The sequence below is a fragment of the Tripterygium wilfordii genome, chromosome 4 (assembly GCF_013401445.1).
Source record: "Tripterygium wilfordii isolate XIE 37 chromosome 4, ASM1340144v1, whole genome shotgun sequence".
Lineage (NCBI taxonomy): Eukaryota > Viridiplantae > Streptophyta > Magnoliopsida > Celastrales > Celastraceae > Tripterygium > Tripterygium wilfordii.
In genome coordinates this window covers 9,613,137-9,757,315 of record NC_052235.1, presented here as the reverse complement: position 1 = coordinate 9,757,315, position 144,179 = coordinate 9,613,137, and the positions used below count along the sequence as shown (strand labels likewise).

The window sequence follows — 144,179 nt, the reverse complement described above, 5'->3', positions numbered from 1 at the left end:
ACACCCTAGGATGGAGATATATAGGTGTACATGGCAATGTCAGATCATGGCTAAGTGTTGTTATCCTCAGGAAGAGGACGGGGTCCAATACCCTATAGACTACGTAAGGAATACTATGTTGGATGCAGAAACAAGGTATTCACCAGGGTGGAATCAACATCCAATATTTGGGGGGTGGAATTTAGGGCGAGGGTCTGGGGGATATATATCACTTGTTAGCATTGAGATAAAAATAAAAATGATATCCATAAATTTGATAAAATGTTTAGAATTGCTTTTCTCGAGTTCTTATATTTTGATAATATTGCATAATAACTTTGTTGGAAATTCGATCAAACACTTCTTTCTCAATATATGTAACTAGACAATCAACGAGTCTTTCATCTCCCATTCGATTTCGCAATTGCTGTTTCACAATCTTCCTAGTTGTAAATGTCCTTCTACGATTGCAGTTGCCATAAGAAAAGTCAATGCTAGTGTTATTAGTCTGTACACAAGCGGATGTACCAAGTTATACCTTGTCATAACCATTTTTTATGCAAGACGAGTAATCTCATGAATCCCTACAAAATCATTAATGTTACTTTGCGTATAAAAACTGTAACTTCCAACTGACAAGTCACCTAGTTAAATTAGGGGACAATTTAGTTAAGTTAAATTTTTTATTTTTTTCTTCAATACTAGTACTATTAAAAATTTTTTAAGGGGGCGCGACCACCCACCCTTGGTCGTGGGTGGTTTCACCCCTGCTATTCACCCTTGGAAAAGCTATTACTCATGCTAGTAGTGGCGTCAAGAAAATTGGATCACTACTTCCAGGTAGACCCTATAGCAGTTGTAATAGAATTTCCACTCAAAGCTTTACTGGGAAATGCAGATGTTTCAAGAAGATGGAAAAGTGGTCCGTAGAGCTTGCTTTGTATGACTTGAGACTCATCTCGAGAACAGCCATAAAGGCGCAAGTGTTATTAGGCTTTGTGGCAGAATTCTCCACAGGATATCAGCATGAAGAAGGTATATTTGGAAGGTGTAGGCAACAACCTCATAGTCTTAGGAGCACAAATTGTCGATTCATCCACAAGAAGGAGATTGGTTGTAGGAGTGGTTCTCGTGGCCTTAGAAGGAGAAGTCTTAGAGTGTGTTTGGATTGAGGGATTTGGGGGGAGGGGAGGGGAAGGGAGGGGAGGGGGAGGGGAGGGGAGGGAAGGGAGGGGAAGGGAGACTATTTTTCTCTCCCCCATGTTTGGGTAGATAAAAAAAAAGAAGGAAAGAAAATTTGTTTAATTTACTAATTTATCCTTATTTTTATGTTAAACTATTATGTACAAGGGTAAAATAGATATTTAACTTACAAATGGCTTAATTAGTAATCCCTTCCCTCCAAATGACTCCATTTTGGAGAGAAAGAATTTTGACAAAAATTTAATGAAATTTTCCTCCCAAATCCCCTCAAATCTCTCCCCTTAATTTTTAATAAACTATCCAAACAAGGGAATTGGAAGGAAACTCTATTTCCCTTCCTTTCTCTTCCCTCCAAATCCCTCAATCCAAACACACTCTTAGGGATGGATTTTTTTTGGACTTTTCCACATTGAACAATAAAGCGGAAAATAAGCCCTTACTCCAAAGTATAATGAGTGCCCTAGATTTGAGGGCAATAGAGTTAAGCCATCTCCTCTAATTCCCAACTGGTAGTAAACGAGCTTACTAGATAGTGTAGTGCGAGATAAAAGGTTATGATCTCTTACTTGGAGAAGGCAAAAGAATTTCTTAGTCGGCTTCATGACTTTAAGATTATTCAGATCCCAAAGGAGCAAAATGATCATGCGAATACATTGGTAGCCTTGACACTAATCGATCTGCTAGGAATGAAGAGGGTCATTCAAGTGCAGATACAAGAGAGGCTAGAAGAAGAGTTGGAAGAAGACGTGAGATTTACCCAACAACAGAAGGCAAGCTGGATGGGCCCATCATCATGTACTTGAGAGAAGAAACCTTTCATATGACAAGAAGAGGCAAGGAGGTGAGTCCTGATAGCATAATGTTTTTGGTTATCCTCATATTAGAAGTTGTACAGACTATACTTCTTCGTCCTTTACTTGTTATGTATTCACCCTGACAAAGTGGAAGATTTACTATGCGAAATTCATAAAGGCATATGTGGAGCACACACGATATGAAAGGCGCTGGTTTTCTTAGCAATAACACAGGGCTACTGGTGGCCTTACATATAGAAGGATGCTATGAAATATGTGAGGAAGTGCGAGAAGTGTAAGAGATTTACCCGTATTCCCTGCTAGCAGATAATAGATCTCAACATGTTGACTAGTCCATGGCCATTTGCCTAATAGGGAATGAACCTTGTAGGCCTTTTCTACGAGCTACAAGGAATAAAAGGTGGTTTATTATGGCCACAAATTACTTTACTAAATGGATTAAGGCTAAGCCACTTGTAGCAATTTGGGACGTGGAAACAAATAAGTTTATTTGAGAGAATATAATAACGAGATTTGGAATTTCATACGCCATGGTCATGGATAATGAGACACAGTTCACCAGTAATGTTTTCAAGAAGTTTTGCACAGGCTACAGAGTGAGAAAATTTTACTCGACCACGGTGTATCATCGTGCAAGTTGTCAAGTAGAGGCCTTAAATAGGACACTGCTAGAAGGAATCAAGAAGAGGCTCGAATAGGCTAAAAGAAGGTGGGTGGAAGACCTCTCAACCGTGCTATGGGCGTACTGCACCACGCCCCAAAGGTGAACAACAGAGTCACCTTTTGCCTTAGCCTATGGAGTCCAAGAAGTTATCCCATTAGAAGTGGGATTGCCAACTCTACTATTTGAGAGTTTCAAGGAAGGTAATAATACTTTGGCTATGGGAAGAAGTTTAAACCTATGACAAGAGAAGAAAGATATGCAATGATATACCTCATAACTTATTAGTAGAATAATGGTTGAGACCTCAGAAAGTGACCCACAAAAGACCCCCATTTAATGTGAAGTGTTGGATGTGAAGTGAGCCCTACATGTATATTTTTAATCAATGGCTATTTTAATGCCACATAGATTTGGAGGACCTTTGGGGGTTAAATTTTAGGGTTCTCTAGCATTGTCCTTATCAATAACTGTTGGCAAGAGCGTACAATAAAAAATGTCAAGACAAGGAGCCATGACGTCAGTGAGTTGGAACTTTAAAAAGTCGTACCACTAACCAAAGAGCCGATAGAAGGAAAACCAGGGCTAAACTAGGAAGAGCCCTACAAGACACTTTCAATAATGAGCCTACAAGTTAGAAAAGTTGGATGGCAAGAAAGTCCATGGGTCCTGGAATATTGAAAATATGAAATTCTATGTGTGAAAGATCTAAGCTCGTAAAGGCTATTGCGCATCAATAATGAGAAGATCATCTTCTACTTTTGTTTCAATCAATCAATATAGAGATCTTTTTCCACCATTGTTTAAATCATCTCATCGAAATAAAGATTATTACCTTAGCCAAAGAGACACTTAACACTAGTTAAAAAGACGAGTAAAATTAGGGGTGTAAAATACCGAACCAAATTGACATGCAAACCAAAAACTGCACCAAAATTTATTATTTGGTTCGATTTTTTGGTTTACAGTTCGGTTTCAATTTCGGGATTATGGGCATTTCAATTTTCGATTCGGTGTGAAAGAAGAAATTTTGGTGTCAAACCGAAAAAATGCAAATTTTATACATGTTTTATAATTTTTTTTTATATATCATATATTTACATATATAACACCAGTAGGATTCATGAAGCCAACAGCTGTCAAAATTGATGCTTTCACTTTAACTTTTTCTATTAGTTGGAATTGACAACTGAGCCATGTTTTTATATAAGAACTTGGTTGGGATTGTGTATATATCCGAAATGACCTCCAGTGCTGACACATGTTAGTGATGGACCTACAATTGGCAATGGTCAGTCAATTCCTAGTGGACATGTGGCAAGGACATGGAGATTTTGGATTAATATTTGTTCATTTTGTAGATAAATCTGGTGTTAGCTAAATTGAAATTCAGGAGGCAGTTGCTAGAAATCAAGGATGTCTGAAGAACCTTGTCCGAAAGGTTACAAATAAGGACTCGTTGCCATAATTGTTTTAATTCTAATTTAAAATAAGTGGTTAAATAGAAACTAAGATTTCAACTGGATAAGTGCCAGAGAGATTATGGAGAAATCAGAGTTTGAAGCCTGTATTTTCCAAGAAAGTCTCAAGCATGACTTCAGCGACTACACATCAACTAGAGCCAAATCCACGATTGTTCTACATTTTGAAGAAGAAGAAATCCTCCCACGTTCATAAAGGCATGATGACTATCAATATGGCAACCGTTAGTCATTCTCCCTCAATCGTTAGCACAAGGCCTACACTCTAGGAAAGTGGAGCAAGATGCCGGTTCCCAATGTTTCCACATCCACCTTAAAGGAGCACAACCTGGAATTCCTACCATGATGCCCATTATCATGAAGGAGTCGCGATTATGAAGAGTTTTGACCCAACAACTCAAGCAACAAGTAAGAAGGTTGTTTCCCACGATCACCCATGATAGAAAATGTTAAAGAAGTGCCATGAAAAAAGGAGTTGAAGATCACCATGAAGATTTTAAAAGGAAGATGAAGAGATATTTTACACTCACCCATGTCAAAAACAGACTCTGTCTCTACAAAACCTTACTACTTTCTTAGGCAATGACTCCAGTCACTTATCAATAAATTAGCATGGCTCAGGTCAACTAATTCCTTATATTAGCCCTTTAAATTTCAAGCCTTTGCCATTGTAGCCTCCGCCGCTATGTTTTTGTTTTAGCTTGTAAAACATGCCTTAATACATTTTAGGATGTAATACCAGTCAATGAAGTTCTTGATACATTCTAGCAATGTGTTGTTTTTCATTTCAATTCAATAAGAGTTCTTTCATTCTAGTGTTAGTCTCATATCTTATGTTTTCGCTTGACACTAATCAAATTCTAAGTCATTTTCTCAAAAGGCAACCTCAAACCAGTAACCTTGTGTTCTTAGACTGCACACAGCTTGTTTGATGAACATGTCAGATTTGGTGAAACTCCATATCAAAATCTTTGGACTGACAGCAAGTCTTGTCACACCTGAACACACACATTATTCATAACCCAAACACCCATATTCCCAAGTATTAGAATGTTGTCATCTCCTATCCAGTGCAGAAGATAGCGATCATATTTTTTGCATACCTGGTAGGATGATATGTGTCAAGTACTTGTAGTTATGACAAAGAGATAGGAAAAGTAGCAATGGGTGAACCAACTGGAGATTTGTCTCCACCTCTTTCATCAAGGGAGTCATATAACGTTCTTCAAGCCACTCATTTTGGCAAATGTAAAGGAGAAGAAAATGTAAGTCTTGTTCTTGTCAAACTTTTAAGTTGAAAAATCTCATCACAAATAACAGTTTGATGCTGACTATGGAGCAAATAGCAAAGAATATGCAACAAGCATATCATCATACTCTTCAGCAAAATCAAGAAGTTCTTCAACGTAATTCCCAGGATTCTGGCAAGTTGTTTAATCAATGGAAGGCTAATAACAAGTTGTGAATTCAGATCCAACTCCACAATAGTCTGTCCAGACCATTCAACAACCAGCTCTACCTCAACCTTTGCAAGAATTTCTAAAATAGCTACCTACCATGTTGAAGGTCAACCAATCAACATCAAATCCTAGTAGTAGCAATGGTCACTCTATTTTGAGCAATTCAGTTTCAGTTCATGCAATCATTTCTTTGGCTCCTGTTAAATTGTTTAGAATTTTGATGTACAAGGAAAAGGTTTTCAGGTAATATCTTCCGACTTTACCTATTCATATCCTTCAATTATTGTTCCTATCATTGACGATGTCAACCAGAGGCTTCTTCAGGTTGTACCTCCTGTAGAACCTTGGAGTTGGAGAGAATCTTATATCCAACCAGAATGGTAACATTACCAGCCTTATCCTCAAAACAAACTTGAGGGGTAAGGTCAGTATGGCTATTAGAACATTACTGTTCGCCATAGGTGATCCAGCATCAACCTCAACAAGTTGTGAATTGGGATTAAGTGATGAACATTGTTCAAGATATGTTAGGTTCTAAGCGCTTGGAGATATCCATGTACCGCAATTCCTTTTATAGAGAGAGTGCATCGCATTCCACTCCCAAAGGTTTTCAGAAGCCAAACTTCGATACAATAGTGAAATATCATAAGAAGAAGTGGTCATACTGGCAGTAAAAGGCATACTTGTCTAGTTCAAAAATAAGTTTGATGATTTAGACTTCCATGATTTCTCTCACCTAACTGCCAAGGTTGTCCGCTATGAAAGAGTCCTTAAAGAGGAGCAAGACATGACCAAATCATCCAAAGGAACCTACTACAAAGACTCTAATTACATGGTGACCAATGTCGAAGATGAACTCAATCAAGAAGTGACTGTGGTCGTTATTCTGATTAAGAAGTTCTACATCTGCAAAGACATCTTTAAGTCAGAATGTCCCAAAGAGCTAGGAGCAGTAAGTTCATCTAAATCAACTAAGTTCTACGCCTATGATGTTTCCAAAATAGAGAAGATCTTCGATTTCCTTCTAGTATACAAGATGATCAAGTTACCACCTAAGCATAGAATTCCTCCTCTAGAAGAAATTTAGAAGAAGGCCTACTGTAAGTACTACAACTCTTGGAATCATTTTATCAATGATTGTGTTACTTTAAGTAATTAAATCCAAGCCAGGATAAAAAAAAAAGGATTTCATCATTCCTGAACTAGTAATAACAGTGGATGCCAATCCATTTTCTCAAGAGATGCGAACACATATGGTTTCAGACAACATAGGCCAAATGCCTGGATCAACTCCAAGATAGAAAGTGTTCTGGAAGATGTTCAGAAGGCCAGACCTCTAAGTTGACTCCAGAGACCTCTTGTCTAGACACTAAATCCTAAATAGTTCAGGCATAACTGACAACAGATGAGGCAACCATCAGGACCTTCCGAAAAATCATGGTTTTATTCAGAATGTGGACACAAATTACTCAACTAGAAATAGACACTGCATAAAGAAGGAAGATTCATCCCAACTCTAGGGAAGGAACTGAAGGCTCCTTTATATAAGGCAAAAGCCCTAAGATCGAGTTCAGACTCAAGGGAAACTTCAATGAAGGGGTGGTGAATTCAGTTCCAACTTTTTTAGTCAACATGTTTGCCGAAAGAGGATCGGGTGTAACACCCCGACCCGGAATGCGTTTCTTTTGGTATCCTTTTAATCAATCTCCTAATTAATTCAATCATTAGATCACCCAAAAATTTCGACAGCACCTTCCCATAACACGGAGGATGCCAACCTGGAGTAACACGCAACAATTTCACAAATATATTCACAACCTAGGCAGGGCCTCCGGCCATCTAACAAATCATATCATATTTTAAATTCTCAATTCTAAGCAGGGCCTCAGGCCACCTAACAGTCACACATAATTTCTCCACACAACAACATATATAATCAACATCCAGCACAAATAGCAATCTAGCAAACATAAGAAGTCATCAGGACACAAAGTCCACAAACCCAGTTCGGGAGTCCCGATCACACGGAGTACCCTCCCTATCGTCCATCCCACAGTCAAGAATGAGGATATCACACAACATCTCAACTAAGAAATATAGATACGACAAAATAGTAATAACATAAATAAAGTTTAGAACTATCTAGTCCTATCACTCTTCAGGGGTCCATCCAGGTCACGCACCCTCCTCCTGATCCGCGACCCTGGTACCGGAACTAGACTCACCTGCGAGGAGGGAATAGGAGAAAGAAAAGGGTGAGCGAAAGGCCCAGTAGGGAATAATAAAGAGTAAGTGAATGATATAAGGCTGAAATATCAAAGAAAGGCACAAATGCAATAATATGATAGCTAACATCATGTACACCAAACACAAGTAGATAACCACACCATACGAGATCCTAACTTGGCCCACCGGCATCCCTACACATATCGGGTCCCTGAATAGCCCAAAGGCATCATCGCATGGTGTTTCAAGCACATATGGAATCCTGATCGGCCCACCGGCAATCCTGTAGTCATGGGAACCCTGAACAGCCCAACGGCATTCCACATTTCACATCAATCACAACTAGGAGATATGCGGGTTCATACTCGACATCTACCATGCAACTACAATGCATGTCCAACATGGTTATGCAATCGGGTATTTATACATTCTAGATATATACATATATATATATATATATATATATATATATATATATATATATACACTACTACATTATGCATGTTCAAGAGTAATTCATGCTCAATGGAAGATTGAACAAGTAGGGTATGCAATATAATTCAAATCATACAAGAAGGATATCACAAAGTGGGGTTGTTCTCCCGTAGGTACAATTAAGGTGAGAACCAATTTATAATGAACATTGGGAAAGATAAATATTCTCAATAGGAAGACACATTCAAAGAGAATAACAAAGGATAGAATTTTGCTACCTCGCACTCAAAAAATTAGCTATGTAAATCAATACTTAACCTTGACTTTTCCCGGCCTCAACCAACCTATTATTCAATAAACTCATCCTCCAATCAATATACAAGAAACTTCAATTGCGCATATCTAACACAAATTAATCCAATAAATCAAGAACTCATTACCTTCTCTTACCTAATTTCTTGAACTTCACCTACTCAAGCTTGCTACTCCAATCCACAATAGAATCTAGCAATACAACCATAAACAAGTCTAAATCAACCTATTAGATCACTAATTTCATTTAATTTAAAGAATTTCCCCCAAATCTACAAAACCCATAAAACCCTAGAATCCCAAATCACCCAATCTTTAAATACTAGCTTTTAGGTTTAAGAAACTTACCAAGGTTGTAGAAACAAGTAGAGGGAAGGGATTCAAGCTTCCTTTAGGCCTCAAATGATGTAGGAACCCATGGATTCGAGTTTGGGTTCAAACCTTAAAAGATTAGAACAAAGAGAGGGATTTAAGAATATGTAAGCTAGAGAGAGAAGTCAGGAATCAAACTTGAAACAACTTGAAAGAGGGTAATCTTACCTTGGTTGATGATCTTAGATTGATGGGAGGGAGGAAATTTGAGAGAAAATGAGGTTTAGGGTTTGTTTAGGTTGGGTATTTTGAAAGAAATCGTGAAAATGGGTGTTTAAAACAACTTCTCGGGTGAAAAATTTAAGGAGGTGTCCGGACACCTCTATAGGTATCCGAACACTTATGCTAAAATTTCACCTGTATCAGTTTCTTCTATATCTGTCCGGACGGCTTTTAAAAACTGTACAGACGGTTACCCTTTTAGTCAAATTTTTAGTTTTAAAACCACTCGTACACCCCCCAAATCACTCGGTATTAATTTCTAATGATTTTATATACATATACATACTCAACATGTGTTTGTCATACCTAATTTCTAAAAGAAATGAAGTTTGGGGTATTACATCGGGGATGTCAGAAGATTCGGTGATAGGTTAGTCCATCATCATTCTTCACAATCCAGGTTTAGAATGATCAAACCTCCAGTTCCTGTTGTCAATGTTTGGGTAAAGGTTCAACATCCAAAGGATAAGCCCAACCTCACCAAGACTCAAAAGAGGAAGTTACAAAAGAAGCGACAAAAAAGTTGAATGTTGTCAAGCTTCCCCAACAACCATTTAGAAGGCTTGCCCAAATCCTATATAGGCAATCCATTAAAGAAGGTGTTTAGTTCGTTGTTGGTGATTTCTTATCCTTAGCCTTGAGAGGGATCGATTTTCAATCTCTTTTAAGGTAAATGGCTCAATCTTCAGTAGATGAGGCTCATGTTTAACAAAGGAGTTCAGACCAGTGGGAAAATCAAAAGACATACACTCTTGACTCAAAAAAGATAACATTCCTGAAGCGTTAGGCAACTATGTAGTAGGATTTGGGATCGAAGAGCAAGAATGAAAACTCTTCTGTAGACCAGAGGTATTTCGAAGATCTATATAGTAAAATTACCTATGTTCTGCCTATATAAATAAGAAATATTGAAGCTATTCCAGTTGCAAGTATATCCATCATTATCAGTAAGCAATTGTTACTATTTTGAAACAACCAATCAATGAAGAAAAAAATTAGGTGGACCTATATGTCCAACATTTGTCAAATGGGTACTTATATGGCATTTAGTGATAAAAGATTAGTTACATAATCTGGGTTTAGGACAATACAATAATAAACTACAGGCCCAACATAATAACTAAGCCTAAAAGATGAATGACCTAACTAATGAGTAATGATGATGACACATGTCCCCCTTAACTCAATAAAAAATAAAAATCAGAAGACCTTTCAACATTCTCTGCCGTCTCTTATTACTCATGGACAATCCCATTGAAAGTATAAACTCAGTAATAGTAAAGTCGTTCATGGATATTGGTTTGTTTAAATTGCCCTACCCTGCTATGGCTTTGCTTTTGACAGCGCAGCTAGTCCAGATAGGCGGTTAGTGGGGGGGAGTCCCAATCATTACCGATAACAAGCACCTTTTAAAATACATTTATTTCCTGAACTAAGTTCGGAGGTTACTAGAGAGGGCTTACTCCCCCGAAGTTAGCAGGCTTATCTGCACCAAAGCATCTCACCAAAAAGAATTAGCTAGGTCCACCGACCGCTTACGGGACAAAGGGGATTTTTGTTTATTGATGAAGTCTTTCCGCCATTCTATCTCTCTCCTGGAGAAAGACATGTTGGCAATATCGCGGAATCAGTGCATGTGATAGGCTGTATTCTGAGAAGCTGTATGAATCTCCTTAGATTCGTGCAAACTCTGATCGAAGACAAAAATCTACCATTGCCAGAGACTCGCGTTTGAAGTGGGGAGTTTCTTCGAGCCAGCCAACAGACAGGGGCAACTTGTTCACCAAAAGGTCTACGAAAGACCTTGATGGAATGAAAAGCTAAAAGAAAGAAAACCCTACCTGTTCTTCGCTCGGGTTCTTTGGCGGCAATCCAACTGGCCACTTGACACAAATATTCTAGCACGGCACCCGATACATGAATGGATTAAGGCAGTGCTTCATCCCCAAAGTATCCTACGGATTCCCAAAGATCAAGTGCATTATTTTCAACTCTACACGACAGTTTCCATGGATTCCATCTGGTATGCACGTAACAAACTCATTCATAGTGCGGTACCTATCTCAGCTCCTGAACTAGCCAACACCCTTTCTTGCCCTTTCTTTCTTCTTCAATGACATAAAGATTATCAAGTTACATACATTGAGATAGAAGTATTTGATTGAATTTCCATTTAGATTATTATGCAATAGGGTGGTGGTATTAACACTCACAAAAGTGGATTTTGCATCCCATTCATGACACACATGCAACTACTTGCCTAGAGAGAGCGTAAATCAGAAAGTGTTTTAAGTTATGAGGCACGTCACTGTAAGGCAGCGCCTCTAATTTCTTTCTGCCTCCGTAACTGAGACCTAGCCATCTCACCTCCCACCTACCAAGCACACTATCACATATTGTATTTTCTCTCATTATATTAATGGATCATCTGAAACTCTGGGCTGAAGTTCTAAGATTGTCAAGTGGTTTTAGTAAGGCAAATATATCTCTACGTGAAGTACCCTCCCCGTTTATATTAATTTTTTTCTCAAAAATAATTTCGATAAATTACAAATGCTAAAGTTAATTTCTATTTTACCAGGATGAAACTATTAGAAATTAAATACAACAAGAAAAAGAACTTGATCTAATACAAGAAAGTGAAGAACAAATTGAAGTTGATGTTATAAATGGATTTGTTGGTGATATGGCATGTTAAAGAAAAAAAATTAATATATGTTATATTTTGTTAATTTCTAACAAAATTAATACATGCTCAGATATTCAATTTGCGTGAATCACTAATAGAATGGGTTCAAAATATTGGATGAATATGAGATTTGTTATTGTTACTAAAAGTTTAGATATTGGTGGATTTGGGAGGACACCGAGATTACTGTTACAATGTGAACATGGTGACACCTACAAAAATAAGAAAATTTCAACAAAGGTAACTAGCATAAAAAAAAATAAAATTGTTCATTCAGTGTGAAGATGATGATATTAGTTGCAGCTTCAAACTAGAGATGTTCACACAACAATTTAAACATAACTCAAGGACAGATAAAGTCAGTCTACTAAGGAAGTTGAGAAATATAAATAATTCATTAACCACGACACTGGTCGAACTGGGTGTTAAGACAAATACTTGTGGATGCCCCTCCTCAATAAAAAAAAGTATACATATCTACTTATTGTCATCCATCTGCATTCGAGTACGTTGACCACGAATTTCTTCATTCTTAGGTACAGAGTAGGGACAATTGTTCATCTATCTACAATCTTCCATCGATCCCTAAACAAAGGAGTTCAAGATCGATTACGGTTAACCCGCAAAATGTCTATGTTATTCAGTTCCCGCATTTTTTGCATCATTATATAATGTCTATAAAATATGTAAAAACTAATGGAAATTGTGGCTTTCGGGCTATTGCTGGGTTACTTGGTTTTAGTGAGAATGTGTGGTTCAACGTTCGACAAAACTTTATTGACGAGCTTAGGACATTCTGGTCAGAGTACAGGAGGCAGACCCATGCTATACTCTATGGGGTAAATTGACTCCATTAAAAAAAAATTCATATACTTATATAGAAAAATTGGATTTTGACCCCACAAATTTTTTTATTTTGGGACTCATTTTATATATCTTGAATGTTAACTGGACCGTAAGAAATTTAAAAGGGCGCCTAATAAAATAGACTTAGTTTTGTAAATTATTATTATTGCATTTTAATTTTAAAGGCTCATTAGTTTTCCTTTATTCCTTCCATAATTTGAGACGGAACTCCATAATTGCCTGAATTTTTAACTATAAAGTGTATATCATAATTTGTATAGTTTTGTCATGTCTAAATAAAATGTACTTAGTCTTATCATTTTTTTAAAGGTCCAACAAAGTTAGGTGAGTTGGTTACAACAAAAAAGGTTCATCATAAATTCATAATTCATAATACAGTTCTTATAAAAAAGACCCTATAATTCACTTTCAAAATATAAAAAATTATTGACAACATTTGTAGACCAATTTTAAATTTACTTACATTGGTCCTATAGTGTTTTGATTTTTAGTGAAAATTAATAAATAACTCACAAAAAAATTTCGGGGGCACCACAAATATTTTATATTATATAATTTTTCACTACAGACCGAACTAAATAAGTAAGTTTAAAAGATGAATGACCGTTAATGAGTAATAATGGCGATACATGTTCCCTTACCTTAATAAAAAAATTTAAAAATAAAAATCAGAAGACTTTCAACATGTCTCTCTCGTCCCTCATTTCCCTTCCTTCCCCTTCCTTTGTTCTTCAATGTCACCAAGATTGTCTAGTTACATACATTGAGATATAAGTATTTAATCAAATTCCCAATGAGATTTTTATGCAATAGGGTGGCGGTATTGACACCCACAAAAATAGGTTTTGCATCTCATTCATGACACATGCAACCATTTTTTAAGATGCATGCCAATTATGTAGTTTATTGTAAACTACACACATGTGTGAATCATTAATTGAATGGGTTCAAAATAGTGGACGTAATATGAGATTTTTTATTGTTACTAAAACTAGTATTTGGACCCGTGTGATGCACGAATAATAAAAATTTACAATTTCATTGAAATGTTTATAAGAACCAACACATAAAGTGAGTTTCGAAAAAGTTTATGAAAATATAATTTGTTATAGAATATTGATCTATAAATATATTGCTAAATAGGGAGATTGAGTAAGGAGTATATAGTTTTGTTAAACACCTAATAAACAGCATTATAAGATGAATCACAAGGACGACACATAATTTTTTGAAGTTATTCTTTCTTGAGAGAGAGCTTTTAGAGACACATAATCAATGGAACCAAATAATCCAACAATTGGGTCAGTGAACTCCTCAACAAAATTCAATCTAAAGTTCATGATTTTCAATAGAGAAAATTCATGCTCTTTCAAGAAAAGACAGTTTCATGCTTCAAGCTCTTGTGAATAATATCAGCGTTGTGAAGATAGAATAAAATAATGGAGAAGAAGACTTAGTGAAAGGGTCTAACATCATACTCAAAGAGTTAACGTATATTAATATTTACAAATACAAAAAAATATAAACTTGTAAGGGGTGGGTGTTGGGAAGGAAGAGACAAACTTGGTAAACCAAGTTCCAATAACTTATCTCTGGAATGCGATGTTCAAGTTTACAGTAAAAGCATATTTCTTATAATGAAAAATAAATAATCTTGACAAATACTTAGACGGGATAAAAAGAAAAATATCTATAAGAAACCAAACTTGCTTAAATCAATAGAGTATGGGATTACTCTTAGTTTGTTTCATGTAAAATATCATATAATCTTACGGGTAGAACATATGATTCTAAGTCAAATAAATACACAAATTTTTTGGCTTTGTCATACGCAGTATTTTCAAATTAATATGCAACATATAAAATGAATTTGAGCTTATAGAATATATATTTTCTACCCTTGTTTCAAGAACCTCAAGTCTAATTCAAAATTTGATAAACATTTATTATAAAATATGCAAGCAGAGCATAAATAAGAACTGATTGGTATTAATAAAACCAATGCCAAAAAAAGGAGAGAGAAAATCAATTAGAATACACAATATGGATGGTTTCATCTATCCCTAACTGACCAATGCAAAAAGAAAATAATATCATCCACCTATCCTCATGCCAAAGTACTCTGAAAGTTAAGTAATATTTCCACAATATTATCGATTGGTTCGTGTAACCACTGTGTTGTGACATCTCCAAGGTTCAAACCTCTCTAGTTTTGCTCATGTGCATGTACATTGGCCATCTCTACCACTTGCATAAACTAAAAGAACATTCAACAAATATAATGAAGGTAATTAAGTAACTTATATATAACCGTAGAAGAGGTCAAAAAAATAAAAATGGTTATGCATTGATATCTCTCAAATTTTATTCTTATCTTGTTGCTTCTTAACTCTGAAAGGAAGTATGAGTATATTAGGCCATTGAATACTAGCAGACATGTTAAAGTTAAACTCTTCATCAAATTCGTCCCACAACATACAAATCAATTGGTTTTTCATACCAAGTCAAAATGGCTCATCCTTATTTGAATTTATCTTAGCAAAAGAAATAAAAAGGAAACCTTCCTCTAATTTGTTTACCTATGTTGGTGAGGAAACGTCACCGATTCACATGAAATTCTGCTTATACTGTTGTGCTCAACTATAAAATTTGTCATAGGTTAGCCATATCCCTCACCAACAAATTGGTCTAAATGAAAATTTTTGTCCTAAGATTACCTTTTCATCCATAAGATCATTTCAATTGTGTTTGTTTGACCAAGTCTCACAAAGTTTGGAACCATCCACAAACGTATAACTCAAACCTTCAACTTCCAAACATGTCTATCATGAGTGGTAGAGTCAATAAAGTCAAACCTTAGAGTCATTCGTAACATACAATAGATAGAAAATAAAAAATAGAGACAATGAGTGAGAGGTTCGATGAATGCGTAAATTTAACAATTTAAAGACAATATTATCATATTCAAAATGTAAAGATAGTACCTCATGTATGTTATAATATTTAAAATCTTAATTGTATGCCATATTAATTTTGAAATAATTTTACAAATTAAAATTTTCTAAATTAAAATTTAAATAGTGATATATGATAATCACTCTTAGATGCATTTACATACTTAAGATTTCTAATCATTATCAAATTTTATATTTAAAAACATGTGTATTTTAATTAATGTTCAAAATACTAAAAAAAATTTTAAAAAAATTTACATATGTTTACAGTTATTATAATTTACAGACATTTTAATTTAAAATTATCAATTTATGATATGAATAGTGATAAAGGATTATCGTATTATAATTAAATAGTGATAAATGATAATTATTAAATTATTAAATCATAATTTAAATAGTGATAAAGGCTCATTTTAAATGGTTGTTAGAAGACTAAACGGATAAAAAATTCAATTACACATGGTATAGCGAGTAAGTTTCGCTGTTCCGGCCTCTATCACTTCATGGGAATAAATGGGGGATGCATTTATCACACGGTTCTACAACACCCAATGAAGTGTGGGAATCACGGAGTTGACTCAAACAAAGCGTTGATCATGTAGGTTGTTTAAGGAGCTCTGCTTTCTTCAGTGTGAGTTGTAGTATCTAAAAAATCTTAGAATTTAGGAAGTAAGAATGTGAATTTTTTTAAAATTTTTTTATCTCAACCAAAGTTTATCTCGTAGTACAGATCTAAGGAGGAGGAGAAGACTATCATATTCTCAAAGACCTCTCTATTCACTTGTCTGGTTTCGGAATTTGTGGTTCATTTGTTTCCAACAAATATAACCTCAATTTTTCTAGAAAATGACACTTATATTTCACTGGTCTATAGTTTTGATTCTAATTGATCCTTGTTGATGTCTTCTATCAAATTGTTATTTACATAGCAAAAACTTGATATGCGATTAGCCTAAATGAGTTAGGTTTCATGCCACTAAAACTCAAACTGCAAATAGATCATAATAAAATACAACCAAGAGAGAAAATAAAATAAAGTAGAGAGATAATCCACAAAAGAGAGAGCCATTTGAACTGTAAAAAATATTCAACATTTGAAATTTCAATCCTGTTTTTCCCAATCCCAACCATAAACTCATCAACTACATTTTAGGTGTTAATTTGAGTCCAAGAAGATGCTTGAATTGAAGGAAGATAAGAATATAGACAGGATAATGATTTTCACTAATAAATCATTGAACCAACTAAAAATTAATCATTATAAAAAGTGCTACACAAAAAAAAAAAAAAACACTGTGCATTGAAAAATCCAAGAAAATTGTTCAACAAATTAATAGAGAATGACCAACACTTTTCAAAGCATACATGTGTGTGACTCAAAAGACTTATTCAAAGAGTAGTAATATAGCATATAGCAAAACAACCATAAGTAATTTTGGAAAAACTACAAATACATATCTATAGACTGTAGGGCTAAAAAAATCACTATATAAGCCAAATACGTGCATGTGTGCGACTCAAAAGACTGATTCCCACGACTCGCTGATTCTTCTCCCCTAAATTATTCGAGCAGGCTGTGTAAATTGGTGTAGAAACGTTATGAATTTCTCTTTTATGTGGGTTACTACAAAATTGGAGTGCCTTGAATATCAAACTGTAAAACTTGCATGTCCTCCTCAAGAAAATTATATTCTCAGTGTAAGAATACAATTTAACTAATCAATTCACTCAATTGACAATGAGTACACTGACATGCATCCCATAGAACCCCAATTTTCATTTATCACACTTACATGGAGCTAAAGAAACATAGAAAATTAAAATTACACAATGGGCTCTATCAATATATGATTACCCATTAACAAAGCAGGGCAATTATATGAGATCATTTATGCTGAATATGTCAAATGATGATCCGTACAACGACTTTAAATTGGTTGTGTTGAAAAAGAAAGCAAGATGATAAAAAAAAAGAGGAGAAACCAAAATAGAGCTAGCACTCGCAACAAATTAACAATAAAGACAACATAGAGGAAAAAAGGATAATGAATGAAGAAGATCCACCGAAACAAAACTGCAGTCCCAACCGTCGTGGTGCAGTCCCGATTGATAAATCTAGAAACAGATGGAAGCTGCAACAAAAAAATAAAGATGAATGTCAAAAACAAACACTGAAAAAGAAGAAGAGAGGAGACGACGTGAACGAAGAACACAAATCAAATTCAAAACCAAAAGGAACCCAGAGAAGAAATTGACAAATTTATGGAGTTTGATGTGCAAACATGACAATCAAAGAATAGAGAACATAATCGAAAATCAAAAAATTGGGAAGAGAAACGTACGAAATCATGTTTTGTAAATGCACTGAAATTTGATTATGAAGAGATGTTTTCCGTATGAAATCGTTGTATAGATGCGATCGCTTAGCTTGAAGGAATCTTGATATTATTCCTTCACTAACTACATGCTAGTTAACTACATGTGGGTCCCACTGTCACATATTCAGATGTTTATAGCAACTCGCCCCCAAATAAATAGAATTTACCTTCCATTTTATAGTATTACATAGATGGTGATAAGGATTAATTTTAAATAGTTGTTAGAAATTCAAACTAAGCAACTAAAAGATAATGAGAATCGAATTATCAAAATATTTTAAAAATAATAAAAATTAAAAAAATCTGAACATAGATTACATAGATAGTGATAAGGATTAATTTTAAATTATTGTTAAAAATTCAAACTAAGGAACTAAAATATAATGAGAATCACAATATTTGAAAATTAATAAAAATTTAAAAAATATCTAAAAAAATATCAAGAGTTTGGGAGGGAAAAAATGATGAAGTGTATCCTTCTTTTTTATATATATATATAGATAGATATCATATATTGGTGGATTTGGGTGGCCACAAAGATTATTGTTACAATGTGAACGTGACGACACCTACAAAAATAAGAAAACTTCAACAAGGTTAACTAACACAAAAAAAAAATTGTCCATTCATAGTGAAGATGATGATATTAGTTGCAGCGTCGAACTGGAGATGTTCACACAACAATTTAAACATAATTCAAGGACTCGTAAAGTTGGTCTACTAAGGAAGTTGAGAGATAATTAATCCATCAACCATGACACTTGTCGAATCAATTCTTAAGACAAATACTCATGGACTCCCCTCCTCAGATAAGAAAGTAGACACATTTACTCGTTGTAATCCATCTGCATTCGAATACGTTGACCACAAATTTCTTCATTCTCATGTACAAAACCCTAAACAAATGAGCTCAAGATTGATTAAGGTTAACCAACAACATGTATATTCTAGTCAATTCCCACATTTTTTGTATCCTTATATAATGTCTATAAAAGATGTAAAAATTGATGGAAACTATGTTTTTGGATTATTACTGGGTTGTTAGGTTTTAGTGAGGATGCGTGGATCAACGTTTGACAAAACTTGATTGACAAGCTGAGGACATTCTGAGTAGAGTATGTTGATCTATTTGGTGGTTATGAGCGAGCATGGTCCATTTACAACTCACTAAACTTCTACGAATCAAATAGACTAGCATCTCCTCATAATTAAAGAGTCACTTGATTGTTTCAAATTACAATGTTATATTACGCCTTCTTAGTTATGAATAGTGCTTGACATTTTTGCCTCTGCGATCAATACATCTACAGCAGCATGAACATGTAGGTATGACTCTCGAATTCGTAAACAATAATCACTTTGTTCAATTGACCCTGATAGAGGGTTACTAGATGTCTCCTATTATGATTCAATATAGTTGTTCTATGTTTCATTCTAATGTCATTGTGTTATAGTTTACATAGCATGTAATATTTGATTTTTATAATAAACTAGTGATGTGCCCGCGCTTTGTTGCGGGAGTGAAAAATTTCATATAAAATACAATAGCTTCTCCCTTTTATTGATAAGAACGTGATGTTTAAAACAACAGACCAACAGAGACACATAGAAATGGATTTTTATAACAAAGAACACAATAAAGACCATAACTTCTGGAGTTATATAAACCAATTCACGTGATAGGTATGATGTCTTCACCGAAAAAGGTAAAATAACAAAAATTCATGGATGAAGCAACCGGCATAAAAACAATGAAGTCGCCACCAATTGATTTTTTAGGATGCAATTGGACATCCATTTTGGTCTACGAGAAAAATGGGTAAGGGGGTCTATTGAGCATAGGGAAGGTGTTAGGGACCCCACAACTCCCGAAAACGGTTACCTTCAAAAATGTTTTCGTATTTGGCTCTAATTTGTTTTGAGGAATAATGGTATGTCCCAAATGTTTTAATGAGTTTTCCATATGCCCGGAAAATCATGTATTATCAAATGGGTGGAAATATTTCATTAATGTTAGACCAAGATTTGATTTTAAAAATCTTATTTTTATGGGTTTTGATAAAAAAGAAGGAAAAAGGGTGCACGAGATCACTATAGCCATTCCTGGCTTGGCCAAAAATGTTTAATAAAGGACTCCACTTGAAGTGGTTTTTAATAAAAGAGGGTGCACAGGATCACTATAGCCATTCCCGGCTTAACCAAAAATGTTTAATAAAGGACTCCACTTGAAGTGATTTTTAATAAAAAAGAGGGCGCATGGGATCACTATGGCCATTCCCGGCTTGGCCAAAAATGTTTAATAAGAAACTCCACTTGAAGTGGTTTTTAATAAAAAAGTGGGTGCACGGGATCACTATGGCCATTCCCGGCTTGGCCAAAAATATTTAATAAGAAACTCCACTTGAATTGGTTTTTAATAAAAAAAGTGGGTGCACGGGATCACTATGGCCATTCCCGGCTTGGCCAAAAATGCTTAATAAAAGACTCCACTTGAAGTGGCTTTTAAAAAAGATGGTGCACGGGATCACTATGGCCATTCCCGGCTTGGCCAAAAATGTTTAACTTGGTCTTGGATGAAAAAATCCATATCGGAGTGGGTTTTGATGTTTTTGATGATTTGGAAAAGATGCTATTTGGATAGGAACATTGGAATGGGTTTTGATGGTTTTGGAGAAGAGATTTTTGGGAACTTGATTGATGCACCAAAAAGGCCCACAATCAATGAAAAAGATTCAATTCAAGCCTCACTCACAATTATGTTCTTCTTGAGAAAAGAAAGAATCCATTTAAGGCCCATCGGACGGGCCAAATATCTTTAAACCCCCCTTTGGATCCTTAAATAAATTCTCCTAATCCCTAAAAACATATTCGCTTTCCGGGTCCACGAAATCAAAATGTTTTGGATGAAAGCCAATGGAACCCCAATATCTTGAAGGCTCCTTGGTATTCAAACAAAACATAAAGGTTGCATAAATTAATCTTGGTGTATTTATTAAGGTGAGACGGCTTGGATTAATTCTAATGACTAACGCGTTGCATTCATTTTCATTGCATTCAAACAATCCTAGCATACATCTAAGCATCATGGCATAGTGTGAAAAATCAAAATCCTAAGCATGCATTCTAATGCAATCATCATTCACAAAATCAACTCCTAGTTTCTATATGCTTCTAGCATCCTAGAATATCATGTATGCATTTTCTATTTTACATCCACTATTTTTGCTACACTATTACAAGGTTTACATCTTTACAATTATACATGACAAATAATAAAATGTACAAAAATCCAATATCACCCGCAAGGCCCATTGCTTCAATCCAGCCCAAATCCTCTAAGTATTCCCTTCGACCCAAGCCGGTCCAAGCCCCAACATCAAATACAAAAATAATGGGGGGTCAATATTGAATACTCAAATGTAACTCAAGATTTAATCAAGCCCATACTAAATTCATATTCCATGATTCATTCACGTACACAATTTCATGTCCCATATAATCACTATTTTTAATTCAAAATCAGAATTAAAATCATAATCATAATTTTCAATTCCAATCAGATCTGAATCATTCTAATGCGAAATTCATAGTCAAACAGAAGTCCTTAAATCCTAATGACTCTGCACAATTCTTTCCGAAGTAATTATCCATTATTCAGAACATCCGTTTCAACATGGAATCAAGCTGCAGTTTAAACCAACCACAAGCAAACTGACCGGACCCATTTTCATTCAAATCAAAACACTTATCCATGACAAACATTGGCATGATTAAACCCAAATATAAACCAATGAACCATATATAACCAGTAGAGTTCCAACATGCATCAAAGCAAAATTGACAGAATCGGGATCATTCATCATCAATGTTGGACAAAACATAAACTCATGATATGAACCAGATTTGAGCCCAATGGCATGGAAATGCACTCATGGGTATATCAGAAATAAATGCAAAGGTTGAATGAAGAGACTGAACTAAGGTAATGGAACTACGGAGATCAAATGATTGCCAAAGAAATGGAACCAACACAATAACAAGAACATATGCAGATTATTGTTGTTTCAAAGATGAATTTCAAGAAACACCAAGATAAGAGAAAGATAAAATAAAAGATAGAACATTACCTTCTCAGGAAAGTGGAGATGGAAATAGTGAAATCCTTTGCTTCTCTTCTTCTCTCCCGGCCCAGCACCTTTCTCTCCTTCCTTTTCTTTGTCGGCGAATGCTTTACTCTTTCTCTCCTTTCCCCTCGGCTGCCTTGCTCTCTCTCTTTCTCTCCTCTGTTTTTCTTTTGCCGGCTGCCCCTACTCCCTTCTCTTTTTCTTTGTTGTGCCGCCCCCTTTTGTGCAGCCGATTTCCTCTCTTTTTCTTTCACCTTCCTTTTCCTTTGTGTGTTGTCGGCTGCCCTAGTCTCCTTTAAAGAATGCTACCTTTCCTTTATATTAAGAGAGAATGAGACCCATCTCCTAAAACCCTAATTCTTTCAATTTATCCATTTTGCTCTTACTTTTTTCTTCCTTTTAACCAAGGTGGCTATTCTTTTTGGTCTTTTCCATTCTCTTACAAAACCCTAATAAAGGCACCACCTTTTCCGTCTTTATGGTTTTTATTTATTATTTATTTAATTCCCCTATTTTTTAGATATTTTCTATGATTTTGTTTTTTTGCAATTGGGTCAAAACTTAAGAATTTGGCCTTAAATTTTACATTTATGAGTCCACGGGCTTTTAAGCAAAAACACAAGTTTGAACTTCATTTTCCTTCCTTTAATTTTTATTTTGAATTTCATATCTTTAATTTTCTGTTATTACTATTTTTGGTTGGACGAAAACTATAATGGATGAAAGCATATAATCAAATCCCCTACGGTGACTTTGGACTCGCAAGAATGCTCGTCTTCTATATGTAAACACAAAGAAACGATGTCGAAATCCTCATAACAATATAGACAGGGGAAATGCAGTCGTTGCTCCTCCTCTGCCTCGAAATCATCGAAGTTTAATCGATCCAAAATCCAATAGTTCGTTGCTTACAATTGTATGAAGTCTGATTAACAACTAACCCACAGATGAAATAGTGATCCAATCTATGTTGTTCAAGTTGATTTCCTGAACAATCAGCAACAATGTCATGTATTTAGATACTGTTGAGAGCAATAAGACTACTGCAATAAAGGCAGAGTTTGGTAATACCAAAATTTATACACAGCCTAAATCAAAAAATGAAAAGTTTAGCACTTTATAGTATGCACAACAATATGGGAAGAATAATGTAAAAAATAGGAGATGAAATAGAGCAAGAAAGTCATGAGGAGCCCTCTTCTCCAATTGAAAGTGATGGGCATTCGAATGTAGCTTCTGCTACACATGAACAAGTTGGTAAAGGTATTGTTCTTTATTTAAAAAAATAATTTGACATTTTAATTCGAAAGTCAGTAGAAATTATGAAGTATATATCTACATATATATAATTGGATGAACCAAAAGTCAATAGACAAGTGTGGCTGTTGGAATGCTTCTTGTGGTACTATGTAAAAGTGTTGGAGTCAGTAGTTTAAAAGTTGATTGTTTGCCTACAATTTTCATTTCAGTATTGGACTCAAGAGGGGAGGATTTCATAGCTTGGCTTCCTCTTAGTTCTTTGCTTTTCCGTGTTATTTGCTTTTGTTTTTGGCCCTTATGTTCGGAGTGGTGGGCTGGTTATGTGTTGGGTTGTCCCTCTTTGTTCTCTCTTCCTAACTTTAATAAAATGACAATGTCTTTTCAAAAAAAAGAAAAAGAATGACAATGTCTTCACAAAAAAAAAAAGTTTTTATTCACATGTTTCTCTATCTTACTATATTTGACATTTTAATATTTTTTTAGTAACTCTTATTTTTACCAAGAGTAATAGTATCCAGTCTTTTCTATGCTACTTTTCATTATTTTTACATGAAATAGTTACAAAAACTTCAATTAATAATTTTATTTAATAATTTCAACAGAGCCTAAAGAAAGATTTGTAAGAAGGGAAATAAGGTGCTTGATAATTGTGGGAAGAGGTGTCAATGAACGCCCAACTATCATACTAAATGATAAAAATCAGTCCGTCGGTCCTAAAAAAGAAGTTGCACATTTAAGTTCTTACTTAGGCATATTAGCTCGGAATGCCCATCTACTTCCTCTTACTAACACATGCGGTGAAGAAGGATAAAAGAAAAGAATTATGGGATATGGTCAATGTAATGTATCTCTGAACTAGTTTAAAATATCATTTCATTTATAAATATATTTGTTATTCTAATATTTTGATATGATGTAGAAAAATTTCATTATTTACGAAGCTGGAAAGAGATGGTATTTGCTACAATTGGTGCTACTTGGCGAATTTGGAAAAGTAGCTTGAAGTCAAAACATTTTAAGACTCATACCAGAAGATCAACTTGCTTAAAAGATAGCCCTGATAAAATACCGAGGGAACAATGACAAAACTTGTAAAAAGAAGGAGTTCTCAAAAGGCAAAGGTCGTATCTTATCTATCACTTTTTTTTTGCTAATATTTAAAGGTGTGTTTGTTATTTCATTACTTGAACTTAGTTTGTAATTGACACTAAGGGTGCGTTTGGTAAGAGTGTAAGAATTTGGGGTATAATTTGTTACCCATGTAAATGTTACAAGGGTAATAATAATTATGGAGAATAAGTGTTACCCTTGTTTGGTAAAGAAGGGTAAAATTTACCCAAGTATTCATTACTCTTGTTTGTTACGACTATACATTACTGGTGTAATACCATTACCCTTGTTTGTTATTATTGTAATGAACCAAACTAGAAAAAAGTGAGATTATGTTTTTTATTGTTACGACTATCATGTACTAAAATTTTAAAAATATAGATACATATGCATATATATACACACACAGCCAGACATATATATATATAATAACAATTGTTAACAATTTCAACAAAATAATCTGATAACATTCAAATCTATGACAAAGACGTAACACAAGAGTAGGGGTCATCATTTGGCCCGCGGGCCTAGGTCCGAGCTCGGCCCTGCCCGACCCATTGGGCGGGCATGGGCTCCATTTTTTGGGTCAGCCCAACCCGAAGCCAGACACTCAAGCCAATTTTGGCTCAGCCCGAGCCCGACCCAAGCCCGACATTATTTATTTATTGTATGTTGTTATTTGTATATATGTATGTGTATTATATATATATATATATATACACAGACAGTGCATATGTATATATTTATATGTGTGTGTATATGTATATGTGTGTATATATATATGTATATATATGTATATATATACACAGATAGTGCATATGTATATATATATGTGTGTGTATGTATATGTGTGTATATATATATATGTATATATATACACAGACAATGCATATGTGTGTGTATGTATATATATATGTGTGTATGTGTGTGTATGTATATATATATGTGTGTCTATACACACAGACAGTGCATATGTGAGTGTGTGTGTATGTATATATGTGTGTGTGTATATATGTGTGTGTGTATATATGTATATATATACATATATATAATATATAATATATATGTGTATATACAACTTATGGACTTTTAGAATTTTTTATTTAAAGGGGTAATAGGTTGGAATAAAACTTCTCATTACTTTTTATTACCCATGTCCCCCCACTAGTAAACTTTATGTGTAAAAAATAAGCTCAATTACTAAAATTTATTACAGGAGTAAAAGTTATACTGACATAACAAACACAAGTAAACTTAAAATTTAATTACCCTTGTAACTATTACACCCCATTACCCTCGTACCAAACGCACCATAAAATGTAATTATAGCTTGCAAGTGAGAGGAATACGAAAAATAGAATGAAACAAAAGTACACTCATACCATGGGTTCGAAAAGCTTTGCTCGAGTGCGAGAAGAGAAGGTAATGTTTGATGATGCATGTCATAGTTCTAATAATATTCTTGATATGCACTATGTATATGACTTTTTGATTGAACAGAAAAAGAAAAGACCAAATGAGGACGAACCATCATATGTGGATATGTTCGTCTTAACTAGAAAAAGAAAGGATGGGACACTAAGACTCGACGAGCAAACAAGAGTAAGCTATTAATCATTTCTTATATAAAAATTATTTAGTTATAACAAATTATTAATTTTATATTTTTACTATTCACTATATTTGTAGGTTGAACTAGAACAATTATCATCCCAATCACTGGATACACCAGAAAGTAGTACCGCTAGAGAGAACTTTATGAAGAAAGTTTTTAAAGACCATCCAAGATGTGCATCCCTTTATGGAAAAGGTGTCGCACCTTCAGATTTAAAAAAAAAATGGAGTTGTGGCGTATCTAATGAAATTCTTGAAAATATAGTTGCTAGAGAGAAAAGGGCAATTCAAGTGAAGGAGAAGTGTGAGGCTATGTTGATTGGATTTCAAGCTTTGGTAGCACAATTGAAACAAGAATATCCTAATGTAGAAATTCCTCCTGAAATGCTTTCACCTTTATCAGTTAATTGTGAATCACCTATTGACACAGGAAATGCTCCTCTGGTTAATAGGCAGCAGTTCTTTGCAAATACAAATAGACTTGAGCATGTAAGATTTTAGAGTTTTGCCAAATGTTAATTATAGGCTATCAGAGCTTGAAAGTTATATCTAATTTTTTATTACAGGCTAAATGTTGGTTAAAACTCCCACTTCTAAAAACCGTCCATGATTGGTCTAACTGTTCATCATTAATGTATTTAGAGTACAAACTCTGACCTGTTATATAAATAGGTATCGTAGGGATTGTATAATATATTTTTTACCGTGACTTTTAATCTGTTTTATGCAATCCAATAATTTGTTACAATTTTCTTTGTAGGTTGAAGAAGAAAATGATGAGGATGAAAGAAATGATGTCTAGAAAGCCATCATCATGGAAAAATTGTTTACTCTTTTTATAATTCAGATGGTATTTTGAACGATCATTTCAATTATGCTAAATACATTTTCATTGTGGTAGTTAATGACTATTTGGGATACTATTGAAATGCTTCTAGTAGTAATGAATATTTGAGATGATGACTTTGTTAATGACCTTTTCATTGGATTGGAGATTATTTGTATGATATTGTTGTATTATTTGATTATTTATTTATGTGAGAGTGGAATGAAATGTATAATTTATAAAGCTTAAATATAAAATAAAATTGCAGAGAATTTTATAAAATAATATTACTAATTAAAAAATAATAATAATAATTTGCAGGTTAATAAAACTTTTACATAGGTTTTACAAACGTTGTGAAATAGTAGTATAAATGTTTCCCAAACTAATAATTTTTTGTAAAATTTTTATTAATCGTTGCATATGCTAACAATAACTGTTGCGAAAAAAAATAAAAGTTGTTGCGAAAAAATTTCTAAACCATTGCCTATTTATTAGAACGCAACATTTAAAAATTCATTGTCTTTGTGAATTTGCAATATTTTTTCAATTATTGCAAAATCTATATTTTACAACATTTTCAAACCTTTGCTCACTAGTATTGCCCAACATTTATTAGCCGTTGCAATTTACTACAACCTTGGCAACATTTATGCCAATGTTGCAAGTTATCACCATTTGCAATGGGTGTTAATTGTTGCGTAATAGTATCAAAACTGTTGCATGTGAAGTTAATTATAACATTTTATATGGACGTTGTGCAAACAACTATAACTGTTGCAGATATGATTTTGCAACATTGGAATCTACAACTGAATATTTAACCGTTGCGATATGATTAGGCAACAAATTTTCTATTAATTTGCAACACTTGTCAACCATTGCAAAACAACCCAAAATCTTGTAGTGGAGTGTCTTTGATTTGCATCCTTTACCACCAATTACTTATCACTTTGTAAGAATTTTGCTTTAGAGAAACGAAAAAAATTCACCCATCTGGATGCATTGTAAGGCCTGAGGGAGGATCCAAAACTCTTGAGGCATTGAGTGGGTTCCCAACCAAGATCTTCCAAGGGTAGTCATGTATTGCAAGAATTAAACAACAGTAAGTGAAAAATCCAAAATATCATATTCAAATATAGCAAGGTCTGGATAACCCGTACCTTAACAAAGGTGATGTATTAACCAATTAAATTCTCTTGAGAAGGGACACCACTTATCTACAAATAACTGTTAACCTCGTCTATTTGCAGCCAATCAGCCATCAAAGCAAATTAGTGACCAAAGAAAATGTCAAATTGAATCTAAAAGAGGAGTTTCACTTTTTAATTGACTACTTTTCAGGTGAAGTTGGAGATGCAAGCAATGATCAGTATAGATATCTCCATGCCATTTTTCTTCGTTGCATAAGGAATCAGAAAAACAAAAAGAAACCAAAAAATACACCAAACTCAAACGAATAAAGCATAAAAAATAACTGAAGAATTCAACCAAAGCCCGTTGTAATTACAATGAAATCAAACAACACATAATCAAACTAACCTCAACAAACGACGACACTAAAAAAATACCTCCGTCAAACGCACGTAGCCAACCACACCCACACAGATTGATCGCGAGAACACTGTAAAAAGGAAAGAAAAGAGATCAAACCACAAAGATTTCACTACGGACCTCAACAGAGACTAAATTAATCATACGTAAGATGACGAACACAACCACGAAGACGACGCGAATGAAGATCTTCCCCCGCACACACACCCGTGTTGAAGCTTCACAGACCAACAGAGGAAAAGACGTCGATCAGAAGCGAAGAAATAAGTGGAGAACAAAAAGCAACAAAGGAGTAGATGCATGAACCATTGGAAGGGGAAATTAAACTTACGCAGGAAGGGGAACATACCCATACTGAAATTTTAAAGACAAACATAGGAAAACCAAGTGCAAATGAGTGGAGATCGGAAGGAACCAAATGATAGAAGATTAGATGCATGAACCATCATAGATGAAAAGCAACACCCACAGAATATGAAAATGATTGTTTTGTCCACATCTGGTTTTGTCTTCATCCTCATGCAAAGAAGACTACAGACAACAACAAAACGACGTCGTTTTGCACCACAAATTCCTGAGAAAAAAAACCAATCACGCGAGTACCAAATACACGTCCGAATTCATCACAGAATCCCGTCTAAACTTCCGTTTTTAGAGTATATAATAGATATGTACCTCTTTAATTTATTATCATGACAATATGTGTCTCTCATAAAAACATATACTTCAAAAAAATATAACTCATATAGTATCCATAACTATAAACCTATACTAAAAATACAATAAATTTTTTAACATATAATACAAACTTTTCAATAATTGAGACACAAAATTGACAGGTATTTCAAAAAATAGCTGCATGTTTGTGATGAATGGGGTGTAAAATCGATTTTTATGCGTGTCAATACCGTCACCCCACGCAATATTATCAAAACATAAGAAATTAAAATAATTATAATTTTTTTATCAAATTTATGAATATGATTTTTTATTTTTATCATAATGTTAATAAGTAATACATAGAGAATCGAAAAAATTTCCTGGGAGCACCATACTAATTTCCGAGCTGGTTCCGTCCCTAAATGGGAAAAATATCAAGAAAGCCCCTGAACTATCAAAAAAAAGACCACTTGAAACACTAACCTTTTTTTCGTGTCAAACCACCCCTCACCTTTTAGTTATGGACCACTTTAGCCCTTTCTCAACTTTTCAGTCTTTATAGTGAGGCCGTGGCTGTTATGTAACGACATGTAACGACATGTGACATCTCCATTCCTACTCTCTTTTTTTTGATAAATCTGGGTAAGCCTTTTTTTACCAACGTCGATCTTCTTCGAGACCAAATCCTCCAACTCCAAAACCTTCCCCAACCCCATATAGTCGATTTGAGAGCAAAAGAATCGCCCACCCTATAAATTTTTCAGCGACCTTAAAGTTCTGGAGTGAAGCACCGCCGGCCCTTCTAAAGGAGTTTGCAAACACCAACCGAGTCCAATTTCTCCAAAATCTACCCAAAATCAAAACCTCGCCATGGTGGTTCAAATCCGATCTATGGTGGCAGCGGCAAGTTTGGTCAAATCTCCAGTCTGGATTCGCAACGGATAGATGACTTGTTGGTGCGGCAATGGTGCTTAACGCGTCATGGTGGTTCATCGATTTGGCTCAATTTGGGTATATCATCAGTGGCACATGCGGACGAGCTTGGTCTGGATTTTTGTTCAAAGCCTTTCATAATCTCTGCGGCTTTGTTAGGCTTGGTATGCATTTTTGATTTTTTTTACAAAAAATGATAAAAATATGTGGATTCTGCCATGGCTTGATGGTGGTGGCTGGGAGTGGAAATGGAAGAAGAGAGAGGGATTAGGTCTTTTATTTTTAATTTAAGTTTTTTTATTTTTTTAAAATGGCACGTCCTCACTATTTTAATGGAAAAATTGAGAAAGAACTAACGTGAATCACATATGTAAGGTGAGGGGTGGTTTGGAAAAGGTTAGGGGCTCAAATAATATTTGTTTTTATAGTTAAGAGGCTTTCCGGATACTTACTCCGTCCCTAAACGGTTAAGGTTAAGATGTATAATTGCGGAACTTATTGAAGACTTCAGCGCTGTACTATTGTTGGGGAGCCGGGTTCTACTTACGGGGATTACAAAGCCACAAGGACACCTGTCTTCTAGCTATTGGTTATGTTGACGCGTACTACTTGTGCATTTGCTGGCATCTATTGTGCGGCCTACTCTCTACGTTCCAAATCTCGCCCCGTACAATAGTAGACAACACCCACACCGACGAGGCTCTCTTTTTGCTGTTGAAGGTAATCCTTCTTCGTCAACAAAATATGATTGAATTTTAGGTTTAACTAACTGATTGATCAGTCGATTAGGTTCAGATTTAGTTTGTTCTTCATGATTCGACTGGTTCCTTTCGTTAGGTTCATCTTCACAAATTAATTTTATTCTCCGTGTTTTGTTTGGCTGCTAAGAGAACGACGCGAAATTAATAGAATTTAATCTAAGATTTGTGAACTTTTGGGCAATTCTTATAAACTGAACCAGAATCATTTTTGTGAATTCAATTTGTCTTTTGTTTGGCGGAGTTTTAGGGCTTATATTATTCCACGTGTTACCGGAAGAGTTTCGGTTCAATTTTCTTTATAGCTGATTTCATATCGTTTACCTCCTCAGGTTTCAAATTGAAATTCATTTGGTTACGGATGTAATTTATAGAATTGGACAAAGAATAGAGCCTGATTATGTTCTTTTTGCTGGTGTGGTAATATAACCTAAATGTTTGTACAGAACTTGGGGGTAGGAGGGTAGGATTTCATGCTACATTCGCTGAAAATGCAACGAAAATAGAGTTTGTTTAGCATTTTATTTATCCTCTTTTGATTTCTGGGAACTCAAAAAGAATGTTGGCTGATATTAGTTAAGTATTTATCTATAATGTAGTTTTTCAACATCAAGGTTAAAGCTTTTTCATTTCCTTGATGTTATGTCCAGAGCATAAAGTGAAGATGATGAGGCTGCGCACTTATGCGGGGCTCAGTTTCGTTGCAACTCTAGCAGTTATATATCATGCCTTCAGTAGTAGAGGACAGTTTTACCCAGCCACAGTTCATCTATCAACCTCCAAGATTAGTTTGGTGCTTCTACTCAATATGGGCCTGGTTGTAATGTGCATCTTGTGGCAATTAACCAAAAAAATATTTCTGGGATCTCTCCGGGAAGCTGAAGTTGAGAGGTTGAATGAGCAATCATGGAGAGAGGTCATGGAAATCCTCTTTGCCATCACTATCTTTCGGCAGGACTTTTCTGTGATGTTTCTTGCGATGGTCACAGCTCTTTTGTTTATTAAGGCATTGCATTGGTTGGCTCAGAAGCGGGTTGAGTACATTGAGACAACTCCTTCAGTTCCAATGCTATCGCATGTTCGGATTGTTTCTTTTATAGGCTTTCTTCTTCTTGTCGATAGTCTCTTTTTGTACAGTAATATCAAGTATTTGATGCAAACGAGGCAAGCTTCAGTGTCGCTCTTCTTCTCATTTGAGTAAGTTTCTTATGTTTTTGCTTCTTTCTTTTTCTTTTCTTTCCCCTGTAATGTTTTATCCTTTTACTATTCTTCTGGTTAGAACAAAGTATGTGTTTGTCATGTTTGCACCATCATCATAATTAGTTTTATTGGTGAGATCGTTTTTCTGATGGGTTTTGAATTTGATTTGCTTGTTTTAGTTTTACTGGTCTTGAATGTCATATTATATTAGAATTGTATGAATGCTGTATTATATGAGAAATAATAAGAAAGATCATATGTACTTCACAGTAAAAATTTGAGAAATAGATTAGTACATGTCGTACTTAAGTTCTCGGACCATTCCGATGAACACTTCTAACATTCTGATTGATTTTTATTTTAAAAGCCATTAATCAACATGTGATTGATTTGGTTGAAGCAACTTTTCAACTTCTATGGCCATAAAGATTGGTCTAACATGAGATGCTCACATCGATATTTATTCATATAATCATATCACTAAACATGTAAGGTTGCTTGATTTAAAAAGAGAAAAATTGTGTACAATTGATGTAAACCTAAAGCTTCAAGAAGCTGTTGGATGCATCTGATGCTTGCCAACAAGGAAATTATTGTTGTTTGCATGGAATAATGATTGCGTAGGTGCTGATTGTCGCATTCATGTAGCAGCAGTTTGGCTGTGAAAGAGTTGCCGATGGTAAACAGTTTGTCATATTCGAGTCTAAGTGAACACTTCAATACTTTTCAAAAAATTCAACCGAGATTGGATCATACATTTTTTTTTTCTCTTTAATGTTGCTTATCACGGTTCATTTGTTATAGAGCACATGAAAAACCCATGTACACAGGTTGACTCAGTTTACTTGTTTTCAATGATGGCCAAATGTAGTGATTGTGTGTAGTTTCTTAATGTTATGTTCTCATGCGTGCTTATCATTGCGGTAATAACTCCATCTTTGTCCTTCAGGTATATGATACTTGCAACAACAACAGTGTCAACATTCATTAAGTATGTTTTCTATGTGGGTGACATGCTGATGGATGGACAATGGGAAAAAAAGGCTGTCTACACCTTTTACTTGGAACTAATACGAGACTTGCTTCACTTGTCTCTGTACCTCTGCTTCTTCCTTGTGATTTTTATGTAAGAAATATATTCACTCTCAGTTCTCATTTATTTTGCGATTCACTTTTCAGTTTCAGATTTTTTATACTATGGATTTTATGATGGGTTGATAGGCAATGGATACTACCTGAAAATTCACGTTGGAAAATGATATTTGATAAAAATGAAAATTCAATACATGTCCACATCCTATTGACATCAATACTAGATACATCTGTAGAGAATATTCTAATTTATGATTGTGAGTGATAAGTAATGATTTTGGAGATTTGTTTCACTTTATGGGATTCAAATCTTCTAAGGCCTATTTTAACAAACATAAATTGAAGATCAACAAGATCAACTTGATGAATTTTCTTTAGTATTTTGACATTGATCAAGTTCCACTCTCAGGATTCCAATGATTTTTTTTTTCTCTAACAAGATTGAGGGACATCTCAAATGTAATTCATGTAAAAGAATTTGTTAAAGCCTATTTTAAGGAAGGGTTTAGTTATTCCTTCGTGGCTTAGTTTAAAAAGTTGGCTTATTTCCTCTTACTTTGCCTGTTATTAACTTATTATATCAAACATTTGGTGAGAGTGAAAGTTTAATAATTCCAGAAATTTATCTTGAATGATTGGAAATATCTTGTGTCTCATTTAGCATGACCATGAAGTAATGTTTGCTTTATTTTTGGATTTTTGTTCAGCATGCCATAAATGCATCTTAAATGCTATTTAGCTGCAGGTTGTCGAAATAAGTTTGTTCTTGTAAGATTGTTTCGGCGTGAGGAAAAAAGCTAGAGCTAGTGTGTCTTCTTTTTGCAGCTTTGACATGGAAGCATTTGCTTTCTCTCCTTTTCCACTAAATGCCTGATATTTATGCTATATGCTTTTTACTTTTGAGGAGGGTTGCTAAGCGTTTACAATGATATTCTTTGTTATTTATCAGAGTTTCTTTTCTATATTTTATAATCTTGTTATGGAGATGCACCCGGGTTGCAGTTGAGTTGGCTAAGGGTAAGTGTCTCCAGCTAGGAAACCTTGGTTTAGTCTTCATAGCAAGGAAAAAACAAACCAAAGATTTTACTGATGCTTGGGTTTAGGGGTTGCTTCAAGTGGCTGGGGTTTACTGATGCAAAGCACAGAGTTTACCTTGTTTCCAAAAAAAAAAATTGAGGAGATTTTCTGGCTACGTTTTCGTGTTTATGTGACTCATTCCACTAGAAAATTCCTTCTTCAATGGATTCAATATGTGTTGGGTTACTGCAGGAACTATGGTGTGCCTTTGCACCTGATAAGAGAGCTCTATGAGACATTTAGGAATTTCAAGATTCGTGTTGCTGATTACATTCGCTATAGGAAGATCACTTCAAATATGAATGATCGATTTCCAGATGCTTCTCCTGAAGAGCTTAATGCGTAAGTAGCGATCATGGGCTTGTGGGTAATATTGTATCAAATAATACTTCCTTGCTAACATTTTAATGTTCCTGATGGATGTCCAGAAGTGATGCAACCTGCATCATTTGCCGTGAAGAGATGACTACAGCCAAGAAATTAATTTGCGGGCATCTCTTTCATGTGCATTGCCTCCGGTCATGGCTAGAACGACAACATACTTGTCCTACATGTAGAGCCCTAGTTGTACCATCTGAAAATGGGACTAGCACATCCCGGGAGCAACAAGGATCCAGGTCAGATGGTCAACAAGGTAATGTCTTGAGTCTATCTTTAGTGGTTTCTGTTTAGTGTGTGTATAATATTTGATTCCATATGCAAATAACTGCATATCGTAATTTTTGTAATTGGTACCAATTTGGATGATAAATATTGGATAGTTTCACCTTCTTAGAGTCTCAACTGGCATTCCCTTTTCTTGAATCGCTTGACGTAGTTCCATTATTAATAGGAATTACCTCAGTAGCTATAGGAAAAATGCTAGATCTTTTACTTGCTTGTATGTTCTTTATTGTTAATTAATTGTATGCTTCTTTGGCATTTTGAAAACAAATCAATGTTTGGCCTTAAAATGTTTAAGATGGGGAGTTTTTCTGAAACTATTAACTATTTTACTGGGAATGATTTTTTTTCCTCTCGTTTGTATTTTTGAAGCATACTTAATAAAATTGTCTTCTGCTGGGCATTTACTGAAAATATTGATTCCTTTTAATATTTAAATATGGTTAGTGAAATCGTTGTAAAAACAAAATAAAGGCCAGAAGTGAATAAAATAGAGAAGAAAAATACGGGATTGAATTCTGATTCTAAGCTAGACTGCTACAAATTCCTTCTTTTAATATTGTAAACAATATATGTTGTGTATTGACAAATAATAATAATAATAAACCTAAGAGAGTTTTAGTATGAGAGGATAAAATGAGTATGAGAGGGAGAATAACATTAATCCTTGGGAATGCCTAGCCAGAAGGTAATGAAAATTAACTTGTGGAAAAATTTGCTGCTTCTATCAACTGATGAATGCCTTTTATTCCTGAATTCTCCTCGTGCATGAAGAAAAGTTGGAACAACTTGCTTTCTGGAAGATGGTCTACTACTACTTTTTTGTGTGTGTAACAAACAAAACCTTACTGTCTATATAAACCGGATTAATATTTACTATCAGGTTGGATTGTTGGACTTGGACTCAATATCATTTTTGTGGCTAGTAGAAGTTGCAGGATTCCATTTTTGGCAGCAACAGTAGTTGGTTTGAGATTGATTGTAAAGCTGACTTGATTTTTGCAAAATATACATATTATTTAGATTCGCTAACAGGTGTAACTCTTATCAGGGACAAGCACGGCAAGTTCAGGTGCCCAGGTATCGGCTGTTGGTTCGTCTGATAACTTGAGCCGGCATCAGGCCAGACTTCAAGCTGCTGCTGCGGCTGCATCAGTATATGAAAAATCTTATGTCTATCCTTCAGCAAACACACTAGTTTGGTAAGAGCTGCTATTTTAGTAAACATTAAGCTCCCTTTGATAAAATATTGTGTTTGAATAATTTATCATGGACTTGTTGAACTGCGATTGCGAAACAGACAAATGTCAGATTTTATTTTATTCGAAATTTATTCTTACCTGGCGGTTTCAAGGATTCGTTATATCTTTATTCATTTTAGTTCATTTATCTTATTCTTTGTTCTCATTTGTTGTACAAGTTTGTATCTATCCCCTTATTTTCTGTCCTGCCCAAGTCTGGCATTGTGGTCAGATCACTGTTTTCCTAGTTTGACTTGTGATCCCACCAAGTTCTGACAGTTCTCTTATTTGCAGGTCTCCTGGATATGCTATGTTTCCTAAGGCTAATAATTCGGATGATTCTACAAATAAGGAATCTAGTGGAGATCAACTTTCTGTTGGACAAAGCCAACAGTCCTTTAGAGTTTCTGGTGGACCTGTAAACATATCACTTCAACAATTTCCGTCCTTTGTTTTTGTCCCCTTTCAGACTCCTAGTAACAATTTATCTTTTGAAGAGAGGATGAGTAGCGACCCAAATATGCCAGGCTCTCCATTAGAAGCTCATAAAAAGTTATTGCAGTCCCAAATTGAGGTACTATTTCTGCAATGATCTTTTGATTTTTTTTTTCTTTTGCTCTTGAACTGTATATTTAGTTTGAATAATGGGTCAGAGTATCATTGTTAATTGTGGTCCTCTATGATATTAGTCATGCAGTGCCACTAGTTTTTTCTGCATATAGAATTAGATGCTGAGAATTTACCGTCTTAGTTATCTATAAATACGATAACATGGTAATGCTGCATATGAGTTAGATGGAAAGTATCAAGATGTATCAATGTAATTAGCATGTCTAAGTGTTCGTGCACATGCAAGGGATCTTAAATATGCATGCATTCGTGCCTGCATGTTTTATACTTCTGTACTTTGTACTTGCTTGCATGTATAGTTGACCAAAGTCATTGACCTGATGACTGGTATTTAATAATCTCACTGGTGGACGAAGCATAGGTCTTTTTATAAGTAAAATTAGTATCTACTCTTCCTACAGCATCTGTATTATTGATTACCTGGCATCATACTTAAAAAATTTATAGTCAGTATATCCATCATATGGAACTTTGTTTTGTATCCGTATCCATAAGTCTCAGGTTAAATAAGTGGAAGACAATTCTAGTATATTCTAAACTCTTGGAGCAAGAGAGCAAAAACATCGGAGCATTTTGTAGTGCTAATGTTGATTCAGCTGTTGGGTCCATTTGTTGGTTCTAAAAATTCGTTGACATGACAGGTTAAGTTGTGTTTTAGTAGCACCTTCTTATGTATTGCTCTATTTTTCATAAGGGATCTCCTGTTGCCCCAAATAATGGGTTTTTTTTTTTGGGTACTTCAGTTTTATCTTCCATATTTTTGTTGTCCAGACTAATTCTTTGTCGAACAGGTCCAACAGGTCCTGCAGAACCAACTCAAACTCTTAGAGAAGGCAAAAGCTGAGGAAAGCGTGCACATAGCAAAGGGAAAAGGTGTTGCCCCATCGTAATCTGTTTCTGACTGTTAATCATTTTGGGGATAAGACTGGCTGATATGTGATGATGCATACTTGCCCACACAAATTAGATTTACAGCATCAAATACTTCTAAAGACACCCATTGGAAAAAAAGTAAAACAGATTACCATATTAAGGACTAAGGTTAGCATTGCCACCAGTCCCCAGCTGCTCTCCTCTCTCCCTGTGATCTATCAATTTTCATTGCAGGACTACTAATTTGTGATGACATTGGTTTTTGCTTCAGTGTATGTGGGATGATTTTTGCTGTAATTCTCTTTTTCGTTTGTGGTGCCATTGAACTCATCTTGGTTGATGAGAAGATGTGTTAGGTCTAATCTATAGTTCGTCCCTGGAGAAACACAAGACATTCAATCATGCAAATTTATTGTGATGAGAAACTTCCATGTAATTCCTTCATAAGTCTCAATACTAGTTATGATTTCTTCATACATATCATTGATCATAGTAATATGACTAATTGAGAGGAGAAATTTTATTTGCACACCATTAAACTACTAAGTTTACACTATTTAGTTCAACCTTACAAGTTTACATACAAAATTTAATAAATTGACTAAATGCCCTTTGCTTGTAAAATATTATATAGGAAGTTATTAAATTTACACATGATAACCAAAACTCACAATTGTCCTTATCGATTTCAAGAATACCTAGACGACAACACCATCCGTTTTAACTCACCATCCTCGACCTAACATTCTGGCCACGAAGCACATCCAATAATCAGATTTTCTCAGAATATATAAAATTATTCTCTCTCTCATAATATATAACATTCCGATATGAGCATATTAAGAAAGATGGGGAACTGAAACTGTTGCTCATTTCCTTCGTCCGCACACGAACTCTGTGTTGTTGAGAGAAGTCGTGAAAGAGTTGATGACGACTAGCTTTCTCTTCTACTGTTGTTAAATAGAGGTACCATTATGATTCATTGTCAACTAAATAGTTGATCAATTTATTTTGGGTCCTGTAGAAAGCTTGGTATTGTTCATGCGAACATTTTTACAAATAGTATATGCTCGCTCCAATATCAATAGAAATGCAAGGAATCAACATCGTGAGATCAGCGCCATGGATTCTTTCGATATTGTTCGATCATATCTTAGTTGTGTAGATTTAGTATTTTCTAATTCAATATGTTAATACATATTAATTTTTTATTTTTAGTAAATGATTTATATGTTATTCTAAAGAGGGATATATATGTAAAAGTAAAAAAATTTAAAAATGGTGTAAACTTGGTAGTTTGATGGTGTGCAACTAAAATTTCTCTTAATTGATATTCGTCTCTTAAATAGTATCTGTAAACTAATGCAAGTAACTAAAATGGAGACCTAAGAGAGGAGATTTGAGCAAAACAGTGATGCATCATAATCTATTATGGATATGTAAAATGGGACGTTACCTTGAGAGATTCACTATTACAATCTCTAAACAAATATAAATATAATATTACTCTGTTATCTCTCTTTTCTTGTATATAGGTACAATAGTGATTCTCATTCATTCATCAAGCATCCTATGAGTTTTTAATAATTTAATTAAATAGCTTAGTGAAGTCATACTATTATATATACATCTCTTACGCATTTCCACACTTTAATTGAAGTTTTATCAATGTCCCATGACTTGACCCCTTTTCATTGTTCTTAAGGCTTCCTTCACTTTTATCATCCTAATACGTCCTTACATGCTGAGGATCCCTATTCTAAGAAGAGATATAGAGATTTTTGATGTTCCCTCAGTGACAGCCATTAAGCAACTCATTGAAATAACTTCTCCAGCTCTTGTTAATTTATACATCATTCACAAAACTCTATCATCTATATCTTTGATACATTTTACACGATTTAGGTCCATATTTATAGGTTAGCTTTATTTATAGGTTAGCTTAAGCTAACCTATAAATATCTCTCTCTCTTTTTATCGAACTTGTTATATAACTCAATATATATTTTACGACATGTCTCTCTTATTATCTTCTTAACTTCTTTTCTAGCTACTTTATACATTTCATAACTATATACGTCGCTATCATTGTGTAACTTCCTATAACAAATATTCTCTCTTAGTCCTAATTTCTTTTTAATATTCTCATTCCACCACCATGTTTCTTTGCCTATAGGTATAAGGCATTTCGACTCACCAATGACCTCTTTTACTACTTGTTTAATACAAGACGTCATCCTCGCCACATGAAATTTGTTTTCTCAACTAAACCCCAATTTGAATTCTTAAATAACTTCTCCCTGAAATCTATATATATATTTATCTCCTTTTAGATTCCACCTAATTTTATGCTCTCGTGCTACTGTACTTCTTCTAGGTCATTTCTTAAAGTATATATCAACAACTACTATTCTATATAGAGTGTGGTTAGACTCTCACCCGAAATCACTTTATAGTCCTTACAAAGAATCTATCCATATCATATACATAGTATGATTACTGAAGAAGAGAATGATTTTGGTGCATCCACATAAGCTTTTAGGAAAACTCAATGATTGTCATGTGGATTAATGGAAAAGATTAATTTTTATTTATTCAAGTTATACACAAACACACAAAAAAACATGTATTAATTATTGATTTAATTAAAACAAATTAAATAATGCACAACCATTACAGAATGATTCCAATTTAACGATTTCTTTCCAATTTCAATTTATCAATTAATTTGTGTCATTAAAGTATCATGCATAACCATTAGAGAATGATTCTAATTTAACAATTTCTTTCCTATTTCAATTTATCAATTGATTTGTGTAATTAAAATTGATTTTGTTTTCCTTTCACAATTAATTGCTAAACGGTTACCATATATATGGATTTAGTCTTTTTATAACCCCTTATAACTATAAAGATATGTATCTATAATATGTTAACTATTAACTTTTGAACACATACAGTTATTTTAATTCACATATGTCTGATGAAAAAATGCTAATTTAAAATTAATTGTGGACTTGATTACTTAATGTTCTTTTTTAGAATTTATTAAAACATCACTTTGTTCGCAACCTCATGATTAAGTGACGTTCTCAATTTAACTAATTTATCATTCTATTTACGTACTTTTATCGAAGTACTCTGAAGAAAATGATAACACCATAAAACAATTACAAATTATAAACAACTAAAAAATTAAAATGTATAATATTTAATTAATGTATTATCTTTTTTAGTTTATTATTTGAAAAACACAAATTGCAATTATTGTCGCGCGAAGCGCGGGACAAGCACCTAGTTTCGCTTAATAATGAAATATATCTTACTAGAGTTATGACTACTCCTAAAGATAATTAAATGTGGTTATCTCTTCTTAATTCATGTATTTAGTAGACACATTATGTTAACCATACGTTTAAATTATGGTGTCAATTATGACATCTCCAAGGTTCAAACCTCTCTAGCTTTGCTCATGTGTATGTACATTGGCCATTTCTAGCACTAGCATAAACTAAAAGCACCTTCAACAAATATAACGAAGGTAATTAAGTAACTTATATATAATCGCAAAAGAGGTCAAGAAAATTAAAAATGGCTATGCATTGATATCTCTCTTAAATTTGATTCTTACCTTGTTGCTTTTTAACTTTGAAATGAAGTATGAGAATATTAGGCCATTGAATGCTAACAAACATGTTCAAGTTAAACTCATTAACAAACTCGTCCAACATTCATTCAAGCCTTTAGTTCACCCATTTAGCTCCAAATCAAGGTATTTAAGTCAAACTTTTTCTACTCTCCTTAGTTGTTGGAAATTGGGTTTTGACACATCAAAATCTTGTTATTTAGGTGCAATTGAAAGAATTTACACTTGGGAAAGATCTCTACGACTTTGTATTTGAATTTTGGGGTTAGATTTGATGAAGATTAATCTTAGGGTTTTATGGGTTTTGTGGGTTTGAAGATAATCTTTGAATATGATAAAATTAGTGATTAAATAGGTTGACTTAGACTTATTCATGATTATATCTCTAGATTCCATTGTTGATTGGAGTTGCAAGCTTGGTTAGGTGAGGTTCAAGAACTTGGAAAGTCTTGGGTTAAGAAAAGGTAAGGATTTCTTGATTTATTGAGTTGTTTGTGTTAGTTATGTGAAATTAAAGTTATGGGTATGTTGATTCGATAATGGGCTTACCGAATAATAGGTTGATTGTGGCAGGAGAATTCAAGGTTGAGTATTCACTTTACATAGCTAGTTCTTGGAGTACGAGGTAGGGAAATTCCATCATTTTCATTTCTAATGTCTATACTCCTTTTATTGAGAGCGTTTATTTTCCTCATTGGTCATTATTATTTCGTTCTCGCCTTATTTGTGCCTAAGGGAGAACAACCCTATTGCGCTATTATTTTGTTGTATGAAATGAGTGATATTGCTTACCCTACATGTTCAATCTTCTATTGAACATGAGTTATTCTTGAACATGCATCATGTAGTAGTATATATGTAGGATTGTATGTATAAATTATTGCATAACCATGTTGGACATGCATTGTAGTTGCACGGTGGATGTTAGGTAAGGACCCGTACATCTTCTGGGTATGGTTGGTATGAAATGTCGAATGTCGTTGAGTTGTTCAGGGTTTCGATGAGTACCAGAACGCCGGTGGGCCAGGTCAGGATTCCATCCCGTGTGGTGTTGTTATTTACTTGTGTTTTGGTGTACATGATGTTAGATATCATATTGTTGCATTTGTATTTTCTTGATAATTCAGCTCTAATATCGATTATTCATACTCTATTATTTCCTACTGGGTCTTTACTCACCCTTTTCCTTTTCTTTTTCCCCAACAGGTGAGTCTAGTTCCGGTACCAAGGTTGCGGACCAGGAGGAGCATGCGTGACATGGATAGGCCATGGAGAGTGTTAGGACCTAGATGGTTGGGTATTATGGTTATGTTATTAGTACTATTTGTAATTGAATTCTCGGGTTGAGACTTGTTATTTGATACACCTATTCAGTGGATTATTGGACGGTCGGTAGGGTGCTCCGTGTGATCGGGACTACCGAGTTGGGTTGTGGACTTCATGTCCTGATGTTGGTTATGCTTACAGGTTTATCCCCTTGCGTTGGTTGCTTTGACTTTATATGTCATTGTGTGTGAAGATATGTGATGATATGAATTGTTAGATGGTCTGAGGATTTATTTGTGATATTGATGCGCTTGTACTCCAGGTTGGCATTCTTCGAAATATGGGGAGATGCTGTCGGATTTTTCGGTGAATTGGTGATTGATTAAATCATAGTACACCTAGGCTTGATACAATTGATGTAGACATTCATGTATATGGAATGGTCACCATGATTGGTGACGTAAGATGGTACATAGTAGCGCCTCCCGGGTCGGGGCATTACACAACATCATCCACAACTATTGAAGGCAACACACGACAATCCGGAATCACCATCGGAGGCCATGTCACTCAAATATCAGGGATCATATCACGCGAATAATAAAAAGGGGATATTTATTCCCAAACAGCAATCACATCTCATGGTGATGTTTCGTAAGCACAACCACCATAAAAATCAAACACAATAACAAGGCTATCACAATCCCCTATATAACTCCTCAAATATAAACCGGCCAGACAAAAACAACAAGGTCATCACAACATCACAAATCACATCCGGCCAGAATAATTTAATAAGCAAATAATTAACAAGAAATAACACAATATTAGAATAAGCAGTAAACAAGGAAAATCAAAATAACATAAGAAATAGTCAATAAAGAAATAAGCGGAATAATAATTTAATCAAAAACAAAACTAAATCAAGCGCCAAAATCACGCTCAAGGTTTTAGTACATGATGCAGAAGTCGATCAAATACATGAAATTTGAATCCATGATCCAAAGTACAAATCCACTATCAATACCCAATAATAATCAACACCACAAAGTGTGGTCCACAAGCAGCAATCATATATATCCATCTCAACCAAAATGTCCACAAGCAGCCATGTAAAATGCATGTGAATAATGAACCATACTATGCAACATATCACAAATAATTCCTAAATAGAAATTTTGACCAACACCAATTCATGGAACAAAATGTACCAGAATATATTAATAAAGAAGATAGTCGAGCACAAGAGGCCAAAGAATGGAGGAACCCCTAACTCACTAGTAGTGCACAATCAACTACGCGTTCACAATGTCTCCTCGATCTCCTAAAAACATGTACCAACATAGAGCATGTTATAAATTATCTAAAATAAATAACTAGACCACTTAAAATAATTATTCGATAATTTGATTATTTATCTGAACGTTATTGATCCACTGGGCGATAGGCTTACATATTTATTTGGTCAAACTGGTTAACCATTAAAATTCTTGTCAACCTCTTAAAAATATTTGGTCAAACAATTTTGATTGGTAAAATGACCGATTTAAAATAGGTTAAAAGGATTTAAAATAGGTTAAAAGGACACCTTGGGTCAAAACTTTGTGAAGTGGTTTAATTCTTATTGGGCTCTAAGTTCAACTATTAGAAACTCTCTTGGACCTTTTAACATCCTTGTAAATGGTCACGAGTTAATTTCCTTTATCAAACAAACTTTTGGCTCAATACATCAAATCACAACTTTTATAACAACATGAGCCCACTGATTTGCAATGGCTAGGCCTACAACAAATGGGTCGATCTCACGGTCAAGCCCCCATCCCCTTCATCTTCACGGCAACTGAGTAAGGCGGAATCACGTAAGGAGCCCAACAGTAGTCTCCTACAACCTTAATGGTTAGCAACCCAACTCTAGAGTACAACCCATAACTAAACTTTAATAACTAAGCCCCAACCTAGCCCAACTATAACATTATAACAAGTAGCAGCCCACAATTAATAATTCTTCTGTTTAGGGAATAACACAATGGCCATATGGGAGAGACAAAGTGCAACTTCTAATATTTGATTTATTAGAGACGAGCGGATGAGGTATCTTCTTGCTTCACTAATTACTTCTTTTTACTTCTTCTTAATACTAAACCAAGTTTCTTCCTAGTTTACTAATTACCAAGGTTCAAATTTCCATAATTTTGGAGCACTTCCCCTGAATTTGGCGAGGTTTAGAGTTGAGAGTTTAGTTACACTGAGGATGATCACAACATGCAAGCTGAAGAATCCTATGGAGGATCAAGTTTGTCAATCAAAGAGTTCATGGTCATGATGAGTCAGATCAATCTCAAATTTATGGATATGGTTTATACTTTTACCTTAACATTATATAGTGATATATAAGAGAATTTATATATATATATATATATATAGAAGTTCTCAAGTGCGTACCTTCACAAGTTAAGAACTTACAGACTCTACTTTTTAAGTATTCCAAAAGGTGAATTGATAAGTAGGACCCACTAATTTGGGCCCCACTTGTTCAAAATAACTGAGTCGACAAGTTAATAACTTGCGGAGGTCCGCAAAAGAGAACCACTATATATAAAAAGGTTCACTCTTGCGGTCTTAACTTACAGACCTAATTTGCCGGTTTTCTTTTTAGCCGTTGGATCAATCCAATGGCTGAATTTTCCAATCTCTATACACACCGATACGATACCCTATCTGCTAAATACATTGCTTACACGGATTGATATGGTAGAAGTTGCCCTTTATCATCGAAATCGCTTTGTTTTACCATGCTCTATGTTAGTTGGTATCGAAGCTTTACACGTTCCTAGTCATGGCGCTAAAGAGACATGCTGCCAGAAAGCACACGACTTTAGAGGAGGTGTATGCAAGGGAGGACGTGGGTCTAGATCAACGCTTGAAGCAGTTTGAACGAAGATTGAAGGTCAATTTATGAGACAACTACAGTTGTTAACACAACAGTTTGAGACTGCGTTATGAGGTTGAATTTGACAAAGACTTCGCTAATCCTTTTTGGTGACAAGGGTGCAAGAGAAATGAGACAAGTCAAAAATCCTGATCCAAGGCGATAGGAGTCAGGATTATGAAATGATGATTTTGATATAGGTTAACCAATCTGTGATTCAGAAAAAGGAAGGGGATGATATGAGTGAATTATCAACACCTATCTTCGATAAGAAAAGAAGAAGACTTGAACTTGAATTTCATTGATTCGGGGATAGATGAACTATCAATCGCACTATTCGATGAGTATCTAGATGAAGAAGATCTATTGCTACAATATGATATCAAAGAATAAATAATGGAGGAGAAATCTAACATTTTCAAGAAGCAAATCTTAACCATATCATGGGGAGGCTGATGCAGCGCAACTAGAGTGCTATTCCTAGAGCGGACGCTAGAAGAAGATTGGACAAGGCAGATTGCCCTTCCCGAAGGAAGGCCCCATGGTAGCTTGGGAAGACCAACGTTTTTTGAAATTTCATTTATTTCCTTTCATTTAATTAGAATTTCCGTTTTACTCCCTCCGTCCCATTTTAATTGTCCTCTATTCTTTTTTGGGATGTCCCAAAATGCATGCCCATTTCAATTAATTAAAACTAATTTCATCCATTTTCCCCATCTTACCCTTATTTACCTTTAAATTGAAAAGCTGATGGAGTGAATTCCCAAGGAGTCATTGACATCTTAATTGTCCTCTATAAATGAGGGTATAAATGTTAAATTGAAGAGGAGTAATGCAATTTCTTACACTGTGTGTAAAATTGAAGGGGATAATTAAAATGGGAAGGAGGGAGTATTTAATTAGGGTTTCCTTAATTAGGGTTTCGTTTTGATTCTACTATTTAAGGTTGTAAACTCTCACGAGGGAACTTTTTCTTGAATTATAAGAAAATCAGAGATTATTCTCTAACCATACTTTGTTCAATTCTTGGTCGATTGATCTGGTAGAAGCTATCCTTTGATATCAAAATCGCTTTCTTCTACCATGCTCCACGTCACAATATGTGTTTCGAGCGTGCCAGGACTTGCTGTTAGTCCAAAAATTTTGATATGAGATTTGACACCAATCTAATTGACATCACGACAAGATTTTGAAAACTATGGTTTTCAAGAGTTAAACATATACTCTGTTTTTATTTTATTTTCTTTTCACTTTTAATGATAGTTGTTAACTGGAATGAGGGTAGGTAATTTATTGAACTTAATTGCCTAATAATCCAACCTTAGAAGGTCAATAAACACGGTTCAATGAGCTAGTGTCTTATGTTTTTATTTCTACTTGTAAGAAGTATTTAACATTTCTATATATATATATATACGATTTTTCTCTTATGTGGGACTTACTTATGGGACTAACTTACGGGACACATTTAATTGTCGTTGGATTAATCACACGGTTCAATTTTTTCTTTTATTTTTTTACTTCTCTCTCCTTTGACACTCCCTCTATCATCAAACACTTTAAGTAAATCATGACCCAATAGCATCCCATCAATTGTGCACAACCAGAGAAATCGAGATAAACGCCGGAATAGTGATAGCGAAGATTGAGCAGTCCTGCGACACTTTTTTTGGAGCCACTAAATCGAGCTAAAGACGAGAGACCCAGGGCAACCCTTTATCTGCACTCATGACCCAATAAAGGAGAGAAATCGAGCTATCCTCTGCAACCCTTCAACTGTGCAGATCGTCGATACCAGAAACAACTCAGAGCATGGCCATTCATCGTCACGACTAGGAGTGGCATGATTTGGGTCATATTTTGCCATTATGTCAGATTTGATGTGATTTCGGTTCTCTAGCCTCTACAGTTGGGAGCCTCTTGTTCTTCAAAAACAAGATAATGTTGTTTGCCTGCCAAAAGTGTTGTGAATAAAAATTGGGTCTTCTATTAAGCCATAATGTTTCTACATGAGTTCATGCAAATTCATCTCCAGAAATTATTTGATCCAGTATGTATGTTTGTGAATTGTGATGTTAGTTTGTTTATGCAAAAGTGAGTGGTTTTTTTTCAATTTTTTTGGGTGGTTCTCACAAAAGTTGTGTAGTTACTGAAGAATGTTCTCATGCAAATTGAAGGAACCGGCTTGAAAAAAAACAATGAAGTCGCCACCAATTGATTTTTAGGATGCAATTGGACATCCGTTCTGGTCTACGAGAAAAATGGGCAAGGGGGTCTATTGAGCATGGGGAAGGTGTTAGGCACCCCACAACTCCCGAAATCGGTTACCTTTAAATGTTTTCCTATTTGGCTCTAATTTGTTTTTGAAAATCTCATTTTGATGGGTCTTATTGGAATGTAAATGAAAAATCCACTTGGAGTGGTTTGGAGAACAAGGTGCACGGGATCATTGGGGCCATTCCCGGCTTGGCCAAGGATTGGAGAAAACACCACTTGGAGTGGGTTTGGATATTTGAAAAAAAGGGGTTGCACGGGATCATTGGGGCCATTCCCGGCTTGGCCAAAGATTGGAGAAAACACCACTTGGAGTGGGTTTGGATATTTGGAAAAAGGAGTTGCACGGGATCATTGGGGTCATTCCCGGCTTGGCCAAAGATTGGAGAAAACACCACTTGGAGTGGGTTTGGATATTTGAAAAAAGGAGTTGCACGAGATCATTGGGGTCATTCCCGGCTTGGCCAAAGATTGGAGAAAACACCACTTGGAGTGGGTTTGGATATTTGGGAAAAATGACTCTTGAGGACTTGGTTGATGTACCAAAAGGGCCCACAATCAAGGAATAATGTTCAATTCAAGTCTTACTCACAATTATGTTCTTCATGAGAAAAGAAAGAATCCATTTATGGCTCATTGAATGGGTCAAATATCTTTAAACCCACCGTTGAGTCCGTAAATAAATTCTCCTAATCCCTAAAAACACATTTGCTTTCCGGATCCACGAAATCCAAATGTTTTCAATGAATGCCCATGGAACCCCAATATCTTGAAGGCTCTTTGGTATTTAAACAAAACATAAGGATTCCATAATTTAATCTTGATGTGTTTTATTAATGTGAGACGGCTTGGATTCATTCTAATGACTAACGCGTTGCATTTGTTTTCATGGCATTCAAACAATCCTAACATGCATCTAAGGCATCATGACATTGTATAAAAAATCAAAGTCCTAAGCATGCATTCTAATGCAATCATCATTCACATAATCAATCCCTAGTTTCTATATGCTTCTAGAATTCTAGAATATCATGTATGCATTTTCTATTTTACATCCACTATTTTTCTATCCTATTACAAGGATTACTCTTTACAATTATGTACACAAGACAAATGTAAAATATTATACAACAATTGGGATGTTGCCCACGGGACCCATTGCTCAAATCCGGCCCAAATCCTCTAAGTTGCCCTCCGGCCCAAGCGATCACAAGCCCGATCCAAGCCCCAACAAGCAAACACAAAAAATAGGGCAAAGGGGTATCCAAACATAATATCAAGGGATCCAATTAGCATCAAGTATACATATACACAAACATATTTTACATAATGTCATACACGGTCAAACCATGCATACAAATAACATGAACATGTGTGCACCCCTAACCATGTTATATACACTCATACAAACCGTAGGTATACATACATTCATTTACACACAAGCAAATCAATATGCACACACGGTCTATAATATACACACACCATATATATATATATAGGAATGGGTGCATCATGACATCATGAGATGTCTCACCCGAATGAATTAGTTGGTACTAGAAATGTTAGAAAAAATGTAAACGAAAATAGTAAAAAGAAGTGAAAAGGACAGACACTCCCCAACCAGAAAAGCAATATATATATATATATAAACATATGGACACAAACAAACCCATATATATATACATACACACCCTATATATATACACACATACATATATCTATAAACTCATATATATATATACACATATTTATCCCTGCCAGAAATGGAATAGCCACTGTATATCAAACATCAAGATCCCAAGCATCCAAGCAAAGTATTACAAATGAACATTAACCAAAGATGTATGCTACTGCAGGTATCGAAGGATTCAGAGCTACTACCGAGAGGAAATCATGGCATTCAGAGAACAAAACCCAAAGCAACCAAAACCAGATTATCACCAAGACAAAGAGACAGAGAGTGATAAAAATTTGTTATGATATTTACCTCTCCCGCTTTCGCTTTCCTCTGGTTATTGCAGCGAAAAATCTCTTTCGTGTATTTTCTTTCTCTCTTGGCCTCCCGGTTTTCTTTTCTCTCTTCTTTCCTTCTTCTCTCTTTTCCCCTTCTTCTCTTCACCTCCTTTCTCCCTTTCTTCTTTTCTTCTTTTTTTTCTTTTTATTTACCCAATTTCCCCCTACTTTTTCTCTCTTTCTCCCCTACCTTTTCTCTCCTTTCTTCTCCTTTTCCACCGATTTCCTTCCCCTTTTTCTCCTCCCCTTTTTTTTTTACTTTTCCACCACTTTATCTTTTTTGTTTTTTTGTTTTTATATTTATATTTATATTTTTTTTTTATAGTTTTGTATTTTTGGCCGGACGAAAATCGGTTACTACAGCTGCCCCCCTTTGTATGTCTTTTATGAAGTAAAAGGCGGACAAAGGTGTAGTTAACCGAATTTCGTACGGAAAGGATAAGGAAAGATGCGCGGGATCACTGTAGCCATTCCCGGCTTGGCTTAAAAAGTGCTCGGGATCATTGGGGCCATTCCCGGCTTGGCCGATGCTTGAATGAAATCCCACTTGGAGTGGGTTTTGTAAATTGAAAAAAACAGTGTGCTCGGGATCATTGGGGCCATCCCCGGCTTGGCCAATGCTTGAATGAAATCCCACTTGGAGTGGGTTTTGTAAATTGAAAAAACAGTGTGCTCGGGATCATTGGGGCCATTCCCGGCTTGGCCGATGCTTGAATGAAATCCCACTTGGAGTGGGTGTTGTAAATTGAAAAAACAGTGTGCTCGGGATCATTGGGGCCATTCCCGGCTTGGCCAATGCTTGAATGAAATCCCACTTGGAGTGGGTGTTGTAAATTGAAAAAACAGTGTGCTCGGGATCATTGGGGCCATTCCCGGCTTGGCCGATGCTTGAATGAAATCCCACTTGGAGTGGGTGTTGTAAATTGAAAAAACAATGTGCTCGGGATCATTGGGGCCATTCCCGGCTTGGCCGATGCTTGAATGAAATCCCACTTGGAGTGGGTTTTGTAAATTGAAAAAACTGTGTGCTCGGGATCATTGGGGCCATTCCCGGCTTGGCCGATGCTTGAATGAAATCCCACTTGGAGTGGGTGTTGTAAATTGAAAAAACAGTGTGCTCGGGATCATTGGGGCCATTCCCGGCTTGGCCGATGCTTGAATGAAATCCCACTTGGAGTGGGTGTTGTAAATTGAAAAAACAATGTGCTCGGGATCATTGGGGCCATTCCCGGCTTGACCGATGCTTGAATGAAATCCCACTTGGAGTGGGTTTTGTAAATTGAAAAAACAGTGTGCTCGGGATCATTGGGGCCATTCCCGGCTTGGCCAATGCTTGAATGAAATCCCACTTGGAGTGGGTTTTGTAAATTGAAAAAACAGTGTGCTCGGGATCATTGGGGCCATTCCCGGCTTGGCCGATGCTTGAATGAAATCCCACTTGGAGTGGGTTTTGTAAATTGAAAAAACAGTGTGCTCGGGATCATTGGGGCCATTCCCGGCTTGGCCAATGCTTGAATGAAATCCCACTTGGAGTGGGTTTTGTAAATTGAAAAAACAGTGTGCTCGGGATCATTGGGGCCATTCCCGGCTTGGCCAATGCTTGAATGAAATCCCACTTGGAGTGGGTGTTGTAAATTGAAAAAACAGTGTGCTCGGGATCATTGGGGCCATTCCCGGCTTGGCCAATGCTTGAATGAAATCCCACTTGGAGTGGGTTTTGTAAATTGAAAAAACAGTGTGCTCGGGATCATTGTAGCCATTCCCGGCTTGGCTGAAAAAGGATCTTCTATTTTTGTTTTTTTTTTTTTTTTTTGTTTTTTTGTTTTTTTTTTTTTGTTGTTTTTTTTTTTGAGAAAAGGTATTTGGGAGTTTTTTTGTAATCTCACCTTGACAGAAAGATGTTTCGAGCAGATGATATGCTTTGATTTGAGGAGAATGACTACGTCCAAGCTGTACCTTCTGCATAAACCTGCCATAATACAAAGAGGACAAACCATATGCAAAAATGATGCATGTAATGACCTATTTTGCTCAAATATGAATGTCTCATTAATGAGTGAATGCATGCTCTCTCAAGGCTTTGCCGTCCTTAGTCACGCGTACAGTTGCGAATTGATAGAACAAATCTGCTTCTTTGTAGGGTTTGACCTTCCGATTCTGGATTTTCGATGCATCTTCTCTATACTGATTAGCAAAAGCCTTCGCTCATTCCCAAACCCAACTCTTCAGCTATCTTTCTTCCTTTTCTTTGCTTATTTGCACGTGTGCCCACTTTTGAGTTCAATGCTGCCATTTCATCTGGGTTTATTTTTTCATTTGGTTGTGCGTGTCATATGATTATGATCTTCTCTTTCCTGCTAATGCTTACTTCGGCTTCAAGTCTTTTATTCAAATCCTCTCCAGCTTAGGATGCCAAAATCTAATCAAATTCCTGTCAAAAGTAATGTCCTAATGCATTCTTCATATTTTCTGTCAAAACTTTGTCAGTGATAAATTCAATAGTATAGCCATGCATGTCAATTACTGAATGCAAATGATAAACCTTTTGGAATATGGATTGAGAATGGAATTGGGTATGGAAAAAGATGTCACAAGTGACCAGGCTACAGAAATGAGTTTCTTCACCATTTTTATTGAAAAGGATGGGTGCCAATTGACAAAGATATGTACAAGAATGTAGTGAAATCAAAAGAAGATAGGACAAACCATGTAAATGCCAAGATGAAATATGTAATAATTCAAAGATTCCACCAAAACTGCCCCAGTTTTGGTGTGCACCCAATTAACAATGATCAAATCTGACTCGTCTGAGATTGTCTCTGAGTCCTCCATTTCTGCCAACAAACTTCTCAAACCAATGATAGCATAAAGAGCATCCCAAAAACTGCCCCAGTTTTGGGTGCGTGCTCAAATAACTGTCATCTGATCAGGCAACTACGAAGCCGATTTTGTACTCCGCACCAATGTCAATGCAAGACAAGTTAACAACCAACAGACTCATGTCTCAACCTCCTTTCTTCAAACAATCTTCAACCGAAATTTGCAGCCATAATTAAAGTACCCGTAAGGGTTTTCACTTCAATAAAATTTCTTATTGTCCCTAATTTTTGCCTAGAGCGCCCTTTCAGGTTTTCACTCTAGCGGGATTTTTTTGCCTAGAGCGCCCTTTTCGGGTTTTCACTCTAGCGGTTTTTTTTTTTTTTTTTTTTTTGTTTTTTTTTGTCCCTAATTTTTGCCTAGAGCGCCTTTTCGGGTTTTCACTCTAGCGGGATTTTTTTTTACGCATAATACCGCCTGAGAACATCGGCATTTACTGGGTGAGGCAAATCATCTCCGTCCATCTTTGTCAAAATTACCGCTCCACCGGAGAATGCTTTCTTCACCACATATGGTCCCTCGTAGGTAGGAGTCCATTTTCCACGGTGATCTCTTTGAGGTGGCTGAATCATCTTTAGTACTAAATCCCCTCCTCTGAAACAACGAGGACGCACTCTCTTGTGATGTGCTCTTATCATTCGTCTTTGATAAAGTTGTCCTCTACAAAGTGCTCCCAATCTTCTTCCCTCAATAAAATTTAGATGTTCGTACCGGGCTCGGACCCACTCCGTCTCCTCCAAGTTGGCCTCCATCACTACTCTTAGCGAAGGGATTTCTACTTCAATGGGAAGGACCGCCTCTGTCCCATATACTAAAGCAAAAGGACTTTCACCAGTGGATGTACGCACCGAAGTTCGGTACCCATATAAAGCGAAAGGAAGCTTTTCATGCCAATCTTTGTAATTCTCTGTCATCTTCTGGATGATTTTCTTGATATTTTTGTTAGCCGCCTCAACAGCCCCGTTCATCTTGGGACGATAAGGAGATGAATTATGATGCTTGATCTTGAACTGCTCGCATAAATCATTTACTATCTTGCTGTTGAAATTCGTGCCATTGTCAGTAATGATCCTTTCGGGAACCCCATAGCGACATACAATATCTTTTCTCAAGAATCGGGCGATAACGTTACTTGTCACTTTAGCATAAGAATTTGCTTCCACCCACTTTGTAAAATAATCAATTGCAACCAGGATAAAGCGATGTCCATTGGAAGCTTTGGGCTCGATAGGACCGATAACATCAATACCCCACATCGAAAAAGGCCAAGGCGCTGCTAATACTCGTAGAGGGTTTACTGGCACATGAGTTTTATCAGCATAAATTTGGCACTTATGACATCTGATCGCATAGTTAATACAATCTCTTTCCATGGTAAGCCAATAGTAGCCTGCTCGCAATATCTTCCTTGCCATTGAATACCCACCTGCATGAGTACCACATATTCCTTCATGAATATCTTCCATAATCTGTTTGGCTCCATCAGTATCCACGCATCGAAGAAGTACAAATCCCGAGCTTCTCTTATACAACACGTCTTTATCCAAGAAAAAGGAGCTTGAGAGCCTTCGGATGGTGCGTTTGTCATTATCTGAGGCCTCTGGAGGGTATTCTCCTTTCTCCAAATACTGCTTCACATCATAATACCAGGGTTTGCCATCAGGTTCTGCTACTATATTCAAACAGTGCGCCTGAATTTTACGCTTCTCAATCCTGATAACCTCTACTTCTCCTCGAAGGTCCAAATCAAACATAGCTGCCAGAGTGGCCAAAGCATCTGCCATCTGGTTTTCTTCTCTTGGAATATGATCAAATTCTACACAATCGAAAAACTTCATCAATTCCTTGATATGCTGATAATACGGGACTAACTTGGCATCCCTGGTTTCCCATTCGTCACACAATTGCCTGATCACCAATTGAGAGTCACCATAAACCTGAAGCTTTTTAACCCCAACATCAACAGCAGCTTGAATTCCCATGGCACAGGCCTCATACTCGGACACATTATTGGTACAGCTGAAATAAAGCTTAGCAGTAAACGGGGTAACTTTTCCTTCTGGAGAAATAAGCACAGCCCCAATCCCATTACCAACGATATTAGAAGCGCCATCAAACAACATAACCCATCTGTCAATATCTTTCCGACTCTCCATCTCTAAGGACAAGATTTCTCCATCTGGGAACCCTGGATTCATAGGCTGAGAGTCATCAATCGCCTGCTCTGCTAAGTAATCTGCTATTGCACTTCCCTTCACTGCCTTCTGAGCAACATACAAAATATCGTATTCTGACAACAGCATCTGCCATTTTGCAATCCTCCCCGAAAGAGATGGTTTTTCAAAAATATACTTGATCGGATCCATCTTCGAGATCAACCAAGTAGTGTGATAAAGCATATATTGCCTGAGCCTATGCGCAGCCCATGCCAATGAACAACAAGTTTTCTCCAACATGGAGTAGTTTGCCTCACAACTGGTGAATTTCTTGCTCAAGTAGTAGATCGCATGCTCTATCCTCCCTGATGAATCGTGCTGCCCTAACATACACCCCATCGAATTGTCCGATATAGTCAGGTAGAGAATAAGTGGTTTCCCAACAACCGGAGGCATCAAGACCGGTGGATTTTGTAAATACTGTTTAATTCTCTCAAAGGCACTTTGACATTCATCATTCCATTCTGATGGGTTATTCTTCCGAAGTAACTTAAAAATTGGCTCACACGTAGTTGTCAACTGTGAAATGAATCTTGCAATGTAATTGAGTCTGCCCAAGAAACCTCTGACTTCTTTCTCGGTACGAGGGGTCGGCATCTCTATAATCGCCTTCACTTTATCCGGGTCTACTTCAATACCTCTTCTACTGACAATAAAACCCAACAACTTCCCTGAGGTTGCCCCAAATGTGCATTTCGAGGGATTCAACTTCAATTGGTGCCTTCTCAACCTCTTGAACAACTTCTCCAGGTTAATCACGTGATCTTCATCCTCCTTTGACTTAGCAATCATGTCATCCACATACACCTCAATCTCTTTATGCATCATATCATGAAACAGAGTAACCATTGCTCGCTGATAAGTAGCTCCCGCATTTTTGAGACCAAATGGCATGACTTTGTAACAAAAGGTACCCCATAAAGTGATGAAAGTAGTTTTTCTCCTGATCTTCCGGTGCCATCTTGATCTGGTTATATCCTGAGAATCCATCCATGAAGGAGAACGCAAAATGTCTAGCAGTGTTGTCTACTAGTATATCAATTTGGGGTAAAGGAAAGTCATCTTTCGGGCTCGCCCGATTAAGATCCCTGTAATCCACGCACATCTGAACCTTACCGTCTTTCTTTGGGACTGGTACGATATTTGCAACCCAATCAGGGTATTTTGCTACAGCAAGGAATCCTGCATCAAATTGCTTTTTTACTTCATCTCTAATCTTCAAAAGCATCTCCGGCTTCAATCTTCTCAACTTTTGCTTCACTGGCAGACAATCTGGTTTCAATGGCAATTTATGGACCACTATGTTTGTATCAAGTCCTGGCATATCTTGATATGACCATGCAAAAACGTCCTGATATTCATGTAGCAAACCTATCAATCTTTTTCTATCTCCTCCTTCAAAAGCTGCACCAATCCTAACCACCTTTTTCTGATCTTCAGTTCCCAAGTTAACAACCTCAGTTATTTCTTTATGCGGCTGAACTATCTTCTCCTCTTGGTTAACTTGCCTTAACATTTCTGGCGATATCTCAAATTCATCCTCAGTGTCGGAATCAGATTCAACATTGTTAATGGGTGCCCCAAAATCTGGTTCATTCGGTTCATCTTTTTTATTATCATCAATTTCAGTCCTGTTGAAAGGGAATGTGTGAGATTTGAATTTTTAGAAGTGATGTATGAAATAAGGTGAACAGATGTGAGAATTCTGAACAAAGATTTTTATTTATGATAAGCATAGCAGAATCATCCGAAACATGAGAATATGCGAAGGCCATACTATGCGAATTCATCAAAAGATAAAGTAAAGACATGCTCATTACAAAAACCCAATCAGTGGCCGTGAGCTAGACCATAGATCATAGTGCATATGGAGATTACTCTTGAAGGCTGTTGATCGAGACTGGCAGTTCAAAACTGGTCCAGTTGTTGAGCCCAAAACCTGGAGGCCGAGGAATGACAAAATAAGGCTCAGCAGCAAAGTTCGGATCTTCCTCTATAGCAGCAACATGAAAATCTTCCAACTGCTCACACAGCTCTTCAAAATTCGCCCCAGCTAGACTCCTTTCAACTTGATCAATGGGAAAATTAAGGGTCAATTTTCCTAGAATTGCCCCTGCATTGAGCGGATTGACCTTTTCCAAGAAATCTCCAAACACGAAACTGTCATACAACCAAGGAATTGACCTTTTCAGAATATTCAGCTCTCGACCCTCAAAACGAGCGATTCGCCTTGCCTGTTTCTCAGCTTGGGCCTGGACCTTATCAGTTCTACTGGGCTTATACCCAAGCCCCCAGCGCTCAGCCTGTTTCAATACAGCTATTGGCTTCTTTATCCCCTGCTCCTCTTTACCTAAACCTCCTCCTGGTCGGAATCCCATCTTCAACATAATTCTTCCAATAAACTTAGCCACTTTTGATAAACGGGGCTGCATCAGAAGCTGCTCCTCCTTCACAAAACTGGCAGTAGCAATTTCAAGGGACTGGAAGGAGCTTTCAATCCCCTGCAGGGGCGCATCGATATGGAGTGAGTTTGAAACGCTAGCCACCATCCATTCCGACTGGCCTTTAACAATGTAGACTCTTCCTCCGTGAGCAAATTTGAGATTCTGATGTAAAGACGATGGTACAGCACCAGCAGTATGGATCCACGGCCTACCTAATAGGCAACTGTAAGTCGGCGATATATCCATCACCATAAAGGGGACATTGAATGTAACATTTGCGATCTCCAAAGGGACCTCGATCTCCCCCATTATCTCCTTCTTGGTTCCATCAAAGGCTTTAGCCACCACTAGTACTTGCTTCAAATATGATCTGTCAATTGGCAGCCTATCAAAAGTCTCCTTTGGTAGGATATTCAACGACGATCCATTGTCGATCAAAATACTTGCCACTTCAAAACCCCTACACATGGCCGAAATGTGCAACGCTTTGTTATGGCCCATCCCCTCATCTGGAATCTCCTCTTCAGTAAATGATAATAAGTGAGTTGCGAGCACATTTCCGATGATCCCGTCAAAAGATTCTGTTGGTATCTTTTCTGGCACATAGGCCTGATTCAACATTCTCAACAACACTTTACGGTGTGGCTCCGAACTCATGATTAATTCTAAGATGGAAATCTTTGCCGGGGTCTTTTTCAACTGGTCTACAATCATATACTCGCTTTGACGGACAATCTTCAGAAACTCCTGAATTTCTACATCAGTCACTGCTTTCTTAATTTCCTCACATACAATATGATCTTTCTTCAAATCTTTCAAATTCTCTTCCGCTCCTACAACGTCCTTGCCCTTCCTTTTCCTTTCAGCTTCCGCTCCTGACATTGGGTCACCTGACTCCTCTCGAGAATAAACCCGTCCAGTTCGGGTTATCCTACTCACCCCTGAGATGTTATCCACAGCAACCTCAAGATCATTTTTCTCGTATACCCACGGAACAGCCTTATCACTCACGTAAGAAGGCTTTGAAGAATGTGGACTTTTGACAAACGGTTGATCTTCTAAAAAGTACTGCAAGACAATTGGCTTCGTCCTCCCACCAGGCCTTGGTCCTTTATAGAATTCATCCCCAATAACATTGACTGCATTCAGGCACCCTGACTTCACACCAAATACTACTTTCTTGCTATCAATCAAATCTTGCACCATTGCTTGAAATTGAAAACAATTCTCCAGAGAATGTCCCTCAACTCCTTTGTGAAATTCACAAGTCTTCAACTCATCATAACCATCGTATCTTAACGTCAAGTCCAACTCCTCTCTTTTAATAAGTCCTTCATTTTCCAAAGCACCCAGCACCAAACTCAGAGGCATAGTTACCTCCGCAATTTTCCTCCTAAAGTCATCCGAATCCTCAACAGCATTGGTACCTCCATTGCCATGGTCTGGCAGAGGATTAGTGGTTACATCGGGCTTCCTGATCCCATCAAAATTCAACCATCCAGAATTGACCATATTTTGCACAATCTTCTTGAAGGCCAGACAATTTTCAATTGAATGTCCAGGCGACTCTCCGTGATAGGCACATGTCACCTCAGGGTTATACCAAGGGGGGTAAGGTGGATTCTGGGGTTTCCCTCCCGGGATAGGTGCAATAGCTGCATTTGACAATAACTTGTCATAACATTGGGCATAAGTCATTGGTATCGAAGCGAACTGTTCTATCTGCCTTTGGGGCTTGGGATTATTTTCAAAGTTTCGGTAATTTTGGCGGGGTGGTTGGTACGCTTGCTGAGGTGGTTGGTAATTTTGGTGAGGTGGCCGGTAAGCTTGTTGAGGTAATTGGTAAGTCTGTTGTGGTGGTTGGTAAGTCTGTTGTGGTGGTCGATAAGAATACTGAGGTGGCAGGTAGGAATTTGAGTTTGGGTAGTGGTTATATGGACTCGACAGCCTAGGAGCATTGCTTCGCGGCCTGTAATCAGAAGTGGGAGACCCATAAGTGGGATTGCTGCTATAATTAACGGTATGCACCTCGTTTTCCTTCTTCTTCATCTTCCCTCCCTTCTGATACTCTGGCTTCTCAAGCATCGGGACGCTAACGCTAATATTTCCTCTTTGCATGCATCTCTCAATACGTTCCCCTGCTCGGATCATTTCTCCTAAACCTGCATGCCCCCCTCCAGCAATTTTTGAAGTATAAGGCTCTCGAAGTGCGTCAATGAATGCATTAACCAGATCTTGTTCCGCCAATGGAGGGTGCATCTGGGATGCTAAGTCTCTCCATCTATGGGCCCAATCCCGAAAACTTTCTCCTTCCTTCATGACAGTACCCTGAAGATCATAGATGGTAGGGACCTTCTCCATGTTATGCTCATACTTCTTAAGGAATAAGTTAGCCAGATCCTCCCAAGTCTCAACAGAAGACGGATCTAAGCTTGTAAACCACCGAGTTGCACTCCCCGTCAAACTTTCCTGGAAAAAGTGAATCAATATCTTTTCATCATGAACATATGGCTGCATCCTCCGACAATACATGGTCAGATGATCTAGAGGGATTCCAGTACCATCAAAGAGAGTAAAAGCCGGAAGCTTGAAATCAGGAGGAATGATCAAATCCTTCACCAAACATAACTTATAGGGACTTAAAGCGCCAACAGGCCCAAATCCTTCCATTGAATTCATCCATTTTTCCATCTTTTTGTATTGCTCCATAGTAAGACCTCTTCCTTGCTCCCCTTTAGCCTCTACGGGCATGACATATGTTTTCTGCTGGCAATCCAGTGATGGAAATCCACCATCCCGGGCTGGCCCAACTACCGGCGCACTTCCTGAGAAGTTCTTTACCGCGTTGTCATAAAGCTGAAGCATGGGCTCTCCTTTATGTGCTGAACTTTCTGCAACTGCTTTTCCTTTCATAAGCTGCGACATCTGAGTAATCAACATAGCCATTTGTTCTTTCAGATCTGTAATTTCCTGGCTCTGCTTCTGGATCAGCTCTTTCTGCTGTTCGTTCTCCATTGTTCTAGCAATTCGCAACTGTAATCTGGTGCGATAAGGATGACGGTGATATGAATGAATTGATGCTTTTTCTTTTTTATGTGCCACCTTCATGATGAAAGAAACATTTATTAGTTAATCAGATCTGTTAACTATGCATATGCATGATTGTGAGTTTATGTGCTTCCTAGATTTCTTTGTAATTGGACAAGAGAACAAGATTGTCTTCTTTTATTCATTTCATTCATTCAAAGCATACAAGAAGAAACATCAGATTCAGTCCACTTGAACAACCGGAATTTCAACCATAACAGCACCTCCTGCTTGGATTGCATTCAACCTCCTCTGAAGCTCCTGTAAGTCACTTTTCAAATTTTTCAAAAATGCCCATATCTGTGTCAACTCTGGCATTTCCAAAATAGGATTGGAACTCAACTTCTGCAGACGTCGTTCATAAACCTCAGCCCATTCTGATAGGGTCATCAAGCGACTCATCATCAACCTTACTTTGAATTTGGTACTTGTCTGCTCCTGTTGGACCTCCTCCAGCATTGAATGAAAATAATCATTCTGTTCCCTTAAAGTTGTAATCCCTTCCATCTGTTGCTGGTTCTCTTCAAGCATCTCATTCATCTGATCTATCAATCTATTCTTCTCAGCTTCTATTCTTCTTTGCTCTTCTCTGTCTACATACATTTGATAAGCGTCCTCCTTCCGAGATGCCAGTTCTTCATTTAGCCTCTGAATATGCTCCTGCATTTCTTGAAGTTCTGCTTGTGTCCTACAATGTTTTGCTGCATCTTTCTCTTTTCTTTTCTTCATTTTCTTCTGTAGCTTCGAGATCTTTTCCTTCAGTGTATCAAACTGTCCTTTTTCCACTTCTCGGGCTTCCCTCTCCCCCTGGACCTTCTTTTTCAGTTTTTTGCATTTGTTCTTATATCTGTTATACTTTTCTCTCCAGGAATTCTGAGCTATTTCTACCTCTTCGGCAATCAAGGTGTCTACTCCTTCATCAAGCTCATTTGATGGTATTTCCAGACCTGAATTTTCATTTCCACCAGGTATCGTCTCTTTCTTTTTCATGCTAACAAAGCTATGACACTGGGTGATAGTCTTCTTCCTTCCTCGGAGCCATTGCACATATCGATATTTCCCTTCCGGGTCTGCAGTAAGCCTTCCGCGCTCCATTATGTGGGTCCTTTTCCATGCTTCTAACACTTGGTAAGACATACGTTTCGCCTTCTCATCCCCATGCGCGAATTCAAACTCCCACAAGCCATGTGTAATTGGCGTACATAAATTGCCAGCCTCTTGACGCAAGAACATTGCAGGTGCTTGACTGGTGCCTCCCCATGGTCCCACCAAAGGCACCCAGTTGTAATTACCACATCTGTAAAGCAAACCTTTGGGCTTGTACCATGTTGCTCGATCAAATGTCTCCTTCTGTTCTAACTCCTCTAGGAATTGTCTCCACACGTCAACAGCTGGTACATTAGATTGCATCTCGGCCATCTTGAAATTCTGAATGGGATCTCTAAGCATCCGGGTATGATCTTCAAATACAATCATCGGAGCTCCAATTCTTTTTGGGTATTTTAAGTGACTCACCAACCAGAGTCCTAATAATTGCGAACACCCCCGAAAGCTGCCTTCTCCTTGAATGCGACAATGATTAAGGGACCGGATTGTCTCGCATAACATTGCAGGTATTGGATTGGTACCATACTTGACAAGGTGAACCAATTTAATCACGTTCTTTTCTACATATCCTCCTGCACAAGGAAATAACACTGCTCCATACACTGCAAGGGCAAAAGCCATCTGCCCTTCTGGAGTTGCAAACCTCCCTTGAGCGAAACCCATAAGCCTGTCAATTGGAAACACCCAAATATTACCTTTATCCTTTCCAGGAGTCCTGGTATGCTCTATCTGTAAAAGACGGTGAACAATCTTCCTTCCATCAGTAACTTCCTCCGGATTATAAACCTTGTTCACATGTGGATCATATCCCAACAACTGACCATATTCTTCTAATAAAGGAGACAAATCTGTTGTATTGAAAGTAAAGCAGCGATATGCAGGGTCCCAGAAATGCATAGCAGCCTGAAGAAGAGTTACCGGTGTTTTGACAGTTAATAGATGCCCAATACGTCCGTAAATTTTCCCAAAATTATTGCGTGCTTCATTACTTTGTGCCTCCCAAAACTGTGCTAACCCCGGTGGTGCCTGTTCTTGAAACTGTGTCTTCCGAACAATTCCCAATGGTAAATCTTTTTTAAACTATCTCCGAGTTCTGCCTGCAATTTTTCCAACACATCTCTAGTTTCCCACGGGCTGTCTCGTCTTATGTCACTGGTTCCTATCACTGCTTCCGCAAACATCCTCTTGTCCAATTGCAAAGAATGTGCCTAGTGAATGCATGGGGCATGAAAAGGATGAATATAAGATATGTATGAACAAACATGCAAGCATATATGGACATGTATGGCAATTAACAAGTGTACAAGTACCATAACCTAGGCTAATATATACATGGCAAGTGTATAAGACATGTACATGTATGGTTTGATGAATATATACATACAGGTATGTATCAAATACATATAAACATGTAAATGAGGAATAAAGGTACATGGTATTTAAATGTACAGGAAATAAATAGAGTTAAGGATAGGAGAATCCCCCATTGTTCCTAACAAAATCAGGTTCCTACCAATTTCTGAAGGTCTCGAACCGGATCTAGGGTTATGTAATGTGCATTTGGGTGGCATATCTAACTATAACGCGGCTACGCGAGAGGCCACTGGATCAGGTTAGTTCACACCCCATATCTGGAAGTGGAACCCATCCCCCAATATCTTGAAGGGACGTCAATCCAGGAGGATGTCTTTCCTTGCTTACGTGAGGACAAAATCCATCAAAAGCAAAGATCAACCCTCACTAATCACTAGTAGGACCCGGTTTTTATGGGCCATTTGTGTGCATGTGAATAGTGATGTGTGTGCGGGGGAATCATACCATATCCTCAACCAACACCCAAATTTTATGAAACCAAAAACCTGTTACTTTATCTACAATCATGAACAAACACATTAGATTCCTCGAAATGTTGAAAGAAAAATGTACAACAAAATAAACAAATCAACCAAATAGGAAAACACTAACAAAAAGGCCCGACCCCTTTGGTACAACAACCAATTTTCCCCAGTGAAGTCGCCAGCTGAAGCAACCGGCTTGAAAAAAAACAATGAAGTCGCCACCAATTGATTTTTAGGATGCAATTGGACATCCGTTCTGGTCTACGAGAAAAATGGGCAAGGGGGTCTATTGAGCATGGGGAAGGTGTTAGGCACCCCACAACTCCCGAAATCGGTTACCTTTAAATGTTTTCCTATTTGGCTCTAATTTGTTTTTGAAAATCTCATTTTGATGGGTCTTATTGGAATGTAAATGAAAAATCCACTTGGAGTGGTTTGGAGAACAAGGTGCACGGGATCATTGGGGCCATTCCCGGCTTGGCCAAGGATTGGAGAAAACACCACTTGGAGTGGGTTTGGATATTTGAAAAAAAGGGGTTGCACGGGATCATTGGGGCCATTCCCGGCTTGGCCAAAGATTGGAGAAAACACCACTTGGAGTGGGTTTGGATATTTGGAAAAAGGAGTTGCACGGGATCATTGGGGTCATTCCCGGCTTGGCCAAAGATTGGAGAAAACACCACTTGGAGTGGGTTTGGATATTTGAAAAAAGGAGTTGCACGAGATCATTGGGGTCATTCCCGGCTTGGCCAAAGATTGGAGAAAACACCACTTGGAGTGGGTTTGGATATTTGGGAAAAATGACTCTTGAGGACTTGGTTGATGTACCAAAAGGGCCCACAATCAAGGAATAATGTTCAATTCAAGTCTTACTCACAATTATGTTCTTCATGAGAAAAGAAAGAATCCATTTATGGCTCATTGAATGGGTCAAATATCTTTAAACCCACCGTTGAGTCCGTAAATAAATTCTCCTAATCCCTAAAAACACATTTGCTTTCCGGATCCACGAAATCCAAATGTTTTCAATGAATGCCCATGGAACCCCAATATCTTGAAGGCTCTTTGGTATTTAAACAAAACATAAGGATTCCATAATTTAATCTTGATGTGTTTTATTAATGTGAGACGGCTTGGATTCATTCTAATGACTAACGCGTTGCATTTGTTTTCATGGCATTCAAACAATCCTAACATGCATCTAAGGCATCATGACATTGTATAAAAAATCAAAGTCCTAAGCATGCATTCTAATGCAATCATCATTCACATAATCAATCCCTAGTTTCTATATGCTTCTAGAATTCTAGAATATCATGTATGCATTTTCTATTTTACATCCACTATTTTTCTATCCTATTACAAGGATTACTCTTTACAATTATGTACACAAGACAAATGTAAAATATTATACAACAATTGGGATGTTGCCCATGGGACCCATTGCTCAAATCCGGCCCAAATCCTCTAAGTTGCCCTCCGGCCCAAGCGATCACAAGCCCGATCCAAGCCCCAACAAGCAAACACAAAAAATAGGGCAAAGGGGTATCCAAACATAATATCAAGGGATCCAATTAGCATCAAGTATACATATACACAAACATATTTTACATAATGTCATACACGGTCAAACCATGCATACAAATAACATGAACATGTGTGCACCCCTAACCATGTTATATACACTCATACAAACCGTAGGTATACATACATTCATTTACACACAAGCAAATCAATATGCACACACGGTCTATAATATACACACACCATATATATATATATAGGAATGGGTGCATCATGACATCATGAGATGTCTCACCCGAATGAATTAGTTGGTACTAGAAATGTTAGAAAAAATGTAAACGAAAATAGTAAAAAGAAGTGAAAAGGACAGACACTCCCCAACCAGAAAAGCAATATATATATATATAAACATATGGACACAAACAAACCCATATATATATACATACACACCCTATATATATACACACATACATATATCTATAAACTCATATATATATATACACATATTTATCCCTGCCAGAAATGGAATAGCCACTGTATATCAAACATCAAGATCCCAAGCATCCAAGCAAAGTATTACAAATGAACATTAACCAAAGATGTATGCTACTGCAGGTATCGAAGGATTCAGAGCTACTACCGAGAGGAAATCATGGCATTCAGAGAACAAAACCCAAAGCAACCAAAACCAGATTATCACCAAGACAAAGAGACAGAGAGTGATAAAAATTTGTTATGATATTTACCTCTCCCGCTTTCGCTTTCCTCTGGTTATTGCAGCGAAAAATCTCTTTCGTGTATTTTCTTTCTCTCTTGGCCTCCCGGTTTTCTTTTCTCTCTTCTTTCCTTCTTCTCTCTTTTCCCCTTCTTCTCTTCACCTCCTTTCTCCCTTTCTCCCTTTCTTCTTTTTTTTCTTTTTATTTACCCAATTTCCCCCTACTTTTTCTCTCTTTCTCCCCTACCTTTTCTCTCCTTTCTTCTCCTTTTCCACCGATTTCCTTCCCCTTTTTCTCCTCCCCTTTTTTTTTTACTTTTCCACCACTTTATCTTTTTTGTTTTTTTGTTTTTATATTTATATTTATATTTTTTTTTTATAGTTTTGTATTTTTGGCCGGACGAAAATCGGTTACTACAGCTGCCCCCCTTTGTATGTCTTTTATGAAGTAAAAGGCGGACAAAGGTGTAGTTAACCGAATTTCGTACGGAAAGGATAAGGAAAGATGCGCGGGATCACTGTAGCCATTCCCGGCTTGGCTTAAAAAGTGCTCGGGATCATTGGGGCCATTCCCGGCTTGGCCGATGCTTGAATGAAATCCCACTTGGAGTGGGTTTTGTAAATTGAAAAAAACAGTGTGCTCGGGATCATTGGGGCCATCCCCGGCTTGGCCAATGCTTGAATGAAATCCCACTTGGAGTGGGTTTTGTAAATTGAAAAAACAGTGTGCTCGGGATCATTGGGGCCATTCCCGGCTTGGCCGATGCTTGAATGAAATCCCACTTGGAGTGGGTGTTGTAAATTGAAAAAACAGTGTGCTCGGGATCATTGGGGCCATTCCCGGCTTGGCCAATGCTTGAATGAAATCCCACTTGGAGTGGGTGTTGTAAATTGAAAAAACAGTGTGCTCGGGATCATTGGGGCCATTCCCGGCTTGGCCGATGCTTGAATGAAATCCCACTTGGAGTGGGTGTTGTAAATTGAAAAAACAATGTGCTCGGGATCATTGGGGCCATTCCCGGCTTGGCCGATGCTTGAATGAAATCCCACTTGGAGTGGGTGTTGTAAATTGAAAAAACAGTGTGCTCGGGATCATTGGGGCCATTCCCGGCTTGGCCAATGCTTGAATGAAATCCCACTTGGAGTGGGTGTTGTAAATTGAAAAAACAGTGTGCTCGGGATCATTGGGGCCATTCCCGGCTTGGCCGATGCTTGAATGAAATCCCACTTGGAGTGGGTGTTGTAAATTGAAAAAACAATGTGCTCGGGATCATTGGGGCCATTCCCGGCTTGGCCGATGCTTGAATGAAATCCCACTTGGAGTGGGTTTTGTAAATTGAAAAAACAGTGTGCTCGGGATCATTGGGGCCATTCCCGGCTTGGCCAATGCTTGAATGAAATCCCACTTGGAGTGGGTTTTGTAAATTGAAAAAACAGTGTGCTCGGGATCATTGGGGCCATTCCCGGCTTGGCCGATGCTTGAATGAAATCCCACTTGGAGTGGGTTTTGTAAATTGAAAAAACAGTGTGCTCGGGATCATTGGGGCCATTCCCGGCTTGGCCAATGCTTGAATGAAATCCCACTTGGAGTGGGTTTTGTAAATTGAAAAAACAGTGTGCTCGGGATCATTGGGGCCATTCCCGGCTTGGCCAATGCTTGAATGAAATCCCACTTGGAGTGGGTGTTGTAAATTGAAAAAACAGTGTGCTCGGGATCATTGGGGCCATTCCCGGCTTGGCCAATGCTTGAATGAAATCCCACTTGGAGTGGGTTTTGTAAATTGAAAAAACAGTGTGCTCGGGATCATTGTAGCCATTCCCGGCTTGGCTGAAAAAGGATCTTCTATTTTTGTTTTTTTTTTTTTTTTTTGTTTTTTTGTTTTTTTTTTTTTGTTGTTTTTTTTTTTGAGAAAAGGTATTTGGGAGTTTTTTTGTAATCTCACCTTGACAGAAAGATGTTTCGAGCAGATGATATGCTTTGATTTGAGGAGAATGACTACGTCCAAGCTGTACCTTCTGCATAAACCTGCCATAATACAAAGAGGACAAACCATATGCAAAAATGATGCATGTAATGACCTATTTTGCTCAAATATGAATGTCTCATTAATGAGTGAATGCATGCTCTCTCAAGGCTTTGCCGTCCTTAGTCACGCGTACAGTTGCGAATTGATAGAACAAATCTGCTTTTTTGTAGGGTTTGACCTTCCGATTCTGGATTTTCGATGCATCTTCTCTATACTGATTAGCAAAAGCCTTCGCTCATTCCCAAACCCAACTCTTCAGCTATCTTTCTTCCTTTTCTTTGCTTATTTGCACGTGTGCCCACTTTTGAGTTCAATGCTGCCATTTCATCTGGGTTTATTTTTTCATTTGGTTGTGCGTGTCATATGATTATGATCTTCTCTTTCCTGCTAATGCTTACTTCGGCTTCAAGTCTTTTATTCAAATCCTCTCCAGCTTAGGATGCCAAAATCTAATCAAATTCCTGTCAAAAGTAATGTCCTAATGCATTCTTCATATTTTCTGTCAAAACTTTGTCAGTGATAAATTCAATAGTATAGCCATGCATGTCAATTACTGAATGCAAATGATAAACCTTTTGGAATATGGATTGAGAATGGAATTGGGTATGGAAAAAGATGTCACAAGTGACCAGGCTACAGAAATGAGTTTCTTCACCATTTTTATTGAAAAGGATGGGTGCCAATTGACAAAGATATGTACAAGAATGTAGTGAAATCAAAAGAAGATAGGACAAACCATGTAAATGCCAAGATGAAATATGTAATAATTCAAAGATTCCACCAAAACTGCCCCAGTTTTGGTGTGCACCCAATTAACAATGATCAAATCTGACTCGTCTGAGATTGTCTCTGAGTCCTCCATTTCTGCCAACAAACTTCTCAAACCAATGATAGCATAAAGAGCATCCCAAAAACTGCCCCAGTTTTGGGTGCGTGCTCAAATAACTGTCATCTGATCAGGCAACTACGAAGCCGATTTTGTACTCCGCACCAATGTCAATGCAAGACAAGTTAACAACCAACAGACTCATGTCTCAACCTCCTTTCTTCAAACAATCTTCAACCGAAATTTGCAGCCATAATTAAAGTACCCGTAAGGGTTTTCACTTCAATAAAATTTCTTATTGTCCCTAATTTTTGCCTAGAGCGCCCTTTCAGGTTTTCACTCTAGCGGGATTTTTTTGCCTAGAGCGCCCTTTTCGGGTTTTCACTCTAGCGGTTTTTTTTTTTTTTTTTTTTTTGTTTTTTTTTGTCCCTAATTTTTGCCTAGAGCGCCTTTTCGGGTTTTCACTCTAGCGGGATTTTTTTTTACGCATAATACCGCCTGAGAACATCGGCATTTACTGGGTGAGGCAAATCATCTCCGTCCATCTTTGTCAAAATTACCGCTCCACCGGAGAATGCTTTCTTCACCACATATGGTCCCTCGTAGGTAGGAGTCCATTTTCCACGGTGATCTCTTTGAGGTGGCTGAATCATCTTTAGTACTAAATCCCCTCCTCTGAAACAACGAGGACGCACTCTCTTGTGATGTGCTCTTATCATTCGTCTTTGATAAAGTTGTCCTCTACAAAGTGCTCCCAATCTTCTTCCCTCAATAAAATTTAGATGTTCGTACCGGGCTCGGACCCACTCCGTGATTTCTACTTCAATGGGAAGGACCGCCTCTGTCCCATATACTAAAGCAAAAGGACTTTCACCAGTGGATGTACGCACCGAAGTTCGGTACCCATATAAAGCGAAAGGAAGCTTTTCATGCCAATCTTTGTAATTCTCTGTCATCTTCTGGATGATTTTCTTGATATTTTTGTTAGCCGCCTCAACAGCCCCGTTCATCTTGGGACGATAAGGAGATGAATTATGATGCTTGATCTTGAACTGCTCGCATAAATCATTTACTATCTTGCTGTTGAAATTCGTGCCATTGTCAGTAATGATCCTTTCGGGAACCCCATAGCGACATACAATATCTTTTCTCAAGAATCGGGCGATAACGTTACTTGTCACTTTAGCATAAGAATTTGCTTCCACCCACTTTGTAAAATAATCAATTGCAACCAGGATAAAGCGATGTCCATTGGAAGCTTTGGGCTCGATAGGACCGATAACATCAATACCCCACATCGAAAAAGGCCAAGGCGCTGCTAATACTCGTAGAGGGTTTACTGGCACATGAGTTTTATCAGCATAAATTTGGCACTTATGACATCTGATCGCATAGTTAATACAATCTCTTTCCATGGTAAGCCAATAGTAGCCTGCTCGCAATATCTTCCTTGCCATTGAATACCCACCTGCATGAGTACCACATATTCCTTCATGAATATCTTCCATAATCTGTTTGGCTCCATCAGTATCCACGCATCGAAGAAGTACAAATCCCGAGCTTCTCTTATACAACACGTCTTTATCCAAGAAAAAGGAGCTTGAGAGCCTTCGGATGGTGCGTTTGTCATTATCTGAGGCCTCTGGAGGGTATTCTCCTTTCTCCAAATACTGCTTCACATCATAATACCAGGGTTTGCCATCAGGTTCTGCTACTATATTCAAACAGTGCGCCTGAATTTTACGCTTCTCAATCCTGATAACCTCTACTTCTCCTCGAAGGTCCAAATCAAACATAGCTGCCAGAGTGGCCAAAGCATCTGCCATCTGGTTTTCTTCTCTTGGAATATGATCAAATTCTACACAATCGAAAAACTTCATCAATTCCTTGATATGCTGATAATACGGGACTAACTTGGCATCCCTGGTTTCCCATTCGTCACACAATTGCCTGATCACCAATTGAGAGTCACCATAAACCTGAAGCTTTTTAACCCCAACATCAACAGCAGCTTGAATTCCCATGGCACAGGCCTCATACTCGGACACATTATTGGTACAGCTGAAATAAAGCTTAGCAGTAAACGGGGTAACTTTTCCTTCTGGAGAAATAAGCACAGCCCCAATCCCATTACCAACGATATTAGAAGCGCCATCAAACAACATAACCCATCTGTCAATATCTTTCCGACTCTCCATCTCTAAGGACAAGATTTCTCCATCTGGGAACCCTGGATTCATAGGCTGAGAGTCATCAATCGCCTGCTCTGCTAAGTAATCTGCTATTGCACTTCCCTTCACTGCCTTCTGAGCAACATACAAAATATCGTATTCTGACAACAGCATCTGCCATTTTGCAATCCTCCCCGAAAGAGATGGTTTTTCAAAAATATACTTGATCGGATCCATCTTCGAGATCAACCAAGTAGTGTGATAAAGCATATATTGCCTGAGCCTATGCGCAGCCCATGCCAATGAACAACAAGTTTTCTCCAACATGGAGTAGTTTGCCTCACAACTGGTGAATTTCTTGCTCAAGTAGTAGATCGCATGCTCTATCCTCCCTGATGAATCGTGCTGCCCTAACATACACCCCATCGAATTGTCCGATATAGTCAGGTAGAGAATAAGTGGTTTCCCAACAACCGGAGGCATCAAGACCGGTGGATTTTGTAAATACTGTTTAATTCTCTCAAAGGCACTTTGACATTCATCATTCCATTCTGATGGGTTATTCTTCCGAAGTAACTTAAAAATTGGCTCACACGTAGTTGTCAACTGTGAAATGAATCTTGCAATGTAATTGAGTCTGCCCAAGAAACCTCTGACTTCTTTCTCGGTACGAGGGGTTGGCATCTCTATAATCGCCTTCACTTTATCCGGGTCTACTTCAATACCTCTTCTACTGACAATAAAACCCAACAACTTCCCTGAGGTTGCCCCAAATGTGCATTTCGAGGGATTCAACTTCAATTGGTGCCTTCTCAACCTCTTGAACAACTTCTCCAGGTTAATCACGTGATCTTCATCCTCCTTTGACTTAGCAATCATGTCATCCACATACACCTCAATCTCTTTATGCATCATATCATGAAACAGAGTAACCATTGCTCGCTGATAAGTAGCTCCCGCATTTTTGAGACCAAATGGCATGACTTTGTAACAAAAGGTACCCCATAAAGTGATGAAAGTAGTTTTCTCCTGATCTTCCGGTGCCATCTTGATCTGGTTATATCCTGAGAATCCATCCATGAAGGAGAACGCAAAATGTCTAGCAGTGTTGTCTACTAGTATATCAATTTGGGGTAAAGGAAAGTCATCTTTCGGGCTCGCCCGATTAAGATCCCTGTAATCCACGCACATCCGAACCTTACCGTCTTTCTTTGGGACTGGTACGATATTTGCAACCCAATCAGGGTATTTTGCTACAGCAAGGAATCCTGCATCAAATTGCTTTTTTACTTCATCTCTAATCTTCAAAAGCATCTCCGGCTTCAATCTTCTCAACTTTTGCTTCACTGGCAGACAATCTGGTTTCAATGGCAATTTATGGACCACTATGTTTGTATCAAGTCCTGGCATATCTTGATATGACCATGCAAAAACGTCCTGATATTCATGTAGCAAACCTATCAATCTTTTTCTATCTCCTCCTTCAAAAGCTGCACCAATCCTAACCACCTTTTTCTGATCTTCAGTTCCCAAGTTAACAACCTCAGTTATTTCTTTATGCGGCTGAACTATCTTCTCCTCTTGGTTAACTTGCCTTAACATTTCTGGCGATATCTCAAATTCATCCTCAGTGTCGGAATCAGATTCAACATTGTTAATGGGTGCCCCAAAATCTGGTTCATTCGGTTCATCTTTTTTATTATCATCAATTTCAGTCCTGTTGAAAGGGAATGTGTGAGATTTGAATTTTTAGAAGTGATGTATGAAATAAGGTGAACAGATGTGAGAATTCTGAACAAAGATTTTTATTTATGATAAGCATAGCAGAATCATCCGAAACATGAGAATATGCGAAGGCCATACTATGCGAATTCATCAAAAGATAAAGTAAAGACATGCTCATTACAAAAACCCAATCAGTGGCCGTGAGCTAGACCATAGATCATAGTGCATATGGAGATTACTCTTGAAGGCTGTTGATCGAGACTGGCAGTTCAAAACTGGTCCAGTTGTTGAGCCCAAAACCTGGAGGCCGAGGAATGACAAAATAAGGCTCAGCAGCAAAGTTCGGATCTTCCTCTATAGCAGCAACATGAAAATCTTCCAACTGCTCACACAGCTCTTCAAAATTCGCCCCAGCTAGACTCCTTTCAACTTGATCAATGGGAAAATTAAGGGTCAATTTTCCTAGAATTGCCCCTGCATTGAGCGGATTGACCTTTTCCAAGAAATCTCCAAACACGAAACTGTCATACAACCAAGGAATTGACCTTTTCAGAATATTCAGCTCTCGACCCTCAAAACGAGCGATTCGCCTTGCCTGTTTCTCAGCTTGGGCCTGGACCTTATCAGTTCTACTGGGCTTATACCCAAGCCCCCAGCGCTCAGCCTGTTTCAATACAGCTATTGGCTTCTTTATCCCCTGCTCCTCTTTACCTAAACCTCCTCCTGGTCGGAATCCCATCTTCAACATAATTCTTCCAATAAACTTAGCCACTTTTGATAAACGGGGCTGCATCAGAAGCTGCTCCTCCTTCACAAAACTGGCAGTAGCAATTTCAAGGGACTGGAAGGAGCTTTCAATCCCCTGCAGGGGCGCATCGATATGGAGTGAGTTTGAAACGCTAGCCACCATCCATTCCGACTGGCCTTTAACAATGTAGACTCTTCCTCCGTGAGCAAATTTGAGATTCTGATGTAAAGACGATGGTACAGCACCAGCAGTATGGATCCACGGCCTACCTAATAGGCAACTGTAAGTCGGCGATATATCCATCACCATAAAGGGGACATTGAATGTAACATTTGCGATCTCCAAAGGGACCTCGATCTCCCCCATTATCTCCTTCTTGGTTCCATCAAAGGCTTTAGCCACCACTAGTACTTGCTTCAAATATGATCTGTCAATTGGCAGCCTATCAAAAGTCTCCTTTGGTAGGATATTCAACGACGATCCATTGTCGATCAAAATACTTGCCACTTCAAAACCCCTACACATGGCCGAAATGTGCAACGCTTTGTTATGGCCCATCCCCTCATCTGGAATCTCCTCTTCAGTAAATGATAATAAGTGAGTTGCGAGCACATTTCCGATGATCCCGTCAAAAGATTCTGTTGGTATCTTTTCTGGCACATAGGCCTGATTCAACATTCTCAACAACACTTTACGGTGTGGCTCCGAACTCATGATTAATTCTAAGATGGAAATCTTTGCCGGGGTCTTTTTCAACTGGTCTACAATCATATACTCGCTTTGACGGACAATCTTCAGAAACTCCTGAATTTCTACATCAGTCACTGCTTTCTTAATTTCCTCACATACAATATGATCTTTCTTCAAATCTTTCAAATTCTCTTCCGCTCCTACAACGTCCTTGCCCTTCCTTTTCCTTTCAGCTTCCGCTCCTGACATTGGGTCACCTGACTCCTCTCGAGAATAAACCCGTCCAGTTCGGGTTATCCTACTCACCCCTGAGATGTTATCCACAGCAACCTCAAGATCATTTTTCTCGTATACCCACGGAACAGCCTTATCACTCACGTAAGAAGGCTTTGAAGAATGTGGACTTTTGACAAACGGTTGATCTTCTAAAAAGTACTGCAAGACAATTGGCTTCGTCCTCCCACCAGGCCTTGGTCCTTTATAGAATTCATCCCCAATAACATTGACTGCATTCAGGCACCCTGACTTCACACCAAATACTACTTTCTTGCTATCAATCAAATCTTGCACCATTGCTTGAAATTGAAAACAATTCTCCAGAGAATGTCCCTCAACTCCTTTGTGAAATTCACAAGTCTTCAACTCATCATAACCATCGTATCTTAACGTCAAGTCCAACTCCTCTCTTTTAATAAGTCCTTCATTTTCCAAAGCACCCAGCACCAAACTCAGAGGCATAGTTACCTCCGCAATTTTCCTCCTAAAGTCATCCGAATCCTCAACAGCATTGGTACCTCCATTGCCATGGTCTGGCAGAGGATTAGTGGTTACATCGGGCTTCCTGATCCCATCAAAATTCAACCATCCAGAATTGACCATATTTTGCACAATCTTCTTGAAGGCCAGACAATTTTCAATTGAATGTCCAGGCGACTCTCCGTGATAGGCACATGTCACCTCAGGGTTATACCAAGGGGGGTAAGGTGGATTCTGGGGTTTCCCTCCCGGGATAGGTGCAATAGCTGCATTTGACAATAACTTGTCATAACATTGGGCATAAGTCATTGGTATCGAAGCGAACTGTTCTATCTGCCTTTGGGGCTTGGGATTATTTTCAAAGTTTCGGTAATTTTGGCGGGGTGGTTGGTACGCTTGCTGAGGTGGTTGGTAATTTTGGTGAGGTGGCCGGTAAGCTTGTTGAGGTAATTGGTAAGTCTGTTGTGGTGGTTGGTAAGTCTGTTGTGGTGGTCGATAAGAATACTGAGGTGGCAGGTAGGAATTTGAGTTTGGGTAGTGGTTATATGGACTCGACAGCCTAGGAGCATTGCTTCGCGGCCTGTAATCAGAAGTGGGAGACCCATAAGTGGGATTGCTGCTATAATTAACGGTATGCACCTCGTTTTCCTTCTTCTTCATCTTCCCTCCCTTCTGATACTCTGGCTTCTCAAGCATCGGGACGCTAACGCTAATATTTCCTCTTTGCATGCATCTCTCAATACGTTCCCCTGCTCGGATCATTTCTCCTAAACCTGCATGCCCCCCTCCAGCAATTTTTGAAGTATAAGGCTCTCGAAGTGCGTCAATGAATGCATTAACCAGATCTTGTTCCGCCAATGGAGGGTGCATCTGGGATGCTAAGTCTCTCCATCTATGGGCCCAATCCCGAAAACTTTCTCCTTCCTTCATGACAGTACCCTGAAGATCATAGATGGTAGGGACCTTCTCCATGTTATGCTCATACTTCTTAAGGAATAAGTTAGCCAGATCCTCCCAAGTCTCAACAGAAGACGGATCTAAGCTTGTAAACCACCGAGTTGCACTCCCCGTCAAACTTTCCTGGAAAAAGTGAATCAATATCTTTTCATCATGAACATATGGCTGCATCCTCCGACAATACATGGTCAGATGATCTAGAGGGATTCCAGTACCATCAAAGAGAGTAAAAGCCGGAAGCTTGAAATCAGGAGGAATGATCAAATCCTTCACCAAACATAACTTATAGGGACTTAAAGCGCCAACAGGCCCAAATCCTTCCATTGAATTCATCCATTTTTCCATCTTTTTGTATTGCTCCATAGTAAGACCTCTTCCTTGCTCCCCTTTAGCCTCTACGGGCATGACATATGTTTTCTGCTGGCAATCCAGTGATGGAAATCCACCATCCCGGGCTGGCCCAACTACCGGCGCACTTCCTGAGAAGTTCTTTACCGCGTTGTCATAAAGCTGAAGCATGGGCTCTCCTTTATGTGCTGAACTTTCTGCAACTGCTTTTCCTTTCATAAGCTGCGACATCTGAGTAATCAACATAGCCATTTGTTCTTTCAGATCTGTAATTTCCTGGCTCTGCTTCTGGATCAGCTCTTTCTGCTGTTCGTTCTCCATTGTTCTAGCAATTCGCAACTGTAATCTGGTGCGATAAGGATGACGGTGATATGAATGAATTGATGCTTTTTCTTTTTTATGTGCCACCTTCATGATGAAAGAAACATTTATTAGTTAATCAGATCTGTTAACTATGCATATGCATGATTGTGAGTTTATGTGCTTCCTAGATTTCTTTGTAATTGGACAAGAGAACAAGATTGTCTTCTTTTATTCATTTCATTCATTCAAAGCATACAAGAAGAAACATCAGATTCAGTCCACTTGAACAACCGGAATTTCAACCATAACAGCACCTCCTGCTTGGATTGCATTCAACCTCCTCTGAAGCTCCTGTAAGTCACTTTTCAAATTTTTCAAAAATGCCCATATCTGTGTCAACTCTGGCATTTCCAAAATAGGATTGGAACTCAACTTCTGCAGACGTCGTTCATAAACCTCAGCCCATTCTGATAGGGTCATCAAGCGACTCATCATCAACCTTACTTTGAATTTGGTACTTGTCTGCTCCTGTTGGACCTCCTCCAGCATTGAATGAAAATAATCATTCTGTTCCCTTAAAGTTGTAATCCCTTCCATCTGTTGCTGGTTCTCTTCAAGCATCTCATTCATCTGATCTATCAATCTATTCTTCTCAGCTTCTATTCTTCTTTGCTCTTCTCTGTCTACATACATTTGATAAGCGTCCTCCTTCCGAGATGCCAGTTCTTCATTTAGCCTCTGAATATGCTCCTGCATTTCTTGAAGTTCTGCTTGTGTCCTACAATGTTTTGCTGCATCTTTCTCTTTTCTTTTCTTCATTTTCTTCTGTAGCTTCGAGATCTTTTCCTTCAGTGTATCAAACTGTCCTTTTTCCACTTCTCGGGCTTCCCTCTCCCCCTGGACCTTCTTTTTCAGTTTTTTGCATTTGTTCTTATATCTGTTATACTTTTCTCTCCAGGAATTCTGAGCTATTTCTACCTCTTCGGCAATCAAGGTGTCTACTCCTTCATCAAGCTCATTTGATGGTATTTCCAGACCTGAATTTTCATTTCCACCAGGTATCGTCTCTTTCTTTTTCATGCTAACAAAGCTATGACACTGGGTGATAGTCTTCTTCCTTCCTCGGAGCCATTGCACATATCGATATTTCCCTTCCGGGTCTGCAGTAAGCCTTCCGCGCTCCATTATGTGGGTCCTTTTCCATGCTTCTAACACTTGGTAAGACATACGTTTCGCCTTCTCATCCCCATGCGCGAATTCAAACTCCCACAAGCCATGTGTAATTGGCGTACATAAATTGCCAGCCTCTTGACGCAAGAACATTGCAGGTGCTTGACTGGTGCCTCCCCATGGTCCCACCAAAGGCACCCAGTTGTAATTACCACATCTGTAAAGCAAACCTTTGGGCTTGTACCATGTTGCTCGATCAAATGTCTCCTTCTGTTCTAACTCCTCTAGGAATTGTCTCCACACGTCAACAGCTGGTACATTAGATTGCATCTCGGCCATCTTGAAATTCTGAATGGGATCTCTAAGCATCCGGGTATGATCTTCAAATACAATCATCGGAGCTCCAATTCTTTTTGGGTATTTTAAGTGACTCACCAACCAGAGTCCTAATAATTGCGAACACCCCCGAAAGCTGCCTTCTCCTTGAATGCGACAATGATTAAGGGACCGGATTGTCTCGCATAACATTGCAGGTATTGGATTGGTACCATACTTGACAAGGTGAACCAATTTAATCACGTTCTTTTCTACATATCCTCCTGCACAAGGAAATAACACTGCTCCATACACTGCAAGGGCAAAAGCCATCTGCCCTTCTGGAGTTGCAAACCTCCCTTGAGCGAAACCCATAAGCCTGTCAATTGGAAACACCCAAATATTACCTTTATCCTTTCCAGGAGTCCTGGTATGCTCTATCTGTAAAAGACGGTGAACAATCTTCCTTCCATCAGTAACTTCCTCCGGATTATAAACCTTGTTCACATGTGGATCATATCCCAACAACTGACCATATTCTTCTAATAAAGGAGACAAATCTGTTGTATTGAAAGTAAAGCAGCGATATGCAGGGTCCCAGAAATGCATAGCAGCCTGAAGAAGAGTTACCGATGTTTTGACAGTTAATAGATGCCCAATACGTCCGTAAATTTTCCCAAAATTATTGCGTGCTTCATTACTTTGTGCCTCCCAAAACTGTGCTAACCCCGGTGGTGCCTGTTCTTGAAACTGTGTCTTCCGAACAATTCCCAATGGTAAATCGTTTTTTAAACTATCTCCGAGTTCTGCCTGCAATTTTTCCAACACATCTCTAGTTTCCCACGGGCTGTCTCGTCTTATGTCACTGGTTCCTATCACTGCTTCCGCAAACATCCTCTTGTCCAATTGCAAAGAATGTGCCTAGTGAATGCATGGGGCATGAAAAGGATGAATATAAGATATGTATGAACAAACATGCAAGCATATATGGACATGTATGGCAATTAACAAGTGTACAAGTACCATAACCTAGGCTAATATATACATGGCAAGTGTATAAGACATGTACATGTATGGTTTGATGAATATATACATACAGGTATGTATCAAATACATATAAACATGTAAATGAGGAATAAAGGTACATGGTATTTAAATGTACAGGAAATAAATAGAGTTAAGGATAGGAGAATCCCCCATTGTTCCTAACAAAATCAGGTTCCTACCAATTTCTGAAGGTCTCGAACCGGATCTAGGGTTATGTAATGTGCATTTGGGTGGCATATCTAACTATAACGCGGCTACGCGAGAGGCCACTGGATCAGGTTAGTTCACACCCCATATCTGGAAGTGGAACCCATCCCCCAATATCTTGAAGGGACGTCAATCCAGGAGGATGTCTTTCCTTGCTTACGTGAGGACAAAATCCATCAAAAGCAAAGATCAACCCTCACTAATCACTAGTAGGACCCGGTTTTTATGGGCCATTTGTGTGCATGTGAATAGTGATGTGTGTGCGGGGGAATCATACCATATCCTCAACCAACACCCAAATTTTATGAAACCAAAAACCTGTTACTTTATCTACAATCATGAACAAACACATTAGATTCCTCGAAATGTTGAAAGAAAAATGTACAACAAAATAAACAAATCAACCAAATAGGAAAACACTAACAAAAAGGCCCGACCCCTTTGGTACAACAACCAATTTTCCCCAGTGAAGTCGCCAGCTGAAGCAACCGGCTTGAAAAAAAACAATGAAGTCGCCACCAATTGATTTTTAGGATGCAATTGGACATCCGTTCTGGTCTACGAGAAAAATGGGCAAGGGGGTCTATTGAGCATGGGGAAGGTGTTAGGCACCCCACAACTCCCGAAATCGGTTATCTTTAAATGTTTTCCTATTTGGCTCTAATTTGTTTTTGAAAATCTCATTTTGATGGGTCTTATTGGAATGTAAATGAAAAATCCACTTGGAGTGGTTTGGAGAACAAGGTGCACGGGATCATTGGGGCCATTCCCGGCTTGGCCAAGGATTGGAGAAAACACCACTTGGAGTGGGTTTGGATATTTGAAAAAAAGGGGTTGCACGGGATCATTGGGGCCATTCCCGGCTTGGCCAAAGATTGGAGAAAACACCACTTGGAGTGGGTTTGGATATTTGGAAAAAGGAGTTGCACGGGATCATTGGGGTCATTCCCGGCTTGGCCAAAGATTGGAGAAAACACCACTTGGAGTGGGTTTGGATATTTGAAAAAAGGAGTTGCACGAGATCATTGGGGTCATTCCCGGCTTGGCCAAAGATTGGAGAAAACACCACTTGGAGTGGGTTTGGATATTTGGGAAAAATGACTCTTGAGGACTTGGTTGATGTACCAAAAGGGCCCACAATCAAGGAATAATGTTCAATTCAAGTCTTACTCACAATTATGTTCTTCATGAGAAAAGAAAGAATCCATTTATGGCTCATTGAATGGGTCAAATATCTTTAAACCCACCGTTGAGTCCGTAAATAAATTCTCCTAATCCCTAAAAACACATTTGCTTTCCGGATCCACGAAATCCAAATGTTTTCAATGAATGCCCATGGAACCCCAATATCTTGAAGGCTCTTTGGTATTTAAACAAAACATAAGGATTCCATAATTTAATCTTGATGTGTTTTATTAATGTGAGACGGCTTGGATTCATTCTAATGACTAACGCGTTGCATTTGTTTTCATGGCATTCAAACAATCCTAACATGCATCTAAGGCATCATGACATTGTATAAAAAATCAAAGTCCTAAGCATGCATTCTAATGCAATCATCATTCACATAATCAATCCCTAGTTTCTATATGCTTCTAGAATTCTAGAATATCATGTATGCATTTTCTATTTTACATCCACTATTTTTCTATCCTATTACAAGGATTACTCTTTACAATTATGTACACAAGACAAATGTAAAATATTATACAACAATTGGGATGTTGCCCACGGGACCCATTGCTCAAATTCGGCCCAAATCCTCTAAGTTGCCCTCCGGCCCAAGCGATCACAAGCCCGATCCAAGCCCCAACAAGCAAACACAAAAAATAGGGCAAAGGGGTATCCAAACATAATATCAAGGGATCCAATTAGCATCAAGTATACATATACACAAACATATTTTACATAATGTCATACACGGTCAAACCATGCATACAAATAACATGAACATGTGTGCACCCCTAACCATGTTATATACACTCATACAAACCGTAGGTATACATACATTCATTTACACACAAGCAAATCAATATGCACACACGGTCTATAATATACACACACCATATATATATATAGGAATGGGTGCATCATGACATCATGAGATGTCTCACCCGAATGAATTAGTTGGTACTAGAAATGTTAGAAAAAATGTAAACGAAAATAGTAAAAAGAAGTGAAAAGGACAGACACTCCCCAACCAGAAAAGCAATATATATATATATATAAACATATGGACACAAACAAACCCATATATATATACATACACACCCTATATATATACACACATACATATATCTATAAACTCATATATATATATACACATATTTATCCCTGCCAGAAATGGAATAGCCACTGTATATCAAACATCAAGATCCCAAGCATCCAAGCAAAGTATTACAAATGAACATTAACCAAAGATGTATGCTACTGCAGGTATCGAAGGATTCAGAGCTACTACCGAGAGGAAATCATGGCATTCAGAGAACAAAACCCAAAGCAACCAAAACCAGATTATCACCAAGACAAAGAGACAGAGAGTGATAAAAATTTGTTATGATATTTACCTCTCCCGCTTTCGCTTTCCTCTGGTTATTGCAGCGAAAAATCTCTTTCGTGTATTTTCTTTCTCTCTTGGCCTCCCGGTTTTCTTTTCTCTCTTCTTTCCTTCTTCTCTCTTTTCCCCTTCTTCTCTTCACCTCCTTTCTCCCTTTCTTCTTTTCTTCTTTTTTTTCTTTTTATTTACCCAATTTCCCCCTACTTTTTCTCTCTTTCTCCCCTACCTTTTCTCTCCTTTCTTCTCCTTTTCCACCGATTTCCTTCCCCTTTTTCTCCTCCCCTTTTTTTTTTACTTTTCCACCACTTTATCTTTTTTGTTTTTTTGTTTTTATATTTATATTTATATTTTTTTTTTATAGTTTTGTATTTTTGGCCGGACGAAAATCGGTTACTACACAAATGTTTCCCTTACTATGTGGTAGCTGATTCAGCTAGGTTCAAAGCTGTAATAGTCATTGTAGTGTCAGGTTTTGATTGTGATAATAGGTAGCTGTTAGCCTTTGGTTTATTGTCAGGTTTTGGTTGGGAGTTGATTGCCTTTTTTTTGACAAATCTTTGTGAATTTTATTGGTAAGCAAATATATTAGAAAACAAACCAACATCCATAGGTCGCTGGAAGTCTCTTTAATTCTTATTACTGTTATAAAAAAATACCTATTTTTTACACACTTAATATTATTCATGTCAGTGTTTGATTAATGGTGCGATATGTAAGAAATTAAATAGGTGCAATATCATAAATAGTCCTTAAAAGAAATTCTCGGGGGCGTTGCCGCCGAACCCCATCAATTTTTAGTAGTCCCCCAACATTTAATCTTGACTCCGCCACTATTAACATCCGATAATATATGAGTTTGATACTTGTCATCTCGTGCCTCGTACCATAAAATAATCGTAACTATTGTAAAAAATGGTTATCTAACTAATGTCATAACCATTGGTTATCTATTTTATAAATATTCTAGAATGTACCTTTCATGCATTTTTGGGTTATATTTTGATAGTATTAATTAGGGTTGTTATTGATATAATTATCGTTATCAAACCCTGAATACTATTATAACCTGCATGCTTGTTATTCTCATATACATTTTTCATAAAAAATATACAAAAATTTTAATCAGATTTAATATCCACCAGATACAAATCATTATACAAATTCAAACTTCATACAATCTTTAAAAAAAAAAAGAAATTATTTTGACCATAAAATCGTTCGTCTTCTTTTATCTTGTGCTCCCTACAACATCATGGGAATCGGGGCATGATGAGTTGATTTGCGTGATCAGAAGGTGGAGCATCGGAGTGGGTAGTTGTAGCACGAGTCTTGAAAGGATTCCATGTGGTTGGTTATGCAAGTTGAACTTGCACCACTGGTGAGGGGCTAAAGTAGTCGGGATCTGGAGCCGAGGGACGCGCGGAGCTGAGGGGGCTGGAGCCGAGGGAGGGGTGGAGCTTGGGGTGAGGCGGAATTGGGAGTAGCCTCAGTCGCGGAATTGGGAGAGACATTGCGCATAGAGTAGAGAGAGAATGAAAGTGAGTCACCAATAACCCTAAAAACTTGGCTGGTGTAGATTTATTTACCAATAGATCTAATAATCATGATTAAATAAAATTAAAATTAAAATAATATTAATATATATATTTAACATATATGTCGATAATTGAGAAATTTATCGATTGTGAACCTTGTTTACTATTACCGTTATGGAATTGAATGTTAAATTTATTATACCAAAGTATTAGTAATGATATATCAATATTCTAATAACGGTATATCAAGTAATTTATCACTATCATAACAACCCTATTACCGTTCTAATAAAGCTAAAAAGAGTTTGGTACAAAAACTTTGTTAAAAAAAAGCGTGGTTGGGGGACCCAATATGTGACATCTATCGTTGACTAGAACACTCCCACGGGCCACGAAGCCATCATTGGACCCTCAGTCAGATATTCACCCTACCAAAAATGCAAAATCTCTAAAAAATAAAAATGAAAATACAAATGAAAATTAGATTATTAGGGTCTCTTTTGCTGTAAAGTGCTGGGCGGTGTTGTGAGTTATAAAACTGTGATGTTATGAGGTGAATTGGAACGCAAAAGCTATTTGGTACATCACTTTTAAAACTGTGATGCGGTGCTGTGAGGTGCGTTTGGCGTATCTAAATTACGGTTATATTAGATGACTAATAATATTAATATAAAATCACTTAATGTTTGCATTGTACATTAATCTAAAATAAAATAATTGACCTAATATGATTACCTAAGACAATTCAACATATATTGTAAGCGTTTGGGAGTGCAGTGAGGTGTGGTGAGGTGCTGTGAGGTGAGTTGGAACGCAAAAGTTGTTTGGCGTGTCACAAATAACTGTGGTGCTGTGAGGTGCGGTGCAACTGAACGTAGTGCCAAACACCCACATTTTAAGCGTTTGGGAGTGCTGTGAGGTAAAAAGCTATGGTGTTGTGAGGTGAGTTCTGTTGTAAAAGAGTTTGACGTATCATAAAAGTTATGACGTTGTAAGGTGTGGTGCAACTTAACGCAATTCGAATGCAGCGTCAAACAGCGTCATGTTCCAACGCAACGCCTCCCTCTCTCTAAAAAAAAAGTTCAAATTAAAAACCAAAAAAAGAAAAATAATTTCAAATTCGCTCACTCCCCATCTAGTCTCTGCTTCAAAATTACGCTGCCTTCTCTCTCGGTTTAAATATTAGTCACGACTCTCTCTCTCTACACTGTTTGTCTCTCTGTGCGGTGGTATATAAACCCTCCTTGTTTGCCTCTCGCCATCTAGAACTCTCTCTCTCTCTATCTCTATCTCTATCTCTATCTCTATCTCTATCCTTCTCTCTACCCCCAATCACTATCTCTCCCGCTTTGAGGGCTTCTGTCCGTACAGTTGGTTGTTAGGGTTTAGAGTGTCAGAGTGCCGGTGGTTGTGTGAGTGAGTGTGCGTGCGTCTGTGGCTATGGCGGCAGAGAAGCTTCGGGATTTGAGCCAGCCGATTGACGTTGGCTTGCTCGATGCCACTGTTGCGGCCTTCTACGGCACCGGATCTAAGGATGAGGTAACGCTCCACTTCTTTTTTTTTTTTTCCTCTCCTGTATTTATCTTTTTGTGCTGTAGAATTTCCCGATAAACGCATGTCAATAGGTGCCTAATTAGGGTTTATAATTGCCTTGGAGATTTGTTACGACGGGGTTTTAAGTGGTTATTCCAGTTTGATTGTTCGCTCTCTAAATGCTTATATTGATCTCTTGAGAGGAAATACACAGGAGCAATGTAGTTTTCTACTCTTTTTCCTTTCTTTTCTTTTACTTAGGGTTTATAGTGCTATATAATTTCTAATGGGGTTCTGAGAAATTGCTGCAAAGATTAATTGAGAATCGTCTTCTTGTATGAGCATTGGCTTAAACAACCTTTTGTGTTTAGTGATTGATGGGGTGGGGTGCCCTGACACTTAGGTTGCATTTATTTGGTATGGAAGGATGACACAACTGAAAATTAAGCCTTGAAATCCGAGTTTAAAACCCAGATGAACTTGTGGTACCACTGTTAGGGGTCTGTATATATGAGCCAATCTACTTAGTATTTGCAGTTGGGGCTATGTGTATGGAATAATTGTGATGATCTGAGGGAGTTTTTTTGTTTTGTTTCTGCCTAAGCATGGGGAAGTAATTAACTAAGTACTTGGGGATGGCAGGGATGGAAAAACTTGTAAAAAGACGAGCAACTGTAGCTTTAAGTTGGTTAAAGAAGAGAACTGTTTTTGTGCACGTTTTTCTATCCACTACTTTTTTTACCAAAGCTGGATAATATAGATGGATAATCTGGATATTTGTTATTTTTGGGGGTAAATTGTTCAGGATTGCAAACTTCTGTGTGTTTGTCTTAACCAGCATTTAGTTCTCTTAATTTAAACTATCACGGCCCTGAAGAGTGATATGTATTTTTATATAGGGTTTTTTTGGTTGGGTGCTATCATTTCAGAAATTACTTAGTGGAACTGATTTTCAGTAAACTACCTTGGGCTCTATTTGTTAATTGTAGAACGACCTGGAAGAAGATAGTTTGTGCAATTTTCTTATTGTTTTGCGTGTATAAGACATTGAGACAATGGTAGAATATTTTCTGGTCGACATGAAGTAATTTGGAAACTTGGAAACAACATAATGTTCACTGAATCTCTATGAACAACTCACTCATCACTTCCTATTTGTCATCCTTTGCTATTGATTATTAGACGACTGACAACTATTTTCTTAATTGGTGGGTTCTTTTCATAGCTATTGCTCTTCAAAACTCTCCATTCTGATTTCCCCTTGTCTTTGATGTTTCTTATTTTTTTTTATGAAGAACTGATGCTTAATACAACTGTTGTTGATTGCATACCATGCTAGTTATGGGCTTTTGATTTCAACACATTAGATGGTATGTCACATGATGGATACCTAAATGAAATACATGACTGTTTTTAATAAGCTTACGTTGCATAGTTTTACCAAGTAGCTAAATTTGTTACCCTGTATGTTGGGGACAGAGGGCTGCTGCAGACCTGATTTTGCGTGAACTGCAAAACAATCCAGATATGTGGCTCCAAGTTGTGCACATTCTTCAAAATTCAAAGAGCCTGAACACCAAGTTCTTTGCCCTACAGGTTAGTCGCATTGCTCATTTGTTAGCAATTGTAAGTGCAGGTCAGTGTACCCCAAATATTGGTACATCATACAATGAATTAGCTATTAGCTGCCCGTAAGCTGTTGTCTATATAAATATACTTGTATTTATATGTATCTTTACCTTTCCCCTTTTTAAAAGTTGTATTTGCTACTATTTGTATGTTGTCCTGGGTTAAACAGAGTTCCTAAACACTCGTCAAGCTTTTGAAGGGATATATTATTTTATTGTCTCTTATTTTATATGTCTTGCTTCCCCCCCCCCTCCTTTTTTCACTCAGGTACTAGAAGGTGTTATTAAGTACCGATGGAATGCATTGCCTGTTGAACAACGTGATGGAATGAAAAATTACATTTCTGAGGTCATTGTACAGGTATAACCGTATAAATTTTGTCCTTAATCTCTGTTTTTTAAATACTTGTTCAGCACATTGTTTAGCTGCTATTATTGATTTGTTTTCTTCTTTCCTTCCCATCTCTTGTAAAGCTTTCGAGCAATGAGAACTCTTTTCGTTCGGAAAGGCTGTATGTGAACAAGCTAAACATTATTTTGGTTCAGGTATTAGTTGGCTGCCTCTCTGAAGTTTTAGTTCTTGCTGTTATTTGTTTTTGTTAGTTTGTAATTGGCTGCTATGTATTATGTTTATGAAAATTGATGAGCTTCTTACTTTTATAACCATACAAATTTCAAATTTATGGTTGCTGGCTGCAAATTTTCAACAGAGGCCTTTTCTTGTCACTAGTTTAGTAAAGGATGTGGTTATTTAGCTTTTCCTCCAGGCATCTAAATTTATATCCAAAAATTTTCTTCTACAATGGGCTTTCAAATTGTTTGTGTGCTTCTCTAGTAGTATGCATGATTTAATGTTGTTTATTAATCTTTATATACAGATTTTGAAGCATGATTGGCCAGCTAGATGGCAGAGTTTTATTCCTGATCTTGTGACAGCAGCGAAAAGTAGTGAAACAATCTGTGAGAATTGCATGGCAATATTGAAAGTATGTCTGCTGCCCTTTTCCCTATGCAATAAACATGATGATTTTAGCATGCTGTGGTTAACATATACTTGTATCTTTCAGCTTCTAAGCGAAGAAGTTTTTGATTTCTCACGCGGCGAGATGACTCAACTGAAGATCAAAGAGCTCAAGCAGTCATTGAACAGGTAACTATTGATACCTTTGGTAATCATTAGGGCTATCCATATTGATGGTTGTGTCATGTTTTGCTATCATCTGTTACATTGAAGGATTGCATATAGGAGACTTAATGATAATTGTAGCTGTTGGTGAACTGACTTTGTAATTTTAGCGTTATGGTTGAAACTATCCGAACTGAATTTTCTCAAAGAATTGTATCCTTGGTAGGCTGGTAGGCATGTTTCTATGTTATTCCGTGTCTCTGTCCTTCATGAGTTGTTCCTGTTAGAAATGTTGGTATCATGTTTGTTACAGGATATCATATGAGTAAAATGCTACATTTTTGTTTTCTCTTGTTTAATTCTTTGTATTTTCTCTTTCCTGGTGTAAATACTGTGATGCATTAAAACTGTATTTAGAAGAAGCTTAATCACTTTTTCTTTAGGTGTAGCAATTATGCAATGCCTTATATGTTGCCTGTGGAATTTCTCTAAGTGCTGAAAGTGTCTTTTTTCTTTTTGAAAAGTTACCTAGGAAAACACATTAAAATTGTTTGTTATTTTTCCATTCAAAAGATAAAAGTTTCTGCTGGAAAAATTGTTTATTAATTTAGCATTTTAGCAGAAGTGTCTGAAAACCTTTATGTAATTAATAAGGCTTCAATTTAGGTTAGCTCTTGTGAACTCTGAAGTTTGTTCTGCTATTATGTGTGTCTCAGGGATAATCTTTTGACTTCTTTTTGTCTGAAGTTCAATAATTTCTCGAGGATTTTATGTTTTTGCTTAATCATATGTAACTAGTGATTAATTAACCGATGATTATGTTAACTGCGCCCAAACCTTTTTTCGGGTATCAATTTTGTTTAACATTTCTTTGATCTATTTGGTTTTTGAAATTATTATGACCATTTAGTTGATCCATCCTACTTTGCCATTATTTTTGCTTTCCTAAAATGTGTGTGTGCTGTTTGGGACTGTTTGTGGACCGATTTTAGTTGATGATTAAATTGATGAATCTTTGAAGACCCCCATCTTATATATTTGTACCGTATGTTGGCCCTTTAATTGATTTAATTTGCTCTGCAATCTATCTCACCAAGATTTCTAATTGTATGTCTACAGTGAGTTTCAACTCATTCATGAGTTGTGCTTATATGTGCTATCAGCATCTCAGAGAGCTGATCTTATTCGGGCAACACTATCGACTTTGCATGCTTTTCTTTCGTGGATTCCCTTGGGCTATATATTTGAATCTCCACTGGTATGTATGTTATTGTTCTGTTGCTCGTCTACATGAAGAACAAGTAATTTTTGACTTGATCCTAATGTTTTTTTGCTGGTATATATTATGTCTCATTTTGTCCTTCTGTACCCTGTAGCTGGAAACACTTCTAAAATTTTTTCCGATGCCTTCATATCGGAGTCTCACTCTCCAGTGTTTAACAGAGGTATGCATTTGTTCCATGTCAAAGATAATTTGTTGTCCTTGTCTCCAGGATTATTATTATTATTATTTTGCTCATGGCTACCAGTTCTGATGCTTACAGGTTGCTGCCCTCAGTTTCGGGGACTATTATAACGTGCAATATATCAAGATGTACAATTATTTCATGGTCCAGTTACAGGTGTGCTTAGACACTAGATTCCAGAAAGAGAATCCTAGCCTTTAATTTGGAGAATCTCTTGATTACCTTGGAATTTGATAAGTTTTATGATGTTTGTTTTTTCAGTCATAAATTTTGTATCATCTTCAATTTGTATCTACTTATCTGTGTTCTTCTTTTTGAAGACCATTCTCCCTACAACTACGAACATTCCCGAGGCTTATGCTCATGGAAATAGCGAAGAACAGGTTGATTTTTCTTTTTTAATATAGTTTTAACGAGGTTCAAAGCCATGTCTTTTTTGTCTATATCTTAGGTATTCTCTTTGTTGACTTTTCAGGCATTTATTCAGAACTTGGCGCTGTTCTTCACTTCGTTTTATAAGGCGAGTTTCTTTTGTGATGTATCTATTAAGGGGCAGTGGAAGTTGATAGGAGTGTTAATAATTTGAGGTTTCTTCTCTTGGCATATCATTTGCGTGCTGGGGGTGATTTTTTTTTCTTCCTTATATAAGCTTTTTAGTTTCTTTGAAACACGGAAATATTAGATACGTTTATTTGTTGAAAGTACTAATAAGTTGCTTTTAGAAGTTGCATTTCATTTTTTCGCTGTTCAAATCAGTATATTATATAAGTGCTCTTAGGTGCAGAACGTTCAAGGAGTGGTTAGTGTCCTGTAATTCAAGTTGAATCTTTGCTTTTCGGCATGCTGGTAGGTCAGAGTTTAACGTCTCTTTGGTTGGCTCTTGAACAAGGGGTGGGGGGTGAGATCATTTGTAGTGGGAACCTGAATTTTTGTTTGGAAGCTCCTTTATCAATGCTTCTGATATGTTCTTATGTCCTTTAGAGCTTCGATAGAATCAATTAATCAATTTGCATATTACTTGATTCGATTGTTGCATTTTAAAGATCCTTGAATCTTATGTCATGGAGAAAACTTGATTAGAAAGTTTTGCTTGTGTCACTGTAAAATTTCAAAATTCTTAATTTGGCAGATGTTGGTGGTGCTCCTGTGGGAGGTGCAGGCTTTGCTTTGTGCATGCCTATACCATTGAAGATTTTTATTTTACTTTGACAATTTTGGTATTTTTGTTTCTGATAACCTCTTTTTTCACAGGCTCACATCCGAGTGCTGGAATCATCTCAAGAGAACATCTCTGCGTTGCTTATAGGTCTTGAATATTTAATTAGCATCTCATATGTTGACGACACTGAAGTCTTCAAGGTGAATTGGTTTCTTAATGCCTTTTCTCCCTTTTATGGTTATAGATTCTGATTATGCTTGTACACTATCTGCTTCTTTGATTGGACAGGTTTGCTTGGACTACTGGAACTCCTTGGTTTTGGAACTTTTTGAGGCACATCACGATCTAGATAATCCTGCTGTTGCTGCAAATATGATGGGACTGCAGGTATGGCTTATTTTTGTTTAGTTGAGTAACTTGAGTTGAAGAATGATGTGTAGCTACGTATTTGTAAAGCATTTTCTTCAGATGCTTGCAGTTCTTTGTAAAGTAATAGTGTTTCCTAAAGTCAAAGATGTTGGAGAGATTTGGTGCATATGCTCATCTTTTGGTTTACCCTAATGATTAAGAAAACAAATAGCTGAAGTATCTTGATATTATAATATCAGAAAAGAGGTTATTGGAAGTTTGAACTTTTGTGCAGTATCCATTGGCTGTTTAAAAGAAGCATACCCACTTCCATACATTCTACTTCTTGAGATGATAAAGTAATGCATTATTCATAATTGAGATGGCTATTTTGGAGTTCCGCATGAACAATGTAGAATTGTGAATAAAGGTAATTGGGAGAATACTGCACAATCATCTTCAAAGGAAATGAGCACTACTTAAACTTTTTATTACTTTTATTAGATTCCTTACTTTTTGACGTTACTGGCAGCAACTTTTCCCTGTTTTTATGGTTCTGTTAATCTAGTTCTGTTTATCTTTTTACATTTATGAACGCATGTGACACTTGAAGAAGAATGTGTATTCTTTACCATCTGCAATTTGTGAACTGCTTGATTATATAATTTTTGTAATAGTATATGCTGTTCATGGAGGGTGTTTGTCTTACCTTGACATGTATTGATTTGGCAGGTGCCTTTGGTTCATGGTATGGTTGATGGCCTAGGCCTAGGTTCTCAACTTTTGCAGCGGCGGCAACTTTATGCAGGTCCAATGTCCAAGTTGAGGATGCTTATGATTTCTCGAATGGCTAAACCTGAAGAGGTTTTAATTGTTGAAGATGAAAATGGAAATATTGTTAGGGAAACAATGAAGGACAATGATGTTCTTGTTCAATATAAGGTTATCTTTTTCTACTTTTTTTTTGAATGTAGTCTATGGAACTGTCCCTTTGTTACATGCATCAAGTTCCTTGAAATCAATGTCCGTGTCATTATTTCGATTATCTATTTCTAGAAAATATATTTGAGTCAATGGAGTTATTGGCAATGTTTATGTCTGATGGTAGTTCAGCACACCTAGCTGTAGGCATATGTGGCTTTGTTTCCTCATCTATATCCATCGGAATTTTCTTGAGTTGAAATCTTAAATAATTTATTTTTTTGAAATTTTTTATTATATTCAATGTTAGGTGTTTAGGGTAACTTTATGGGTTTATATGTTTAGTATTTATTGCTTAACATGCAACTATTTTCTTCTTGAAATTTAGCAGCTTGGCTTTTTGTGATTCATGCACTGGGGAATAATTTTGTCCCTATGTTTCTGTCTAATTAAAAAATTATTTTTTCCAGATCATGAGGGAAACACTGATCTACTTGTCACACCTGGATCATGAGGACACTGAAAAACAGGTATAGATATAACTTGGATTCTATGACTTTTTATGTGCATCGTATCAGCAGTTCAATGCAATGCCTTATTCAGGAGAGTTTTGATTCATCTCTGTGGGTCATGCTCTCTGTAGGAGGACTCAACTTTATGGTTGTGATTGATGGGTGATTGCAAGTGTTACCTTTCGAGAGTTTGATATGCGTATGAGTGCTTTATGCTGTATTGTCGAAGCAGTATTGATCTTCTGTAGAGAGCACTTGTAAAAATAGATGTTATGTTTAAGTAGTAGATAGAAGAATAAGATAATTCTCTCTTTTTACTACTCTTTGACTGTTGACTACTTTGTTTTTCCCTCAACTTAATTTATAGTGCTTTTGTTCTTGCTGTTTAACAGATGCTGAAGAAATTAAGTAAACAACTTAGTGGTGAGGATTGGTCATGGAACACCTTAAACACTTTGTGCTGGGCAATAGGATCTATATCTGGGTCCATGATGGAGGAACAGGTTTGTAATTCTTTCGAGTTTGGTTATTCTTTTTGCCCAAGTTGCTTCTGTGCTTCCTAGAATAATATAAAATGACTTTTGATGCGTAAGTTTGTCCCTATTCTGTCTTAATTGACTCTTAGAGTCAAGATGTTATCCCATCTGGCATATTCCCAACGTTCATATATGAAGCTAAAATATTTTTTTTGCGACTGTAAGGATGTTCCATTTTTATATAGCTGAGTCTTGAGAAGCCCAAACAAGTGTGTGGTGACTGTGGATTAAGTGTTTTTTTTTTTGGGTTTAATTTCTTGGTTCCCATCTTTTGGCTCATATTCTTATATTGTTATGGTAAAATTTGCGCGCGCAAACTCGAGCTGAAATTGAGTGTGTTTGTATGTGCATATATTGTAAAGGTTGCATGTATATGTAATGTTTCTCTGCATGATGTATATATTATTTACAGATATTCTATGGCATGAATCATGATCACTTCATTTCTTTAGTACTATTTATTTTTTTAAAATTTGGATTTCATGTGAGATGCACTGCTTGCAGCTGTTTAATGACTTCGAAAACTGTTTGACTATGGTTTATTTTGTGTATTTGAATGATATGAAAATCATTGGCGAACTGTATGATTTTCTTAATAGCAGAATGTGTTGGCACCTTGAATAGCTTTTAGTGAATGTTTTGGCACCTTGAATGATGAGTAGCTGTTTAGTTTTCTCCCCTCTTTTTTGTTTGCGAATTTTCTCTTTAAGATTTGTGTCGGTTACTCTCCTGAATATTAGTTTTGTAATGGTAATAAAAAGGTTTTCAAATGCTGAAAAGTGATGCTTGTTACTCACCCCCCTCCCCTCCCCTCAAGAAAATTGATTTCTGATAAGGTTGGATCCAATTGGTACTTTGATGTGTTGCTCATTCTCATGCTTCCTTTGCTAGACTTTTTTTTTGGTGACGGAGAAACTTATATGTACTGTAAAGAAGGGCATATGTTTGGCTTCCTAATTAGTAATTATTTAGACATCTCGGTCTGCTTCCAGTGGAAGGAAAATTTCATTGCTTACCTACCATTGTATGCTATTACATCTCTTATTGATGCATCCCTTAACAGTTTTCCTTGTTATGGTTTTATGGCAGGAAAACAGGTTTCTTGTCATGGTCATTCGCGATTTACTAAATTTGTGCGAGATCACGAAAGGAAAAGATAATAAAGCTGTTATTGCTAGTAACATCATGTAAGAATATGTTTATTTGAGTAGTATTTTTTTTGTAAAATTTGTCCATTACTGTCACCAATCCGGCACCTTTTACCTTTCTAACTGGTGATACAAAATTTATTCATCTAGAGAAAATTTGGTATTGTCTCTTGTTGGTTGGAGGAGCAGTAAATTACCTTACATTTTGCCCTTTTTTCATTGAAGACTGCTGACTATTTATTTCATACTGTTTGCTGTTGGCAGGTATGTAGTTGGACAGTACCCAAGGTTTCTAAGAGCCCACTGGAAATTCTTGAAAACTGTTGTCAATAAATTATTTGAGTTCATGCATGAGACACACCCTGGTGTTCAGGTTTTTCTCCACCTTTTTTTCTTCGTTTTCCTTCACGATCTCACATTATATTCCAGCTATTTACTTGGTGATCTGACATCAATTCAGATATGTTGTTTGTGATATCACATAAAATCTCGTCACCGCACAATGTATTGTGCATGCCACAATCGATGTATATTACTTGTAATGAGTTTCCTCGTTTACCATACATGCACTATGTGCTAAACTTCAAGAAGGTTAATCCATTGGCAACCATTCCTAGGAAGCATTAATATTTTTCCACAGAATGGAATGATATTGCTCGGAGTATGCTGCCACTGCTAAATGTCGTGGATGTTGCATGGTTGTCTCATGTCATGTAGCATTCTGTACTTCTAGTATGCAGCTAGATATTTTCTTGTGAGGCACTGTTTGTCAAATGGATTTAAATGTCTTTTTTAATATAGAAAATAATCTTGTTTGCCTTCTTCATTTACTTTTGCTAGGGTTGGACCCCTTTGGTGTTCCTTAACAATCTCCTTTTTGTATACAAATGAAAAAAAGAACAACAGAAAAAAGGTCAAGAGAAGCATCATTATAAACGCTCTTGAATTTTACTGGTTAGTGGTTACTTGAGGCATATTACATTTCATCACATTGGTTTTCGGACGGCATAGGATAAATATACCTTAATGAGCACGGGATGCCAGAGACGTGTTTGTGCACAAGTATTTGTTGAGGACCAATGTGTTTCTTTATGACAGATGTATTGTGTTAGAGCTAAACTTAGGCATGTGTGGCACACAACGTTGTAAAGAGCAGTGCCTGCAGTGGAGTGCCCAATCCACTTGCCATCGTAGTTGGATGTGCTTTTGTGAGTGAAATGAGAGTATTTGGTGGCCTGAAATTCCATCTGGAGACACAATTCATTGATAATTAAAAAATAGTTAATTATTTAAGTTAAAAACCTCATGTGAAGGCTAAAACTTCTTTAAGATTGCTAGTAGTGAGGAGCACCATTAGTTGAAGTAGTCAAGTTCTTTACCACCCTGCTCTTAAGGCAGGTTTTTAATCCAGTCTCCTGGAGTTTGAAAATTTTGTGTTTTAAAATGCACTAGAACAGTAATTAAGTAAAAGTTACATATAGCGTGAATATATGTTTTTCATAGCATAACCACACTGATTTGTTAATCATTATTATTATTTTTATTTGTGGTTGCACATATGAAGACTCATTTTGTTTATACCATGGATATCTGCTTTAATATCATTTTTTTGGAGATATGAGAGTTTTTTCTCTACATTTGCATTGCCAGCGATACTTTATTTCACCTTGCATATCATATCTTTTCAGGACATGGCCTGTGATACATTCTTGAAAATTGTTCAGAAATGCAAGCGTAAATTTGTTATTCTGCAGGTAAAATCTATATGAGAATTGATTTCTTAAAGTTAGCATCTGAACTGTTCTATTTTCTTGTTAAATTTGCTTGTAGGTCATTATGATTTGGCTTAATGCTTCAAAAAAGTTAATTTTTTAAATTCCTTTTTACATTAATCACTTATTTTTCTCTCCTATTTATTGTTCTTTCTTTTTCCAGGTTGGAGAAAGTGAACCTTTCATATCTGAACTTTTATCGGGCCTTCCAACAACTGTAACTGACCTTGAGCCTCACCAGATTCATACGTTCTATGAATCTGTATGCCCATAAAGCTCTATTACTAAGTTTATACACTGCAATATAGCTGTTGCAATGCTGTTACATATATTTTTCTCTTTCAGGTTGGTAATATGATTCAAGCGGAATCTGATCCACAGAAGAGAGATGAATACTTGCAGCGGTTGATGGACCTCCCAAACAAGGTTTATATCAGATCTCTCTTTTGCTCATGCATGATATGCGTACATGGTCATTACTCATTAACATGCTAGTGGTGCTGGTGCTATCGCCTTTTTTTTTTTTTGCAGAAATGGGTTGAAATTATTGGGCAGGCACGTCAGAGTGTTGATTTTTTGAAAGATCCAGATGTTATAAGGACTGTGCTAAATATATTGCAGGTTTTTCTTTCCACTCAACATAAGAACTCTTCAGATATAGCACTTTTACGGACTTAAATAAAGTTTATTCCAGATTGAAGTTGGTTTACTTTTTATAGGACTGGTTGTGAAACATTAAGTGTTGTAAAACGAAACTGAAAGTTTTTGAACCCCTGTTGTGGTAATAATTTTCTGTCAGAGTAAGTTGAGGATTGGATATTATTTTTGCCATCCAAGCTCATATGATAAAAATATCATGCAACCGAACTACTTTTTGTAGTCTTTCCAAAAATATGTGGTGGTTTAAATCATTAACATCCCACTTTGTTTTATGGGGGATTCATTGTGCATATTAGGGTTTATCCTTGTTTGGGTGGACCTAGTGGTTTGGAGTACTTTAATCAGTTTATTGATCCTACCAAGGGTACGTTTATTTTGTTTCCTAGGCGTACGCTGTAACGATGTCCGTCTTTTCATAACGTATATGAAATTCCCAATTTTCTTATTTATTTAAACCCTAAGATGGTTGAATGTCCCTAAGATTCTTACAAAATTCGAAAGTAATTCAATAATGTTATGCTTTTCTGCAGTAGTGAAATTTTTTTAATTGAAGATTTGCTCTTCCTTCTGCTTTTCTGGACACAGCCAGTAAGCCAATCAGTTTGCACTTATTGGACCAGGTGCATGGATGATCTTGGTGATTAATGATTGGGGTAATGGGGGGACGTAGGGGGTGATTAACAATTTCCTTGAGGCCATTAATTTTTTGGCCTCCTTGTAGTTTGTTTTGCACCTTCTCTGTGCATTGATAACTTCTTCTTTTTTCCATTCAGTAAAAGATGATGATTTGCAATTGAGCTGTGTTTCTTTGCTGCCCATCAGATTATTTCTTTTTTAGTTCTTTTGCACTTCCATCTGCATGACTATTGGCATGGACTGCTTATACTTTAATTTATTTATTGGATATATGGGTTGTGGTTCAAGTTTGATTTGTTTAAGTCGTGTTTACTCCTGCAGACAAATACAAACGTTGCCAGTTCTCTTGGAACGTACTTTTTACCCCAAATTTCTTTGATTTTTTTGGACATGCTGAATGTGTACAGGTATGGGGTCTTAAATATTTTAAGTGCAAGTTTTTGGAAGCAGATTTATAAGATTGCGCATAAAATTCAATTGGTTTTATTGTTAAATCACTATTTTCATTTTTCATTGTTGCTACAGGATGTATAGTGAACTTGTATCAAGCAACATTGCAGGTGGGGGACCATTTGCATCAAGATCGTCCTTTGTGAAACTTTTACGGTGAGTTTAATAATTTGAAATGTTCTTAACTGCTTGCTCTGGAGGCCATCATATTTTTGGTTCTTAAATCCCCTCCTATGACAGTTCCGTGAAGAGGGAAACACTCAAGCTCATAGAGACATTTTTGGACAAGGCTGAAGAACAACCTCAAATTGGAAAACAATTTGTGCCGCCAATGATGGATCACGTTCTTGGTGACTATGCTAGGAATGTGCCTGATGCAAGAGAATCAGAAGTGCTGTCCCTCTTTGCCACGATCATCAACAAGTACTGCATCATCTCTGTTTTTACATTTCTTTCATATATTTGTCTTTAAAGTATATGAAGAGTTTTTGCCAGAATCACCATAATCGGTCTTTCTACGAATTATCATAGTGCTTAAATTTTCAACCCCTGTTATTCATTGTTATTGTTGTTCCTAAGAAAATAATTCGTTGGTTATATCTGTCATCTGTTATAGCTTCCATGTCTTGTTGCATGTTTGAATCATCTTGATGATGATCTTGAGAGTGCTTGTTATTGATGAAATCAGAAAGTTTTGAAGTGGTGTGTGCAGATTTGTGTCGTGATACGCAGAATAGTGGAAAAAAGTAATATTTGATGTATGCATTTAACTATTAAGTACATGTTAAGAATCTAATGCTTGTATTTGAAAAAATCATGACCTATATAATGCTTCAAATTTTAGAAAGATAAAAGTTAACTGTGCTCATATGTGGATGTCACCATTGTATTCAGAACTTTGTATATTCATTTAATTAGTTTTGAACAAGGATATAATGGTTCGCATGATAGGATTACACTTATAGTATGTTTGTATTTGAATTGCTTGTTATGCTGTTGTGAATATTTTTTGGCCCCCTACATAAACAAGGTTGGGGTTGTGGAGGGGCGTTATAAAGTTAGAATCTTGGGATATGATAAGTTTTTTCGTTTTTACATTACTTGTTTCAGACTAGTGTATTGTTAAGATTTTGTGTTTGATAAAGAATGCACAGAAGAAAACGAGTATCTCGATCTCGAATGGTGTAGCTTAGTGGACTGCTACTATCCGGGGGTTTACTTTGCAGGGATGGATGCAGCGTGGTCCATCCTTGGAGATTCCCAAATAATTATTTTTAGCTTTGGTTTAATTGCTGGGTGCTGTTTGTTACACATTGTTTGAGTTTCTAAGTACCTTAGACTTTTAATTTATATTGTTTTTTTAAGAGGTTCTTTTGTGTTTTGTGAAGGTACAAAGGTACAATGACAGATGATGTGTCTCGCATATTTGAAGCCATTTTCCAGTGCACATTGGAGGTCAGTATTTAGTCTTTGTCAGGGCTCTTTCACATTTTTGTAGTGGGATTATGGGCTTATTTTGGCTTTCTGCTCTACGAATTTGCGATTGTAGAGAATTTGGGAAATCTAGAATAGTAATGGAACAGTGAAACAGGTTACACATGGAATAGATGGAAAGGGGAAAAGATTCATTTTATCTGCAAGATTGCTTTATTCTTGGATAAGCAATTTTTATGTTAGTTTAAAGCTCTGAAAATCAACCCAATCAAAGCAAATTGAAACCTGTAGATTTTGACTATTCTGTTTCAATTATATTCTCAATCCATGTGTTTGATTTGTTATACTGTTGAAGAATCTTTTTGGAAAGTGTGTGTTATCTTTCTTGTTTTCTCAATCATCAAGATAACCTTCAACTTAATGTTAGGCCCTTATTAACATGTTAATAGGGCTTACTTTTAGGTTAACAAGGGAGATTTGTGTTTGTACAAGTGCTTTCCTATGTTTTATCTCTAGATATACTTGTTGCATGGGCTATTATCTGTTGCATGGGTTATTATCTTTTGCCAGACCTCCATCTGGTTCTTACGTATAGCCTGGAAAAAGGCCTCAGGATGTATGGTGGTTGATGATATCCATCATCATTGAATATTACCCCAACCAGCATGTTGAATATTGAACTTTATGACTAAAGCTGTCTTGGCTAATTTGGTTGTTGCAATGTGCTGCAGATGATCACCAAAAATTTTGAAGATTACCCAGAGCATCGCCTTAAGTTCTTTTCATTGCTTCGTGCCATAGCTACACATTGTTTTGCTGCGTTGATTCTGCTTTCAAGTCAGGTTAGTGTTATGTTATTCCTTTTTCCAAGCTCCATCATTATATGTTGTTGCGTCCGTGATGTGATTAGCGACAGCTTTTATGCTTGAATATTGCATAGTTTGTGTAAGCTTTTTGATAGTGTTTTGTAAGTTTCATTTAGTACATTTGTGATTGTTTTCATTCTTCTTTACAAAGTTACAATGGATGTTTTTGGTTTATGATTATTTTTAATTAACCGTTGATTCTTCATCAGCAACTAAAGCTTGTGATGGATTCAATCATATGGGCATTTCGGCACACAGAAAGGAATATTGCTGAAACTGGACTAAACCTTTTATTGGAGATGCTGAAGAACTTTCAGGTATGATGTTGGCCGTCTTGTGATATTATCAATGACCTACTTTTCTGGAAGCTTACCTTCCTTCCATTGGCGTATTAGCAGGCTTCTACATTCTGCAATCAATTCTACCGGACTTATTTTGTGACAATTGAGCAAGAAATATTTGCAGTCTTGACAGACACATTTCATAAACCTGGGTTCAAGTTGCATGTCGCAGTGCTGCATCACTTGTTTTGCTTGGTAATATACTGGTTTGTTATGTACTTTGTATCGTCTTCCGTGCTAGCTGAGTAATCTTTATGTCCGGGAGTTCACAAATTTTCAGGCGGAGAGTGGTGCATTGACGGAACCTTTATGGGATCCTGCAACGGAACCTCTTGCATACCCGAATAATGCAATGTTTGTTCGTGAGTATACCATTAAACTTTTGGGTACATCGTTTCCTAACATGACTTCTACTGAGGTGTGTGACAACTTCTCTACTATTTTTATGTCATTTCTCTACTACTATTTTTATATCACTAACTTGACCTGACCTTTCAGGTTGCTCATTTTGTGAATGGACTGTTTGACTCTAGAGATGACCTGGCAACATTTAAGAATCACATAAGAGACTTCCTTGTGCAATCAAAAGAATTTTCGGCCCAGGTAACGCAATGAAGTGGCAAGACAAATGGAATATGGGCTTGATTTATGATGAGATTTATGTTCACTTGAACCTTGATAGTTTAGAAAATGATTGTATCACTTTTAATTGTAGCTTATTTTCAAGTTTAACTTTTTGTGATATTGGAGTGACCACTATTAGTGGAAATATTTATACTGATTAATCTTTGCTGCAGGACAACAAAGATCTTTATGCGGAAGAGGCTGCTGCTCAGAGGGAGAGAGAGCGAGAACGGATGCTTTCTATTCCTGGGCTTATTGCACCCAATGAGATACAAGACGAGATGTTGGATTCATAGAGAAGGCTAGAGTTTCCATGGTAGCTAACTTTGTGAACTTTAATCCTGCGAGTTGCAGGGGGCATGTTAAGCTGCCAGAATCAGTAGGTACGAACAGATGCAGCACTATATGCCCCCACTCTACAGCTCGTCAAAAAATTTGGTGCACGTGGCACCTTGATGTGATGGTTGGTTGATTGAAAGTGCCTTAATATTGGGTGTAGTGTATAATTTAGGTGCATATGTAGGATATATTGAGTCGTCTTTACAGGTTTCTGAATCCAGCCTCCCCGTTTTCATGGTGGTGGATGTCATGAACCTGGTTAAATGACTGGTTTTGAAGAGTTGGATATTCATTCACTGCGTATAGGAGATGTTAACACTAGCGGGTTTGTGCAGAAATTACATCCTTAATCAGTAGCATGTGTTGTGTTCTGCTCTCTATTCTTTTTTCTTTTTCTTTTTTTTTTTCTCTATTTTTAAAATTTGAAATTTGGGTTGGGCATACTTTTGTCGATACCCCATTAAGTGTATTGTTATTTAGTTTTAATATATGGTTATTGGGTATAAGACTTGTATTTTGTAATTTATTAAGCCTATCTTGTTTTGCTCGTGGTAATAAAAGAATCAAATGTAGCAAGGAACTGGATCGGTAGAAAGGATGACTGATAAGAAAGAGGTTAATTGTTGGAAGAAACCATGAGACATTTTTTGATGCGTTTTAAGTTAATTTATTGGTAATGCATCATCATTGGGAGGATATTTTCTATTTGAATCTATGAAGAAATTTTGATTTTAGACATTAGTAACTCGTAAGATTGTGTTGTTTCCATAACTTATGTGGTAGTCCACATAAGGAAAGTGATATGACAATTTTGTTCTCTTTATTATTTATCCAACATACTCTCTCCTCTCCACTCATCCCCTCATTCTCTCTCCATCTCTCCCCTCCTTCAACTCTGCCTCTCTCTATCATCTTGGTAGCGTCGGATCGGCGAAGGCGGTGACAGTGAAGCAAGAAATCTTGGCAACCCAACCTACTCCATTAACGCGCGGCTTAAGTTTAATTTTGAGATCTAGATCTGAAGAGATATGTATGAGATTGAGTTTTTATGGGTATTTTGAGGCTTTAGTTTGAGTTTTCATGGGTATTTTGAGGTTTAGTTTGGGTTTTTCCTGGGTATTTTGAGATTTTGGTTTGGGTTTTCATGGATATTTGAGATTTCGGTCTGGATTTGCATGAGTTTTTGAGATCTCGGTATGGATTTTCATGGGTATAAGGTTGGTTCAAGAGACTTGAAACAACGTAATAAGAGGCTCGAATAATATAATAAGAGGATGAAACAATGAGATAGAGGATGAAAAAGTGTAATAAATATATGTTTTGATAAAAAATGATAATAATAAGAGCCTGAAATAATGTAATAAAGATTTGTATTGATAAAGAATAATGTAATAAGAGTCATAAATAATAAAGATATGTTGATAAAAACAATGCGGTAAGAATTTAAAATAGTGTTAAGAAACTCTTGAGAAATATTTTTTATATTATTCAAAACAAATATATATCTTTGTGAACTCATTGGTATGGATTGAAATTAATTTTATATGAAATTTTGACAGTGTCAGTAAATTAATTACAATGTTTCTGACAACAGTTATGTCCACTAGTATGGACAAAGTGCATTATTACATTGTCCCAAATGTACACATTTTCAGGCGAACAAAGGGTGGGTTAGATACTCATCGTCGAGATGAGTCCATTGGTGGTGTTGCTTTCCTCCAAAGGTGGTCGGGTTGTCCAGATTGGACCATTTTTCTCACGGTGGCCGTGGATTTTCAAGCAAGATTCTGGCAAAATTTGTCAGCGTTTGTTGGGCTTTGTTCCTTATCTCTTTGTGATTCTTTTGGGACCTACTGCTTCATGAATGGTGGCCCGATAACAAATATGCCTTGTGTGTAGTGATGAATTTGGGTGAGGAGAGAGATGAGAGAAAAGAAGAGTAAAGAGAGTACGATGAAGAGTGAAAAAATACAATATTTGAGGAGAGAGAAGTGAGAAACTTAGTCATGTTTTTTGTTTTTTAAAAAAATAATATATGTAGCATGCTGAGTTGGCTTATCATATAGATTATGTAGGTTTATAGACAAAAAAGTTATGGATGTATAGCATTTTCGTTTCAGTTATGGTATTCAATTGATTATCGATGGTTCTCATTAATTTTTTTTTGCAAATAATAACTGTATGGTGAGAGTTTTTTTTTTTCCAAATAACTTATCATTACGGTGAGTTAATCGTATGGTCAATTATTGGGTTAATACAACTTTTGCATACTGAAAGATAGTCAATGTTTCAATTTATACACCGTTGTTTAAAACATTTCAATTTGATCTCCCAATGATAAAATTGTTTTAAGTTGGTCTCTCGGACATATTTTCCCGATTTGGGCAGACTGACCGAACAGAAACCGTTAGCATTTCATGACGTGGCTTGACGATGTTGCCACATGGGAAATAAATTTTCTATTTTAATAAAAAAGACAAGCTGCGAAATCAGAGCGATACATCTATCTTTCATCTCTCCCTCCCTAACATGAACCCTAACCCCCAATTTCTTTAAACCCTAAGTGCAACCTAGTACATATACTTCGTTATCTCTTGGTAGTAGCATCCATGGCTGCGACAAATCCACCTACTGCACCACCCTCGTCGACGCTCTCCAAGGCAAGTCACAGAGAAACTAAGAGCAACCCAGTCCACCCTCGTTGCCAATCTAAATCATCTAGAAATGTGTTTTAATTTCTTTGCAGGATGAAGACATATATCAGCAGTATTCTAGGAATGAGAATTACTTAGTTGAGTGGGTTAGTGTTTATAATAGTAAGTTGGGGAGCCGTTACAGATCCTTCTACATAGGCTCAGGGTCTAGGGGATATTTGCGTTGGTATTTTGGTGGAGATGGGCAAGGATTCCAGGTGTTCTTGGGTTTTGCTGATCAAGGAGATGAGGACGATGAAACTTGCGATGGAGACTGGGTCAAAAGTTAATATTATTAGGCTTTCATAAGCAATGTTGATTGTAATTAGTTGTAATTAGTGTTAGTTGGTATGAATTTGCCATGTCATTATAAAAAGTTGACTTTCACATGCCACAAAAGCAATTGACTGACGGAAGCATGGAAAATTTATCCGAGTGACCTATTTGACACATTTTCCTCTATGGGTTATCAAATTGAAACGTTTTAAATTATGGTGTGCAAATTGAAACACAGACTATTTTTCAGTGTGCAAAAGTGGTATTACCCTATCAATTATTAGATTGATTGTCGATAATTTTTTCCCTCCCTGATTCAAGACTTTGGTAGCATTAGGAGAGAATTTATTCATGTCTTGAAACTAGATATTGGATTAACAAGTAAGAGAAACCTTAGGCCTTGACACTAAATCTTGGAGTCCTAACAAATTTTTGATGGAGCTCCCTTTAGGTCCAACTGCTCTTTCCGCTGCTTCCTTTAGGCCTTTGACATTTTCCCTCATTTTCTTGCCTTTTTCTTCTGACAAAATCTGATCCAGACTAGCGATGAATGCATTCTTAGTGAACACTCCACCCTCGACTCTCACACCAATCTCCCACACATCCTCTACCATCCGTCCATTAAGCCTCTGATCTCCAAAGAACGGCCTGCAAATCATGGGCACTCCTCCAACTATGCTCTCCAACACCGAGTTCCATCCACAATGCGTTAGAAACACTCCAACTGCACAATGTGCCAGTATTTCTTGTTGTGGTGCCCATGATACTACAATTCCATGTCCTTGTGTTTTGTTCAGGAACTCGGTCGGCAAATGTACTCTGGCAGTATCTCTAACTGACCATATAAATGGTACCTTAGAGGCTTCCAGGGCTTCTGCAACTGCGATGAGCTCGCTTGGAGATGGTTGTGTGACTGAGCCAAAGCTAATGTATGCGACAGACGCAGCGTTTTGCTTGTCTAGCCAAGATATGCAGCCGCTTGTGTCGGGGAGTTTTGGTGGTGATGATATCAAGTTGAAAGGTCCAATGTTGAAGAACGTTCTGAGCTTGGACTTCAAATCAGTTGTTATGGTATGATCTAGCTCTTCAAAAGAGTTGATGAAAACTGCTGTTGCTCTTGATAGATTCAAGCCCATCTGATGAAGCATTCGTGAAAAGATCGATTCCAGATTGCCAAAAAGGACTCCTTCAGGCAAGTCCTTAACCCTTGCTTTAGACATTCCACTGATGAATTTTAGGGTTTCATCTTCTTGCCTTATGTTACCTGGATTTTATAGAACTTAGAAATAAAGACATAAGCACACTTATCTGCAGCCCTTATCTAGACAAATACAGAGAGACAGTTTTAACTTGCGATGCCAAGATTGCAATGAAGCAACTTCAGCCAATACTACTATCATATAATGTGGAGAGAATTTTATTACCTCCAATTCCAATAGTCTTCCTGATAAAATCAGTGTAAATATGAGCAGAGAGTGAGGTAGGTCCAGCAGTCCAAAACGGCACCCAAGCCACCCCAGTCTGCTCTGCCATTTCTGCAGCAAACCAAAAGAAGGCGTCAGTCACCAAACAAGTAACTTCTCTTCCATTCTCTGCCATTGCCACCTCCATGCCCTTCCCAAAGCTCTCCGGCGCTGCCTCCATGAACAATTCAATCTCCTCCTGATGCTTCCCTGTGAAAACATACCCCTTGGGGACGCCATCCCATACGTCGTAGCGTTTAAGGTTTGGTAGCATTAGCATATCTTTGTTGAAAATGGAGTTGTTGGATTTAGGGGTGTTGAAGAATGAGAAGGAGGTGTTTGGAGCTGCTGCAGCTAGGTGACGTATGACGGCGAGTAGAGGAGCGGCGTGAGTGGCAAAAGGAAATGCCAGGACTGCAACATGGGGTTGGTCAGTGGTGGCTGACATGTTTGAGAGGAGCTGGAAGTGAGGGTTACAAACTTGGTCTTGTTCACTATATGAAGGTTGAAAGGGTGGTTGAATGGTTGCTGCAAAAGGTAATAGTTGAATAGCTGTAGGCCTTAATCACGTGGTAAGTGGCAACCCCCTCACATGCATTTCTTCATTCAAGTCAAGTGCACAAACATCACAAGCTACTGAGTTCCCATTTAGTTCTCAGGAAACACCAAATTCTTTGCCCCTTCTCCAGAAAACGCAAGTACGGAAAAACACAATCTTCTCCCAAGAAATCGAAACTGTAACATCAGACTTGGCCTTGTCTACATCCAAAGCAAAAACTCTTTGCCTTTAACGCTACAAAGAACAGAGAACTGATCAACCATCTATGTAATCTATCTTATATATAAGGGGCATTTAAACGTAAGCACATGTTTTGATTCACTTAACATTGTTGCATCAACATTATAATATACATTTCAGTCACATGTGGTAAGCACCACAAATTATCATCAGATTTGGACAAACCAATGGATCTGATTATAATTAAGTGCCCGGGGGTGAATTTACGAGCTTTTATCTACTGTGCTTTAACAAATCTCAAAGCCTAACTTCATCTACAAAAGAAGGCAAATGTAAGATAAAATCAACGATGCAACGTCTGGGGCCATTAGAATGATGAGGTGCCAACAGAGGAGTATCCAGCAGCTCTCCTCTCTTTCAATGTGCTAGCTAACCAGTCCAGGCCCTCGTAAAGTCCATCTCCCCTCAGCGCGCACGTCCCTTGCATGTGCCACTTCCTGTTCTTGAGATCAAGCAGACCTAGTCCTTCACATACTTCCATTGGTGACATTGCTCCTTTCTAAACAAGAGACAAAAAAAACCCAATAAATAAATGAAAAGAAACCACAAGTCCAAAGCCATGGTAAATGCATGTACATGCATGGGACACTCTGAATTACAAAAAATTAAAATAAGAGCCAGAAAGACAGCAGGAAAAGGAAACATCAAATAGAACCATTTTCATGAACAGTAACCAAGTATGAATTTCACAACTGCCGCAACAATGATTATCAGAACCACCATATCTGCTAGACAACCGCCTCTACCTTGACATTCATTACAGTAATGGTCACACACTCACACCATCAATATAACTGCATGACTGCTTCAGTATCATCCCTTCCTCACGCACCACAATCAAAGCCAGCAAAAACAAATAATACACCATGCAGCACCTTCATGCCGAATTGGCTTCACAATAAAAATAATAATTACAACCACTACCAGAAAACCACCTATACCTCAAGATCTATTTTCGCAAATCTACATGCACGACCACGATCTCTGGATTTTTTTTAACTATTGAATGAAAAGATAATAGTGCTTGGTGAGGACTCAGTACACAAGCATGTTAAGAAAGTCTTAGTAAGTAAGGAAGCTACCTTTTCGATTATGCATTAGCGCATTTACCACGCGACATGCCAACTATTTCTGTTTGGTGCCAAGGTTTTTATTTCAAATAAAGAAAATTTAACTGACTTTTGCACCAACCAGCCAAATAGACTATTTCCACAACCCTGGTCTTCCCATGTAGCATCCCCATATATTCTTTAATAGCAAATAGGATTATGCATAGACAAGTACAAACAATAATTAACAAGAATCTCCTCTAAGAGAACCCTTCCAGAAACTCCCTCCGTCCCAATTTGAATGTCATCCTTTGAAAATTAAACTTTTTAAGGAGACATAATTTAATGCAATTTAACCACACAAAATAACCATATTATTCCAAATTTGCCCTTATTTATGGCAGTGCTTTTTTTTCCCCTTGAAACAATGGTAATTAAAGTAACAAGGATAATTTTGAAATGCAACAACAAAATTGTTAATTAATGAAGAAAAATGACACTAGTTTTGTGACAGCCCAAAATAGAAAGAAGGACCGCCAAAATGGGACTGAGGGAGTATATGCCAAAGATAAACTTGCACATTTGTGTCTCAATTTCCAGAAAAGCAGCATAGAAAAACTCTCTTCAGAACATAGTAGAAGGATAATTGCAGATCCCGAACTAACAGAACATACCATGTCCTGCTTATTTGCAAACACCAAGATGACGCTATTGAGCATGAAAGGATCCGAGATGATGGCCTGAAAAAATTAGCAGGTCAACTGTGGATACATTTTCTTTACAAGGGCGTATTTTCATTTTCTTTCCAATCAAAAAACAATTTTCATATCTTTTCTATATGTTCAACCTGAAATTCTGCCTTTGCTTTTCCGATCCGCTCTCGGTCCAAGGAATCAACAACATAGATCTGCACATACAGAGATATAATACATAACAATTACGTCCTTTCACATTCCCATTCAAAGATGACTCAAAAATTGTGAAGGACTATAAAATCGTTTTCTAAAACGGAAGCCTGCGACACAAGGTGAGACAATTAAACCAGTAAATCATATAGAAAAATGCAACATGGTTAGATATCAAACTCTAAGAAGAAACAAAGGCCAAGGAAGAATCAAATAGCTAAACCACAGAACCAATCGTTACCAGTCCATCTGTATTGTTAAAATAATGCCTCCACAATGGCCTTAACTTTTCTTGTCCGCCAACATCCCAAACAGTAAATATCACATTCTTATACTGAACTTTCTCCACGTTGAATCCTGCAAAAGACGTAAAAAAGTTAAACTTGAAACTGGTAGGTCTTCCTTAAAAAAAATTTAATCACATGTATATTCTGAAAATGTTTGAATAGCAGAGGGGGGAAAAAACAGGAGTAAAGGAACAAAAATGAGAAAAGTAGGAGAATGGGGTGGGGGGTAAGGTGGGAAGAAAGAGTAGGATGCAGGAAAAAGCAACAAAGAAAATTATAAAAATAAAAAACAGATTTCGTAGGGTTTGGAAATAATAATAAGTCATATATAGAACCCAGCTACTGAAATTATAATAAGCTACTGTTGCCCCCCCCCCCCCCCCCCTCTTTTTACCACCAACATCAGTGAGAAATCCATGAAAACATGTATCGCACAACATACCTCATTTATTTGTGTATGAATTTTGGATCAAAGAAGTTCAAAGTTAAAACCTTATTCACCAAGCACACTGATGGTACAAGTGCTCACTTAGGGAATCAGCATGTAAAGTGGGGAACCTCACATAACCCACACACATGCATATAAATGGTCCCAACTAGCAAGATTTCACAAGAAAATTTTCTTCCAACCAAAATTGGGTGGTCATCACTGCCAAATCCTAATCCTTGGATAGCTCCACACTTAATTACTCGATCACTTTCAACATTAAGTTAATTTGGAAAGTTTGGACGACACAGCGAAAAAGATCAAAGTTAAGAAAAATTAAAGAATAAAAGGATAAATGAACAAATTTCTGATAAACCTAAAATATCCCCTTATATCCTAGACCTTTGAGCATTCCACCATGTATCTGATTACCGATGATAACCACACGGCTACATAGCAATCCCAGATATACCCAGTTACCATGATAACTACATGGTTCTAAACCATTAATAGTAATAAAGGCAATATAAACAATACAAAGATGGGTAAACAACTCGATTCCCGTAGTGGACGGGGTCAGGGACAAGTAGGATTTACACAGACTTTACCCCCATATAATATGTGGAGAGAATGATTATAGGAATTGAACCTGTAACTCTACCAATAGGCCACATGCTCGCCTAAACCATACAAAGATGGGTGAGATTTACTCTTTTTTAGGGTAAAGCTTTAGCATAGCCATGGATTTATTCGTCATACTGGTCCCCTCATTTTTCTCCATTAGTATCCAGTATACTAGTTTCAAATATATGATAAACCCAAATACGTGGAAAATATACATGGATAACTGAGCTAGCTCTTCCAAACCTGATCCTGATGTTGAATCATATCCTATAAATTAAACTTTAAGTGGAATAACCAATTTAGAGACATGTCTAATTTCCCCTATATTTTTTTCCTTTGCATGCAAAAGAAACTTTATTAAGGGAGCGCAAACCCAAAAAACAAGAAGCAACAGAAACATTCTTGGAATATAGTCAGAGACACATCTAAATTTAAACAGACCAGTAAAACAAACAAATAAAGTTCTCATTAGCAAAAGTGAATACCAATTGTAGGGACAGTAGATAGTACTTCTCCGATATGCAGCTTGTACAAAATAGTAGTTTTACCAGCAGCATCAAGTCCCAGCATCACAACCTAAGCAAGCTCCAATAAGGATCACAGAAATCCAATGTAAAAGCCTTAATGAAAGAAAAGCATAGCCCACAACAGGGCACTAAGGAATGAAGTCCAAAATGCAACTTAAAAGCATGTAAAAGCCTAAGATGAGTTGGACAAATAACCTACCAAGAGAAACATAACAGATAGGACTAGTTTTGGATGTTAAATGGGCAAAGGATGCAGAAATCAGGTTACTTGTCAAATCATGAATAGAAAGTTTTTAATGCATTAAATCCAGAAAAATAAATAGGGGACAACGGAAGAGAGATAAGTGAAGATCTCATGCCAGAAGACAAAAAATAATTATAAGGAGGCCATACGCTCGACTTTTGCAATTGGCCAATGAGCACACAACAAATCTAGTAGAACAACATTCTTAGGCTTTTCCTCCAAGGCAGTCGGAGAATAAGACTCAAAAATGGCCAACCCAATTCACATCCAGTTTAAATCATGAGATTGGGAGATAACTGGAAAGCAATCAATATAAAATACAGAAAGTTGATAAAAAAATATAGTGGACAGTGCCAAGCAAAAGATCTGCAAGAGACGAACTTCAACACGGTGACTAATCTATCTAAAAGCTGGAAAAAGATTTCCATTCATTACAATAGGAAAACTTTCATTCCAAGAATTAAGTCTACCCCAACGCACCACAAATTAATCAAGTAGCGTACCACGACCCTGAGCATACCGAGTTCTTGGTAACTATGCCCCTGCTGTTCTCTTACACACAACAAATCTGTCTTCATCTCCTCCTCCTCATCTCTTTTCTGCTTCTTCCAATCCAATCCCTCCACGTGTTCTTCTGCCGTCACCTGCTCCTTCGTCCATCCACCCGCCGCCGCTGTTTTGATCCAATCCCATCCAAATCGAGACCGGAAGGTAAATGCATTTCTAGATTTAACACTGTCAGTCTGTACTTTGTCTTCTTGTTCTCACATCTCAATAGCCAAAAATCGCCAAAAAAAAATGATGGCAGAATTTTGGGCATCTAATTTGGGCATCCAGGATCGCATTCCCAAGCATCCAAGGTCAGTGTACCTCGTTCTGGGAAGTGCGTCCCAATTCGGGTACAAAGGGGATTGATTGTTCCCACTAACCATGATCTTCCTTTACCTAGTCCAACAAGAAGGTGAAGGAGACCATACACATATCATGAAATATCCAAAAAGGTATCATGATATGTTTCAAATCAATTGTCCAGCGAGAAAGTAGGTTCTTTAGAGTTTAGACCATACACATCTTGCTAAGACAAAGCTAATAATATATCAAAGACCATCCAAACAAAATCAACCGCATAAAATAAATGAAGACACAGTATCCACAAGATGAATAATATCATGTCTCTAAAAGTTCCAAACAAAGAAATCAAGCTTTTGAGGGAGGATGACCTAGGCCTGTGCAACAAACTCTATGATTTCAAATTGTATATTTCTTATCCATATCCAATAAGCCATGACACCTTACACCATATTGTTACAAGCAAAAAAACTATGTTCAACTATAACTCATTACGATCCTTCCTTTACCTTGTCCAGCGAGAAGGTAAAGGAACACCATACACATATCATGATATCCAAACATGTATGATGATATGTTTCAAATCCATTGTCCAGTGAGAAGGTAGATTCTTTAGAGTATAGACCATACACATCTTGCCAAGACAACGAGGAGTATGGAATGACAAATAGAAACTAGAACTAATATCCTTTATCATCGTTTTTGTTTCAGGCATACACAAAAAGCACAAGATGAACTCTTCACCTACTGATAGAGTTGTTTTGCTGCAAACTAACGGTCCTAGTTTCAAATCTTGGAAACAGCCTCTCCACTATGCACGAGTAAGGTCGCTTACATCTTGCCCTTTCCTTGTTGCATGAAAGTTGTTTACATCACACCAAAACACATGGTTTCTATGTTTATGAATGCGAAGGCAAACCACCAAGAATTCACCACAAGCTCTCTTCACAATGTTCTATAAAATAACTATCGAAACTATACATCATTATTTTCAGCAGAATCAGCCATCACTAGAACAAAATATGAAGTTGTATCCATAACAAGTCTGAATCAACTATAGTGGCTACTAATGGAACACTCATCTAGATAATTGGCATTCAAATTTGTTCTAAGTAACTTCTGGTCATGAGATCTAGTAATCACCACAACCATATAATTCAAAAGAGTTTTCTTAGAAATAAAACCATATAAATATATTTAAATGTAACTAACCCCATATGAAAGATGAAGAGCAGGCAATTACAACGTTTTTTTTTCACTTTTTTTCATAATCTTTTCTTTAGCCTTGTTGTCAATGGAACATAGTATTCAAATCTCAACCTTCATCACTTCCTTTTTTTTGGAACCAAAAAAATATATATTAAAGGACACAAATCTCCCACCCTTTTTCACTTGAGCTGTCTCTCAACAGAAAATGTTTTCTTGTAACATACAGTGTCTCTTACCTCGTTGAGAAGGACAAGATCAAACTCGATGAAATTTTATCCAACCCTAAACATCCACTGCTGCTCCATTGAACCTCTCTCTTGACATGAGCAGGAAGTGGATTCGTGATTCGTGAACCATGTGAAGAGAGGGAAAGTCTCCCATGGAGAGCCAAAAACTAACAGAAATAGTGGGCAATCTAACCACAACATATACAAGATTACAATGACTGATGTCTGCCCATATGGAATGATACAGCCAGTATGTAAAGTGCTACAATAAGCCTACAAAACCCACCTACACATGTCTGTATGAAGCAATTCAATGGCAACACAGGTTTCTACTGTAATTTACTTCCTTTAAAATACAGGCCCAATTTAAAAAAAGTAAACAACTCCAGTCGACAAGGCTACCGCAGTGGGCGGGGTCGGGAGACGGGATGTACGCAGAAGTGTCCAGGAATTGAACATGTGATCACTAGGTTGCACTGGTGCAACTCTACCACTAGCCAAATATAAGTAGTAAAAACATAGATTAAACAAAATACCATCATAAATGTCTATATTTATGCCTGAACAATCTATATGCCTTATGCCATTAATACCTTCAGATATCAATGAAACAAAATATGTCATGATCAAAACTCCAAAAATAGTTAAGCCAGTTTAATAAAAATAATAATAATAAAACAGAACAAAACAATGATTAAACTATTCTTACGAACCCTAAGTGTGACCGAGAATCTGGAGAATATCATGCCTCTAAATTGATATACAATCAGGATAAACAAGAATGAATACAGATCGTATGTAAGAATATAGAGATTATCAGAGAGAACGAGTACCCTCATCTCGGTGTTGCCAAAGAAGGCATCGAAAAGCTTGCGAAAAGCTTGACCCATGCGTTATCGGAGTCTTGATTGCCCCTCTTTCCCTGAGATTTTCAACTTCTTCTCAGGATACACGTTTGTCAGGGTTTTGTGTTGAATAAAAGGTTGCGTTAGGTTTTTTTTCTTCTTGCTCTCAGAAATCCCACTTTTCAGAGGAAAGTTTGTTCTTCTCCTTCTCCTTCTTCTTTTTTATTGTTTTTCTTTTTCCAAAATGATATGTGTCATACTTTTGGTACGCATAATTGTCTATAATCTAGGTGACATGCTAACTCTAGATGGTCCCTATACTTTTCTCCATGTCACCTAATTATGGTCCCCACATTTTCTTCATGTCACCTAGTTATTGACACATTATGGACATATAGTGTTTCCGTTTCCTTTTTAATGTTTTTGACACTATTTTCAGGATTTTGATTTGTGTAAATCAAAGTCTTTGTATATTATAAGGCAAGTATTATGGATCCGTTTGGATAAGCTTTTTAGAAGCATTTATACTACTTACTAGTATAAATGTTAGTTGACAACCAAACAACATTTTTATTGCACATAATTCGAAGCATTTTTTTTAACATTTTCTACTACTTTTCAAATCAGTGTTGTCAAAAGCGTGTGCACTGCACGCTTAAAGCGAGAAGCGAGTCGGAGCGAAAATTACAAAAGCGAGGAGAAGCGCACGCTTCTGTCAAAGCGTAAGGCGCAAAGAAGCGTGCGCCTCTCTCGCTTTTGGTTTAAAAGGGCTTTTTGGGCATGATATGGGCTAGATTGTTAGGAAATCTCGAACCCACCTTGGCAGCCCTAGCCCCAAGTCATTCACGCCGTGGTTTCTTGAACTAACTCTCACGACTTTGTATGACACGCTTCATCTTCAATCCCTTCTCTCTCTTCCGACTCCACTGGAGAGTGTGCAACTCTGCGGATCGATTGCAAGTCGACTCTATGCGAATCAATCTTCTGTCGATTGCGACTGCAAGAAGACTCTATGCCTCATGGCATGTGCTCGTGTCGTGCCTCCTGTTTGTATGTTTGTGAAGCTTTTTTTTTTCTTTCTTTTTTGTTATATATTTTTACATATCACAGATTCAGTCAGAGTGTGTATATATTCAATTTCTGATCACATATAAATATATTTGTTACATTTTTTTATATCACAGATTCACAGTGCTGTAGTGTCTCATGAATGATTATTTTATATCAAACTAGTGCTGTCTAACAGTGATCAAGAACATTATTTTATATTTACAGTAGTGCTGTTCATTATTATATATGAACTTGATATTTGTTTTTGTGATGAAATACATATATAACTTGTTATTCTTACTAAATTTATTAAATATTTTATGAATATTGCGCTTCAAGTACTTAAAGCGTGCGCTTAAAGTGCGCTTTGCGCTTTGAAGCAATGCGATGCCTTTGCGCTTGAAGTGCGCTTTGCGCATTGACAACACTGTTTCAAATGCTACTTGTTTGAAGCATTTTCCTAACATTTGAATGATAATTGTCTCTTTCGTCCCCAATAAAACTTCTTATTCCTATTATACCCATACGCTTGTATTGATAAATTAATTAATAAAAAATTAACTGTTATTAAAACTTTAACTAATTAATTACTTTATAATAAATTAAGTATATTTAATTTTTATTTCATTATATTAAATTTAAATTACTTTAAATTAACTGTTATTTAAATTTTATTTGCTTATATTAAATTTATAAATTAATTTTTATGTTTCGATACAGTTATTTTTCTCTATTACAACTAAAATATATAATATCCCTGCACGTAATTTATCACAATATGATACACAACACAAATGTTAACAGCAAATGTTCAACCAAACACCTACCCAGCATTCAAGCAACATATCTGCTACTAAAGTTGTCCAACATTTCTACTACTACCATTTTTACTGACATATCTATTACTTTACAAATGCTCTACCAAACTAGCTCTATAAGTTGAGTGATAGAAAAAAAGAACATAATTATCTTCAAAAACTTTTGACCCATTGATTATTCATGATACTATTGTAAATGAATATGCGGTCCATAGAATCGGTTGTAGTTATTGTACATAGTCCAAACGTCCATAGACCTCTATAATACATATGGCATAACACAGAAGTCTAATGACATGACAATTTCAAAACAAAAATGACAAGGAGTCTAAATTTTTGATAGCCCAAAGTCGATTGTCCGACCATCAATCGGGTCAGTAGACGCATCGAATGAAGTGCTGGAGTGTCATGAATCATCCTCAGTCTTCGTTTGTCGCCAACAACTACCTATCTCATCGGAATCTCTCCTTAAAGTCGTGACCAAATGAAACGAAACGAAATTTTTGGAGCCAGATCCAACCACTGTAGGTTCTTTGAAGCCTCTCCCTTTTTTTCTAGATTCTTTTACTCATAATTCTTTATTGTACTCTAAATTTTTTATTGTAGTTCTTTGGAGAATAATATTGGTAAGGTTTTTTGTTAACCTAGAAGCCCCCCTTTGGCTTACATGTAATGAAATTAAAGTTTGAACGCCTCTTGTCACACCAAGAAGGTGAGAATTTCCATTCCAAACGCAATCGGGAGAACGAAAGTGAGAGCATAGGAAGGTCTCGCAGGAGGAGGAGGTGTCCGATCACGGAAAGAAGAAGGTGCACTTTATCTCCACGGAGCTCAAGATACAGGTCCCTGATGCCAAGAAGGACAAAGACTAGGCGTCGGAGCCCTTGCCAAGACCGACCAAGAGTTAATTTTAAGAAAGATGTTGGGGAAGTCCTATGGAGTGCTCAAAAGAAGGCTGAGCAGACTCTTAAGAAGATGACCTCTACGCCTTTCATATGGGCTCTGTGTCAAGAAGATCCCCCAAGTAAATTCTCTCCTCCGACATTTGTCATATACGACGGAAAGACAGATCCTGTGGCGCACATATTGACGTACTCACACAAGATGGCTTTGTGGGCAGGCCGAGATGGACTGATGTGCAAAATGTTCCCATCAAGTCTAGGGACCACAACAATGAAGTGGTTCCATCAACTTCCAGAAAACTCAGTTTCGTCTTGGAAGGAGTTGCCACGGAACTTCATGGCAAGGTTCATAGCAAACAATAGAGATCCGACAACTTTAGATACTCTGTTTGCCTTGCACTTGAGGAAGGGAGAATCTCTCAGAGCCTATGTTATACCCCGTCCCAAAAATAAAAAAAAAAATATAGAACAATAAAATAAAAATGAATGAATGACACTTAGTTATGAAAAGAATAAAAGTTGTGGTGTGAAATTAGAATGTCATAAGGGCTTAAAGAGTATTTGAATGAAAGTTAAGGTCAAATAAGTAATAGAACAAAAAAGTAATGAAAAAAAAATAAAAAAAAATTTAAATGGGTGAAGTCGCAGACCCTCACTTGAACATACTAAAAACAAAAGGGACTTGACCCCCCCTTTTGTGCACCTCTCTCCACCACCTCCGGCAGCCACTTCCGGCAACATTCCGGCTAGTTTTCTAGCCGGCCAAGGGTTCTCCAAAGTTGAAACTACACCTACACTTCACTTGTTTAAAGAAAAGAGAAGGATTAAGGTAATTTTTGAACCTAGGGTTTGTGGGTTTAATGGGGTTTAAAGATTTAGATTCAATGAGAGTTTTCTTGTTCAATAACTCAAAATTAGGTTCTAATCTTCTTATATTACTATATTCAAGTGTGGTTCTTGAACCGATTTAAGAGGAGGCTTGGAATTCTTGAGTTGGTGAAAACTAACAAGTTTCAAGGTAAGGTTTGTTGACTCAAATTGTTCTAATTAGGATTGGGTTGGGAGGAAAATACTAATGTGATAGAATTTTAATTGTTTAACCTTTGAATTTAAGGTAGAATGCGGATTTCTAAGTGTTTACACCATATTTGTCCAGGCTTATGGGCTGGGCTAAGGTCAGAGTATGGGGTTGACAGAAGTGTTGGAGGTTGGGCTGCAGTTTGATTGCACGGGCTAGACAGAGCGAGGTTATTTGGGTCGAGTTTAGTTACATGGTATGGGCCGTTAATTAAGTGGTTTATCTGGCCCAAATTGGGTGCAAAATCATGGAGATAAGATCAATTATTGGCTTGTTCCTACTTCCAAGGAAGTTGGTTGTCTAGTTGTCTATTATCATGGAGAGTTACATTCTGCACGAATTCAACATCGTGGAGAGAGTTTTTGGAGACATGGAGCTTCCAGAAGAGATGCTTGAAGAAGATGGAGCATAATGGAGTGAATTTTGGGCCACTGCAGTCATGGCAGTTATGACCATTTTTCTAGTTGATATGGGTGAAGTTCTAGCTTACATGGAGGTATTGAACCAGTATAAAAACAAGAAGAGAATAGGATAAACGGACACATCAAACAAACACAAATCTTAGCCCATCGACTTAAACTCTCAAGCATTCAAACTTTCAAGCTCTCAAATGCTTAAGCTCTCAAGCATTCTTGTTAATATTCTTGTACTCAAGCTTTGTTCTTACACACTCTGTTTTCCAATCTCAATGTACATCTTTGTTCATCAATGAAGTGGTACATTCTGGCATTTTCGTTCAGATCTGATTTGTCTAGTGAAGCGCACTTCAGTGGATCTAGAGTTCCTTGGAGTTTTCATGTTCAGACCATGATTTAAACCCTTTCCCCTTACAATCGTTTGATTCAGAAGTTAGATTATCCATGCAATCACAACATATTTTGTTTTTACACTTTGAGACTGACTGTAAGTCTCTAGCACACCTACAACCGTCTGATCCCGTCTCCATAAAGGGCAGGGGTGATCTTTTTGGCATCTGCAGCCAAATAGAGCCAACATCCTTTTTGGCACACCCGGTGGGACGACAATCAATCTAATTGAAAATGCCACCAGAAACTCAAAGATTTGATAAAGATATTGCAACAGGAAGCGAACTTCTTGAGGGAGATCCTATAACCACAGGACTCAATCAATCATTACCAACTTTTGAAGGAGAGCCACTTCTTCAAAGTTCACCACCAAGAGCGCAGGCCACTGCAGTAGGCATTCAAGTCAAGTTCAAGCTATGCAGACCAATGCATGGGATGCAAAGTTAAAGGAGCTGGAAACCAAACTCATTGTTGGAATGCAGAATTCTATCCAAACTACAATGTAGGCCGTTGCTCGTCATCCATTTCAGCTGAGCCAGAGAAGATACTTACTAAGGATGGAAAGGAAAGCAGAAGAGTTTCGAACTCGAGGGTCATACGTCTTGATCCCAGGATTCCATCGATGACCAAAATCAACAAAATCATTCAAGGTACACTCCACCTCACAAGAGGGATGAAACCATGCCATCTGTTGCTAAGGTCGGCATTGGGTGGTCACTAGCACCAAAGACACAGTCACATGTTTTTGCAAGCACCAACCCAAATGTCTTGCCTGCAGTCTACCAACGAAATGAGGTAACCAACAATACCCATCAGGGAGGCTCTTCCCGAGTTCCTGGGTTTACTGTTTATGACAATCCTACTATTCAAGCTCCAACTATAGATGTTGATGCAGTCAGGAATGTTGTTCAAGAACTCTATAGACCCGGTCTAAGACAGATGGGGCGTCTTGAATATCACAAGCCATATATGGAGTACATTGATCGGGAGAATCCATACCCTCGAGGATTCAGTGTTCCAGAATTCACCTTATTCTCCGGAGGAGATGAAATCCAATCTACTATTGAGCATATCGGACGTTTCACTGTCCAATGCGGTGAGCTTGCCAAATTTGAGAACTTTGACAACTTTAAACTTCGTCTTTTTCCAAATTCCTTGACCGGACCAACATTCACATGGTTTTCCACACTATCAAGAAACTCTATTGGGTCTTGGAGAAAGATAGAGAGAGCTTTCCACACCTAATTCTTCAGAGCTGAGGCAGAAGTTTGCATTGTTGAACTGTCTAGGCTGACCCAACGGTCGGGAGAAAACTCTGATGCATTCATAGCCAGATTCAAAAGGATGAGAAATCGATGCAAGATTGTCCTTCATGAGACTGAATATGTGAAGATGGCTCCGCGATGTCTCGATATAGAGGTTCACAAAAAGTTTCAAGGTATGGAATTTTGAGATTTCTATGAACTTGCTGCCAAGGTTGCAGAGTATGAAGACTTGCTTAAGGAAGAATCTCAGAGAAGAAAGAATTCAACAGGCACTTACTATTAAAAAATATAGTACGATGTGGAAACTACAGAGATAGTAAAGAGTGCAAACCATGTCGTATGTCCTTCCCTGACCAAACCAAAAGACGGATTGAAGAAATCAACCAACAATGGGATGCAATATACCTTCGATACGACCAAGACTGAAGAGATCTTTGACTTCTGTCTTGCGGAGAAATTTTTATTGCTTCCTTCTGGTCATAAAATGCCTACCAAAGAAGAGTTGAAGGGCAAGGAATATTGTAAGTATCATAATCTCTGGTCGCATCCTACTATTAGTTGTTAGTGTTTGTGAAATATGATACAGGAAAATATCAAGAAGGGAACCATCAAATTTCCTGACAAGGAAACTATGTTGATAGAACATGATTTGTTCCTAACCGTAGCAATAGTCTATGCAGTCAAGGTTGACTTGAGGAATTTGCTGAACAAAATTCAATATAAGAGGAAGGTCAACCAGGAAAGGACTCAAAGGCTTGAATGGAGGCCAAAAGGTATACACAAGCCAAAGGATGTGCAGGTTTTGCCTACACAGAGATGTCCATCAAAAGATGTTCAGCAAAACCACAGCCCAAGGTATGTCATTCCTCCTAAAATCGACCATGATGGAAGGTAGCATCGGGTGCAATATAGAAAATCCCCTCTACCATTAACTCAAACTCAAAAACATAGACTGCAGAGCAGCAGGTCATATAAAACGATGGGAGTCATATTATCTAGAGCAACATCACTATAAATTCAAAAAAGTTCATCACTCGTTCAAGCGGGATGGACCATCCAAGTATTTGATGAAGGTGGAATATCAGGCTCCTCCAATCAAGTCCATTCAACAAATCCGGATGACTAAGCCTAAACCAGAGGAGGCCAAACCTAGAAAGTATCCTGGCAGACAAACAACTGAAGATGCTGAGTCCGTGGGTAGGTCTTCTAATGAGTTTGGTCATACTTTTGATTGTTTCATGGTAGGAACTATTCTTGTCAAGTATCAATGTAATGTGATCATGTTATCGTTTGCATATAAAGCACCTGAGACTTGCAAGCCAGCCAAGTCAGTTAAAATAGGAGGGAAAGGTGCTGAAAAAAGTCAAAGTGCGGTTATTATCCAGATCGTTGATGATGATAAGCCTGTGATTTTTGAGAAGCTTTCCTATGATATGACCCAACACATTCACCCACTGTACATTCAAGCTCAAATGAATGGTTGTCCTATCATAAAGGTGCTAGTGGACAACGGTCAGCTGTCAACACAATGCCAGCTACAGTCTTGAGTTCACTTAGGCTGACAGAGGACGATCTAATCCCAACGGATGTCACAATGGTAGGGTTCACTGGAGAAGTCACCAGAGCAGTAGGAGTGTTACCAGTTCAACTGACTGTAGGTAGTAAGACCTCTTTGACTGCATTCTTTGTCATTAACTCTCAAGCCAATTATCATGCATTATTTGACAGGGACTGGATACACACCAATTGGTGTGTGCCGTCTTCTTTGCATCAATTTTTGCTTTTTTGGAAAGACAATGATGTGGAGGTAGTATGGGCAGACATAAAGCCGTTCAAAGTCAATACAGACAATGTAGAAGCTGGCTATTATAATAAAGACATGAGACTAATAAAGTTCTTTGTTCATACTAAAGTATCTGTCTGCATCAAAGATAGAATTCAATTTTGTTTTGAAAAGAGCAAAAGAGATGCTCAGGCCAAAGGCAATTGTGCCATATAGGCCGACCTCAGTTCCGATCATTGAAGAAGTTCCTTGATGTCTTCCTCCCTAGAAGAGAAGGGCGTAGTGCTGGCCTCAGTCAAAAAAGCCCAAATACAGGCCGCACTAGATAGACTAGTAGGAGATCCAGTATGGGAGCAGAACAAAGCAGAAATGATCTTTGTAGAAGAAGAGTTGGTGTCTAAAGGTGATGAGATTCAGACGGATGATTTAAAGAAGGCACCACCAAAGTTAGATGATTCAGAAGCTGAAGTGCAGGATCCTCTAGAAGAGATCAACTTGGGCACGAAGGAGGATCCTCAACCTACATACATCAGTAAACTTCTAGACAACAATCTGAAGGTACAGATGATTAAACTACTGAGTGAGGATCGAGATTGTTTTGCTTGGGATTATAATGAAATGCCACGTTTAAGCCGTGATCTAGTCCAGCACAGGCTTCCTGTCTATCCTGACTGTAAGCCGATCAGACAAACTCCAAGGCGATTGTCAAATAAAGTGGAGTTGAAGGTTAAAGAGAAAATCTAGAGGCTGCTATGAGCAGGCTTTATACGACCAGTCAGGTATACTGAATGGTTGGCCAACATTATATCGGTGGTCAAGAAGAATGGGAAAATCAGAATTTACGTAGACTACAGGGATCTGAATGCAGCTACACCTAAGGATGTTTATGTGATGCTTGTAGTAGATATGCCGATCGATGATGTTGCCCAGAATGAGCTGCTATCTATGATGAACGGTTATGCCAGATATCAACAGATTGTGCTGGCTAGAGAGGACACCCATAAGACTGCATTCAAGTGTTCTGGGGCTCTTGGTACTTATGAGTACATAGTAATACCCTTCGGTCTAAAGAACGCAGGCGCAACGTATCAAAGAGCGATGAATGCAATCTTTCATGATATGATGGGCTACTCTCTTGCAATCTACATCGATGACATTGTAGTCAAGTCCAGGAAAGTTGAAGACCACATTGAGCACTTGAGGAAAAGTCTGGAAAGGATGAGGATTCATCAATTAAAGCTCAATCCACTCAAGTGTGCTTTTGGAGTCACGACTAGAAATTTTCTAGGCTTTGTTGTACACCAAAGAGGAATCGAGGTTGATCAAAATAAAGCTAAGGCTGTCATAGAAGCTAAAGTCCCAACGTCTAAGAAAGAGCTTCAACGGTTCCTAGGCCAGGTAAACTATTTTAGAAGGTTCATTTCTAACCTAGCAGGAAAGACCAAGGACTTTTTAGACTTGCTAAAGCTAAAGGCTGAAGAAACTTTTAGTTGAAAGGAGAAGCATCAACAGGCCTTTGACAAAATTAAGGGATATTTGAACAAGCCGCCTGTTTTGATTCCTCCTGCATAAGGAATCCCGCTGAAGCTATACCTATCAGCATCTCACGATTCTCTAGGCTGTTTGTTGGCCCAGGATAATCTAAACGGTCAGGAGCAGGCTATCTACTATCTGAGCAGATTGCTGACCGATACTGAGATCAGGTATTCTGTTGTAGAAAAAATGTGCCTAGCTTTATATTTTGCTTGTACAAAGCTTCAGCATTATCTGATCAGGTCTAAGGTCCACATTGTATCTAAGATCGATTTATTGAAATACATGCTATCAAAGCCACTATTGAAAGGAAAGGTAGGAAAGTGGTCGTTGGCTTTAATAGAATTCACTTTGATCTGTAAGCCTCAGAAAGCAGTCAAGGGTCAGGCCTTGGCAGATTTTTTGGCCGACCACTAGATAGTAGAAATGCTAGATGAAGAGGTGCAATCTGTGTGTTTCTTGTAAGAAGCCCCTTGGATCTTGAAGTTTGATAGATCAAGCATTGACCAGGCAGCAAAAGCGGGAATCGTGATTGAGTCACCTAAAGTTACAAAATCAACACTTTCCTTTAATCTCGACTTTGACTGCACTAACAATTAGGCAGAGTACGAAGCTCTTCTGATCGGTTTAGAGATCCTGAAGGAACTTGGTGCACAAGAAATCTATGTTCTGGGGGATTCACAGTTGGTCTTGAAACAATTGACCGAAGGGTACAAGTGCAACAGCCTTGCACTAGCACCATATTCTGCTGCTACCGTTTAGTTACTTGTTGAAATTGAAGAAGTTACTCTCAATCATCTGCCTCGAGAAGATAATTGGGAAGCAAATGAATTGGCTCAGACCACATCAGGAATACGGATGTCAGCAGATCTTACACACAATATTATTCTAGTGGAGAAATGTTTACACCCATCAATCATAGAAAGAGGAATGTCGATAGAAGTATTAAATGTAGATGATCTGGCAACTGATTGGAGGCAGCCGATTATGAAGTACTTGAAGAACCGCAACCTCAAGACACCCAGAAACATTAGAGTGCAGGCTCAAAGCTATGTCCTGGTCGAAGGTGAATGTTACAAGAATGGGTCTAATGGCTTACTTCTACGGTGCCTAAATTTCACAGAAAGCATGGAAGTACTGAGACAAGTACATGAAGGATTGTGTGAGGCTCATCAAGCTAGAATCAAGATGCGGTGGTTGATAAGATGGCATGGTTTTTTCTGGCCAACCATCCTGAAAGACTGCATCAGATACGCAAAGGGTTGTAAGCAATGTCAGTGTTTTGAAAGCATTCAAAGAATTCCAGCGGCTGACATCCATCCAATTGTCAAGTCATGGCTATTTTGAGGATGGGCCATTGACATATTGGTAAGATCTACCCCACTTCTTCTAAAAATTATGGGTTCTCGTGGTTGCAACAGATTATTTCATGAAATGGGTAGAGGTCGTTCCCATGAAGAAAATAGAACAGAGCGATATGGTGGAGTTTGTCAAGGAATATTTGATTTATCGCTTTGGGATCCCTAAGTGAATCACAACTAACCAAGGCACAATGTTTACTGGGGAAGAATTCAGATCGTTTACTAAAGATTTTGGAATCAAGTTGATTAACTCAACTCCCTACTACCCTCAGGCCAACGATCAAGCTAAGGCAAGCAACAAGGTCATCATCAGTATGCTGGAGAAGATGATGGACGATAATCCTAGAGTGTGGCACAAGATTCTACCAGAAGTCTTGTGGGCATATAGAACAACAAAACGGTCAAGTACTGGCACATAAGTCCATTTCATTTGACTTATGGACATGATGTTGCGCTTCCAATGGAGATTGTCATTCCTCTCTAAGGGTGGCAAGAATAGCTTGACCGTAGAGGATTATTCAGAGGCAATGGTGATGGAATTGGAGCAGTTAGAGGAAGACCCAGGGCTTTTAAAAATTTAACCAAATCGTAATCTGAATCGAAAACCAAACCATAATTTTTAGTTTGGTTTGGTTAATCGGTTTACGGTTCGATTTCGGTTTGAAGTTTTGAGTATTTTCAATTTTCGGTTTACGCTTCGATTTAATAATTATATTTTCGGTTTAAACTGAAAACCAAAATTATGTTACTTATATGTAATATTATATATATATATATATATGTATGTTATTGTTACTATTACTTATGTAGTAATTGTAGTTAGTGTTATACTGTTATATAACGTTTAAACTTTAAACTAAATATTACTTTATATGTTTGATGCAAATATGCAATATTACGAGTTATTGAGTTAATACTTATGAGAAAATAGAAATTGTATGCCTTAGCTAGGGTTTTCTTTTCAGTTAGAGATGAAAAGAAATCCACAGCCACAACCACTCACAATCTCGACATCTTAATATCTCATCGTCATCTTCGTGAATCAGTCAGTGATGAATCGAGGCAGGCAGTCGCTAGTCAGGTAACCATGAATCAATGAACCCAGACAGTACCCATGAATCCACAATTTGCGTCTTGCGAGTCGATTAGAAACAGAGAGAGGCTGAGACGCTGAGAGGTCGAGACTCGAAGACCAGTGATTTGCAAAAAGTCGAAACCCTAATTCCTAAATCACTTTACACTTATCAGTTATCACTAAGATGTATTGCCTTATTAATTCGTTGAAATTTCATATTTCTTTGACTAAGTGAAGTCATTGACAATAACAGAGTAACACTTTGTTTATTCCATATTTCCATTCTTCATTCTTGGCTTCTTGGCTCTTGCAGTTCCATTCTTCATTCTCCATTGTTCACAATTGTGACTATTCTCTTCAGTCTTCAATTAGTACATACGTAATTGACTAATTGTGCTACTGTGCTGGATAGCCTGGATTTGGTAAGTTCATAATGTTCATTCACTAATTTCAATATTTCATTACTTAGTATGGTGTTTTGTTTCAAGTTCATTCACTAATTTCAATATTTCATTACTTATTATGGTGTTTTGTTTCAAGTTAATTAAATTAGCAACTTGGTGAACTCACTGTTATGATATGCAATTAGTCTTTTAGTGTTTATGCAATCTGAAAATGTCATTATGTTTTAGTGTTTATTCCGTTAAAGCTTTTTGACGTTATTTTATCTTTTGTAGATGTCTAGTTGTCAATCGGTCTGTCTCTCTAATGATAGTTCTGAAGAACATAATATGGAAGAGCAACTTCCAGAATATCAAGGTGGAGATGGAGGTGGTGGAGGAAGCTCTATTCCCACCTTAGGCACCCAAACAACTGAAACAAGCGAGGCGATAAGTCCCTAAAAGCGTAAGAGAAAAGTAACAGCATCTAGGTCTACAGTATGGAAAGACTTTATGAAGGCCAAAGACCTTCAGATGTAGTTGCAATCATTGCGGAATTGTCTACAAGTGTAGCTCAACAAAGAACGGAACATTGACTCTAAAGCAGCACTTGTTACAATGTCCACGCAAGCCTAGGGCAAGTGGACAACAAACTGAATTGTCATTACAGAGCGGTGGAGCACAAGGAAAGGGGGATGTTGCCACATGGAAGTATAACCCGAAGGCCATACAAGATGAGTTAACTTGTATGATAGTTGAATGTGAGTTGCCTTTCAAGTTTGTTGAGCATCCATGGTTTAGGAGTTTTGTGCAGGCATTGAATCCAAGATACCGTGTGTGTTCAAGGCCAACCGCACGAAAGAACGTCATTGATTTGTATGAGGATGTGAAGAAAAGATTGATGAATGTGTTCCAAAATAATGGATCGAAGGTTTCTTTAACCACAGATTCATGGACATCGGAGCAAAGGCAAAGCTATATGGTCATAACTACTCACTTCATTGATAATGAGTGAAATTTGCAGAAAAAAATCATCAACTTACCACAATTAAAAGCCACATAGGGGAGTCTATGGGTAGAGTGATCGAGAATTGCTTAAAAAAGTAAGAGATCAAGAAATTGTTCACAATTACAATGGATAATGTTAGTGCAAATGATCATCTTGTCAATTATTTGAAGAGGAGATTCTCTAATCTCGTGCTAGGTGAGTATGTGCATGTGAGATGTGTTGGACACATAATCAATCTAGTTGTTGTGGAGGGCATGAAAGAATCAATTGCATCAATTGATCGGGTACGTGCAACAATTAAGTTTATTAGAGCTTCTCCTGCTAGGATTCAAAAATTCAAAGATTGTGTGGAGATTGAAAGAACTCAACACAAGAACTCATTGTGCTTAGATGTGTGCACTAGATGGAACTCAACTTATTTAATGCTAGATGTTGCTGTGAAGTTCGAATCTGCATTTGAAAGATTTGAGGAGTTAGAGCCACAGATTACAAGTGAGATTGCAACGGAAGGTGGCATACCGAAGCAAGATGATTGGAGGAATTTGAAAAGATTGGTAACTTTTCTTCGGTACTTTTATGAACTTACTTTGAAGGTATCTGGCACTTCATATGTTACTTCGAGTCACTTTTTCCATGATTTGAGTATACTATTTTATGTCTTACGAGAGATGAAGTCTTCAAACGATCCTCAGATGAGTATGATGGTTGATAGGATGATTGGAAAGTGTGAGAAATATTGGGGAGGAAGATCAGATAAACTAAATGTTTTGATCTTTGTGGTGGTGGTGTTTGATCCAAGATACAAATTGCAATATGTGAGTCTATCTTTGAAAGAAATGTATGCAGAACAAATTACAATAGAAGTGGCTGAGAAGGTGAAGTCCACCACATTCAAGATGTTTAATGAATATAAGAATAACCAGTCAAGCCAATCATTGCAAAATCCAAGTCGAATAAAGTCTTCTTCATTAGGTACAATTAGAGAAGAGGAGCAAACGGTTGAAAATAGAGCGAGAGTTGGATTCAAAATATTGCAAACTGAGGTTGGAGGTGGAGATAGCCTAACTGAATTAGATAAATACCTAGGGGAAGGCAATGAAACTACGAAGGATGGTGAGGAATTCAATGTGCCAAATTGGTGAAAGATTAACTCTTCTAGGTTTCCGATCCTCTCGGCTATAGCTCGTGACCTTTTGGCGATTCCCATTTCTACTGTGGCTTCTGAATCGGCCTTTAGCATGGGTGGACGAGTTCTTGATTCCTTTAGGAGTTCCCTCACCCATAAAATTGTTGAATCACTCATTTGTGTGGAAGATTAGCTTGGAGGTTTACCTCTTCAAACATTAATGGTGGAGGATTTAGAAGAGCAAGAGGCTTTTGAAGAAGGTAAGATAAATTATTACTAAGATACAAGCTCTGATGCTTATTCATCATTCTTTGATTTTTGTCTTTTGACACTTTATTTTTTAATTATAGAATTGAATAAAAGTAAGAGTATGACTGGTAGTTCAAGGGCAACCGAGCCCCGAAGGTGAATGAAGTATTTTGAAAGGTACATGAATGTGATTATATGTCTACTTAATAGTTAATATTGACACTTGAAAGGTACTATAATGTGATTATGTATTTATGTATACTAATTTGTTCTGTGTTACAACTAGGTGGTGGTGCCCCTATCAAGTCCACAAGCAAATGAGCAATGGAGTTACCGAGTTGGAGACTTGAAGGCAGTGAGGCTACCATGGGCATGATTGTGTGTGGATGTATACATATTGTTTGTTTTCAAATTTTCAGGTTTTGAATCAATAGATTGTAATATTGTTAACACTACGACTGTTTATTGCAGTATTGCCTTTTCTACACTGTTGTGGACATGTGGAGGTGGTCTTTGTTGTGGAAACTTTTTGTATGACTATGCTTTTGGATGACCTGTGGAGTGTGGTCTTTGAATCAATAGATTGTAATATTTGTTCTCTTTGACTTTTGATGCATAGAGATGGAAAACTAAATTGGAGATGGAACTATTGAAGACTAAGGACTGTTTAGAGTCTTTAGACTTTAGAAACTTTTGATTAATGTGTTTTGGACACTTTGCATGCATTGGCAAATTGGCTGGTAACTTGCATTTTGATTTGGCCATTTCCTTTGGTAGGAACAGGTTCACTTTCAATAGGTATTTATAAATTATAAGTGGATTGAACAATTTCAGGTTTTCAGTTTAAACCGAAAACCAAAAAACGAAACAGAAATATTCAGCTCGGGTCGGTTCGGTTCGGTTTATATGAGTTAAACGATCTGGTTCGGTTTGCTTAAAAATGAGACCGAAAATTTTGGTTTTGCAAAAACCCAACCGAACCACAGAACTTTCACCCCTGCGCATTCAGGCTTTCAATAGAATGCTGGTCCAGAAGAAGAAGATTGCTAGGGCTTACAATAAACAGGTAAAGAAGAAGACCTTTCATGAAGGTTAGTTAGTATGGAAGGCTATCTTACCATTGGGTACCAAAGACCGGGAGTTTGGTAAATGTTCACCTAATTGGAAGGGACCTTTCAAGGTTCACAAAGTGTTGAAAGGAAACTCATATTGGCTCAGCAGTCTAGAGGGTCAACCATATCGAAAGTTTATCAATGACAAATGTCTCAAAGGATATTTTTCCACTATTTGGGAAAGGAATCCTTCTGTACAAGGATGAATGTAGTTTGGGCCAACATATGGCCCAATAGCTTATCAATTGTTAGAAAGGCTATGTATCAAGGAAAGATAAGCTATATTAATAAAGGTCAAACTACGGCCAGCACTTTCAAAATTATCCTAGTTAAAGGCCGAACCACGACAAATAGTTCCAAAATAAGGTTGACTTACAATCAATAGTGCCAAAGTACAGATCGACTATGGTCTGGAAAGATTATTACAGTCATCCAAAATAAAACAATTCATGCAGGGAAATCAAGAGATTTAATGGCTACCCATTGAGCAGAAAGTGTTGCCAGTTGCTGTTGTATCTGTTGCTGCGGGGCACTTCTTTTTTGGACTGTAGCATAGGAAGACCGAATCTGATTAGCAACGAGCTTCAACCTTGTTGTGTCCACCAGTATGAATGGTCTGGCATAAATTAGCATCCTTAGCACGAGAAGCTTCAATTCCTGCTCTCAAGTCCTTAGCTTGCTTGCTGAGTTGGGAAAATTGATCCAATCCTTCAGCCAAGCTGGAATTCTCTTTAGATAAGCGCTGGAAAGAGGATATCATGCCAGGCAGATCATTGGTAAGGCGTAGTAGCTCGTCTCTAAATAGGGCCGCTAGATTGCGATCACGAAGCAGTACCCTTACAGCGTTCAAGCAGGTGTCAGAAACTTCAGTTGTCATGGCCTATAAGTCAGTGGTCAAGTTTTCTTTCAAGGACTTGGTCGCAGCTTGAACCTCTTCTTCAATTGGAGGGCCAACAGGAACTATTTCAAGGGTGATAGAAGCAGATAGAAATTCAAAGTCTAGACCACTTAATCGCTCCTCAAATTCCTCAAGGTTCACTGTATCGATAATGCGAAAAGGGCATCACTTCTAGAAGCCTACAAGGACAATATGTAATTAATGTCAAGAAATTCAGCATGGCTAAGGTCAGAGAATGGCTGCATACCTGTGAGACAGGGCTGGCTCAAGGATGCACAAAGGAAAGAGGGTCAGCTTGGTAGAGTCTTGGTGGGTCAATCTTTTCTTTCTTGATAGGACGATTGAGACTGAACGGAGAGACAAATTGAGTAGCAAAGACCTCGTTACCAAAATCCAACGGTTCATCTTTGGAGACATGAGGAGAGGAATCAGGCGGTTGGTTTTCATCGTCACTCTCAGAGGATTCACTAAGATCGATGGGCTGGCTGGATGACTTTCGTGAAGTAGGCCTGGCACGCAGACGGGTTGATCATTTAGTTGGAAGAGAACTCTTAGAAGCAGCAACTTTCTTTGAGGATTTGTTGGGCTTTGACTTCTTGTGAGGGGGACTAGGAGGTGCATTAGGAATCTATGTTATAAGTAGACAGCGAGTTAGAATGTAGGTCAGACATAAACAAATAGAAATCAAGAAAGTCAAGCAATCATGTTACCTTAAGGGGAATCCATGTATCTTTCACCTACAATTCTTACAGCGATGGCAGATACGGGAAAAATTTCTTTTAATTGCTTCTGCCAGTAAAATTGAAAGGTTTTGCCTTTGGAAGGTCTATGTGGAGGAGGAACTACAAAAGAGAAGGAATCTAGCATCTGGTCATTCAAGATTTGGTGTTCAATGATGGTATTTTTAGAAGTGATAGATACCCGTAGGTGAGGGGGTTGAAGAGCTCGGGAGGCAATTTAGGAATGCCTTGAGTAAAACTAAACTGACGGACCCAGTAATGAGGAATGTACAGTTCTAGGCCGCAAGTTGGATTTCGTGGATGAGATAAGGTAACTCCAAGGTGAAGATATCTGTATACCAGGAAATTGGCCCAGACTGGTTTGATTGTAGCATGGTTCATGTCATCCACAGGAAAGTCAAGCCAGTCAGGGCGAATTCTTTGAGAGAAGCAATAAAACAGATGGCTTGGCCGGTCAGCAGGTATGTTGTATAGAAAAGAAAAGATGAAGTCAAAGGAACGATCACAGGTGCAAGTGGCCATGAGTTTACCTTAGGAAAAGCAGCTGGCAGGAGGGACAAACGTTGTAGAACGAAGTTTAGGGAAATAATGGAAAGCCCAGAGGGGCAACAACCAGAGGATGCCGCTGTGTGGAGGATTGAAACCTGGAATAGAGTGAGTCAAATTGACCATAGCAAGGTAGAAACGGGCTAGTAACATCGAGCCTAGGGCAATGTGTGTGCCTTGGGCCAGGACTTGTGCGATCAGAAGATATTCCTTGGTGGGTTGGTTGGCTAACATGCAGAAAACATAACTACAGAGGAAACACCATAGGAAGGCTACATGTTCTTCAATACCTGGGTCACCAGAAAAGTAGGTTCTTGCTTTGAAGTAAGAATTACACTTCAGGACGACATCAGAGAGTTGGAACTCTGGGTCAATTGGAGCAGCAATCAGGTGAGGAACATCTTGTCTAGTGAGTGCAGTGACATCTCGAAGAGTGACAGACATAGGACCGCAGTGGAATAGGAAAGAGTTGCAAGACCTGGACCAGAAGCATCCTAGGGAATTCAGTAGGTTTTCCTCAAAAGGAACCTCTTTCTTTGATAAAGCAATCAGGCTGTCGATCCCTGCTGAAGCCCAAAAATCAGTAAAAGTGGGAGTCAGACAATCGATCCATTCTCCCCAATTATTAGAGGGCTTGGATCAGGCACCAGGTTTGACAATGGAGACCACAGAAGAATGATGAAAAGGGATTTCTTTTGTGTCTTTGAAGGCCAAGGGCGTGGAAGGGTTTGCGTTGCTCAAGGTTGTAGGGAGGTAAATGTCTTGGGAGACTGGTTCAGGAGAAGAGGCTGCCATGGTTAAAATAAAGAAAGGAGGAAATCTTGAAATTTTAGGGTTTTGAGTGTAATAGGGATACATTTTTTTAGAAATGTTTTATGGGTGGAAGAGTCCAGGGTTCAAGAGAAGTCTTTATTGCAAGAGCATCTGAGTTGACTTAAAAAGCTACAAACGGATGAGGTTGCAGTAAATACGGTCAATTTGAAATTTGAATTATCTACACCAATTCAGGATGAGGTCTCAACCTAATTGGCACGGGAGGCAAATGTTTACACCATATTTATGCAGGCTTATGAGCTAGGCTAAGGTCAGAGTATGGGCTTGACAGAAGTGTTGGAGGTTGGGCTGCAGTTTGATTGCACGGGCTGGACAAAGTAAGGTTATTTGGGCCGAGTTTAGTTGCATGGTATGGGCCGTTAATTAAATGGTTTATCTGGCCCAAATTAGGTGCAAAATCATGGATATAAGATCAGTTATTGGTTTGTTCCTACTTATCTAGTTGCCTATTATCATGGAGAGCCACCTTCTACACGAATTCAACATCATGGAGAGAGTTTCTGGAGACATGGAGCTGTTAGAAGAAACGGTTGAAGAAGATGGAGCATAATGGAGTGAATTTTAGGCCACTACAGTCGTGGTAGTTATGACCATTTTTGTAGCTGATATGGGCGAAGTTTTATCTTACATGGAGGTATTGATGCAGTATAAAAGCAAGAAGAGAAGAGGACAAACGAACACATCAAACACACATCAAACAAACACAAATCTCAGCCCATCGGCTTAAACTCTCAAGCATTCAAACTTTCAAGCTCTCAAACGCTTAAGCTCTTAAGCATTCTTGTTAATATTCTTGTTCTCAAGTTTTGTTCTTACACACTCTTGTTTTCCAATCTCAATGTACATCTTTGTTCATCAATGAAGTGGTACATCTTCGTTCAGTTCTGCTTTGTCTAGTGAAGCGCACTTCAGTGGATCTAGATGTAACGACCCAACCCAGTCACCACTGGTCGGCCGGGCCCATGGGCCGCTACCCCCAACCCATCACCACCTGGCCGCGCCACACGCCTTGCCAAGACACAGGTAGGTTGTTGTGAGACTTGAACACAAGACCTCACTTTTAACATAAGTTCCTATACAAGGCAACTTATGCTAAAGGTGAGGTCTTGTGTTCGAGTCTCACAACAACCTACCTGTGTCTTGGCAAGGCGTGTGGCGCGGCCAGGGGATGATGGGTTGGCGGTAGCGGCCCAAGGGCCCGGCCGACCAATGGTGACTGGGTTGGGTCGTTACATAAAAACTGCCTTTTTATAAATTTCCCCGGCCGACACGCATGCCCCAAGTACTCTCCAGGATCCATGGTCCAGACAGCCCAACCCATCCCGTCCACGCATGGCACGGAGGTTGTTGCGAGAATCGATCCATTGACCTCGCCTTTAACATAGCCCCCTAAGGCAAACTATGGCTTAGTTGGTAGCATAAGTTGCCTTGTATAGGAACTCATGTTAAAGGGTGAGGGAGGTCGTGGGTAGGACTCTCACCAACAACCTACCAGGTACTAGAGAACTGTGCGACAGCTCTAGTGTGGTGATGGGTTGGGGGTAGCGGTCCATGGGCCCAGCTGACCGGTGGTGACTGGGTTGGGCCGTTACATAGAGTTCCTTGGAGTTTTCGTGTTGAGACCATGATTTAAACCCTTTCTCCTTACAATCGTTTGATTTAGAAGTTAGATTATCCATGCAATCACAATATATTATGTTTCTACACTTGGAGACTGACTGCAAGTCTCTGGCACACTTGCAACCATCTGATCCCATCTCCATAAAGGGTAGGGGTGATCTTTTTGGCATCTGCAGCCAAATAGAGCCAACACTAAGAAATGGGTTGGAGTTTAGAGTATGGAATGTAAGACTTGAGTGATTGGTGAACATTGAAATATTGATGGAGTTTATTTCATTGAATAGGTTAGTGAATTTGCACGGAGTATACATTGCTTTTGTGGTAAGGGCTTACAATTCGATTCGAGGTAGGGATTTTCCCCATCCTTGTTGGATTCTTCAAATTCCGTAAAAGTACCTTGAATTTCCTCTTTGTGGATATCATACTTTTCTTTGGTTTAGTAAGTTCATTTGGGCTACTCTTTGTTTGTTCCAAAAAGGGTCGAGCCCCTATTTTATTCCCATTATTTGCTATCTGTATAATTGTTTATTCATTGTACCTTAAACCTTGGAAATGTCAAGCTTGATTGATATGTTTGAAATGCTTTTCATGAAACGTTGATGTATGTGAACATTGCATTCCTTTTGTGCATTATTAGTGGCATGGTGGATCACCGGGTATCGACTCAAGTGTTTTACGTTAGGCGTTGGTGGATTGGGGGTTAATATGATATGTGATCTTGGGCTAAGAGGGTGCTCTGTGTGATCAAAACTCTTGAGCCGGATATCGGGACAAGAGGATGCTCCATGTGATCGAGACTCTTGTGCCTAATATTTGACATTCTCAAGTATTTATCGGTATTTCAAATATTCTGGTGCTTGTAAATGCTTGAGAATGATAAGCTGCTGCTGGTTGATCATTGGAGGTGAGTTTGGAGGTTTGGTTAGATGGTCCGGGTGAATATTTTATCATTGACATATTGCTACATTTACTTTCTTGAAACTTTAGCCCTTATTTATACTCTATTTTTATCCCTACTGGGCATCAGGTCATACCCTCATTTCTTATCCTTTCAGGTGAGTTTGCCTCTGATGTAGGTCCTCCAGATCAACATGAAGGGGCGTGATCGTGGTGGCCTAGGTTGATGATTGACTTATGTTTTGGACTTAGGATTTTTTTTATTTGATTTGGATATGTATTTATGTATTATGAAATTATGTCTCTGGATTGATGTCGGATGACCAGGAGAGTACTCTAAATTATTGGGACTCCTGTGTCGAGTAGTAAGGAGGAGTCTGTGGGCTATAAGGGTCTTGATTTGGATTATGTTGGATATATACTATCTTGAATTTCTTTTACATTTGTAGGGAGGCATTCTCCAATTTATGGGGAGATGTTGTCCGATTTTCTGCTTGATTTATTCTTGTGTGTGGTGTTGTTGTGTCATTTTCTCATTTTCCTCACGCTTCGAGGGTCAGGACGTGACAGCCTATAAGTCAAGGTATTTGGATACATATGTAGATATCGAAGATTGTGATGAGAAGATTGTTGTAGCAATCTTCCGATTGGGGCTGTCACGGGACCATAAATTGCGGGAAAGCTTCACTATGGCTCCACCAAGAAATATGGATGCATTATAGGAAAGGATAAAGCAGTTTGTCAAGCTTGAGGAAGATAAGCAAGGGGATCGCCAGTTCTCCCACACTCAGGAAGGAGCCCAGAGGAAGGATAACAAAAAGGCTGACAAAGGTATAGGCGGACGGGAGAATGAGTCATCCAAGGCTCCAAAGCCTAATTCATATGAAGCGGTGAAAACAATATTTAAAGACCCCATATACCGAATCCTGCCTCAGATTGTTGACAAGTCGTTCTTTAGGCGACCAAGCAAGATGGTCGGGGATCCATCAACTTAGAACCAATCCAAATGGTGTTCCTACCATAGGGACAAGGGCCATAGAACGGGGGAGTGCAAAGAGTTCAAGCGGCACTTAGAAGATCTAGTGTGACAAGGACATCTCAAAGAATTCATTGATAGAGAGAAGACTGCTGGAGAGAAGGAAACAGATCCTCAACCAAAGGAACAAGTTTCTACGCACTATGTGGTCAATTTTATTGACGCGATGATGCCCAAGGTTCCACTCAATGAAGGATTGAAACGGACCAAGTATAGAAGGGTTCGTCATCAATAGGAGGTCATGCGTATGGACTTCAACCCCAAGTTGGGACAAAAGAGGCCGAGGGAGGCAATCGCAGTAACCTTCAACAAGGAAGATATAGCAGGGGTGATCTTCCCACATAATGATGCTCTCGTGATCTCCCTGAAAATAGGCGTAGCCACGATAAAGAGGATAATGGTGGACCAGGGTAGTTCTATAGAGATCATATATGATTCCCTTTTTTAGAAGCTAGGGAAGACGCATGCGGATTTGATTCCTATTCCAACACACTTGATAGGACTCAATGCGACTCCAGTTTGGCCACTTGGAAGGATATGAATACCAGTGACTGCTGGTCTGGTTACGGTTGAGGTAGATTTTCTTGTTATTGATTTACCTTCAACATACAATGCAATTTTGGGGAGGATATGGTTGCATTTGTTGGAGGCTGTACCATCCTCTTACCACCAGATGCTGAAGTTCCCTTATGAAGACAAGGTGGTGGAGATAACAGGAGACCAGGCTGCGACAAAGGAATGCTTCATGGAAAAAGTCTAGCCCTGTAGGGATAGTTATGCTGATGGAAGAAGAGGCTCCTATTTTAGAGGAGGTCAGGAAGGAACCTACGACCAAGTCGGTGGAAGATCTTGAAAAAGTGGAAGTAGCACCTAGAAGTTTAGAGAGATTTTTTTGGTTAAGGCTAGCCTTCCCACACCAGAAAAGGAGTCTTTAATTGGGGTGCCGAGGAGGAATATGGGGGTATTTGTATGGACCCCCTATGAGACGTTAGGAGTAGACCCAGAATTAGCCACCCATAAACTGAATGTCAAGCCAGGTTCCAAACCCGTCATTCAAAAAGGAAGAAGATCAGCAGTTTAACATACAGAGGCAGTGGTCAGGGAGGTTGAGAACCTACTGGAAGTAAGGGCTATAAAGGAAGTGCAATACCCAGATTGGCTATCTAACACTGTTGTCGTTCGAATGAAAGATGGAAAATGGAGGGTATGTGTCGACTACACGGATTTGAACAAGGCATGCCCAAAGGACCTGTTCCCACTTCCAAAAATTGATCAATTGGTGGATGCAACGTCGAGGTTGGCAAGGATGAGCTTTCTGGATGCTTACCGGGGGTACCACCAAATTCCAATGCATCCGTCCGATCAAGAGAAAACCTCATTCATTACATCCAAAGGTATATTCTGTTACCAAGTAATGACTTTTGGTTTAAAGAATGCAAGTGTCACATTCCAGAGGATGGTGACGAAGCTTTTTGGTCATTTGATCGAAAAGACTATGGAGGTATACATAGATGATATGGTGGTGAAAAGCAAACTCCAACAGGACCACTTGATGTATCTCCAAGATGTGTTCGATATCTTAAGGAGCAATAATCTAAAGCTGAAAGTAAATGTGCATTTAGGGTTTGCACGGGCAAATTCTTGGGTCATCTAGTTACTCAACAAGGAATTGAGGTTGATCCAGGGCAAGTCAAGGCGATCCAAGATTTGGAACGTCCAACTAAGGTGAAAGAGATTCAAAAGTTGACTGGCATAGCAACGTCATTAAACAGGTTCATTAGCATAGTGTCGGACAGGTTCTTACCTTTTCTTCAACCACTCAAGTCAAGCAAGGCATTCCAATGGGATGAGGAGTGCGAGAAAGCCTTTCTTGATTTCAAAAGTTACTTACAGAAGCTCACACTACTCTCTACGCCCACGGAAAGAGACATACTTCAACTTTACTTGGTGGTATCAAGATCATATAGTCAATGCCGCTATCCTTCGGGAGGACAGGAATGGCCAACACCCAATTTACTAAGTCAACAAAACTTTGTTAGATGTTGAAACAATGTACTCTCCCTTGGAGAAGCTTCTTTTTGCGTTGGTGATGGCCTTGAGAAAGTTGAACCACTACTTTCAAGCATTCCTTGTGGCGATAATAATAGAATACCCATTGAAGACTTTGCTAGGAAAGGCAGATATATCGGGAAGAGATGCCAAGTGGTTTATCGAGTTGGCACAGTATGACTTGTAATTTGTCCCAAGGACATCCATCAAAGCATAGGTCCTGGCAAATTTTGTGGCGAAATTCTCCACAGAAGGACAACAACATAAAAGCATACACTAGACATGGACGATGCATGTGACACGCCTTCGCATCCTTGGGAGTTGCAGCTTGATGGTTCTTCGACACAGAGGGGGTCCAAAGCAGGAATTGTGCTTGTGGCTCCGAAAGGAGAAGTGCTAGAAATGGTCATACATTTAGGATTCCCTGCAACAAATAATAAGGCTGAATACGAAGCTCTGTTCTAGGGAATCTTGAATGCCTTAAGGCTGGGAGCGAAGGAGTTGGTTATCTACTCGGATTCTCAACTCGTAGTTAACCAAATCACTAGGCAATATAATGCGAGGACGGAGACAATGACAACTTACTTGAAGAAAATAAAAGAGTTGCTCGGCCAACTACAAGACTATATGATAATCCAGATCCTAAGGGAGCAGAATGACCATGCAAATGCCCTTGCAACCCTGGCTTCAGCTGACCAACTGGGGGTAAAGAGGGTTATCCAAGTATAGATACTCGAAAGGCCAAGCATAGAGGACTCACCCGAGGAGATGATATGCGTAGAGCAACAAGAGTCAAGCTGGATGGACATAATTGTTTCTTACCTAAGGGGTAATATCCTCTCTCAGGATAAGAAGGAGGCAAGGAAGTTAACAGTTAAGGCAGCCTGCTTTTGGTTGTCACCTGATCAGAAACACTATAGAAGGTCTTTCTCCAGACCTTACTTACTATGTGTCCATCCAAGTAGGGTGGAGGACTTACTTTACGAGATTCATGAGGGTGTCTACAGAGCACATGCAACAGGAAGATCACTTACCTTCAAAGCAATCACCCAAGGCTTTTGGTGGCCATACATGCAGAAGGATGCTACGTAGTACGTGAAGAAATGTGAGAAGTGCCAAAAGTTTGCACCTATCCCCCACCAACCAGTCAGAGATCTTTGTCCTCTTACAAGTCCTTGGCCTTTTGCTCAATAGGGATTGGACATCAGGGCCGCTGCCACGAGCTATTGGTAATAGAAGATTCTTGATTACCTCTACCGACTACTTTACTAAATGGATTGAGGCAAAGCCCTTAGTCTCAATCTGTGATATTGAAATAAGAAAGATTGTCTGGGAGAATATCATAACCAAGTTCAAAATTCTGTATGCCCTGATCAGTGACAACGGTACTCAATTCTCCGGCGCCAATTTCAAAGGATTCTGCGAGGGTTATGGGATAAAAAATCTTTGCTCAACCCCTACTTACCTATAGTGTAATGGTCAAGCGGAGGCTTCCAACAAGATCATTTTAGAAGGAATTAAGAAGAGGCTCCAGGCTTCAAAAGTAAGGTGGGTAGAGGAGCTCCCATCAGTACTATGGCCATGCTATACCACTCCACGCAAATCCACAGGAGAATCACCATTTGCTTTGGCTTATGGATCAGAAGCAGTCATTCCCTTAGAAGTGGGACTTCCAACTCATAGAACATAGAGTTTCAATTAAAGATATTAGCAAAGGAAAAAGACTAAGCGGGTCAACTCTTGGCCGAAGGGGCTAAATTTTACTGCTAGTTAAAGAGACTAGTATAAAAAGTCGAAGAGACTGAATTCTATTACTAGTTAAAGAGATTAGTATAAAAGGCCGAAGAGGCTAAAATCATTGCTAGTTAAAAAGATTGGTACAAAAGCCCGAAGAGGCTAAAATCATTACTAGTTAAAGAGAAACTAGTTCAAAAAGTCGAAGAGGCTGAAATTTACTACTAATATTGAAAATAGGGAAAGACTACTGACAAAACATACCCCTACTGACTATTGGGATATGCAGCCGATGTTTCGCCCGAGGCTCGGGTGTTTTGGTCGTCGGACTCTTCATGTAACACCCTTAAATTTGGACGAGGATAAGCAAGCGAGGGCCACTGGAAGAAATCCTCTGACCAAGCAGCATGTTCCATAGGAATATTGAGAGCCATAAGGGTGTAGTCACGCCCAAGTCCAAAGTTTTGGTTGGATTCAATGGCAAGAGTCTCCGTATATTTTTCATAGCACTCTACTGTGCTTGCCTCAATGGCCTTCATCTTCTCTCCCTCGCCTTTGGACAACTGGTCTTGGGTTTGGGAAAGCTTGCTTCGGGTCCTCTCTATTTCTTTGTTGGCTTCAACAAGCTTCTCTTCAAGAATGGATTTCTCCTCAACGATCTCCTTAAAATCAGCTTGCCTAGCCTTCAAGTTTGCTAGCTCCATCTTTGACTCAAGGAGTTGACACTTCAAGTCAATGATGTAATGAAGGCACATCTGAGAACCCTGACAGAGACAAAGAAATGGTAAGTATAAATAAATTAAATTTGCACATACACATATATTCAATGAGTAAGAGGGATATCCCGAGAAACATCTGTAAGCCAAAATCCTCGCCCTTGGGAAGTTTATTAAAACATTATCTATCCTCATTGGAGATAGTAGAGTGAAGCTTCTCAATGGAGAAAGCAGAATATCCAATTTGCATAGATAAAAGGATCATTTACCAAACCTTTGAACATACTGCCGGAGTCATCTAAAGACGGGGGACAAAAGATACTTCCGCTGAATAAAGAGGGTGCAGACCTAGTGTCACCACCTAAAGAGGAAAAGCCATCGGTGCAAGAATTGAGTGAAACTCTGGCTTCTCCCTATGAAGGAGGACCATGGCGGGGCGCAGATGAAAAAGGCAATGCCTTTGTAGAGGAGACTTCGACCAAGGAAGCTGAAGATCCTCCAACCGACTGAGAAGTTCCAAAGGTACTATCCCAGGGGTTAAACTTAGGCTTAAGAAGGTCGGGAATGGACACGGTCCTCAAAGATCCAGAAGATCTACTCGTAGGAAGAACCTCTGCAACAAATGAGTGGTAAGCATATAAGACTACACAATTACGAAGAAAAACTAAGCAAAAAAGACAAACCATGGCTTAAGGAAAAAAGAATGATTGCTAGAAGCATCTGGGCAGTCCTCATCATCTTTATCCTCCTCGCTCTCTAACTCCACATCTGCCGCTACTGTCGAAACCATGAGAGATAAAGTTGATACAACAGAATGCTTCCCTTGTGGGTTTGAGAGGAGGAATCTTGAAATGCTTCTAGACCGCTTCTATGGATACACTAGGAGAAAGGCATGAGAAACCACGATAGGAAGGTGTATAGTCAAACAATACTAGAGCGGATGTCCAAAATACACCGTCAGCCCTAGAGCTCGAGTAAGAGTCATCAAGAACTTCATTCACAGCCGAGCTAAGATCATCCGATAGAGAAGGAATGTTACCTGAAACAAGAAAAATCAGTAAACAAAAATATAAGAAGGGGATATGATAAGAATAAGCATACCTAAGGGCTTTGGCCTAAGACGACAAAAGCCCCAGTGCCCAGAGATGAGCATATAGTCAACGTCTTTGTTGAAGTTTGGAAGGCAATGAATTAGTGCACATTCAAGTTTTGGAGTCAGGTAGTACTTGCCATCAGCGCTTTTATTCTTGACGACTGAATAGCAGCAAAGAAGGTCAGTGACTGAAAGTCTCTTCCTAAGAAAAGTATTCAACATATTCACACCCCCAAGAATCCGATAAGTATTCAGAGCCAACTCCGATGCATGAAGATCGATAAAAGAAAAGAACTCTAGGAAAAAAGGTTTGAATGGGACTCGAATCTTGCACTCCGACGGCATGAACATTGGAACCTTGATATACTCGAGAGAAAGATCTCTATCATCATCAAATGGAACCAGAATATTGAAAGGGGGTGGTACATGATACTTTTCTTTGAAGGCGGCTAATTTCTCAGGAATAGAAATCAAGTCACCGAGCTTTCCGATAGCAAAACCTACGAATCAAGAAAGGTACAAGTCAAACTCAACTGTAAAGATTAAAGGTTGCTCTAGGGAGAGAACCCCGAAAGAGAATTGTAGAAGGGGATCCGAACTATGATAAGTCCCATCCTACGTTCTTTTGGGCAGTGTTGTGAGAATCGGACCGACCAGGTCAATCGGATCAGAAAATCGATGACCCGGCCACCAAGCCAGTACGGTTATGTCAATATTATCGCTTGAGCATGTCACCCGGTGAAAACCGGATGGTAGGACCAGAAACCCGGTGACTCGGTCGGTTTAACATGAACCGGAGATGTTATTTTTTATAGTTAAATGACTACAAAACATTGATTATTTTATGATTTCATTATATGTATTTCATTTTTTTTACATATAATATGATAATATCAATATATATATATATATATATATTAATTATCACTTATCAAAATATATCAATATAATCAATATGTCAATAGAATATATTATTATTACATTGTTAAATGTCAATATTACATAGATATTTTTTGGATGATCATATTTCATTATTTTGGTATTTATTTTTAATTTTTAACATTAAGTTTAATTATCATATTTTTTTTATTTATTAATTGAACATGGGGTTAAACCGTTGACCCACTGATTGAATTAGTGAACCAATGACCCGGTCCCTTGCCCGGGTCAATGCTCGAGTCGGTTTTAATAATATTGCTTTTGGGGGTACGTCCTGAAGATGAGGAACATCCGGCCAAAATTGGTAGAACCCCAAAGGAGGATGCACCGCCCGATGGTGGGTGCACCTCCAAAGGAGGAGCCCCGCGGGGCTGCTCAACCCCAAGGGAGGGAGGCAGCCCCCGTGGGCCGCGCTCACTCCCCCGAGGGGGAGGCAGCGCAGCCCTTAGGCTGCATGATGTAGCTCCATTTTTTCAATAAAAAATAATAAGAAATAAATTTTTAAAAAATGCTTTTAAGTTACTTACCACTTGAAGCGCAGAATGAAGTTAATTCCAATAGAGAGCTTGTGAAATTTTTTCCATAGAATGAAAAATGATTAGTATTTATAGTAGATGCAAAGATTCCTAATACTATTGAAAGAGTGTTTTTAGACTCCTAATACAAGTGAGAGAGTGTTTTTGGATAAGAACAGCAAACCTTTAGATTTATCCTTTTTAAGGTAAATTAAAAGGTTGGGGATATTTGTGGAGGAAATACTTAACAATGAAGATACGAACATGAGCTTGTTTTTTTCCGTATGAGTTAAAGGATAAGGAGTTCTAGAGATCCAACTGCTTTGATTTAATTGCTAAGGAGGAGGCAGTTCAGACAGCAGTTACCGCAGGAGGTTATCATGTTTGGAGGAAGACATGCAACACAACCGCATCCAACCTCCATAACCGCATCAAGCCTCTAACACTATGTGCCCGTTTGGTTAACCATTTTTTACAGCAATTTATTGTTGTTGTTGCATATATTGTTTAAGGACACCAAACGACAATTTTGGGGCACAAAATCCAAGACCATTTCAGACAATTTTATTACACTTTGAGAATTGTTTTCATTTGAACCATTTTGGAACAATTGCAATTTTCTTCCCCAATATATCCTTGGTTTGTTTTGTAACTGACGATATTATCCCTTTATCACCAATGCCATTGTACAGCCTTCATCACCATAGCCGCTGTACAAGACGCTGGTATTGACGTGGATGGATGTGCGGCTAATGCAGGGCGTTGGTGCAGGTGAAGATGGAAGATTGGGGTGATGACGCTGCAAGTGGGTTGGACATTAGATGGTTATGGGTAATGCATTGGCATGGAATGACATATAAAAAAATTGAATAGAATTGATTTATCATTGAAAATATCTCATAATTGAATTGAATAAAACAATTAAAGTACATTTAACTTATTAAATAACATAATAGCCCTGCATGTAATTTACACAACAATTTAACATCATATATATTACTAACAAAAGTAGCACCAAACACCTACCAGCATTTTAGGAACTATATATGCTACCATTTATTATCACCATTTACTATTTACAATATATGTTACAATATATGTTGCTGTCAAAATTATACACCAAACGGACCCTCGCCTCATTTTGTTAAGAAATGAAGGTTTATTGATTTATCAGAGTGAGGCAAAATGGTCTGGAACAAAATTCAATGGATTTAGTTATTCCATTTACTTAAATCAATGAATTTAGATATTCTAGTGATTTTAAACAATGAATTTAACTAGTCCACTGATTTTAACACAATGGATTTAACTATTCCATTGATTTTTAAACAATAAATTTAACTATTCCACTTATTTTAAACAATGGCTTAGTTATTTCACTTATTTTAAACAATAAATTGCTTTTATAATGATTTTAAACCAATTTAGCTAGTCCATTGATTTTAGGCAATGGATATAACTAGTTAATTGATTTTAAACAATGATTTTAGCTATTTCGCTTATTTTAAACACTAATTTTTACTATTCCATTTACAACCTCTACACTTTCTAGAAAAATTTTTGATCTTGGCAAGCTCGTATAACTGAAGGAAAGATACCAAATAAAGAACATGATGGTTGAAGTGCTATCAATGCAATTTGTGAACATTGGTACATATCTGTTCATATATATTATCGGTCGTGTATCGAAAGTTTTAGAGTAGAATACTCTGTCACCATCACAAATGCTGGAAGGTACAACAATTATAATATCTTAATCAAGGACTTAGAAATGCTTGTAAATTGTTCTTGCACTGTTTCAACAAGACAAGTTCAACGATGGTGGTAGTTTCTGAAAAGGTGGTCATCCAATGGTTGAAACCTGTAGAGCTCAACAAGACAAGTTCAACGATGGTGGTGGTTTGAGAAAAGGTGGCCGGATTGGGCTCCAAAAATTTTGATTCGTCACGACCTCGAGATTTTGGAGAAATAAGAGGCTTTTGGTGGCAAATGAAGGCCGGGGATGAGTCATGACGCTCCAATGCTTTAGATTAGTGGGTCGATAACCCTCTATAGTGGTCAGACAATCAACCTTGGTTCTAACAGTGAGGGGAAGAGAGAGA

General features: G+C 37.9%; 6 protein-coding genes across 6 annotated transcripts; 3 read left to right on the top strand and 3 right to left on the bottom strand.

The window, feature by feature from the left end:
• The first annotated feature begins 30,637 nt into the window (after window positions 1-30,637).
• LOC119997271 (ERAD-associated E3 ubiquitin-protein ligase HRD1B) lies at window positions 30,638-38,108 on the top strand. Its single transcript, XM_038844171.1, has 8 exons — window positions 30,638-30,858; window positions 31,547-32,093; window positions 33,046-33,222; window positions 34,458-34,607; window positions 34,694-34,899; window positions 35,980-36,130; window positions 36,464-36,743; window positions 37,591-38,108. Exons 2-8 carry the CDS (start codon window positions 31,561-31,563, stop codon window positions 37,687-37,689), a joined length of 1,596 nt encoding a protein of 531 aa, XP_038700099.1. The 5' UTR covers window positions 30,638-30,858; window positions 31,547-31,560; the 3' UTR covers window positions 37,690-38,108.
• A 22,499-nt stretch (window positions 38,109-60,607) lies between these two features.
• On the bottom strand, window positions 60,608-70,485 carry LOC119996937. Its single transcript, XM_038843717.1, has 4 exons — window positions 68,956-70,485; window positions 62,450-62,575; window positions 62,110-62,198; window positions 60,608-61,721 (listed from the first exon to the last, which is right to left on the bottom strand). Exons 1-4 carry the CDS (start codon window positions 70,483-70,485, stop codon window positions 60,608-60,610), a joined length of 2,859 nt encoding a protein of 952 aa, XP_038699645.1.
• A 13,785-nt stretch (window positions 70,486-84,270) lies between these two features.
• LOC119995921 (protein EXPORTIN 1A-like) lies at window positions 84,271-100,869 on the top strand. Its single transcript, XM_038842397.1, has 32 exons — window positions 84,271-84,529; window positions 86,003-86,119; window positions 86,420-86,512; window positions 86,626-86,697; window positions 87,030-87,137; window positions 87,219-87,301; window positions 88,397-88,535; window positions 88,654-88,722; window positions 88,822-88,899; window positions 89,064-89,126; window positions 89,219-89,263; window positions 89,995-90,102; window positions 90,191-90,289; window positions 90,983-91,192; window positions 91,642-91,701; window positions 92,076-92,186; window positions 93,309-93,406; window positions 93,632-93,740; window positions 95,056-95,121; window positions 95,303-95,401; window positions 95,485-95,565; window positions 95,671-95,760; window positions 96,757-96,842; window positions 96,961-97,041; window positions 97,126-97,308; window positions 98,274-98,340; window positions 99,051-99,161; window positions 99,395-99,502; window positions 99,584-99,721; window positions 99,807-99,944; window positions 100,025-100,129; window positions 100,324-100,869. The coding sequence occupies exons 1-32, from the start codon at window positions 84,431-84,433 to the stop codon at window positions 100,444-100,446; spliced, it is 3,237 nt and encodes a 1,078-aa protein (XP_038698325.1). The 5' UTR covers window positions 84,271-84,430; the 3' UTR covers window positions 100,447-100,869.
• A 2,912-nt stretch (window positions 100,870-103,781) lies between these two features.
• On the bottom strand, window positions 103,782-105,631 carry LOC119995922 (anthocyanidin 3-O-glucosyltransferase UFGT-like). Its single transcript, XM_038842398.1, has 2 exons — window positions 104,883-105,631; window positions 103,782-104,722 (listed from the first exon to the last, which is right to left on the bottom strand). Exons 1-2 carry the CDS (start codon window positions 105,367-105,369, stop codon window positions 103,833-103,835), a joined length of 1,377 nt encoding a protein of 458 aa, XP_038698326.1. The 5' UTR covers window positions 105,370-105,631; the 3' UTR covers window positions 103,782-103,832.
• Window positions 105,632-105,773: 142 nt separating this feature from the next.
• Window positions 105,774-113,121, bottom strand: LOC119995924 (ADP-ribosylation factor 1-like 2). The gene is made up of 6 exons (XM_038842399.1): window positions 112,902-113,121; window positions 109,498-109,588; window positions 107,916-108,031; window positions 107,617-107,676; window positions 107,444-107,509; window positions 105,774-106,219 (listed from the first exon to the last, which is right to left on the bottom strand). The coding sequence occupies exons 1-6, from the start codon at window positions 112,956-112,958 to the stop codon at window positions 106,028-106,030; spliced, it is 582 nt and encodes a 193-aa protein (XP_038698327.1). The 5' UTR covers window positions 112,959-113,121; the 3' UTR covers window positions 105,774-106,027.
• Window positions 113,122-135,272: 22,151 nt separating this feature from the next.
• LOC119996936 lies at window positions 135,273-135,791 on the top strand. Its single transcript, XM_038843716.1, has 2 exons — window positions 135,273-135,441; window positions 135,580-135,791. Exons 1-2 carry the CDS (start codon window positions 135,273-135,275, stop codon window positions 135,789-135,791), a joined length of 381 nt encoding a protein of 126 aa, XP_038699644.1.
• The last annotated feature ends 8,388 nt before the right edge of the window (window positions 135,792-144,179 follow it).

Coding starts and splice junctions, on each gene's coding strand:
- LOC119997271 (XM_038844171.1), top strand. CDS start 31,561: ATGATGAGGCTGCGCACTTATGCGGGGCTCAGTTTCGTTGCAACTCTA. Junction 32,094..33,045: donor TCGCTCTTCTTCTCATTTGA/GTAAGTTTCTTA, acceptor TTTGTCCTTCAG/GTATATGATACTTGCAACAA. Junction 36,744..37,590: donor TATTGCAGTCCCAAATTGAG/GTACTATTTCTG, acceptor TTTGTCGAACAG/GTCCAACAGGTCCTGCAGAA.
- LOC119996937 (XM_038843717.1), bottom strand. CDS start 70,485: ATGGGAATTCAAGCTGCTGTTGATGTTGGGGTTAAAAAGCTTCAGGTT. Junction 62,199..62,449: donor TATTAACTGTCAAAACACCG/GTAACTCTTCTT, acceptor TCCAATTGACAG/GCTTATGGGTTTCGCTCAAG. Junction 61,722..62,109: donor TGGAGCAGTGTTATTTCCTT/GTGCAGGAGGAT, acceptor TTTGCTTTACAG/ATGTGGTAATTACAACTGGG.
- LOC119995921 (XM_038842397.1), top strand. CDS start 84,431: ATGGCGGCAGAGAAGCTTCGGGATTTGAGCCAGCCGATTGACGTTGGC. Junction 95,566..95,670: donor TGATGGACCTCCCAAACAAG/GTTTATATCAGA, acceptor TTTTTTTTGCAG/AAATGGGTTGAAATTATTGG. Junction 98,341..99,050: donor TTTTCCAGTGCACATTGGAG/GTCAGTATTTAG, acceptor AATGTGCTGCAG/ATGATCACCAAAAATTTTGA.
- LOC119995922 (XM_038842398.1), bottom strand. CDS start 105,369: ATGTCAGCCACCACTGACCAACCCCATGTTGCAGTCCTGGCATTTCCT. Junction 104,723..104,882: donor GAAGACTATTGGAATTGGAG/GTAATAAAATTC, acceptor TATAAAATCCAG/GTAACATAAGGCAAGAAGAT.
- LOC119995924 (XM_038842399.1), bottom strand. CDS start 112,958: ATGGGTCAAGCTTTTCGCAAGCTTTTCGATGCCTTCTTTGGCAACACC. Junction 107,677..107,915: donor TTAACAATACAGATGGACTG/GTAACGATTGGT, acceptor CTGTATGTGCAG/ATCTATGTTGTTGATTCCTT. Junction 107,510..107,616: donor AAGCAAAGGCAGAATTTCAG/GTTGAACATATA, acceptor TAATTTTTTCAG/GCCATCATCTCGGATCCTTT.
- LOC119996936 (XM_038843716.1), top strand. CDS start 135,273: ATGCGTATGGACTTCAACCCCAAGTTGGGACAAAAGAGGCCGAGGGAG. Junction 135,442..135,579: donor GAGGATAATGGTGGACCAGG/GTAGTTCTATAG, acceptor TATGAATACCAG/TGACTGCTGGTCTGGTTACG.